The sequence below is a fragment of the Protopterus annectens genome, chromosome 1.part0 (genome assembly GCF_019279795.1).
Source record: "Protopterus annectens isolate FY-2018-M chromosome 1.part0, PAN1.0, whole genome shotgun sequence".
NCBI classification, from domain to species: Eukaryota; Metazoa; Chordata; order Ceratodontiformes; family Protopteridae; genus Protopterus; species Protopterus annectens.
Genome location: NC_056725.1, coordinates 914109951 through 914254129, shown reverse-complemented (window position 1 = coordinate 914254129; position 144179 = coordinate 914109951).

The following is a 144179-nucleotide window of genomic DNA, read 5'->3' as shown; positions in this document are numbered from 1 at the left end:
ATAAAGTCTGAAATTCAAATGTTTTTCATTATTTACTGTTATTTAATGACATCAGTCCTCAATGATTTGCCAGAAAATCACAAATTTTATAAGGATCTGACCAAAAATATGAGGCAAAAATCTGGACAGTTGAGAAGTATGCTGACACTTTGAGTAGGAAACCCTAAAGGCCATAGAAGAATGAGGAATGTATGTACATCTGGATAAAAATGCCAGCGCTATACCAGAATGCATTCAGCTGTACCCCTGGTGCGCGCATGTTGGCACTTGTTTTATCACTATCAAGAAACATCATGCCATAAAACATGAAGTCTATGACAAACAAGTGTATGCAGTTTTCGTTGTCAGAGGTTTATTACACTGAGTCAAGCATTTCACATGTTTTGGGTAGCAGATGGCAGCTATAGCAATGTGTAGTAACAGTTTAGGGTTATACTCCTTCTGAAATGGCATTTCTGTATGACCTCACTATCTTGTGGGCCAGCCAACAAGAAATGTTTGTCTGTTCCATATGGCTCCCTGAGAAAACCTTGTCTCCTTTGTGATTGACAGTCAAAACTGTGATCACAAAGAATTAAAGTCACATAAATGTGAATACCACTTAAAATTTAAAATCAACAGAAAAAATGTTTTACAGAAAGACAAGTTTCCTATACCTTCTGATGTGGGGGTGCTCCACCTCTCACATCCTACTACTATCATATATCTACTCTACTGGTGCACCATAGTGGGGAAAGGGAAATTCTTAGGAAAGCGCAAGCTTGATCTTTAGTGGAAACAGCTGTCAGGCACACACTAATGATCACTGATATGAAAGATGATCATTAATGTACTGAAGGACAAGCTACAATATATACAAATATCCATAGCTCAGATATGTGTCCTGATCCAATGTTCCCCTCTAGGAGTGTATATATTTAACTTATGTGCAGTGGTGTAGAGATCACAAATGCAAAACTATTTGTTGTGTAAAAGCCAAATCCGTGATCCACATTACTGCTTTATAAGTACAGACATGCTCTGTACAATAGCCCAGACATGTAAACTGTGAAATACTACACATGATGCAACTACACCTATGTCTGATGTCACTGCACATTTGAGGTAAGGACAATAACCTGACAGTAACAATCCTATCCAATGAATGTGACAGTCAGGCAAGTGTGCATTACAGCACTCAATCATTGTACAGTTGTCATGCACTTGTCATATGGATTGAGCAACTATCCTTGGTGCCACAAGACGCTGCATATGGTGTTCCTCAAATGGTGTACCCAGTAGGGGGCCACTTACTGTTTTTTTTCTGGACTATCCAGAAATCAGATTGATTAGTAGTCTGGAAAACACTGTCCATATTATGATATTGGCAGATTTACTATGCTTTTCTGTACTAAAAATAAAAGTATCACAAACAAGGAAAAGAGAATGTTCCTGTTCCCCCAAGCATGACTATGACATCCTAAAATGGGCGGAAAGTAGGCAGGGAGAGTGGAGGTGATTGGCGGGGGTTTGGTGATGTGTGAGGGGTGTGGCTTTGGTCTGGTTTTGGCCACAAAAAAAAGAGGGAGGAACCCTTAGCACCCAGTGACATAGGGCAACGCTCTGTGTGTTTGATGGCTATTTTAAGTACTCTTCATAGTGTATATACTGGCATGAAAGCCATGGCTCAGCACCTTGCAAAATGTCACAGTACAGATGAAATTCACAAGACACTAACATATTTTCTGAGCACAGCAGGACTTGTAGTAGCATCGGATAGTGTCCACTGCTAACATTATAGAGTACATCAAAACAAGGCATGATTGTTCATTGACTATTATTATGATAAGTGCGGAAGATATTAGCAATAATTACAGACATATATTAGGGCGGGCTGCATATGATCCATTGTCTTTAGATTGTCACCTATGTCCTACATTTAGCAGACCACTTACTATTACATGCTGATTAACTAACAAATAGCAGGCTGTCTCTTTCTCTACAAAGGTAGTGTACACTTTTTAGTGATACTGAAGCCATAACAGAGTAGAACCTGAGATGTCATGCTCCGAATGATTCACATTGCTTGCTCACTCTGTATTGCATATGATAATATTTCCCTAATATATCTGTGCTGCAGATCCAACTGCAGTTGTGTGAGGTTAGCATATTTGTGAACTGGCATAACACAAAAATCATACATGTATGCCATCTGAAAACACCCTACATGTGTGTATGGATGCACAGAAGCTGACAGGGAACACTGGTCTTCAAAGAATGAGAGGATGTGTATAAAGACATGACTATAAGTTGTACTCCTATGAGTGTTGCACAGACCATAGATATTAAAAGGTGGAGCATTCTTGCAGACATGGAACTGCCCAATCATCTAGCCTATTTCACAGAGACTGCAGAAAAAGTATATGCAAGATTGGTGGACCTCTGATAGCATGGATATAATGGATCTCTTTTCCTAAGACCTGTAGCTATGATGATCACATATGTGATTGCTGGAATATGGACATCACAGTTTTCTGGATATGTAGTCATGATCTGTCATACTGGTATGTGCCTTCTCACAATACACATTATAAACATATATATTACAATGCCAAAAATGCCTAATTCTACAGTCTTGTATGACGGACAGCTGTAAGCTTAAGGTTCTCAGATAGTATAGCTGTATGAGATGAAGTGTTGAACTTCTGCATTGTGTGTCTTCAGGTGTACACAGATGTTGCATTACAAAACACAACATTATAATGCTCTTAGTCTCTATAATATCAAAATTGTGCATGGCACATTCTGCCACACACAAAAAATGTATACAGGCTATTATGCCATTCATTGACAATCCAGTACAGATTTTATACACCAGCAGACCCCACAGTGAGCTGTTCTGTCCAAACACATGGTTGTGCTTCTGGGTCTTTTGTTCTACTGTTATTGTGTGGACAGTCATTCTTAGTAAACATTTTCCATCTGAATGAACCCCCAGGTGGTGACATGTTCACAAGTGTGGTATGCAGCTTCAATTATGATAAGTATATGTACATAGTACCATGGCAACTCTGATGTCTTATTTTATCATGGAAAAGTAGAAATGTAGTCTTATAAGCAAAGATAACCATAAAAAACACAAAGAGGCCAAGTACCCAAAATGACAAAGAAACCAATGCATCACACAAAGGTACCAAGTAGAGGTAGTCAAACCTAAAGCACGAAACACAATCTGAAGTGGAAGCACCAGCAGTTTATTTAGTACATAAACGCAAATATTCACAAGGCGTTTTCGTCCACAAGACTTCTTAAGACGCACAATAAGTTTTAACTAAAACTAAGCAAAAGCAGAAAAAAAGATGCCTTTAGTTTGACAGGTGATTAATATTAATATTTAGTCTTGTGGACTAAAGCGCCTTGTGAATATTTGTGTTTATGTACTAAATAAACTACTAGTGCTTCCACTTCGGATTGTGTTTCATGCTTTGGGTTTGACTACCTCTACTTGGTACCTTTGTGTGCTGCATTGGTTTCTTATAAGCAAAGAAGTATTCCTGCATCCTTGTGATCATTTCTAGTCTCTTCCTTGCTAACAGCAGCCATACATGCATTCAACTTATGGAAGTGTAATGCACTGCTCGAATGGAAGCAGCAGAGACTATTCAAGCTTTTGACATGTTCATACTTTTATTTGATTTATTTATTTATTTATTTATTTAGTTTACATTTGTTTACTGGGAAAGTCCGACTGGACACAGGGTCTTTTTTCAGTGGAGGCCTGAGAAGAAAAGCTCCATTTTTACTTAATAAATTAAAAACAATACATAATACAAATAATACAAAAGACTACAAAAGAGAGAAAAGAAAATAATACAGTACATAAAGAAATAATAGTAGTTTGCATAAAAAAGCAATGTGATTTTTTTTAAGTACAGATTCTGGAATACCAATGTGGTTATAGTAATTCAATAAGATTTAGATCGGTGATGTAAACAAACCAGTTGGTGACAGAGAAAATATGCCAATCCTAGCACTTAAGACTGATTAATCTACTGGAATATAATACAGAAGGAAGTTCCAGCTTCAGAGGCATAGTGAAGACATTCATACAGAGTTACTAGTTTAGGGGGCAGGGGAATTGGGCTGTCCTGTAGGGTTGCAGGAAACAGAGCCAGGAGTCTGAAAGATCTATTTTTAGGAGCTTTTTCAATTGTAGTATGGAGCAGTTGGAAGTAAGAGAGGTTGTAAGTTTATGTATATATACTTCTGAGAGCTGTGATGCATATACAGTAGTGGTTCAGGTTTCACAAAGTCAATCTGCATGTTTGGACATTTTGCGCAAATTATATGATATCTGCGCTTGTGGTGGAACATTAAAACACATGGCAACATATTCATGTATAATATAATTTTTATGCTGTTGCATTTGTATAGCATATTTGCACAGCATTGCATGCAAATAATAAGACTGCTACATGCATGCTGTCCAGACAAATGCACAGCTATATTCTTGTAGTTGTCATCATCATGGTTGCATATACTCTGCTAATATATGTTTTAATGGTTACATCTCGTTATTGTTATAAAAGCCAAAGAGTAGACATCAGTATGTGTCCTTGTGATTTAACTATGTGATGTCACATCTGCGTTTATAGATGTTCTTGGACTCATCAGTTATTATTGAGGCCTGACTTGCATGCTGTAACCTGTGTTAATACTTGCATGTGTGTGAAGACTGAATAGTGCATGTCTGGCAAGATCTCAGACTCTAACACTGATATCACTTGTAGATGTACTTCACCAGTTGGTGCTTGACCAGTACCAACATACAGAATGCAGCTTTTTATGCAATGATCAACATACTTGATGAAATCTGCAATTCATGCCGGTGAAAAGAATATATTTTGCTAGCTCATACCTTAAACATGTTTGTACACATTTTGTAGAAATTCGTATTGCACCATGGAATAGTTACATGCTAATATTAGTAATATATGCCCATAATCTATGCCTCTTTCATTTATTTCTCCCCTCCCAAATGCTCACAAATACACACACACACACACACACACACACACACACACACACACACACACACACACACACACACACACACACACACACACACACACACACACGCACACACACACACACCGATGTTGTGCAAAATGGATGTAGTTCCAGTTGGCAGATTCTGATTAGTTGGAAGTTCAATACCGGAATTTGGAAATTAATGCCAATATTATATTTGCATCCAAGGCTGAAGAGCTTCAGTACTCTGTTTGTGGTATTTAGGTGTTTTTTTTGACTGCAGCTATCCACTTGCTAAATTTTTTCTTGCTAGTCAATTCAGAACAGAATATAGAAGACCTTTTCTCAACTTGAGGAGGGCTTACAAGATCATGGAGCTGCATAGGATGCCAGAAAATGTAGGCGTGTTTGTCTTTTTGCTGTTTCAGACTACAACATTATGCACTGTAAACTAAACTAAAGAGTAATCAGACAGCATCTGTTCTATTCTACTGATGATCAGCAGGCAGTGGGGCACAAAAGTAATTTAATTTTAAGACTGTATACATAAATGTCCAGTTCGATTCTCAGCTAGAGCGTCTTCTGCGTGGAAACATGTGTGAATGGGCGCACCTTCGTTGAAGGTTGTGCATCAGGGCTGGTAACTCGGCACGTAAAAATCAACTACCAATCATTAGCAGATCGGAGTTCCGCTGTGGTGACCCCTAACCGGGAAAAGCCGAAAGACACAGCACAACATACATAAATGAGTACAAATAAAGTAGTCTTCTCTGTTACAGTATGCAAAACATTTTGACACCTTGAATCTGCTGGGTTATATCAACTGATTTCCTTTTATGGCAGGCATAGGGTAAATACAAAAAGTAGAAACAATGATTGGACAGATAGAGAATTTAGTTTTCTTTCATGTAATTATTTTTGGAAACTTTTTTAATTAGTGATACATTCGTACTAAATGAAAACAATGTATCAGAGAAAATAACCAAGGTCATTATATTGAGTGAATACTATCAAATATTCCCAGCAAAAGTATTAGAATACTAGCCATTATTTGCACTAAAGTGAAAATAAATGAATTTGCTAATATCAGTGATTATATATTGCATGTAACAACCCATTTTGCCAAATAAACATAATCTTGTAATAGAAAGACATCAGATTAAAAACTTTAGACTCAATTTACAATCCTCATTATCTATTCTTTAACTGTACCTTACAATAGAGACACACCAAGAATGTTGATAGTACTGACCATTGGGGCAAGCTGCAGGTAACCAAACTCTGTTTCAGACATCATTCTGCCAACTTCATTGACAATATCTATCTTTAAGGCAGTGCACTTTATACATGCAAGTGTTATTATGGCTCTTAGTTAAACTCTTCAAAATACCATTGTATGTTACTAAAAGCCTAAAATAGGCAAATATAGTCAAGTCAAGGGCAAACTTCTCAACCTAGAGAAAGAAATCTTCACAAAGTCTACGAAAATGGGATGAGGCCCAAAATAGGTAAAGAATTGAAATATTTATCTTAAAAATGTAGAAAATTGCTAGAGTAACAGGATTAGTGTTAGCTTGCATTTTCTGAAGCATATGATGTCTAAAACTCAAATGAATATCGTTTAGTGACTTCGGTCCATCAATGATTTGCCAGAAAACATCAAATTTTATTAGGAACAGACCAAAACCATGAGACAAAAATCTGGACAGTTGAGAGGCATGAGAAAGATCTAGGCCAGTAATATGGACTGGTTGCCCTGGAGCTCAACTACATTTGTTGTACAAGATTTTGTGTGTGTGAACTGACTGACATCTAGTTAAGTCAGCAAACTCATGCCTATCAAAAAGTCATATTTGATATGTTGCATATGCTGGCCCCAGACCTTGAGGTTCATGGACTCGTATCAAAATATGGAAGGTAAACTATTAGAGACACAAACAGTGGAGAACTACAGCTAGCTATAACAAATATTGACATTAACAAAAATTAAAACATAATTATTCAGCATGTGCAAGCTCTCATTTACTTTCACACCCCTGCAAAACTAAGTGCATGAACTCCAAGGTTAGAATATGTCAAGGGTGAGACATTTCTTATACCAGGTTCAGCAGTTAATGTTTAAGAAAAACAACTCATGACTGTATCAGTGATTAGTGTTGTACTGTCTTAGTGCCATTGGTGAAACTGCATACATGAGCAAATGTGGTTTACCATGTGTGTGCTAGTTGGTTGATGTATGTGAGCAAAGCCGCAGGGTAGCAGGCACACAATCTGTGGGGCCTGCCGGTATTTTCAGGGATGGTTCAGCTTTACTTTTCACTTGTATTTATTAGTTATATTCCTGTTAGATTGAGGCTCTTATACACACTTTTAAACTGTTAATCATTTGTCATAGTATATTGTGACATGTAACTTTACTTTGCATCTGCGTCACTGTACATAAAAGTGCATGCTGCACTGCTCTGTAACTGGTCTCTGACTGCAGATAAACATTTTCTCTGGAGAGTTGTTATGGAGTCTGCAGTTAAGGCAACACTGATTGGTATATCCTGTGGATACATATTTCAGTTTTTCATGCACTGTTTTGATTCAGATGTCTGGTCATAGTATTCAACCTATAGACATGAAAATGCATGTGTGACGCATGTTAGTGCCATGATAGATATTGGTCATAAGAGGTGAAATTACCTTTAAGTGTTATTGGGAGGTAAGTGGGTCAAACACAGCTATTTATTGTTGTTACTCTGTGCTACTTTTTAAGTATACTCAATGCTAGAAATCACAGTAGCCTGCAAGTCCTAGCTGATTGGTATACATTGCAGATGATACATGGTCACCTGTGGCTCAGTGTGGACAATTCTCACTGGTGTGAATCTTAATGTCTATGTTATATCCTAAAATGGGCATGTGTGACAATCTCATTGTCCTTTATTGGCTGGCATTTGTCATGTCTACAAACTATACCAAAGCATAGAACAAGCATGCTGCAGTTTCTGCTACTGTAGATAAAATGCTGAGTCATTGCAGGAACTTAGTCTATTCTTCTGTGCGTGTGTATATATATATATATATATATATATATATATATATATATATATATATATTGTCTGTAAAACTAATGACAGCATTCTTTAGAGGTACTTTGTTGTACCTGGCTGTACTACATTTACTGGACTGAAAGTTGCAGCACTGCTACTGTTTACATGGCTAATGCAGCTCTTTATATTTTGGTGCTCTGTGGATATAACTATGTATTATTCTATATGTTGCTTCACTTTGCCTTCTGTGGGCAGAATCTAAAATATATAGCCTCTCCATGTCCAACAGTATCAGTGAAGGCTACAAAATACAATATAGCTTACTTAGGCACATTTCAAAAATGCATAATGAAAACCATAGTCTGAAGAATTACTGAATCAAAATTAATGATTTTTAGATACTTTTTATAAAAATTAATATAATTCACATTTTATGATTGAAGCGACTGTTATAAAACTGCAGTTTCTGAAACTGTTGTTACATTTTTTCTTAAATTTTTATTTCTAATTCATTTTGTATAATTGCATAAACTGAAGTCCTGTTATAAAAGAATCACAGGAACTCCATTCATCTGCTTTTCTGTTAATTGTCTTCATTATGTATACATTTAACCATATGTACTTTTAATCTCCAAAACCACAATGGTCTAAACATGTATTCTTAAACTAGACAGTCAGGCCTAGACATGGGGTATTGTAGTGCACACATGTATAGTACAGCAAACCATGGTGACTGGAACATGAATCGAAGACTTTCTGATGTATAAAAAATTAGATAAAGGCATGAAGCATGGAGTTTTTTTTAAATGTTACTGCTTACAGGTCATGCTACCTCATTTCTCATCTTTTAGCAAAATAGGTCTATATTTATATGCACTCCTGCATACAGTCGCAAGTAGCATGTTGCTCAAAAGAGTATTGTTTTGGCAACTGTAAAGTCACCTTGACATGTCATGGGTGACAGTTACTGGCATGCATGAGACTGCTGCAGCACACAGAATAAAACTATGCCAGAATGAAAAGTGATGGATAGGATGTTACTGACTGAAAGATAATGGATTTACTATGTACATTTGCATGATACTCATACATGTCAGGTCTTTGGAAGTAAATTTCAGAGTGTCACTGATCCCTCTTCCTCATATGGAAAGAACAAATGCACCTTTAGCAGTATGATAGAATCAAATCCTGGGAAAAGTAAGAATTGCAGGTCACTTTATACACAGACCAGGCAGCAACGCAACAAATGCAGATCACATGGACTATACAGCAAGGTGTGTATCCTTTGCCTGGGCATTAGGCCACATGAATAAAGAATTATGATGGATGTAGTAGACTCTCCATATCCTATTCAGGGTTATCTGGTCATAAGTGCATTACTGCTCCGGAGAACAGAAGCTGTTGCCCGTGTACTACATCATGCACAGGTCTCTTAAACTAGGTATAAATGACATGTAGGTAGACATAGCTGCTGACCAGACAGCATCATACACAAAGTCATTGATGTCCAGTCCAATGGCATCCACTAAAAAATACAGCTGCATAGAAGCACATGGGGAATGCAGGTGATGTTTACCTAACTGTGCTACATATGCTGACGTATTGACTGAATACATGTTTACAGACTTTTGTAAACATTTTATCAGATTATACAGAGATTCATGAAGATTATGACTTTCAGACCTGTTGACTTAAATTTCTTATGCACTATTGGGATAAGTTAAGCATCTGGTGTACCAACCCACATCTACAAAACTGTGTGCTAATAATTTACAATTCAGATTGTGAAACAAGATACATATCAAGATCTTGGGGTTATAATGCAAGATACACAGTGCACAATACCACTATTGGTGATCCCAAGTGTATTATCGCAGGTGACTGGTATTACTTGTTTTCTTGATCCATATGCCACACTAGTGAGACGTATTATGACAAGAGTGTAATAGGGCAATCTTATGATAAGAGTGTAGCAGTTGTGTGGCTTCTATCAGTCTGCACCAGATTAATGTGTTTGTTATCATGTTCCTTTTCAGGCTTATCTGTACAGCTATGTATCTAAACATATGCAATGCCATTACTGTAGTATGCAGACATAGCCCCTCTAACTGAACTCATGTGTAGCGATCACACTGCATGTAATTAGAAGAGTGCATGCAATTTAATGGGAGTAATTGTCACGCTGAGCACAGTGAGGTCAGTGGCAGTACCAGACCATTCCTATTCAGTTACTTTTCCTAAAAACATCAGTTTATCTAACATATTTTTATTTTTACATATTGTGCAATCCCCATGCATGGTACACTTGCTATTTTGGCACTGTTTTATAATTATGTATTTATATAATGCTAATAAACTAGCCTCTTGTTAGACAATTAGTGCTTCCATTTAACTTTCAATAATTTACCATTGTTAAATATGTAAATGTATATATTACAAATGGCTATTCTTTCTCTTCTTCATCTCCAGATTTATTTAACATTGTACTTCAAACAAAAAACTCAGACACACACATTAGCTATTTATAATATAATATCAGATCAGGAATTAACTAGTGACTATATTAATTACTATATTATAAAGCTTAACAACTGGACTAGTGACTTCACATCTTGTATTACACTCTTCTTTCTTTAAATAAATCAATGTTTTAGATGCTTTGTTCTATGCAAATACTCTCTTCAAGTTAAATTTATGTTACAGAATCCCACACAGCACATTTTTTTTAAACCAGGAAGGTCAGTTTTAGATTTCTAATAGTTCTCACTTCCATATTTTAATCTCTTTAATCATCTTTTCTACACTATTACCATGGTTTGTCTTTGGTTTTCCAGCTGAACAAGAACATATCTGTTCTGAGGGCAATTCTCTTCTAAGTATAAGACTTAGCATATTGTTCAATTCATTTTGTAATGAAGCACCTCTGTATATTCTCAAAAGTTGTGCTCCTTAGAATCTCTTTCTGTACCATCACATATCCATCATGTATAGAAATTTCCATGCAAAAATTGTAAACTTTCTCAATATAGTTGCTTATCTAGGGGTAGCACATAATTTCTATCATTGGTCATCTCTAATATCTCTTTTTGATCATTCACACTGTGATGCCCGTGCCCTGGCCCAGCAATCAAGGAGCCTCAGTCTTCACCACTAACCCCAGAGAGGGGCATCTCATATGAGAGGAAAGGATAACAAATACACACAGTAAAGTGCAATTTCCCTTAAGAGCACACAGAGATCACAGTCAGTCCAGGGCTGGTCGCTCCCTTGCTCTCCAGGTGACCAATAAGACTCCCCACTGGCACAGCTATAGGGTCCAGATTTCAGCCTAGCTGGGCAAGCTAAAATCTCCAGCACTCTCTCTGTCCAACTACTGCTTCGTGTCCCTGTCCAAGTAGCTGACACACACACGCTTTGAGATAAGAGTTTATACAACCACACAGACACTTCTGGGGAAGGCTGGCACAGGTTCTCCAGTTGTGCCCCTTTTACCCAGACTATATGGTAGTACCCTGCCACCACCCAGCTAATAATTATCAGCTACTCAAAAGCCCTTAAAAGGGTGTCCAATAATTACTGTGCAATATTATCATCCAATTGGTAGTATGACTAAACAGTCTCAAGGCTTATTAGAGTGACCTGGTACAGGATCCTTATATACATGCAATATACTCTTAGAGCTTAACTTATCTCTACAAAAAACAGCCACAGTTAAAAGGTTTTAAAATATTTAATAATAAATAATTAAAACCACAAGACAGTACTTTCTACTACAGTCAGTACTAGTCAAGAGAGTTCAGAGATCACACAGAAATACTTAAAATAAATCAGTAGTACAGTTCTGACATCACAGAAAAACACTTAGTCTAAACTTTCTAAATTTTAGCTATGTCTAGGAGAAAACACAGTTTTAAGATAACTTACATAAGACAACAGGCAGAGTGCTGATGAGTTGGATATCAAGACAAAAATGCTTAATAATCTCTGGTTCTCACTGTTTAAATTGAAACTGCAGTTCTGCTAAAACATTATATCATCTTTTTACACTTCCTGGAGTTCCCTGGCTGACAGAAACTGCATTTACATTCTTTTACACTTAGATCAAGACATTCCACATGTAAATTCTGGCCATTAGCTTTAGCCTTAAAACAAGAGGCAGGAAGCCTTCATCTAGCCGGACTGGAGCTGACTTGTAAAACATCAAAGGCACTGATGAAATAATTTTAATTTCAAAGGACCAACAAGAAATGCTTGACTTAGCTTTATTTACAGCAGATGGCAATATTGTCATATTGTTTTAAGTTCAACATTCATATTTACAAATTATAGAATTATATGCACAATTCTATCTGGCTAGGCTGGCAGCCTTCACCCTTCTCTACCAGTCTTAACACCCCCCCCCCAGGAGAAATCAAGCTAGTTTTTCAAGTGACCCTTGAGAAACGCCGCTTAAGAGGGTTAGGTCTATTTGAGTATACCTACCCCAGTCCCTGTCTTGAGAGCCCATATGCATTGACATTGCTACTCTCACTGCAGTGCTGCACTGACATATCATATGCTTGCAACACCATGCTACATCTTAGCAACTTGGCATTTTGCTGACTGGCTCTTTAATCATGTTAAAGGGTTGTGATCTGTGATAACAGTGAATTTCTTTCCATACAAATAAGGCTGAAGTTTCTGCAATGGCCACACTATGGCTAGACATTCCTTTTCTACAGCTGCATAGCATTCCTCCCTGGGTTGGAGCCTATGACTGAGATAAACCACTGGGTGCTCTTCCTCCTCTGATGAAATCTGGCTAAGTACAGCCCCCACCCCATGGTTCGAAGCATCCACCAGCACAGCAAATTATTTGCTGTAATCTGGACTGGCTAACATGGGGTACTCCCCAAGCTTCTTTAAGCTTCTGGAATGCCTGATCACAAGATGGGGTCCACACTATCTTACCTGGCCTGTTCTTCCTTGTCAGGTCTCTGAGGGGAGCAGCTATGATACTATAACTGGGGACAAACTTTCTGTAGTACCCTGTTGTCCCTAAAAATGCCCTCATTTGCTTTTTAGTAAGAGGTGCAGACCATGCCTGAATGGTTTTCACTTTGGCAGGTTCTGGCCTTATCTTCCCACTCCCCACTCTATGTCCTAGGTAGAAGACCTCTGCCATATCCACCTGACATTTAATCTGCTTAATGGTCAGCCCTGCTCTCTGAAGTCTGCCCAGCACTTCCCTGACATGCTGAAGGTGCACTGGCCAGGAATGGCTGTAGATGGCAATATCATCTAGGTAAGCAAGGGAAAACCCTCCTGCTTCTGCTAGAATACGATCTACCTGCCTCTGGAAAATTGCTGGGGCATTCTTCATCCTAAAGGGCATTTTTGTGAACTCATACAAGCCAAAAGGAGTCACAAAGACTGACTTCTCTCTAGCACTGGGAGTCAGGGGCACCTGCCAGTAACCTTTGGTAAGATCAATGGTTGTAAGATACGTAGCCCCTCTCAGCTGCTCTATGGCCGCATCTGTCCTAGGCATAGGGTAAGCATCCAACTCTGTGTGACTATTTAATTTCCTGTAGTCCACACAGAACCTGGTGCTGCCATCCTTCTTTGACACCAGCACCACTGGGGAGGCCCAGGGACTGTTGGACTCTTGAATCACCCCAAGTTCCAACATCTCCTGTACCTCCTCCCTCAGAGTCTGCCTAATAGGCCTTTGGGGTCCTGTATCCACCTAGTGCTGCACCAGGTAAGTGCACCCTGGTTTCCCAGTGACCATGTCCCCAAATTCCTGCAACACTGCTCAGATTTCTAAAACCTGGTTAGGAGATAGCTGCTGGGACATTGTTACTCCTTCCACTGAGGTGTCTGCCCAAGCTTAACTGAGGAGATCAGTCCCCAGATCTCCCTCAGACTCCTCCTGCAATCCACTGCAAATGCTTAGCACAAGGGCCTCCCTATCATGGTAAGGTTTCATCATGTTAACATAGTACAATTTGTGTCCCTGCCATCTGCCTAGCAGTTCCACCATATAGTTAACATCACTTACCTTTCTTACTACCTTGTAGGGACCCTCCTAAGCTGCATGCAGCTTGTTGTGTCTGACAGGAATGAGAACCATTACCTGATGCCCGACAGCATACTCTCCATCTTGAGCATTCCTGTCATACCACACCTTTTTCTGTTGTTGGGCTTCTGCCAGGTTCTCCTGGGCCAAGCCCATGGGTTCCCTGAGCCTTGTCCTGAGGTATGCCACAACAGACTCCTTGTGAGACTCACACTCACCTTCACACTCATCTCGAATTAAATCTAGAGGTTTCCTCACCCTATGCCCATACAGCAACTCAAAGGGTGAAAAACCTGTGGATTCCTGGGGAACCTCTCTGTAAGCAAACAACAGATGGGGCAAATATTTGTCCCATTCCCCTCTTAAATTGATCTGCAAATGCCCGTAGCATGAACTTGATTGTAGAGTTTAACCTCTCAACAAGACCATTAGTCTGGTGATGGTACGGGGTGGTCTTCATGTGCTTCACCCCACAGGACTTCCACAGACAAGCCAGCAGGTCGGCCATGAAATTGGCACCTCTGTCAGACAGTATTTCTTTTGGGAAACCTACCCTGCTGAAAATCTCTAACAAAGCATTTTCCACCTTCTCTGCCTCAATGGAGGACAAAGCCACTGCCTCAGGGTATCGTGTAGCATGATCCACTACCACTAGAATATACTTTTTCCCTGTGGAACTTGGGGTACTCAGAGAACCCACAATATCCATAGTTACCAACTGAAATGGCTCCTCAATCACAGGCAAAGGCATCAAAGGAGCTCTCACCTTGTCTCCTGCCTTGATTACCTTTTGGCACTGCTTACAGGTCCTGCAGTACCCTGTTACATCTCTGGAAATTCCAGGCCAATAGAAGTTTAGCATAATATGCCTCTTTGTACATTTTATGCCCATATGACCTGTAAATGGAATATTATGGGCTATGACTAGAAGTGCCAGACAGTAGGCTCTAGGCACTACCAACTACTGTACTCTCTCACTTTCTAGCCCTCCCTCAGGGATCCACTCTCTGTATAGTAACCATTTGTCCCAGTATACAGATTCCCCCTTCCCTTAGGAATCAGGTGCCTCCCTAGCTACCTGCCTCAGGCCTTGCAATGTAGGATCTGAGAGATGAGCCTGTCTCAACTTTCACCTTGTACCCCTTCCCAGCTCCCCTTCCACAGGAAGTCTGGCATCCTCTGACAGTGGTGCCTCACTGTCAGCCTGGGTACTACTACTCACCTCTACCTTTGCAGTCAGTCTGACTAAGGGAACATCAGTACTCACAAGCAGCTGTGGCTCACATTCAGTTTCACTGCTACAGAGTAGATCCCTCCCTGAAGTGACCACCTCACCAGTCCTGGCTGCAAGTAAGCAGTCTGTCTGGGTTTCCACCCGGCTACCAGACCCACATGCTTGTCTCCTAGCCTGACCACATGTAACTGTATAAGCACATGGTACTGCCTCATCCAAATCCTTCCCTCTCAGGACATTTGCAGGATGGTAATTTAGTACCCCTGTTGTCTCAAGACAACCTACTATTGGCATTTTTTCTTTCCCACTTACTGGCTCCCTCACCTGTGGTTCCCCACCTTGCCTCCATGGACACCTGTATGCCACATGGCCCCACTGGTTGCATTCAAAACATTTAACCCTAGCTCCTGGACATCTACCTGGACTAGTGGCTTCCCCTGCTACTGGCAGATTCTGTTGGTGCAGTCTGTACTGCCCACCATGGTTTCCTTTAGACCCATGAGCAGTACTGGGGGTCCCCTTCCTGTGCAGGGCTCCTCTGCTTGCCAGGTATAAGTCTCCCTTCTTCCCCAACTCATCTGAAGTAGCACAATGTCTATCAGCTAACCAGATCCTCATGTCCTCAGGCAAAGTGCTAAGGGCTTGTTCCCTTACCAAAGGTCTGCCAGCCATTCAAAAGTGGTGACCTGACATCCACTCGCCCACCTATGGAAATAAGTGCTCAGTTCAGCAACATATTCACACACACTTTCATCTGCCTTGCGTCTATGCTCATGAAACATTTTCCTATATGTTTCAGGTGTTAGCTTAAACAGTTCTAAAAGACATTTCTTAACAGCAGTATAATCAAAACATGCAACGTCTGACATTTTAAATAAAACTGCTACAGCTTTACCATGGAGTAAGGGGGTCAGGAACCGTACCCAGAGCCCTTGGTCAACTTCATACTGTTTACATACCCTCTCAAACATATGAATGAAACTATCAATATTATCCCCCCTCTTTAAACTGTGGAAGAAATTTACTGACCTTTGGTGCTTCTGGGGTCCATTTACTCCCTTCCCCATTAGCTCCATGACTCTGGCAAAGAGTCAGCATCTCCTTCTCATGCTACTTCTGCTTTTCTTGTTCCTCAGCTTACAGACGTAACAGTTTCCTCATCCTCCTCGGCCTGTAGACACCTCAGTCTCTCAGCTGCTTCTAATTCCACATGCCTGGCCTCCAGCTCAAGTCTCTTTAGCTCCAGTTGGATTTTTAAGTCCACTACACATAGTTTGAGTTGTCCATTCTCCGAGGGAATTATATCTCCACTGCCAGTCTTATTGTCCTCCTGGTTGCTGTTTTCTGATGCAGCTGCAACCAAGGCTGCAATCAGGTCTGCCTTAGTCAGGTTTCCATGCACCAGTCCCCTAGCCTGGAACATCTCTGCCAGCTGGTTCCTTGTCAGCTTTCCATCCTCCTTTCCTGACATACAACCTGCTCACCCTGACTAACTAAGCTAACAAAAGAAATAAAACAATTGTGATCTGAACTCTGAATATTCACTGCACAGCTGTTTTAGAGTACAAAACACCTTCAAAGCTCACTGTACACAAGCTACAGGATTCACTCTATCCACACCACTACAAGCCAATTAGTATTTGCCAACTAATTAATATGAGATGTGGATATCCCACTGCTGCCAAACAATTAATATGTGATGATATCCCAACCACTGCCACCAATTAATATGTGATGCCCGTGCCCTGGTCCAGCAATCAAGGAGCCTCAATCCTCACCACTAGCAACACAGAGGGCATCTCATATGAGAGGAAAGAATAACAAATACATACAGTAAATTGCAATTTCCCTTAAGAGCACACAGAGATCACAGTCAGTCCTGGGCTGGTCGCTCCCTTGCTCTCCAGGTCCCCAATAAGACTACCCACTAGCAAGGGCTATAAGGTCCAGATCTCAGCCTAGCTGGGCAAGCTAAAATCTCCAGCACTCTCTCTGCCCAACCAGTGCTTCATGTCCCTGCCCAAGTAGCTGACATGCACACACTGTGAGCTAAGAGTTTATACATAGGTTCATAGGTTCATAGGTTCATACTAGGCTATCTGCCCGAGGGCATTTATAAGCCTAGCCCATAGTTTTGTGGCTTACGCCACCCCTTTTGTATGGGGAACTATACCCATTATTTTGCTGTGCCTCTGTCTAGCAGTGACACTGAGGTAATCTCTGGAGTATATCTGCGATCTCCCATCCATTGGTCAAGATTTCTCTTGAACAAGGCCAGCGAGGTGCTCTGCCTCACATATACCGGGATTTTGTTCCACAGCATAGGGAGTCTTTGGGTGATGAATCTATCCCTCCAGCACGTCCTATTAATAGCCATGTCGAGGTTTAAGTCTCCCACCCTTGTGGCTCTGATGGATCTAGATTTTTTGAGGTGAAGCATATTCATCAAATCTGGGTTAGACATGGCCTTGTATGTCAGGCAAAGGTCACCTCTGAGCAAGCTGCGACTGAATAGAGCTGGAGTTCTTTCAGTCGGGCAGCATAGGACAGATTTTTGAGACCCTTTATCCTTTTGGTGAGGAACTTTTGTGGCCTCTCCAGCTGCTGCAAGTGTCGGGTCAGATACATTCCGAATGGGGCATTGTACTCAATCATTGGTCTGATGAGTGATGAGTATAAGGAGACTATGACCTCCCTTGATCTAGATGTGAATCCCTTCATGATTAGGTGGGCAATGTAGAAGGTCTTCCTAACTACTTTAGCTACATGGGTGTTGAATGACAGGCTACTGTCAACCTGTGTCCCCAGGTCCCTGATAACTTCTTCTGAGCTCAGAGGATTACCACCTATATGGTAGCTAGGGGTAACCTTGTTTTTCCCGAAGGGTATGACTATGCATTTTTTGGCATTTAACTTTAGGCCATGGCTCTGGCACCAGTCATCCGTTTCTGTGAGACCCTTCTGAAGGATATCTGTGTCAGATAGAAAATGCACAGACACTTCTGGGGAAGGCTGGCACAGGCTCTCCAGCTGTGCCCCTTTTACCCAGACTATACGGTAGTAATTACTGCCACCACCCAGCTAATAATATCAGCTACCCAAAGGGCCTTAAAAGGGTGTCCAATTATTACTGTGCAATATTATTATCCAATTGGTAGATGTGACTAAACATTCTCAAGGCTTATTAGAGTGACCTGGTACAGGATCCTTGTATACAGGCAATGTACTCTTAGAGCTTAACTTATCTCTACAAAAAACAGCCACAGTTAAAAGGTTTTAAAATATTTAATAATAAATAATTAAAACCACAAGACAATACTTTCTGCTACACATTTAGTGCTAGTCAAGAGAGATCAGAGATCACAGAAAAATACTTAAAATAAATCAGTAGTACATTTCTGACATCACAGAAAAACACTTAGTCTAAACTTTCTAAACTCTAGCTACTTCTAGGAGAAAACACAGTTCTAAGATAACTTACATAAGACAACAGGCAGAGTGCTGATGAGCTGGATATCAAGACAAAAATGCTTAATAATCTCTTACTTTTTAAATTGAAACTGCAGTTCTGATAAACATTGCATCATCTTTTTACACTTCCTGGAGTTTACAGGCTGACAGAAACTGCAGTTACATTCTTTTACACTTAGAGCAATAAAGGACATTCCACATGTAAATTCTGGTCATTAACTTTATCCTTAAAACAATAGGCAGGAAGCCTTCATCTAGCCAGACTGGAGCTGACTTGTAAAGCATCAGAGACAGTGATGAAATAATTTTAATTTCAAAGGACCAACAAGAAATGCTTGACTTAGCTTTCTTTGCAGCATATGGCAATGTTGCCACATTGTTTTAAGTTCAACATTCACATTTACAAATGATAAAATTATATGCACAATTCTATCTGGCTAGGCTTGCAGCCTTCACCCATCTCTACCAGTCATCACACACTCCATACAGTTTTTTAAGTTTATACTATATTGCCTTCTCAAATGTAATATTGCCTTATATAGTCTACTCTCTTTAAAAGTCTCCTATTCCTATTCCAGCCACTGTTATAAAATCTACTAGTTGTGGTTTTGCAAATTTACTATCCAGCTCTGTATTTCTTCCTTCAACTTTAACATTAGACCTGTATATGGAAGTTTTTCTACGTTCAATAACACAAGGGTTTGTATAGTTTTATTCCATTTTATCTTGTCTCTTTTTAGTATTGCTCCTAAAATCTTATTTCTTTGTTTTTTCTAAATTCTCATTGCATTTTCTTCTATGTCTTCCACCTTATTATATGTAGCATATCTTATTCATGCTATTCTATTTTTCAGAGTTAGAACTTCATTTAAAATGAAGACATACTTAAAAGTTTTAATTATATAAAGCTATACACAATTCACTTTAAATGTCTTTCTTAAATCTGCCTTAATGCTCATTTGCTATCCTGTGGTTACCTTATCAGGCAGATGCTTCCTTATGGGTATATATTTTGACTGACAAATCAGATCTACCTGGCTGGTATTCACAAACCACCCTGTTCTTTTGTCAGTATTAGTTTTTCCCATTGCACTCTCCCACTTTTGTTATCTCAAAAACTCCTTAATTTCCTTTTTCATATCCTACCATTTCTTTTCACCTATTTGATACATACAAGGCTAACCTACATAAATAATAAGTGGGAAGAACATCTTAATCATGTAACTTATTGGCAATGTCCATAAATAATAATTCCCATAGTCTTATCTTACTCACAGTCTTTGGAGAAAATTATTCCCATATTTCTTCAACTGCTAGCTCAGTATCCCATTTCAACCAAATTACCAGATATTTCATCTTGTTATGACAACCAGGAAAAGAGGATGTCTGTACCAAGACATGTTGGAGCATAATTCATTACTATTGCCTTTGTTTTCACTTAATTTACTTTATATCCTGCTATACTAGTAAAATGTTTCAGTTTATTAAATGTCATGTTTTATTATCTTCTGCATTGGTAACATGAGGAATTTTGTTGTCTGTAAAAAAATTATTTCCTCAGTAGTGTTTCTCTATTTATATCCAACTATATTTGATCTTCTCATGTCTCTGGCTAATTGTTTTATATGCAAAGCAAGTAGTAATGGTAAAAGTGGACACCTGTGCCTAGTTTGTCTCATCTAAATACTTTAGACAGCTTAACACAACACTTTATCCTAGTCTGAGCTCCTCTGTTGATATTATCTATTGATGTTGTCCTTGTTTGTGGAAATCCAAATGCCTCAAAAGATCTTTTCATTAATTCCCAAATTACTTTTATCAAATGATTTTTTTCTGGTGTCCACAGCTATTAATATTAATGTATTATTATTGTTCAATGCATCCTTTGGAATCATAAGAGATCTGTTAATGTTATAAAATGTTTGCCTACCTTCTATAAACTAACAATGACCCAGACTTTTGCCAATCAGTTTTAGCAAAATGATCATAAACACTTTGTAGCCATGATTCAAAAATGAAATGGGTCTGTATGACCCTGAATCAAGAGGATCTTTTCCCTCCTTTGGTTGTTGTTGTTGTGTCTTTTGGCTTTTCCCGGTTAGGGGTCACCACAGCGGAACTCCGGTCCGCTAATGATTGGCAGTAGATTTTTATGTGTCGAGTTGACAGCCCTGACGCACAACCTTCAACAAAGGTACGCCCATTCAAGCATGTCTCCACACAGAAGACGCTTTAGCTGAGAATTGAACAGGACAACGTCTTAATGTGAGGCGACAATGCTACCGCAGCACCACCACCGCAGTAATATCTTTTCCCTCCTTTGGTATAACTGTTAATGATGCTGCTTTTCAAGACAAGGGCACATCCCCACCCAGAAAAGTATTATTACAAATTATTAGCCAGGTGTTTATTATTGCCTGTTCCTTCCTTTTCTGCATTTTTTAATTCTACCTCTTCAATTATTTCCCTGTACTCTGTTAACTGAGGAGGATGTAACTTGTCTCAAATATAATGCCATTCATATGTGTGACTCTCAACCTCTGCATCCTATCCATATCGCATACTGCAATGGTTTACCATTGCATTCATAATTTCCCTGGGTCTGATTCTACTCTACCATTCTCATAATTTCTGATTTTAGTTATCACCCTTTCAACATTTAGTTGCCACAAGCATTGAGTCAATAATTTGATTGTTCTAGGGTATTGTCAAAATAGTTTACTTACACTCATTGCTTTATCTTTATTTATCCTTTGTTAATCATGTTAGTCCTACTATAACAGTGGCCTCTTTTCAGCAGAGACCTAAAGTGGTATTTATAACATTTGTGGCAATTTGTCAGGACATCGGGAACTTCCCCTACTCTTGGTAGTCAGGGAAGGATTTGTGTGTTACATATCCTGACTTCCTGTTTCCTGTCTAGGTGCAGAGGCAACCAGGAGGAACAGGAAGAAAATGTGGCTGATTCAGCTTTGGCTGAAAATGAAGTAACGGTTGAAAATGTAGTTGAAATGATAGAATCGCTACCAGAAGTTTTTTTTTCTGATGCTGTGGGTACAGAAAAACAGTGATATTGGAAGAAAAGGAGATTGTAGCAATAACAGAGATGGATTTAGAGGAAAACTTTCAGAGGATATTGTTTGAAGGAGAGACAGTTACTTCTGAGAATTGTATAATTATAACCCTAAAATCAAGAGGGTTGCAGGATGATTACTTTGAAGAAATGGTAAACCAAAATGAGCCAGAAAGTGGAGCAGCAATTTCATGGAATGACATCATGGAGAAAATAGAAGAAGAAAAAGGAGAAGAAGAGACTATGGCAGAAAAAGTTCAAGAGACAAAAATTTATGCACAAGCTGTGGGAGAAGGAGCAAAGAAGAAAAAATAAATAAAAGAAACAAAAAAGAAGTATACAGTGCATGCGGGATGTAAAATATAAGAAAGTTTGGACAGGTATAAGGTTTGGGACTCTGTCATAGCACCTCTGGGTCTCAAAGTAAAAGAGGTAAGAGCATTCATTTAATTAATAAAGAGACTTTTTGTGACTTGATATTTGAGACTGGGCAGGCCAGGGAATATTTTTTGGGTGCATATGAACAAAAGAAAAATATTTATCCATGGTCAGAATATGTCCAAGCTTTTTACAAACAAAAAAAAAATAATGATCCAGTTTAGAACTAAAGTTGAAGCAGAAGAACTGAAAGAACATTTGTTAACTATATGTAAAGAAGTAATGGACACTACAAAAATATATGATAAAAGAGGACAGTGGACTGGGGGATGGGAATTTAGAGTAATACTGAAAACATAAAATAATAATGTTATGCATGTACCTAGTATTATTGATGTTCATGGTAATAGGGGTTTTGTGAAATACAGGGGTCAACCAAAAACTAGTTATTTTTGTGGACAAAATGATCATTTAATCAACAAATGTGATAAAAAAATATGTTATTTATGTGGTAAAACTAGGCATAATGCAAAGAAATGTGATTTAAAGTGCAAAAAATGTGGCAATACTGGTCATTCATAGCTAGAATATGAAATTAACGTGCAGGAAAATGAAAATGAAGCTATGCAGGATAAAGAGACAGTAGAATGTGTTATACAAGAAAATGTACAAAAAGATGTAACTGATAAAGAGGTTATACATGAAGTTAAAGAAAGTAACAAGGAAAAAGAAACAGAAAAGACAAGGGAGGAAGAAGCTGATTGGTGCACAGTATGAAGTAAAAATAATTTGATATAAAAAGAGTTAAAGAAAGGAAACGTAAATTCAAAAACATAATCCTTAGATAAAATAAGAAAGGAAAGAGACAAACATTCCATTATACTAACTGTGCTTAAAGCTGAAAATATTAGCTTTAAATGTAAACAGTATGAAAAAATCTTAAAAGGAGAATATGTATATTAGAATTGTGTGCTACTGTCGATGTACAAGTTATTGTTTTAGAATATATCAGATTATTAACAGAGAAAGAAAGAACACAAACTGAAAAACTTTGGAATGGTATGGTAGTTTGCAACGTGGGGAAAGAAACATGCTCAGGCATATGTATTTTATGTCAAGAAAGCATTAAAATATTTGATGTAACCATAGTGGAACCAGGATGAACTATGGCAATAGACATGAGATGGAAAAATATGTGTATAGAATTATAGCTTTATATGCATATGTAACAAAAAAATAGAGAGAAATGATGCTTAAAATATTCTTGAATATGTTTGTTTAAATATGTACATTATAGTGGTGGGTGATTTTAATTATAATTTAAGGAAAATAAGAGCAATTGTGATGTTGAAATGGCTAAAGAAATTATGAGAAGTGGAACATTAAGTGTATGGGAGAATAACCACTGGACCTATAAAAGGAATGAAATTAGGACAGAAATGGATTATTTTTTAATATCTGATCATTTAAAAGTTATAAAAGAAGGAATTAAGTATACTGGATTTTCAGATCATGTGGCAATTTGGGTTAAAGTACAGGAAAATGAAAAATGTATAAGAATAGGAAAAGGAATAAAGAGAATTAATGACAATTAATTAGATTTAGAAGAGAAAAAAGAACTTGTGGAATTATGGAAAAATCATACAACTATGAGGGAGTCTTATGAGAAATGGACAGTTTGATGGCTTAATTTTAAAGAAAAATATAAAAAAATAGTTTTAGAATGTATAAGGAAGAAAAGACGAAAATAAAAAGGGAGATATAAGATATTAAGTCAAGAAACATTTAAAGACTTATTAGAGAAGAAAATTTCATTTTAAGAAAAAGATAGAGAAATATATAAAAAGAATCAAATTAAAATTAACGTGTTATATAAGCAAAAATATTGTTTACAAGGAAAAAAAGAAGAGGTAGCACCATATCTGAGTAAAATAATAAAAGAAGGAAAATAAGAAAATTAAAAAATAATGAAGGTAAGCAAATAAGACAGCAAGAAGGAATATATAAAATAATTAAAAAATATGTATTGGAATTATTTGTTAAGAGAGAAGAAAACACAGAAAAAAATTATAAAGGTGAAAATTTAAACAAGGAAGATAATGAGTATTTAGAACAAAAATAACCATGAAAGAACTAAAGGAAATTCTAAAAGATATTAACATGAATTCTGCAATAGGATTGGGTGGAATTGAATATGGTATGTATAGAGAAATGAAAGAGTGGAAAACATTTTTTTTATAGAAGTTATGAATGAATGTTAAGAAAGTGGAATTAAAGAGAAGATACATGTACAGTTGTTATAAAATTTATATTTAAAAAGGAAATAAAGAAGAGATAAAAATTTGAGACCTATAATATTTAATAAAAAAGATTATAATTTTTATGAGAATAATAACAAAAAGGTTACAGAAAAATTGGGTAGAATATATGACCAAAATGTATTTGGAAGAAAAGGAAGTCAAGAGTTATTATGGATAACAAGAGAAATAATTGATGATATCATAAATAAAAATGTAGAAGTGAAGGTTATGATAGGGGATATAAGTAAAACGTATGCTAATGTTTGTTTGTTGTTTGTCTTTTCGGCTTTTCCCAGTTAGGGGTCGCCACAGCGGAACTCCGGTCTGCTAATGATTGGCAGTCGATTTTTATGGTGCCGAGTTGCCAGCCCGACGTCCAACCTTCAGCGAAGGCATGCCCATTCAAGCATGTCTTTCAGAGGCCACTCGACCACAGGGAGGACATGCAGACTCCACACAGAAGGCACTCCAGCCAAGAATCGAACAGGAGAACCTCTTGCTGTGAGGCAACAATGCTACTGCTGTACAACCACGTAAAACTTATGCTAATATTCAATAAAAATCATTATGGGGAATTTTGCAGGCATGTAATGTAAGCAAAAATATTACAAGTAATCAAATCTGTTTATGAAAGGAACTATGTGAAACTAAATGTAAATGGCTGGATTGGGGAAGAAATAAAAATAGCATGTGGAATCAAGCAGGGCTGCCCAATTAGTACTGTGATTTTCTCATTAGTTATGAATGTAATAGTGAAGGAAATTAATAACATGTCATGTAGTGGTGGATACAAAATGATGAAGGAAGTACAATTGCCAATAATGTATAATTATGTGGGTAATATTGTATTAATTGTTAAAAATAAACTATGGTTGGAAAAAGTAAATGAAAAATTAATATATAATTATATATATAATATAGATATATTAGGAACAACATTTGGAAGGAACAACTACAGACAACCACAGTGGGATAATGTACTCAAAGAAGTAAAGGATATGACTAATTTTTGGAAATCAAATAGATTAATGATGATTCTATTCTCTTTTGTATGGGTCTTTAGACTGAAGCCAGTCAAAAGAGGGATTCTGTATATGAAAGAAGAGTTTGGGTTCAATAAGCCCAATAGTACATGCAGCATCTTTAATTTTATATAAGGTATTAAAACGAATTATGAATGAAAATAAAAACTTGATAGAAATGATACTATATTATAAATACAAAGAATTGTGGGAAGGAATGAACATTAAAAAATGAAGTAAAGGCATTGTGAATGAAGAAATGAAAGAGTACCAAAACAAAATTTTGTTATGGAAACTAAAAAAGAATATATGTGAGAAAAATAGAAAGGAATGTTACTTAAGTATCATGAAAGCATTTTATTGTATTGATCCATGGAAATATTTAGACATAGATAAGAAAAAAGCCATAATGATGAGATATTATAACTATAAAAAGATTAAAGAGTGTAATGATTTTTTATGGAGATTGTCTATTAGAAAATTGCCAGTTAAGGCAAATATGCCATGCAAAAACGCAAGATAGAATATGTAATAAATGTGGAGAGTTTGAGACTACTGAACATGTGTTTTTGAAATGTAAAAGAGTTAATAATTTGTGGAAAGAAATATGTAAAAATAATAGGATGAAAAGTTTGTTAAAATTTGAACAAATAAATAAGGATATAACAGAATTTGGTTATTATGGTGCACATAAACAGGAAGAAGTGAAGAAAATGGACAGAGTAATATTTTATGCTTCATGGACTATATGGAATGAGAGACTAAATGAAATTAAATGCAATGGAAAATGGACTTTGACAGAGATTTTGGAAAAAATAATGTTTTGGTTGTGGATAAAAGAGTGGAGGGAATGCTTAAATTGAAGTCTATAATGTATGGAGATTTGTAAATAAATGTAAATAAAGTAAATATGTAAATAATATGTAATGTACATATCAATAAAAAAGCTATTCTTTTTGCATGGGAACTCGTTTTGTTGTGGCACTTCCTGTCTTTCAGTCCAGGTGCATACATGGCTTGGAGAAGCAGAAAGTTGGTTTGACTGAACATGGAAGTTGGAGAGGGAACTGGAAATGGATTTTGTGTTTCAGGTGCTGTTAGTCAGACAGCAGATGTGTCAAATGTATTGGAGAAGTAATCAGAGGCTACGCTGATGTTGAGAGGAGAGTATGGTGTGTTGAGAGACAGTGGAAAAGGCAGGCACAGCCTTTTGAAATGCAGATGAAGGTGTTAGAATCAGCAAATATGGATTTGGAAGATTTGTACCAATGTAATTTGTTTGCACCGGAAGTTGCTACATAAGATTGTGTTGTTACAACCATCCAGTCATGAAGGTTATGGGATGACATACTGTTGAACATGGTGGAGGAAAGTGAGCCAGACAACAATAAAGATGTCTCGTGGGGAAAAATGATGGATAGAATACAGAAGGAAGATGTACAGCATAATAAAGTTATGCAAGTTGAAAAAAAAATCATATGCAGAAATGCTTAAAGAAGGGATGCACAGTAAGAGAGAAGGAAAAGGAGCAAGTTTAAAGGAGAAATTCTTTAAAGTTCATATTGAAATGAAGGAAGATGCAGAAATGGACTGATATAAAGTATGGGGAAAAGTAATTAAGATGCCTGGGATTAAATCTAATGGGGTAAGAACATTTATTCATATTAATAGAGAAACTTTTTGTGACATTATTTTGAGACTGGGTAGGTAATGGAGAAATTTATAGAGGAATATGAAAAAAAGAAAAACTGTTCATCATGAAACTTATACATACTCAAGCCCTCTTTCAGGGAAACTATGAAATAATCAATATTAAATTTAGGACTAAAGTTGAAAAAGAGACTTTAAAAAAGGAATTTATTAAATGTATGCAATGATGTATTGAATTTATCAAAAGTATATGATATAGGGGATCATGGACTGGGGAGTGGGATTGCAGTATGATAATGAAACTTGAAAATGAAAATATTGTGCATATTCCAAGTATTATTAATGTTGAAGGAGATGTAGGCATGGCTAGATATTGGGAACAGCCAAAATGGGTTTTTGTATGTGGAAAAATGATCATTTAATCAATAACTGTGAGAAAAGAAGATGTTTTGTATGTAGCATTGGACATGATGCAAGGAATTGTCAGCCAAAATGTTATAAATGTAAGAAAGTGGGACACTTGGGGGGAATGTGAAGAAAGAAGAAATTAGGTAGATTTAGACATAATAGAGGGTGTAGTAGGATATGGTAAAAATGATAGATTCATAGAAAAGGAGTTAGAAGAAAGTAGAAATGCAAAAAATATAGTAGTGTCAAGGATAGAGAATTAAGAATACAAAAAGACAGAGTAAAAGAAAATTTAAATATAGAAAGTTTTGAAAAACAAGAGTCAGGGTTAAGCGATAGTGATTATGTTAAATGGAATATAGTTAAACAAAAAGAAATCCGATTGCCGAAAGGGTAAGGGAAAGAAAAAAGAAGAATATTGATACTTTCAAAAAAGAAAAAAAGAAAGGGGAAGGGTGATTACATATTACTTAAGGTAAAGGTATGTGTAAAGTCCTATCATTAAATGGCAATAGTTTTAAGAAGCTGGAGAGGAGAATAGGGATTTGGGAATGGTGTAACAAGTTAGAGAGTGATGTTATATGAGAAGACATTAGATTTTTATCAAAATTAGAAAGATATCAAATCAAATTTGAAATTTTGGAAAGAAAACCTGCATAGGAATACTCATATTTCATAAAGGCACAATTGAAGTGTTAGATATTTCATTTGTTACAACAGGTAGAATTACTGTTATTGACATAAGATGAATGGAGCATATTATTTGAATTATTGCAATATATGTATATGTAATAAAAAAAGAGTGGGAAGAGATATTTAAAAAAAGAATTCAATATGTAACAGTTTGTATGGAGATAATTGTATCAGGGGATTTTAATTGTAATTTAACACAGCAAAACAAGAAGGCATATAATTTTAAAATAATAAAGAACATTATAAAACATGGACAGTTAACATTTTGGAATGTAGAAACTTGGACTTTTAGAAGAGGAGAAAAAAGAAGAAAAATACTTTTTTAGTGTCATGAAGTTTAGTAATATTTGAACAAGGAGTATTATTGACAGGTTTTTTCAGATCATTGGGCAATCTGGATTATGGTAAAAGGAAATGTGGCTTATATAAAAATGAAGTGAAATGGGACATTAAAGGGGAAAAGGATTTTATAAAATTATGGCAAGGTGCCTGGAGAGGAGTTGCGGTATTGTATGAGGAAGTCAGGAGTGTCAGAGAAGTATGTAAGAGTGGTACAGGATATGTACAAGGGTAGTGTGACAGCGGTGAGGTCTGTGGTGGGAGTGACGGATGTGTTTAAGGTGGAGGTGGGCTTACATCAAGGATCAGCTCTGAGCCCTTTCTTATTTGCAATGATGATGGACAGGTTGACAGACGAGATCAGACAGGAGTCCCTGTGGACTATGATGTTTGCAGATGACATTGTGATCTGTAGTGAGAGTAGGGAACAGGTGGAGGAGACCCTGGAGAGGTGGAGATATGCTCTAGAGAAAAGAGGAATGAAGGTCAGCAGGACTAAGACAGAATATATGTGTGTGAATGAGAGGGAGGATAGAGGAATGGTGAGGATGCAAGGAGTAGAGATGGCGAAGGTGGATGTGTTTAAATACTTGGGGTCAATAGTTCAGAGTAACGGTGAGTGTGGAAGAGAGGTGAAGAAGAGAGTACAGGCAGGATGGAGTGGGTAGAGAAGAGTGTTAGGAGTGATTTGTGACAGACGAGTACCTGTAAGAGTGAAAGGGAAGGTCTGCAAGAGGTAGTGAGACCAGCTATGTTATATGGGTTGGAGACAGTGTCGTTAACAAAAAGGCAGGAGTTTGAGCTGGATGTAGCAGAGTTAAAGATATTAAGGTTTGTACTGGGTGTGACGAGGGTGGACAGGATTAGGAATAAGTATATTACAGGGTCATCCCAGGTTGGAAGGTTTGGAGACAAAGCCAGAGAAGCAAGATTACATTGGTTTGGACATGTGCTGAGGAGGGATGTTGAGTATATTGGGAAAAAGATGCTAAGGATGAAGCTACCAGGTAACAGGAAAAGAGGAAGGCCTAAGATAAGGTTTATGGATATGGTGAGAGAGGACATGCAGGTGGTCGGTGTGACAGAGCAAGATGCAGAGGACAGGAAGAAATGGAAACAGGTGATCCGCTGTGGCGACCCCTAACGGTAACAGCCAAAAGAAAATGATATCATGTAGAAATGAAAAAAATATATAAAGATTCATTGGAACGGTGGTTAAATTTCAAGCTGAAATATAAAAGGTGTTATGGGAGAAAGAGAATATGCTTATGAAGAAAATAAAGTATAAATATTTCAGTAATGATATAATCGCTTGGCTAGAGAAGAATAATGATCATTTCTTTATTAAGGAATAGAAATTATATGAGTTGAATAAAAAAATAGAAAATTGTTGAAATGAAAATATTTTTAAAGGAAAAAAAAGAAGAATTTACACCATATTTCAGTAAAATAATTAAAGAAGATGATAGTATAATGAGACAAATGTAAGATTCATCAGTTAAAATGTATACTACACAGAAGGAGATTATGAATATTGTAAAAGAACATATTAGGACACTATTTAAAGACCAGAAAACAAAGATATGGAAGGAATGGAAGGTATGTACATTTTCAGACAAGGAAAACAAGATTTAGAGCAAAAATTTAAAATAGAAGAACTAGAACAGGTGTTAAAATTAATGAATTTAGATTCAGCTGCAAGACTGGATGGAACTGAATATAAGATATAAAAAAATTGTCTGCAGAGAACAAAATAGTTTATAAAGGTAGCAAATGAATGATTGAATAAGGATTTTATGTATAAATGGCTATGTAAATGTGTTATTGGGTTTTGTATGGAGAGAAGGCAGAAATATAAAATTGGAGACCAGTTGTGCAAAAATAACACAGATTATATGATTTTTTTGAAATATTACAAAAAAGGATAAAAGAAAAAGAAGGTATTGTTGTAAATTAACATGTGTTTGGTATAAAAGGTAAAAGGGTTCAAGATTTATTATTAATAATTTGGGAATTAGTAGATGATATAGTAGTTAGAAATGCTCAGATAAAAATAATGGTAGGAGATTTAAGTAAAACTTTTGATTCAAGTCATCATTCAGTATTACAGGATATATTTGATACAAGTTTAAATTATTAAAATGTGCATTTTTCAGCATATAAGTACAATATAGTGACAATTATGATAAATGGATGGTTGCACAAAGATATACAGGACAATGTTGTCTATTGAGTGGTATATTATTTTTGTTGATAATGAATGTATATCTATGTATATGAATGCAGAGATGGATGTTGTGAGTTATACAGCTAAGGAAGGGATAAAAATTCCTATTTTGTTAAATTATGCAGATGATATTAATATTGCACAAAAATGTAGTGAGTAAGAATGTAGTGATAAAACAAATGCAAGAGGTTATTCAGATAATAGGTTTTGTGTTAAAGACAAAAATCAAGGTTTAGGTTTTGAGGGGAAGATTGGTGGAATTAAATTTAATATGGCAGAATTTAAGATTCTTGGAATACATTTTGGAAAACAAGAAATTATAGAAACTAAACAGAAAGATAAAATAGAAGAAATGAAACGTGTGTATTTTGGAAGTCTTTTAGGCTTTCATTTTATAAAAAAAGCTTACTTTATTAATTCTGTCTTGTTACTAGAATTACTTATTTAGCAGGTGTTTTCAGTGTTCCTTTGAAGTTAGAAAAAGAGTTATATAATACAATATTCTCCCTTTTGGGAGGATTGAGATTAACCCCAGTTAAGATAGGTGTCTTACATGTGAAAAAGATAAAGGAGGTGTGAGGTTAAATAACCCTATAGTGTATACGGTTTCTTTGAACTTATGTTGAATAATGAAATGTTTAAGAGACGATAAGGTGTCTTTATTAACAAAAATGTTAAGCTTGAAATATAAAATGGAATGGTTATTATTGTTCAGTTAAAAAAAAAAGAAGGAGTTGTAATAAGGAAATGGAAAATTATCAAGATAAGGTTATCTTGTGAAAAATTAATTTGAAAAAATTGAAAATGAAAGAAAAGAATGGTATAATAAAATTATGGAAAAATATTATAGGATATACCCATGTAATGATTTAAATATAGAAAATAGAATGCTATAATTGCAAGAAGGGCAAGGTGTAAGGGTCTTACTGAGTGTCAAGATTTTTTATGGAAGTTGATTATACAAAAAGTACCAGTATAGATGAACAATCCTTATAAAAGCTGAAAAGACAGAATTTGTTTGCATTGTGGTGATCTTGAAACTAGTGAACATGTGTTTTTAGAATATAAAAGAGTCAAAATGTTATGGAAAAAGATTCTAGGTATGAAGTATGTGGAAGGGTTTAAAATGTGAGTACTTTTAAATATGGATTTGATTGAGTTTGCTTTTTAAAGAAATAAAAATAAAAAGAGGTTGAGGAAACTGATAATAAAATTTTATATATTATGGTTAAGTTGGAATCAGAGAGTAAAATAAATCATGTTTGATGAAAATGGGATTGGGCAATGATATTAAAAAAGATAAGGTTTTGCTTGTGGAAGATAAAGTGGGGTCAAAACTGTAATATTTTTTGTATGTATAAGATGAAGGAACTAGAGAAGAAAGATGTGAATAATGTTTCAGAAATATCACATATAATGTAAATAATAGAAATATGTAAATATAATGTAAATAAGTTGGAGTATAAATTATTATGATTGTTGTAAATAAGAATGTTTTTAATAAAGGATGCCTACTCTTTTCAATAGGTGGTATGGGATCTTTAATCCACTTGCGCTACGACCAAGTCAAGCAGATGGAACCTCTGTTTAATGTCTCATCAGAAGGACAACACACATAGGCTTGCAGCACCACTTTATGCTGCACTAAAGTGTCAGTAAACAATCTACACTGTCTGGTAATAGTACCCATATCCTTTTGCAACAAAGGTGAGAGTACTACTGTCACACCACAGACACTGCTTCTTTCATGTTTTCTGAATACTCTAGCATGGACATTCTAGCTTAGTTTAGTTGCTCATTATGCTGTTATATTCTACTTAATTATTTTGCTTTTGTAGAGTCATTATTTTTAAGCCCTCTAGATACCTTTTGTGACTGTTATTCAATATCCTGTTTGCATTTATTGTGACATTTCTAATCCTGAATTGACAATTACCCCATTCCTCTGCAAGCGCATTACAACTTAGATTCAAAGGCAGACAGAAGGAGTACTTCCAGCATCTTTTGAATGAAGAAAATCCCACAGAAGCTGTACAGTATGAGACAGCCTATGAAGAAAGAAGAACAGCCTACCCTAGAAAAAGCAAGAACAGCAATAAGGAAAATAAAGTCCCAGAAACAATGAAATTATAATAGATACCATCAAGATGTTAGGAGAGATAGGGGAGAAATGGTTCCTGATGGTAGTCATAAAAGTATGAAGAGAAAGGTGTATCCCAGATGACTGGAGAATAAGCATACTAGTGCCATGTACAAAATCAAAGAGGACATCTGCAACTGTGTTCAATACAAAGGTATCAGACTCCTATCTCACTGCAAGAAAGTTAGAGTGTGACTGATAAAGAAATATTCAGAGTAATAGAAAGTAAGATGGGGATTAGCAGCTTAGATTCAGATCAGGATGCAGCATAACTGATCTGATGTTTGTAATGAGACAGATGATAAGAAGCTAGAGATGAAGAAAGAATCCAAATGGGCATTCTTATACTTGGAGAAAGCATATGGCTAGGTCCCAAGAAAGCTGAATTGGGCAGTCCTATGGTGCTTTCAAGTTCGAGAACATTGATAGAATTAGTGCAGGCTATGTAGCAGGACTGAATGACACAAGTATGTACAGTGTTCAGCCTCACACAAAGGTTACCAGTGGCAATGGGTGTGCCTCAGGGTTTAGCTCTGTGCCCACTGCTACTCATAGTGATGATGGACTACATTTGGAAGTAGGTCAGAGGGGACAGATAAACAAAGTTCCTCATGCAGATGATATGGCATTACAGGCAGACTTTCAGCAAGAACTTCAGCATAGGATAGGGGAATGGAATACAAAACTGAAGGCACATGGGGCATAACTGAGTACAGATAAGACAATTGTAATGGCAGAAAATGTAGGCAGTCATAAGAAGCTGAGAACTGAAATAGAAATGAAAACAGTGGAATGAGTTAACAGAGTCAAGTGACTGTAAGGATGATGGATGAGAAGAGAAGTCTGAATGAGGGTGTGAAAGCTAGAATCAAAGGGATTGCAGCAAAATGGCACAGACTGTCAGGGGTAGTGTATGACAGAAGAATGGCAAAGAAGCTGAAAATGAAGGGGTATGAAACAGTGGTGCTACCAGTACTTCTGTATGGTACAGAAACCTGGTCAGTAAAGACACAGCAGATGAGAATGCTAGAGGTGATGGAGATGAAGTGCCTGAGATGGGTGGAAGGATGCACATTGTGGACAGATGAAGAAAGTAGGATATAGCAGAAGACAAAGTAGCTCCAATTGCAGAGAATGTTAAAGAGAACAGATAACAGTGGTTAGGGCACATGTACAGAAAAGAAGACAATCTGGTGAAGAAGATTTGGGACAGACAGGAAGAAGGCAAGAGAAAATGAAGGCATCCAGCAAAAAGGTGGAAGGATTCTGTGAGAGATGATCTGAGTTGGTCAGAATGTAGGACAGTGGCATTGAAGTATGAGAAATGGTGAGATTTGATACAACAAACACCCCGACCTAATGTAGAAAATTGGAAAAGGGGGTTGATGATGATGATTCAGATCTAATAATATTTCAGTAAAGGTTTAGTCCACCTAGTCACTAAACAACTTCATTTTCAGAAGAAATACTCAGGATGCCAATATTTGTTACACAGTCTTTTATTTTACTTACAAAACTTAATTGATGCAGGTGCATGGTCTGACAATATCACCAGATACATTTTCTTGTCTCACACCATGTTATAGTATTCTTTTCTATACATGACATCTGTCTCATTGCTCAAGTCCAATATTTCCCTGAAAAAAATGTATATATTCTAGGTTATTTCATTTTATTTTCACTATTTCATTGAGTCCAAATACATGCATATATTTTTTCTAAGTATCTGCCCTCATCCAGTATTCTTTGATATCATGGCAAAGCCTTATATAAGAAGGAAATATATTCCTCTTAGTTTGTCTCTTTAGTTGACAGTCTTAATCCACATAGACTCTCATGTTTTCAACTTTTAAGATTGTTCCATTCCTCAAAAAAAATCAAAAGAATTCCCTCATTTAACTGGTACATCAACAACTTAATCAACATAGATCTTGGCTGCTTTCTCAGAATCAAATTAAACATAGTAGCTCTATGTAGTCTTTCTATCATAATTTCAGCAATAAAAAGTCCGGTCCATGTACTAAAGCATTTTTCTCTTAAAGTTTTTTTTTTTCAGCTGGCCCCTCAATTTGTTATTGTACTGCTATAAACCTCAAGTTGTCTTTGCATGATCTGTCCTCAAATTCAGTTATTTTCTGTGCCAATTATTCATATCTTAATTTCTATTCTATCATTTTTTTATCTCCTTTTCAATGGTTTGTATATTAGTTATTTTCTTAGAATGGCTGTTTAAATCATCTATTTCATGCAACCTTTTGTTATTTGTTTCAATGCATTCCAGAAGAGACCCACTTATTTTAAACATCACAAACTATATTTGGTTAATCTTTCTCTTTAGGAACACTGAGGAATTTTCTCCTTCAACTGCTATTACCATCTGCTTTCCCAGCTCTGCTCCATACTACTTTCTCTCCTCTTCCCAGTTGTCACAGTTGCTTTTTCTTTTACTCAACTTTGCTGAACTTCTGAATTTCATATACTTTTTAGCCATCAATTTCTGATAGAAGTTTATAGCATTTTCTAGGCTTTTGATGTTTTAAGGTTTTTCACCCCAGAGCTCTGTTTTAGCTGCTTATACTACTAGCAACATTTTTGAAAAAAATCTATTCACTTGCATCCTTGATAATGTATGGCAGCTGGCACAAAAGGATAAGGTTGTGAGCTGTAGTTGTTGTGGTGCAGGGTTTGATTCCCTCAGTTCTCATTTTTCTATTACATGACCTTAAGCAAGTCACTTAACCATATGTTGTTCCTGGATCACCCATAAAAAGATACTCACCCAGATTTAATGGAGTGAATGGTGTTCGCATCCGCATCCCCTTCTCAGCAGCGTGCCTTTCATATTAATGAAGACATGCTACTGAGACAGATCTGCAGACATGAGAGAGAAAAAGTGATAACCATGTGAGATCAACAATGAACAAATGTGGTAGTTGTAAATGGTGTAGATTTATAGCAGTTGGTTCCAACCTTATGGTGGCGCATTATGGTTCCATTAGAAGAAAGGATGACCACAATGCCCTTTATTTACATAGTAGGACTTTTTATTCTTTGTAGTGGACAAAATTAAATCTGATGGAAATGGAATGGCAGATCAGGCTAAATGCTACTAAACATCCAGGGATCAACGAAAGTATTTCTTTAAAACCTTTGTTAAAATTTAGATCTAATTTTATTTAGATTAGAATTAACTTTTTGGATGACTGTCTAACATTATGTTTCATATACATTTTTCCTGGTGGTTGCAGTAACAAGAAGTCAATGTTGCATTGTTACAATTACAATTACACTGATTAGTCTTATGTAAGGAAACACCAAGCATCTGAATTTGATACATTATTGTTTACATTTTGAATAATACTTTTGTGTTTATTATTATTTTTAAAATTTATTCTGTAAACATATTTTATTACATTTCATATACTGTGATTTATATTTCTAGTTAGGTTAGGTTTGTTATTAAGATATGAAATACATTTATATATATATATATATATATATATATATTTTTTACATCATTACATTTTTGTGTATATATTTATTATTTTTTACTTGTTTACATCAATGAAGGGATTTATACATATGCCTTTTTAGAAATGTATTTGATTCCTGCTCAGTTCACCTTTAAGGATGTTACATCAATTAAGGAATGATAATTGATTAATTGCCTTTTTTATTGTATATAAGAACATGCTGGGTGTGTATGAATTGTTTTTGACTCTGATGATACCAGGTTTCTGGTGAAAGATTAAACTGCTTCCTACATTTCCAGTGGTCTTAGCCTTATTGTGACTCTATTCCTGTGGTGGACCTGTTTGCCTTTTTTACTTGTTGTGGATTCCTTTTTTGGGGTCCTTGTACTTTCCTTTTATTTTCAGAAGAAATACTCAGGATGCCAATATTTGTTACACAGTCTTTTATGAAGACATGAACATTGAATGAGTGCAGGGGGCATGTTGTAGTAGTGCTTGCAGATCCAACACATTCCCTGCACTGTCAAAGTGCTGTACGGCACTTTTTAACTGCTTTCAGTGTACATGGACACTGAAAGAACTGATAACAGTAAAACAGTGTCACACACCCCCTGTATTGTGAAAGTGCTGTATGGCACTTTGCAAGTGAAAACAGTGTTCACAGACACTGAATTAGGTAATAGGAGTAGAAATAAATGCAGGGGGTGTGTGACAGGTACTGTCACACACACCCTGCATTGTGAAAGTGCCATATGGCACTTTACAAATGAAGACTGTGTCGGCGGACTCTGAATTATGTAATAGGAGTAGAATTAAATGCAGGGGGTGTGTGACAGGTACTTTCACACACCCCCTGCATTGTGAAAGTGCCGTACAGCACTTTACAAATGAAAACAGTGTCCGTGGACACCATACATCTCAACTGTAACAGATTTTCGCAGAATGTCCAGATTTTTGCCTCATATTTTGGGTCTGTTTCTCATAAAATTGTGGTTTTTCTGGCAAATCAGTGGCAAATTATTGAGGGTTGAAGTAAAAAAATAATGACAGACATTTGAGTTTCAGAACTGATACCCTTCAAGAAATTTATGCTAAAGCAAAACGTGTTATTCTGTCAGTTTTCTAAGTTTGTAAGAGCAATATTTAAAAAGTGTCCACATTTTTGGACCTCTGTCCCACCATTATTGACAGCTTTTTCCAAATTTCTTGCGCTGAGAGGTTGAGAGGTATGGCAGACACTGAAATCAATGGATTACAATAAAAGCAATGCAAGGGGTGTGTGACAGGTACCGTGACACACCCCCTGGATTGTAAAAGGGAAATACGGCACTTTACAATGCTTTTAGTATCCACGGACACTGAAAGCAGGATTGTGAATGGGAAGCAGTGCAGGATGTATGTGACAGGAACGGTAGCACACCCCCCTGCATTGTCAAAGTACCGTATGGCACTTTACAGTACAATTGTATCCTCGGACACACTCCCATACCTGTCAACCTCTTAGTGCCAAAAATCTGGACAAAGGCCAACAAAATGGAGGGACAAAGGTCCAAAAATAGGGACATATTTTAAGTACTGCTCATATAAACTTAGAAAGTTGATAGAGTAACATGGTTTGTTTGAACATACATTTTCTGAAGGATGAGAAGTCTGAAACTCAAATGTATGCCATTATTTAGTGGCTTCAGTCCTGAGATCATCCCATTGATTTGCAGAAAACCACGAATTTGACTGAGGAACGAAACAAAAATATGAACCAAACATCTGGGCAGTCTGTGAAAATCTGGACATTTGAGAGGTATGCACACACCTCAACCTCTTCCACCAAGAAATCTGGATAAAGCCATGAAATAAACGTGGGACAAAGGTCCCAAAGTAGTGCAAATGTAAAAAGTATTGCCCATACAGACTTAGAACATTGATAGAATGACAGGTGGTGCATTTCCAAATATGAATCAGCATTAGTACTAATATATGTAATTAAATTGGTTGTATTATTTTTTTTTCCATTATAAGTGAAGTTTAGGCATAGCTGAGCAGGTTTGCACATTAAGGCACTTTGCTCAGCATTGCTTAAACATCTTATAGGAGTTAAATACAAATGTATAGCTAAAGTCCTCCATGGTGCAATAGCATAGTGGTTAGAGGGCTGGCTTTGCATGCAGCAGTTCATGGTTCAAATACTAAGACAGGCCCTTCATTTTTACATGGGAAAGCATTGTTAAAATGATTTTTTTAATGATTTAGTAATTGATATTTGTTTGATCTAGCTGGTTTAAAATTGAAGTGTCTGTAGATATAAAGTGAAATCACCCATGTAAACACAAGTGTCACATACAGTATAGTCACACCCTAAGGTAATGTAATAAAAGCACATAGGGGTATATCTTGTAAAGTAAATTATATACACTTAATCATATGTCAGTAATGATTAATTAATTTGCAATTCTGAAATATTTTTAAAATGAAAACTGAGCAATGCTTAGCAGTGCTTATCTGTGCTTATCCGGTATGAGCATTACTTAGAAGTCTCATTCTAAGCAGTGTTCAGCTCAGCTGAGCGGATTTGCACACCAAGTGCTGCTCAGCATTTGCCCCTTTAAGCACAGCTCAACTCAGCTTAGTGGGTTTGCACACTGCTGTGCTGTGTTCAGCAATTTCAAAAATGGTCCAATGATGTCAAAGGGCTGGAATATGGCTATATTTAAACTGCACAGCTGGGAATACAGCGAGAAGCTGTTGTAGTTTGATCACTGCAGGAGCTATGTATAGAGATGGAGAGGGAGCGCGCTTTTGAGTGCACCGCTGGGGCATCTTGGAGTCCAGGGTCATGGCTGGGCTCCTTGTTAAAGACCATGACCACAGACTGCTGCAGGGCTAGTAACCAGGGCTCACAGTACAAAACAGAGGCCTGGGACTATCTGGCACATGATCTCACTGGTGCTACTGGAATCCCCTGAACTGGTGAGCAGGTATGGCATCATTATACCGACCTAAAGTGTAGGAAGGGGGTGCTCTTGGCCCAAAGGATCCAAGAAGCTTGAGATGGGGATGCCCCAGTAGTGAGTAAGTATCTCACCCATATCAGTACCAAATTCTAGCCTATGTCATAGACATGGATTCTTAAAGTTTTTTCCCCTATAGCTGCAGAGGAAAGAGCTAGCAACCTAGAGGCACATGCTGACAGATTGGCGAGGTTGTAATGAGAGTCTGATGAGTACAGTTTTATCTTACAGTATATAGTGTAAATGATAAGGAGTACATTGTTTACTGCCCGTAGGTAGAGTGTGCTCTGTGTGTACTGAATAAGTAAAAAGTTTGCCAGATCAATATTGATCTACAGGATATGTAGTAGTACTAAATGTAGAATATCAACTGTAAGAAAGCACTGTGTCATGCTACTCAAATAAAGATTTGTACCACAAATTATTGTGTTTAATCTGGTTTGTTGCTGAAGAAATAGAATGTGTAAAACAAGATATAAATGAAATATGAAATATGTCCTGCACTAACATCTGAACCTTGATTAGTAATGTGTAATGGATTACAGTGTGTCCCCTCCAGCATTGCCTTGTGTTAACCTTTGCATCTGAGATCAATGTAGTCCTGAATGTGGCTATGCTGTTGCAAGCAACTATGAGAGTGTAATAGGTAGAGACTGCAAATATATGATGTCCAAATGTATACTGGTTGTATATGAAACCCAGCACCCTGCTATACTCTGTACAGATCACACATATTCACATCTATTAAGGGTTAAATGTGTGCACCTGCTTTCAAAGGATTAATACACAGTGCAATAACTATCTGTCAGGCATGTATGTTCAGCTGTCACTACATTCTTTGGTGATACTCCACGTAGATTACAAAGTCAGACTGTCTAACTGAGTATTAGGCAGAAATCAGTCAAGCAAAAGATGGCGGTTCCCCAGTAGCTGAGTGTGTTGAGAAATAGATATGTTGTTCATTTTTTGCACACACACACACACACACACACACACACACACACACACACACACACACACACACACACACACACACCATTGTTTGAATCCAGGAAGTGGTACTAAGATGTGTGAATATTTACAGACAAGTAATCCTGAATATGTATATAAATAGTCAGGTAGCATTAACAGATATTTTCTCCACAGATTTTACAGGTAAATAAATGATTGTAGTAGCTGTATGATGGGTATACTAATAAGCTTTGTGTCCAAATTTTCCAGTGTCCAACCACATGCCTGCAAAAGACAGCAGGATAGGTGCATACACCATGCACTCTTCCCGATACATGTCTCTCAAGTGTCACACTGTCATGGCTAGTGATCACTGTTGCCAATAACCTTGGACACAGATATGAATCTAGTTGAAGAATGCCAGTAGCACCCTCACACAACATCAGTGCAGGCTACACATTGTTAGTCATATATGTAACTCTGACATGTACGAGTCCCCTCCAGTCATGTTCCCAGAATACTCACACATGCCCCACACCATTCCAGCTTGACAGTTTAACAGTTATGTATGTGCTACAGAAGCTATGGGCCACAGGTAGATGTAAAATGAGGGCAGACCTGTAGAGTATTGAACAGTACCGTTGTGAAAAATAGAAGCCTATACAGTTGTTAATGGACTTTTTTTCTACCCCCACTGCTTATCTACATCAATAATTATTATCCATATACTACGGGTATGTTTTCAAAATCTAATGTTGGGACTTGGGTTCTATTATTGTTCATATGTTTAATTGTTTACATATTAACATACCTTGTTCATATACCATTGTTGGTGGCCTGTTGCCACACATTTGACTGACATGCTGTTAAAATTCTGACTGTTATTTCATATATGCATGTGTTCTGTTTGCTATGCAATTGTGTGCATTCCACTGTTCTGGGTTAATTGGAACACCCATTTATGCTATTATAACTAATTTTGAAATTATTTTCTAAATGACTAACCAATGCATTTTGTAAAACCTCAACACCAGGCCAATCCCAGTGGATCGATCCATCCCGCCTCATCTGACCATGACACTAGGCCCCAGCATGTCTGGGACCCAACCCGGAACTGCCCCCTCCGCTGGTTCTGCACCACCCTTGGGTGGAGCTACCTCAAGGGATGGTGCCTTTCCCTGCCAGACACAGGCACAGAGAGGAAATGGTCAACCACAAGGGGTTCCAGGGTATGTTGTGCAGTGCCATTCACTCAGAGTTGAATGGATGGCTGAGCCAGCTTGATGGCAGACTGATGCATCTCAAGGTACAGCATGCTCCTGTTGTTCAGCTCCCAGTATAGCCATCTTTGGGGCCGAGAAGGTCCCACTGTATCCATTTGGGGGATCATGGGCCTCTGATTCCCAACCACCCTCCCTTCAAAGGTGTTTACCCCCCCATGTGTCATATACCACCCCTGTCTGCTGTCTTGTGTGTCTAGTCTGTCTGTGAATGCAAGCTATCCTACCCTACCTACCTCCCAAAACATACCTACAGCCCTTCCCAAGCATCCCACTCTCACCTTAAAAAAAGGCATTTGTCCCGCAAAAAAATCATTGCTCCATACATAGCTCTACATTTCTCCCCCATGTACAGTGACATAAATCAATCTACCCTCAAATTACTCTACAAATGTATGTTGCCAACACCCACTCCCTGTGGGGTGTGAGGCTGTAAATTCCAAATTTTCAACATCATTCACAGCTGCTGCTGCAGAAGAAATGTAGAGCTATGGTCCTTTCCTACATCCATCCTGCACATCCCTAACTGCTTTTAATAATGTTTTATCCCCTGTTTGCCCCCATTTCACCACTTTCCTATCACCATTTTTTCTTTTCTTTTTTTGTAATTAGTTCAGGTTTAATCGAGAAAAAGCAGCACTAAGTGAAGCCAGGCAGGACTAAGTGGCTTTTGGCATCGCTTAGCATTGCGCAAAACCATGCAAACCTGCTTACAACTGCTTTAATCATGCTGTCTCAATCAGCATCTGTTCTGCCCAGCAACAGATAATCAGCTCTGACAGGTCCCAAATCCAGGAACCTATGCACTAAAGTCAGAGCAATGCACCACTACATCATATGAGCTGTGGGAATTTGTAATGGTTTTGCAAACATATCATGCATTGCAGTCATTTAACATAAGGGAAAAATACACATCCCTGACAAGTCTTAAACCCAGGACCCTGTGCACTCCCATCACAGCAGCTACCACTACTCCACATGAGCTGTGAGAATGAGCAATGCTTTAATAAATATATCATGCAGGATGGTCATCCAACATTAGGGAAAAAACTGTGGAATTAGTAATGGTATATATATATATATATATATATATATATATATATATATATATATATATATATATACTCAACCTTTTAGTGCAAGAGATCTGGACAAAGCCTGACAAAATAGGGGACAAATACCCAGACATAGGGACATATTTTAATTATTGACTTTATAAGCTTGTAAAGTTGCTACAGTAACATGGTTTGTTTTAACATATTTTTTCTGAAATATTCCAAGTCTGAAATGCAAATGTTTTTCATTATTTAGTGACATCAATTCTCACATCATCCCAGTGATTTGTCAGAAATCCACAACAGTTATTGGGAACAGACCAAAGAGATGAGCCAAACATCTGGACATTCTATGAAAATCTGGATAGTTGAGAGGTATGAGTGCAGTCATGTAACATTAGGGAATAAACACTGAGCTTCCAAGCATTTCACCCAGCACTTTCTGAACTGCAGTCAGAGGTACACAACACTACACCAAATCAGCTCTGGGGAAGTGATGATGCATTTGCAAATATATCATGCACTACAGGGTTGTAACTGTAGGGATAAACATAAATAGGTGAGAAATTGGCTACCCAGAACAATTCACACTACAGTCAAAGTAACATACCAGTAAGTCAACTGACCTCTACAAAATAACAACTCTTTTAACAAACATATCCTGACTGCCAGTCACACAATACTCCTATATATACTGCCCCAAATCAGTGTACTTGGAATGCTGAGGTTTTAAGGGACATGTCTCAGTCACATACACACACACACACACACAAACACACACACAACACACACACACACACACACACACACACACACACACACACACACACACACACACACACACACTACAAACATATAAAGTTGATAGACCACCAGCAACTGTAACAGCATGCACAGTCAGATAAAAAAGGATCTATGACACTCACATCTACCCCTCTCCCTAGTCTGCCCAGCAAACATGTACACACTACACTGCTACACAATCTTGAAAGTCTGTTAACAATGGCCAGACATACATAATGCTCAACTGTACAGATTTCTACAGAATTTCCAGATTCTTGCCTCATATTTTTGGTCCATTTTCTCATAAACCTGTGTTTTTCTGGCAAATCACTGCCAAATCATTGTGGGTTGATGTCAAAAAATAATGACAGACATTATGAGTTGCAGACATCATACCTTTCAGACTATCCATGCTAATGCAGAACCTGTTATTCTATCACCTTTATAAGTAGGAGCAATATTTGAAAAGTGTCCCGATTATGTGGCCTTTGTCATCCCATTATTTATGACTTTGTAAACATTTCTTGCTCTAAGAGCTTGGGAGGCATGGGTACAGATGGTGGCCATACCTCTGACCTCTGCATATGTCTACAGAATGTCCTGATGTCTGACACATAATTTCTATCCATCTGTCACAAACGTTTGGTTTTCTGATCAAAGTTTTGGAAAACACGACGGACTGACTGACATTGCAGATTAATGTTGGATATTGTCATGTAACAGCACATACCCTTTGGAAGGTGCATTCAAATGCATGACCTATTCTGCTATCTATTTCCCATGCCTGTCATAGCAATATGTGAAAGATATGCTCAGTGTTTGCTGTTTGCCCCAGCTTCCCATATGGTTTTAACCAGATGTCTTTATATGAGTGGTTGAGAGGTATGCTGGTACATACATACATGTATACATACATACATACATGCAGACATACATGCATACGCACACACACACACACACACACACACACACACACACACACACACACACACACACACACACACACACACACACACACACACACACACACACACACACACACACACACACACACACACACTGATACACACACGCATGCACACACACACACACACACACACACACACACACACACACACACACACACACACACACACACACACACACACACACACACACACACTGATATTCATGTCCTACCCCTGCTGATAGCTGAACCTCTACCTGCCCAGTTTTACAAACTATTTTGCTAGATACCTAACAGAAACACCACAGAGGTACTGTAGTGTTGCAGTGTCTGCCATTACTATTCAAGTGGCAGACAATCGCAGGGTCTGTTAGAATTGCCAATGGGTTCAGAGGCCCTTAACATGGTAGACCCACCTGAAGCATGCACACACACACTGCTGCATGGGGTCATGCATTGAAACACACATGCACACAGAGTTAACACTTCTCACATTAGATGACTCACCTATTGATTTATGTACAATACACAGTGATATGACTTTTGCAGGCACCACAGTGCCTTTTTGTTAGAAACTGTGTAACTGTGCTTGTAAGGTGGATGACATCTGTAGGGGCTGCAACTAGGTTGGCAATGGGATAGTTAACAGGGTGGAAGAGGCACACAAAATGGTATAGCCATCGAATACACACAGTAAAGACAGCAACAGGGGATATGCATACAGAAACACATACGCAGTTGCCAATTGATTAGTAACCCTACGTATCCGCTTGTATGTATTATAGTACTACATACACATTACATGCACCACAGAGATTGTATGCTGGGGACATAACTTACTACCTCTTACAAGTAATCTTGGTAATGCCTTCATGGATGGTGGGATAAAACACCCAAAATAGCAACTGGTCTCATATATTGCTCTTACATACCTGGACAAGTGATAAGAGTAACAGACTTTGTATCAGCATGGTGTTTCAGACAGGTACGGAGTCTAATGCTGACATGTCTGTCACTACAGTAACTGTGATATATATGGCAAGGATTACTCATAAATGCCCATTGTTAGGGGACACAAACCATATATAGGTTGCAAACATCTGGATATTCCATATACATCTGTACAGATGACTGGTATGGCCTGTATAGTTTAACATGGTGCATGTACGGCAGATGCCATTAACTGCCTCTTTAAGGTAATGCCATGGGGAGGGAGTCAACTGGCCTTACAATTGTATAACCAACACACACAACAGCCAAAGGGGATATGCTTCACACACAAACACACACAATACTATAGTTGCCAGTATTGAGATTAGAATCCCTACCTATCTAATTATTTGTGCTATAGTATTACACAGTCATTGCATGCATCACAGAGCTTATATAACTGAAGAGTGTATACAGGTACTTCTAAGGTGAATGACATCAGCAGGCTTTGTAAAAGTATGGCAATGGTAATTGTATTGGGTGAAACACACCTCCAAATGGTATAACCCACACCTCCAGGGGTATGGTTCACACACACACACACACACACACACACACACACACACACACACACACACACACACACACACACACACACACACTTACATTTGGCAGGACTGAGATTAGAACTCCTACCTACCTAGTTATTTGCATTCCAGTGTTATGCAGGGATTGCACGTGCCACAGAGCTTATAGGGCTAAGTGCTGTCCAAAGGTACTTCTAAGGTGAACAACATCAGCAGCCCTTGTAAAGTATGGCAATGGGAAGTGTACTGGGTGGCAAAGGCCTCAAAATAATTTGACCTGCAAATGTACACACTTACAAACACTTATACACACACATTTGCCAGAACTGAGATTAGAACCCCTGCCTATCCAGTTATTTATACTATACCATTATGTAGTTATCACATGTGCCACAAAACCTATAGGGCTGATGGCTGTCCAAAGGTACTTCTAAGGTAAATGACATCAGTGGGCCTTGTAAAGTAGGGCAATGGAAGTGTACTGGATGGAACACACCACAAAATGGTATAACCCACACCCCCAGAGGATATGGTTCTCACCAAAACATGCACACAGAGGATATGGTTCTCACCAAAACACACACAGTATCACAGTTGCCAGCATTGAGATTAGAACCCCTACCTATCTAGTTATTTGTACTACAGTGTTATCCAGTTATCACACATGCCACAGAGCTTACAGGGTTGAAAAGTGTTTCAAGGTACTTCTAAGGTGAATAACATCAGCGGTTCTTGTAAAGTATGGCACTGGGAAGTGTACTGGGTGGCCAAGGCCTCAAAATACTTTAACCTACAAACATACACACTTACCAACACTAATACACACATTTACCAGACCTGAGATTAGAACCACTGCCTATCTAGTTATTTGTTTTATACTATTATGTAGTTCTTGCACGCACCACAGAGCTTATAAGGCTGAAGGCTGTCCAAAGGTACTTCTAGGGTGAATAACATCAGCAAGCCTGCTAAAGTTGAGCAATGGGAAGTGTACTGAGTGGAAATAGCCTAAAAATGTTTAACCTACAAATACACACACACACATGCTTATCAGGGCTGAGATTAGTACCCCTACCTAGCTAGCTATTTGTATTACAGAGCTATGCAGTTATCACATGTGCCACAGTGCTTACAGGGCTAACAAGTGTCTAAAGGTACTTCTAAGGTGAATGACATCAGCAGATCTTGTAAAGTAGGGCAGTGGGAAGTGTATTGCATGGGAAATGTCTCAAAATACTTTAACCTACAAACATACACACACACACAAAGGCAGGTGATGTGATATAACAACTCCTACCGCAGTATTATTACACAATAGAGCTCACCTTCATGCTGGCACATGTGACTGGTTACAACTGGTATGCAACTGTCCACCACAGGACATCACTCTATGCCTTTCACGGTATGCCTGTCTATGACTCACTCTCCATTTGTGTCTCCTTGTGTGTCTCTCTCTCTCTATTGCTGTCTGTCTCTCTCTTCCACATGTCTATGTGTGTGTATGCTTGAAATATTGCTATATGTTGCCCATATATATGTCTGTGTATCACATGCAACAGATGCAGATATATCACATATGGGCCACCTACAGCTAGCTGAGGGTAATCCTGTCTGATGTGTGTGGGTAAAATCAGTTAAGGTGTACATGGCTGTCTGTATACAAAGACATCTATGCACAATACTGTTATATAGTCCGATGTGGGTTTAGACATGGGATGTAATTCTCTAAGTGTAGGAGCATGCCCAATATAACCTTCTATAGTAAGAGTGGGACTCCATTCTATAGATAGTTGTACTCCGGTCTTGGGTTTTGTGTGCTATAGCCATACCTGTCAACCTGTTAGTGCAAGGAATCTGGAGATACCCTTCCAAAATAGGGGGACAATGTCTCAAACATTGGGAGACGCTGTAAAGATTGCTCTTATTAATGTGGAAAGTTGCTAGTGAAGCATGGTTTGTTTTAACAGACATTTTCCTGACATACATGATGTCTGACACTCAAATGTATTGTGCCATTACTTATTGACAGAAATCCACAGATCATGACAGTGATTTACGTGAGAAATACAAGATGTATGATCAGGACTGTGTTTTCTGTTTCCCATGCACTTATACAGGCAGCGGTTCACAAGGGGTATTGAGGCACTTGGCTTGATGTAGACAGGGAGTGTATTCTACAGATGTGGGTGTCTGTGTGACATGTATCTGTCACACCAACAAGCCCTATTGATATTACAGACCAGGTTCATGCTGCGCCTACAGAGCCTTGACTTCCAGATGTGCAACAGTCTCATCAATGCAGGATCTGGATTGCTTTGTATGTCAGACAGAGGTCACCTCTATGGAGTCTTTATGGAACTGAGTAGAGGATAAGTGCTGTTAGCCTATCTGTGAAGTGTAGGTGTTTGGGGTACTGGATTCTCCCAGTGAAGAACCTCTGTGGTCTCTCCAGCTGCTGCATGTGCTGTGTGAGGTACATGCCGAAGGGGACGTTGTATAAAATAATTGGCCTTATAAGGTTAGAATACATGGATCTTATGACTTCTTTGTCCCTAGATGAGATAACCTTTATTTTGTGTTGGCCCATCTATGAAGCTTTCTGTACAATGGGAGCAACATGGTGCTCAGACTTCAGGTTGCTATCAACCTGGGTGGTCAAATGCCTCACTACTGATTGTGTATGTAGGACATTGTTGTTAATGTGATAATATGTGGGGACATCAGTCTCCTCAAAGGGGATGATGATGCATATGCAGGCATTCAGCTTGAGGCCATGTTTCTGGTAGCAGTCATTTGTTTTGGCGAGATCCTGTTGTAGGATGTCCACATCACTTTGGGTATTGATGACTGTTCCAAGCTTGCAGTCATCTGCCAGCTTGATCAGCCATAGGCCAGTGTTTTTGGCCTGCACCTCAGGGAAATATATCCTGTATACCAGAGGCCCCCAGACCAATCCCTGGGGTATGCTATTCATTACGGGTGTACTGCTTGACTTGGCTACCGCTATTATAATTATGTGGGTTCTATCAATGAACCAGTTTGATAGCCACCTGGTAACATATGGACTGCTGCCTAGTTGACAGAGTTCATGTACTATGGCCAAGTGGGGAATAGTGAGTAAGGCTTTGGCTGAGTAAAGGTGACTAGAGTACACCATTCTTCCATCACCCATGCCTTTGTTAGCTGTCTCAGGGAAGTCATCCAGAGTTCAATGACATACCTCCCCTTGAGAAAGGTAAACTGTGTGGGGTCAAGTATTTGGAGTTTGCCAATGTCCCTGTTAATGAGGTCTATGATAATCCATAATGATCCATAATGATAATACCTCAGATGGTTTGTGTTGCTATGTTATTATGAGGCTGCATGTTGGTCCTAGATGTCAACCTGTCACAGACTGACATCTGGACAGGCCTGTATATGACAGTCAGACACAGGCCCATGCATGGGGACAGAGTGTTAATAATGCCCTGCCAAAAATAGACAGCTGAGAGACCGGTTTGTTAGAAGCTTGCTTTTTCGTATGGGTATGACGTCTGCTTCTCCACTGTCTGCCATTGATGTTTTCACAGGAACCTTTCTTGTCTGGCGCATAGTTTGGCAGACAAATGCAATGTTAGGACAAGCAGAAGAGACATACGAGGCATAGTTGTGGTCCTTCTGTGACAGCCTGTCTTTCCAGGGATATGGATGGTGGCCAGTGACTTATTGCTAGTGCTGACACAGTAAGGTGGCAGCCATTTAACACCTGGCTGTACACTGACTTTTAGGTACCTGCTGTCCTTCTAGGCACTGTGTAAGTTACTCCAAGCTGTGTACTGTCCATATGTGTGCCCCCCTGTCTCTGACTTGTCCAGCTTTCCTGCAGTGACAGACATTGACTTTTGGACAGTGTGTACAACTCCTACCATAAGTGTAGCTGCACAGAAAATAGTTGGCACAGAAGGTCTTGGAACGTGGACCCTGCCAACTACAATACTGTGCCTAGGCCACTAAGCCACAACAGCCAAGAGTAAGTGCTGCCCACCACCTGACAGTATTAACCACGCATATACATAGCTCATTGACCCCTGCATATTGTGGACATGCGACACATTATCAAGTTGATTGGGGCAGCCCTGGGAATGTGTGCTCTGCTGCTATTATCCTACAAACATACGTGTAACTGCATTTCTATGGGGACATGGGTGTGTTGGGGGGCATACCTGTCAGCTGTACATATTTGCACAGACTTTGCAGTTGTTGGTTTACTTTTTGGTTCCATTTAACATAGTGTTGTGCCTGTCTTGGAGAATACTGGCATATCACTAAAGACCAAATGTTAGAATGTAATGGCAGACATTTGAGTTTCAGACTTCATGCAACTGCAAGACCTGCTGTGATATCATTGTGTAAGTCTGTAAGAGGAATATTTCATCATTGCCCTTGTTTGTGGGCCTTTGACAGACATTTCGTTATAGTTTTCTATGGCTGACTTGCTGAGAGAGGCTGAGGGGTGAGTATTGGTCCGCAACATTGACATCCATGCATGTGACCTATGATCCTCCAGTTTATTAGTCCCACACATACACAGCAGTGAGTTTTGTCACCTATGGGACTACTGCATACTCTTGGGAAAACCAGTATTGGGCGGACATTTCCTGTTGTCCTACATAGCTGTCAGTTGTCTGCTGCTATCCCGGTAGGCCACCCCATTCCCTTGCATACATGCAGCGATACCTTAGATATGATACCAAAATGTACTACTCCATTCATCTGTTGTTAAGAAGAGTGACTTACCTTGTGCCTGAGGCAGTTGTGAGGACATTGCTTGAGGCGGTGACTCTGTCGGATGCATGCAGTACACAGCCTATACATGGTAAGGTACAGGTAGTGTGATGTGTGTGGCATCCATTTTACTGTATGTGCAAGTCAGAGAGAGAGAGATGTCAGTCTCTGGGTCCCTAGGGTGTCAATGTATGTGCTATGTGTTGCCTATTTTCCAATGCCAGGGCATACTGGCCACGCCTACATCTGCCAACAGGAGCATGCTCAGAGGGTTCCTCCTCTGAGTCCCCCTGTGCCTGTGGAGACCTTGGCAATGTTGAGGAGCTGTGTTCCCCTTCCCTGTGATGTTTCTGCCACAGCTGTTTCCACAGGATCATATTGTGGAGCATGGCACATACTATGAACATGTGTACACATGTGGCTGGAGAGTACTGCAAGACTCCACCAGATATGTCAAAGCAGTGGAACTGTGACTTGAGCATCGCAAACACATGGTCTATAATGTTCCTAGTTTGTGCCTGTGCCTCATTATAGCATTCTTCAGTGTGTGTGTGTGTGTGTGTGTGTGTGTGTGTGTGTGTGTGTGTGTGTGTGTGTGTGTGTGCATTTCTGATGGATGTCATCACCCACAGTTCCAGTGCATAGCCAGCATCCCCAATGAAATGGCCATATGGGATGTCCCCCCACGCAAATGCCTGATACAGCTGTGAGGCATTCCAGAAGTGTGAGTTGTGATAGCTGCCAGGGCTGCCAGCACACACATTCATGATAATGCCCTGGGCATTGCACATGACCTGGCAGTTGATGGAGTGATAGCCCTTGTGGTTGACAAACACTCTACCATCTTCACTGCATGGTGCTTTGATGTGGATATGAGTGCAGTCTATGGCACCTAGTACCTCTAGGTAGTCTGCTACACAGTGGAAGAAATGCATATTGCTGGTCCTTTCCTCAGGGATTCTGGGGAAATAAATGTGCTCATCGGCATGTGGTAGCATGGCATCCAGGAACTGGTGGAGTACCCTGGATGCAGATGCCTGTGACACCCCCATGATGTCCCCAGTAGGTTTTTGGAAAGTACCTGTAGTTAGCATTCTTAAGGATACACATACCTTTGTTTCAACTGTGATGGGCTTCCTCTGTTGGCTCTGGGTCTGAAGTGAGGCCAGCAAAGCTTGTTGAGTTGCTGAAGTATGTCCCTATCTACCCTGTAGCACTCTAGTATCTTCAGCTCATATACCCCCTGGAAGGTTACCCTGGGTCTGAACACTCTTCTCCTCCTTGGTCTGGGCAGGTTGTCAGCATTATCCTCATTACCACCCTCAGTCTGTAGCACATATAGATGTAGCAAAGCAGCAGCAGCCCCTATCATTTTGTTAGTTAAAATTCCCAAGTGTGTACACCAATGGTGCAAAGTTTGTGGGAAAAACAGATTGAAAGGTGTTTGCATAGTTTATACTGGTGTGCTGCAAATGCTGCCTTTGTAATTGGCTGACTATGATACATTCCACCTGTCAGCTATATTACTGAGGGGTTTGAATGAGTCCATATTAGTGATTTGTAGTTCATTTCCTTTATTCTGCTATTTCCTTTTTTTTCTATTTCCACTGTGTTTAAGCCCCATGATGTGCTGCACAAACTGTTTCAGCAAGTGTAAACATTGGTGAGCAGAAAGGGCACTCCCTGGACATGAGCACGCTCATCATTTCTTGAACCAGCTAAGCACAGCTAAGCAGCCTCAGACACACCCTCTTGCTTAGCTGTGTTTAGCTAAGTGCAAATAGAAGCCGTGAAGCTCCAATGTGCTTACATCAAGCATGACACACACTCTTTTCATGTCAGCTGCTTCACCTGCTTACACCACCACATTATAACTCCTTCACAGTTAGGCACCCACGAACATGGTCTCTCATTTTGCTATTCAATAGATTTAGCTAATTTACATACCCCTACTGGCTTATACCCTAGTTACACTACTACACCGGAGCCCATGTCCTTAGCAACCACTGTTACCTGTCATTGTTATGAGTCTACTTGCTGCCCGTTATAATGGCAAAATTATTGTTTCACATTTAATTGCTCTGCTTAAACAGCCAAAATCTGCCAAAAAAAACAAACTTTTGATTCATTCAATTTTGCAACACTTTGGCATGCCAGTGGCCATAGTTTTGGCCATTGGCATGCCTAATGAACATAATACATGCTTTACTTTAAGCTGTCATGCCCCTGTTTTTATTTTTGCAGAAATGTACACGGTTACCAACTGCATACAATTTTTCTGTGGACATGACAACAACACGGATGCCTGTCTGCTTCCTGGATCACAAATTCACCTCATTTGCATGGTTTTCACCAGCAAATGAGGTGATTTGCATTATTCCGTCACGTCCATGCCGGAAAAGTGCTGGGAGGCTTGTGTACACCCCCTGCCTTGTTTACTGGATCACACACACTCTGAACTCTGTGTTCGAGCTGTGGCACTATGCTTACATGGAAATTAGCTCCGTGTAAGCTTTCCTGAGTTACCCCCACTGTGTTTCTACTGGGCCTACCTGGTAAATACATGGGGATTACTATTGTTATTTGTAATATTAGGCATCTGAGGGGAAGCCATGTGTAATAGGCTAAAAAATGAATGAAAATAGTAAAATGTAATGCATTCTTTTATTACTTTTCTCTCTCTTGTTCTTTTGCAATCAGAGTGTTGTTCTGATTGCAAGAGGAATGCTTGTGTTTTGCCTTTCTCAATGTCAGGGAACAAGGAAAGTCCTTGAAGTGTGTTTGATCCCCAGACTTCCTTTTTCTTATTATTAATGTAACAAATAAAAATGAAAGATGAGGAACTGCTTTTCTTTAGAAATGCAATTGCTGGTGTAACTAATGACATACATATCACAGGCATGAATTTGTATTTGCAAGCCTTACAGTTGCTATGATGAATTTAGCAATTTCTTCTCTAGTTACTGGATGATGATGTCATGGACACTGGATGCTGAGAAAAAATGTGTACTTGACTAAAGATGGTAGATGTTGATGCTGCCTTATTTGTGTGAAAGTATCTGTGGATACTAGTTATTAATTTGCCTTGTGTCAGTATTTCAGTAGTCAATTCTAACCAGTGAACTTATCTACTTATAACTTATTTTTTCTGTATGCAGCCTGCTTATTTTTACCGCATTCTATTTCTCTCAGTTTAGCAGTCTATGTATACTTTAATCTGTATTTGCAATGTTTTTCTTACTAATTAAGTAAAGTTCATTTTGTAACTTTTAAGCTATTGTGCTTGTCATTTACTTATTATAAGTACAGTTATGCACTGCTCTTTATCTGAGAAGAGGATAATTATATTCTCTCACTTGGTTATCAGGCTGCATGGCACACATCTCCCATTAGGCTGCTTAAGGCCTACTACCAGTGAATGAAATATTAAATTATATATTTCTTATATGGCTTGATTTAAGAGCAGCAGGTAGCTGAATGTCTCTGAGTTTTCCATGGTGGTGGGAGTACTGCTGTACCAGGAGGAAGGCTTTGGGTACCTGAATTATTCTGCCAGCCTTTTATGTGAATTGTGTGTGTGTGTGTGTGTGTGTGTGTGTGTGTGTGTGTGTGTGTGTGTGTGTGTGTGTGTGTGTGTGTGTGCATTTGAAAATAATACTCTGTGTGAAAGGCAGATTTTATGGATAAATGGACACTGGAAGAAATCAGCTCACAAAAAGAGCAGCGAGGCACATACCTGTGGGAGTGATTGGCCAAAGACTCAGTCCCGTATGCGGCCTCTGTGCAATCCACCCTGGGTGTGGTGATTTGAAGCCCATTCCAAGGGACAACAATGCATTTTCATTTCATGTTCAGGTGCCAGGTTATACTTTGTATACTAGATATTGAAATAGACTTGTGTTCACTTTCTTTTTATTACTTCACCCTTATTTGGCAGTGGTAACACTGAAATCCCATCGGTGCCACCCATCGTAACATCAGTAAGTGGCAGTCTGCCATCTGTGTGTAACACTAATAACAGTGGCATATGCATACCACCACATTTAGAAGCAGAGGTGTCAGTCCTCATCACATTTGGTGGCATTAGTGCATCACAGCATGATAATGCATATGACTTCCATCTCTTCAGAAAACATTACCGTACTATATGTATGTGATCATTTGGATACTGTCACCATTCTAACTATCTTATCCTGCTGTGCCACTACAGATTTGAGAAAACTGCACTGCCAGGTCCTGATTTCTGTAGTACTGCCTGTCCCATATATCATTTATTTAAAGGATGCAAGGCTGAGGTCAATCAATATGATCATCTTTCAATGGATGTAATATGCTCTATCAACTCTGATTTGTTTGCAAATTATTTGCTAAAGCATGAGATGTTTAGCATGCAGAATGGTCATCTGTATTATGGAGATTGTTGATATTTGTAATTTGTATATTTGATATAAAATGCTGGTATAATGCCTGGGACAAGAGACAACACATGTTACAATAGAATGCATGGGCCTTGGCTGATATGAACAGCTATACAAACACAAAGGTCTAAACAGCAGCAACAATACCACTGCTGGTCCACAGACGTTAACAGTGATTATCCCCTGGTGCTTTCTGTCTTATCTCTTAAAGGAAATAGCACCTTGTAATATGTCAAAGACACTCTATTTATCAAAATGTAGATTTGAATATTCAGTGAATTTCCTTAAAATGTGCATGCTTTATATATGCATTTAAGTCTTTGTGCCTTTAGTTGCTAGTTAATTTTTTAATTGCACCTGAAGTTCAGTACAATTGAACTACTAGAAGGTTTTATTCCCAGAGAAGGCAAAATTTGCAGCGCCAGGGTACAAATGGCTTTTATATTTGCATTCTAGCAGTGATATTTTGTGTGTGCGTGTGTGTGTGTGTGTGTGTGTGTGTGTGTGTGTGTGTGTGTGTGTGTGTGTGTGTGTGTGTGTGGGTGTGTGTGTGTGTGTGTGTGTGTGTGTGTGTGTGTGTGTGTGTGTGTGTGTGTGTGTGTGTGTGTGTGGTTTGGGGAGCTAGACCACAGATTCTGGTCAGTGAGATATTTATTATGATGACTATTATTGGGTGTGGGTGTGTTGGCCCATATCCAGGGCAGCAGTGAATACTTTCTGCATGCTCTAGAGGCCAAGAAGTATTTATCGAGTTGTTTATTGAGAGATACATATTTCTGCATTTTGTTTATACTTTAATCTATTTAGTACCAGTGGTGTGACTTGTGAGACCATAAACCTGGTGGCCAACAGATTTTAGCTAATGATTTATTAATGGGCAGTGGAAGGAATCCAAAGATCATAGCTGCTGCCCACAATTTGCCAGTGATGATTAGCAGTAGTTGGAATCAAACCCCTCATCTGTCTCTGTTTGTCACTGAAAAGACATCAGTGTGATGGTAGTGGTGTTGCATTCTACTTGAAGCTTTTAATTGATCAGAAAAACAGAATACAAAAGACTAGAAATGCTTCTTAGGATCCACTAGTAAAAAGTATATAGATGGTAAAGATTATATATAAATGGAAGCAGTGACTGGGGAATTACTGGTTTCAGTAAAACATTGCCACAGGGCAATATGATAGGCCTGGATGCCTGTTTGTCAATGGAGGGTTTTTTTGAAAGAAGTTGGAAAGAGAAATATAAGTAGGGATAGAAATAACAGTAAAAGAAGACAAATTTATGTAAACTGGCTTTGAGAAATGGTGCAAAGTGGATGAGCTGTGTAAGAAATATATTGGAATCTAAAGGTATTAAGAGTGGAGTTGCTGAAAAATCTTGGTGAAATGATGCACCTAGCTTTCACCCTGAATGATGAAAGACTGGATGAAAGAATTTGGAAATTATGTGTGAGTGATAAATGGTATAACTGCAATGGTTTAAGAATTACACTCTAAAAAAAGGTCAGTAATATGATACTGTAGTGAGAGTAATAACATTATTGGGACAAGAATAATGCTGTCATAATCAATATTATAGATATAAGTGTAATGTGAAATGAAATATAAATAATGTAAATATGTTGACTTTAATGTTAGCAATAAAGCTGTTGTTTTAAGAACTGAATAACTGTAGTAAGAAATATTAAAGGTCTCCATCTAAACATGTCAATGAGTGCAAAGTATGAAATTTGACTAAAGATTAAGACACATTCTGTACGGACAATTGTCTGTCAGTGCAATAGTACAATAGTAAGGGACACAGGTTGAGGAAAAAAAAGATGAGTTGAGCAAACAGAACAGAATGGGAAGTAGTACCAGGAGAAGAGAAGAGAATAAATGAGCAAGATTTACAATAGAGGTGATTGTAGGAAGTAATTGGGCCACCATGGAATAAGTATTCAGGCAGATGAAGAGGTTAGAAAAGCAAATTGAGAAGTTAAATCACCAATATAATTACATGGAGGATGAAGACAGCAAAAGGAAAAGCAGTAAAAAAAGGTTATGAGAAGGCAAGGGCTTAGGGCCACATGCAAAGGCAAGAATAGGATACACAGTTAAATGTTTGAATGTGAAAGAGGAGGGATAATGTGTTCCAATGTGACTCTTTACAATATCAGAAGTTTCAAAACAAAATCTGCTGAACTTAGTACACTAATAGAGAAGATTCATGGTAACCTGGATGCAATAATGTGGGCTGATGACAAGAGGATATGGGACATAATTTATTCCAGATATGTTCAAGAAGGTCATGAACATCAGGGTACACAAGAACAGGGATAGGATAGGTGTATACCGGAGATAAGTAGTAGAATGGGAAGTAAAAGAAAATGAAAAGGTAGTAATACAAATAAGCCAAGGAAATACAAATTATTGCATAGATTGAAAGGGAAAACTGATAGACATTGCCTTTGGGCTGAATAATGCAGATATAATAATGAGCTAAGAAAGGTCACCTTCTATGACCCAAGAAACCCATAATTCATATATGGACTTACTGGAAGCCCTCACCATTCAACCCAGCGCCACATTCATGGGTGAATTCAACTACCCCACTATAAACTATGATACTTACAAGATCCCAGATGTACAGGCCTAGAGATTCCTGGACTTTGTAAGCACACGTGCCTTGGAACAGAGAGTCCATACACCAACTACAGTTGCAAGCATTGTACCCCCTTCCCCAAGTGTAGTGTGCTCTCTGGTAAGGACTGACCACAAAGTTGTCTCCTTCATAATAAAAACTAGTTCTGTAACCCTGGCTAACCCCATAACATATAGAAACTCTTCTAAAGCAAACTTCCTACTACAAAGCAATAACGTGTCAAAATTTCAAGCCACACCCCCCAAAAAAAAAAAAAAAACACTAAGAAGCTTAATATAACTGTCAACCTCTCGGCTCAAGAAATCTGGACAAAGACAAAAAATGGGGAACAAAGGTCAAGAATCAGGGAGAGATTTTAATTATTGCTTTTACTAACTGAGCATCTTGTTAGAATAAGACCTTGTGCAGTAGCATGCATTTTCTGAAAGATACAAAATCTGAAATGCAAATGTATATCATTATTTAGTGACTTCAGTCATCAGTGATTTGCAAAACAAACATAAATTTTATTAGGAACAGACTACAAATCTGTGGCAAAAATCTGTACATTCTGCAAAAATCTGGAAATGTTGCCTATGTGGAAATGTTCAAAACAAGCCACAACAAAAACCTTCCCAAAATGAAGGTGCAGTAGTAAAAAAAATAAGCAAACTTCAACAAAATGACTGGCACCAATGTTGAGCAGCAAAGTATTTAATAAGAACAGTAAATAAAGTAGCAAAGCTTTCAGGTCCTGAAAGCTTTGCTACTTTATTTACTGTTCTTATTAAATACTTTGCTGCTCTACGTTGGTGCCAGTCATTTTGTTGAAGTATGTGGAAATATTCACAGAACCCTGCACAATCATTTCAATGAATGTATAGAGACAGCAGGGATAGGCTATGAATCCAAGAAAATGAAAATAAATAAAGCCCAAAACATTTTTAATAATACTATAAAACTTTTGTTAATAGAGTTATGTGCTTTCGTCCTCAATATAGGACTTCATCAGAGCACCATCAACACATAAACCGCCTCTTAAATAGTTTAATGAATATCACATGCCTTATGCATTCCCATCCATCCCACTAATAACGTAATTAATAACTAATAAAATAGACATACATCTTCTTGCAGTCAATGTATTTTTAAATATTCTGTACTACAACAGGATGAAAGTAAAGCTCATGGGGGACCCTGGGAGATGCTCATTGAATATTGTGAGCTATACTGGCAAGTTAAATTGAATGCCAGGGCATCACCAGGGCTTAATGAGCATATTTCTATTGTAAGTGTTATAGAGTTATGAGCAGCTAAATTATAAGTATAAATATTTCTTGTTGTAGCCATTTGTATTAAATACTGTATTTATCTATTTTTGTGATTATTAGTTCCAGGATTCATAGCCAGTCACAGGTTCAGTTTTGGTTCTTGGTAATTTTTCTGTGACTTATTCAGTTTTTCATTATAGACATAGCTGTACCTATTAGAAATAAGACCAGACCTAACTCAAAAAACAAACAACTCTGGTGGAATTCAAGCATAAACAGGTTGTACAACAACAAAAAAGTCATACTAGGATTAGGAACTGCTACAGTCAGCTTGATAAGAATTCTCTCAGCAATATGAACAAACAACTAAAATGAAAAATTAAGTCTATTAAAACCAAATCTGAGGTAAAGATATCCCAGGGAAAGGATATCCACAAGGCTTTCTTTAGCCATGTACAAAACCATAAAGGCAGCACACACTGATTGCAAATGGAACCACCTACATGGAGCCGGAAGAGATAGCAAATCGGTAGTGACACACACATAAACACATATAGGCACAAAGTCAATGCACACATTTGCACATGTACACATGCTGGTATGTGTATATGTGTGTGTGTGTGTGTGTGTGTGTGTGTGTGTGTGTGTGTGTGTGTGTGTGTGTGTGTGTGTGTGTGTTTATAGCCTTAATCTTCTTCTTTTGGCTTTTTCCCAGTTAGGGGTCACCACAGCGGATCAGCTGTCCATTCATGATTGGCAGTGGAGTTTTTATGGTATCAGTTTGCCAGCCCAGCACCCAACCTTCCACAGAAGGCACACGTATGCACACATGGCTAGGGCCAATTTATAGTGTCCAATCCACCTACAGCATGTCTTTGGGATGTGGCAGGAAACCAGAGAACCCAGAGGAAACCCACACAACCACAGAGAGGACATGCAGACACTGCACAGAAGGTACCCCAGCCGAGGATCGAACAGAAAAACCTCTTGTTGTAAGGCAGCAATGCTAACTGCTGCACCACCATGGCTGCCCATGTTTATAGGCTTAATAGTGGTTGCTATTTAAGTAATAACCCACACCTGGGTATGGGTAATACTGAATTTACCCACGGTTGGTGTGGTTTGGTCACTTGGGCGAAGACTGAGTGGCCAAACAGTGACAACTGTGGGTAAATCCAGCATTACCCACACCCAGAAGTGGGTTATTGCTATTATACAATGACATTATTTAAGAAAAAATACTTACTTTTCTTAAATAATGGCATTGTATAATACCTCCGTGTTGCCCTTCTGCAGCTGTCCAGTATTCTGCGGCAGTTCTGATGTACTGCACATGTGTATGCTTACATAGTACATCAGAGCTGTGTGTGGAAGCAACAGAGAAAAGAAGATCTCCGTTGCTTTTTAAAAGGTGTCTCGCTATGTTAAAAGAGTTTAACATAGTGAGATAGCTTTAAAAAAAGCAACGGAGATCTTCCTTTCTCCGTTGCTTTTTTTAAAGCTGTCTCGCTATGTTAAACTGTTTAACATAGCGAGATTACAGCAACTGAGCTCTTCTGTTCTCCATTGCTGTCTAACAAAAAAAAAAGACATGCTAATGGAAAAAGTCCGGGCGACCGGACCTTTTTCCATTAGTATAAGTCTGATTTACAATGGGCACGCTGACCAATCAGTGTGCACGTTTTGGAATATTAATGGGGGGGGTCATTGTATAATTATATTTACCTATTCATATAGTGTCAATGTGTATAGTAATGTTAGTGTGAACATTTTTTCTGCATTATCTTCCTTCTTACATCTATCATGTCTGCTTTGTGTGATTGCAAATTAGGTTTAATCAATTTTGTATGAGTTTGTATTGAGGAATAAAAAATGAGTGTACCACTACAAAACAGATAGCATAAACAGAATATTATGTGACTAAGCTGTTGGATGGTTGATGACTATTGCCAGGATTCCTTCATTGCATGAGCATTTATGTTAGAATGATTAATTTTATGTATTGAGACTAGTTATGGCAGCTGGCTTTCTTATCTCAACAGGCAGATCATTCCACATCATCATGTCGCAGGAGAAAGCTTTATTTTTTTTTTTAGTTTTATTTTTTTTAAAAGTACTTATGAGTCTTACATGGAGACATGAATGTCAATGTTTGTATCATGCCTTAGGTCTGTACTCTGCTCCATTAGCAGTAGCCTATGTTGGGGGTATGGAGCAGCATTTATTAACTATGAACTATTAACTATGTTGACTCTTATCCTTGCCAGAAAAGGTAGTGAACCTCAGTGGGCTGCAGTGCAGGCAAGTACACCTTGAGGCAAGTGACACAGATTTGCTTTTTGATTCAGAAGAGATATATCATCTAACCATACCAGACATTAAGGATAGCCCAGAGTCCAGCCCTCTCTGTATTATTTTTCTTGCTACATGATATAAAAATCTTAGAATCTTTCCTGTTTAGAAAATTAAAAACTTTCTTTCAAAGCATATTAACTTAGAATATGATTCAACTTTCCAAAAAGGGTATTAATTTTATTTCATTAGAAAAACTGGCAAGACTGCAAAACTGCTCCTGAAGCCTCACATAAGGCAAACAAAAGGGTAAAATATCTCATGGAAAGTTGTATATATGCAATGATTAATACAGGCTCCACTGTCAATACTGAAGTCTTGAAAAATAACATAAATGTCTTTGCGCTTTTACCCACAGAAATCAGACTTGCATTAGTATTTGAAAGATAAAACAACAATGGAAATCCTGTGCAGAATGGAAAAGGTCGACTGCAGAAAATTACTTTTGAAGCGAACTTGAAGGTGTGTAGTCAGCTATTTCATTCTAGAGAGTGGATCGATCACTTTTATGAAAGTGGCAGCATTTTATTTGCCTGTAGTGAAGCGGTATCATTATTGTCACAATGAGTTTAAAATGCTAGCCAAAAACTACCAGTTAATGTTCTGTAAGATAATATACCCCTCTGTAGTAGAAAGATGAACAGATCCTCTTCTTTGGGGACTGAAAAAAGAAACACATTTTCCATAATTTTTTTTTCATAAATTCTAAAAATCCTTCAAGCTGAGAAAATTGTCACAATTTTATGAATCTTATGTTGTGAAGAATGAGAGGAAAGTAAAAAGACAGAATCTTAAAATGAGCAGTTGACAAGCTCATGTCTGCTACATTTTAGTCAATGACAATTTGCAGCTTGCAATATCTGGCATACATGGAAAGACAATGGGGAAGCAATCACATAGTAAGCCTTGTAGAAATAAATGTCAAAATGATCCAGTCTGAATCAAAGTACAGGTAAAATAAGTTGAGCACTGCGATTAGCATAACATTTCATTCCATACTCCCTCTCACTCTCATTCGCGCTCGCTTACGCACTCTCTCACTTGCTATCTCTCACTTGGTGTCTCTCCATTTCTTTACTGCCCCTTCCTAAGCTATTTGTTAGAAAATTAAATAGGTGCATTCATAGTCCTATGCTGCACAAGTATGTAAGACAAATGTGTGAATAGTGGCGCTTGGTCAATGAGCTAATGCGGTAAGCATTTGCTGGAGGTGCTGGCATTCGAATCTGTACAGCTAGCAAAGTCTACAGAGATGTAAATCACCATGAGTAGTTTTAAAAAGGAGGACAGTGTAGATAAGAAAAGCACACTAGGATAACAAAAGAGGGTTTTGCTGGAGGAGGTAGGAGACAAATGTAATTTTTTTTTTTTTGTGGGGGGTGCAGACCCTATTCTTCTGAAAAATATATAAGGAATGAGGGGGGAAGGATAAAGTAAAGCATGGGAATGTATGACAGGTAGGGAAGACGTAAGGGTCTTGACAATAAACAGAAATAGATAAGACAAACAGAGGTGGGTGATCACTCAAATGGATGAGTTCACAAAGGCAAGAAAAGAAATGCAAACACAGGATGGGCAAATGGTGATGGGAGGAAATATGGAGATGCACTGTAGGTGGTTATTACACTAAAAGAGGGGTGCAGAGATTATAAGGGACAATAGAGGTAAATGGCTGCCTCAACTGTCATTACTGCTCAGAGATCCTCTTTCAGACTCCTGCCCAGGGGGTGCTGGACTAGACAGACCCTGATATTAAGGGGGTGTCCTCCAGATGCTTGATGGTAAGATCCTGCCAGTCCAGCAAGAGTGCACAAAATGTACTTTATCCACAGAGTATAGGCTACTCTACTGATGGAGTGCTGTATATGTGGACAATGTAGGAGTGCATAAAGCACACAATAACTCTTCATAACACATAGGCAACTGCTGTTGCAGACATGATGTTACCTGCCTGTACTTCATGAGACTGTATAAAGTACACTTTTTCTTGCTTGAAAGCATCCGTTGTAGTCTGGAAATTATGTAGGCTATCTTGGGGAGAGTTAGGGTTTGCAGATTATCCTGTATCTTGCTTAGGCAAATTGCCTGCTGTAAGGGGGGGGGGTTATTTGTCAGCAATGGATGAGCATGAATAAAATGCACTGTATCTAGATGTTGTACTTAATCTGCTCAGTCAGGTGGGATATTACTTACTTGGGCAATGTAGGAGTATATAAAGTGCACCATATTTTACTGAGATACATCATTTGTTGTATCAAGCACATATATTTACCAGCCTTCACAATGGCACGGTAAACCTTCTGCAGTAACTGTCATACTTTAAGCAGCATAAACACATGCAAATATTATAGATCACAGATTATATTTATGGTGTTGCATACATTTTATCTTTTCTATAGTTCAGTGAGTTGAGTTCTGTATGTGGTGGATGTGTATGTCAGCCATGCTCTGTTTGTAAATATGCACTTGTGTTTTGATGTTATTTGTCCAATGCTCTGCTTGCCTGTGTAAAAACACAGTCATGGTTTCTACAGTTATTTTTTTTTTCTTTTGTCAGCTTTTTCCCTCTGTGCCTTCCAACCATCAAGCCTTCTTACTTAGGTCTCAAGCCATTTGTTCTTGATGTAGTGGCTCTACCTTTGCCAAGAAAGAGTGGACTAGTGAGCACCATCATCTATGGCTCACACAGGAGATTATTCCCCTGTTTATATGCAATTAGCCACATTTGCTGCTGAGGGAAAGCATCTTCATCCCAGTGACTAGACTATCTGGCTTTACCTCATAAACTGGGTTTGTCTACATTCCAGGAACCTTAATAGTCTCTAGCTGAGGGAGCCACATAGCACCTCTCTCTAATAAGAAGTCCATATTATTCAAAATGAAATCTCTAGAGTCTTTTCTATTTGAATGCTCTGCCACATCCCCTTGTGGCTGACAAGAGTGCTCACATCAGAAAAAGGGTAGATGATATGACAGCTCATGTCACCAAAAGGGTATCATATGCTCATTCCATCATGCGTACTTCTATAGACACAAACACACACACACACACACACACACACACACACACACACACACACACACACACACACACACACACACACACAGAACTGGTATCACAAACTTGGCTATGCCTGTACCCTCATTGCTGCTCATGCTTCTACTTGCTGTAGGCTGGTGGCCTAGACCACCATTCCCTGGCCCAACATGGGCAAGCCAGCATCAGCCATTCATTCCAACCCTCACTGCCTGGCTCATCTGGGTCCTTATCCACTATTTAAACTTGGATTATTTGGGCCACAGTCAGGGCATCCCTATATGCCACACAGCTAGGCAGTGTACCCCTATTTGTGGCCTTTGTATTCGGGTGTGTATTGTGGCACACTATATCACTGCACTACACTTATCACCAGCAATACTCATTCCTACCATCATGTACTTACTATATGAGATGTGATCTGCATAAGTATGTGCCATCACTATGTATATCCTGATATCACAGTGAAAACAAAAGATGCATGTTCCTTTTCATGGTTCAATGTCATGTGCTATTTTCCATGTAGTGATTCCATGTGTCACCTCTATGGGTCAGCCTACACTGGCTACATGGCAGCTGTATGGATTGTGTTAAAATGTTTGCATAAGTGGTATAACTGATTATCAAAATGTTATTGCTGCCATTTTTCATGGTGATATTATTCAACAATTTTCCTGACACTCAACTTATATGTGGATTGTTATTACATTTCATTGTGTTTGCTTCACAGTATTGTATGATGGTTAACAGTGGCTATCTGTGACTGTTTGCCTGTTTTACTGAATGTTATGCTATGTGACATGTATGCAGTATGTAGATGCCATATCAATGTTCATTGGGACTTGGTATGAAAGCCCTTTCTGGTGTTTAGTATTTCACATCACCAGGAGTGATGGTGAGCAGCAGTGTGAGGAGGTGCAGCAGGAGGTGATGGATGAGGCCAGTGGATAGTGATGTATCTGTGGTTTGATGTGACACTGGTGGGGAACAGCTGCAATAGATGCAGAGCACTGAGGACCAGACCAGGCAGGCCACATGCTAGACAAATGATGTAATGGCCTCCTGCCACACGGCAAGTGAGGTGGACCATCTGCCAACCACTCTAAAGAAGTTGTAGTAGGTGTAAAATATGCATTTTACTCATCATATGATAGCCATGAGTGTTCTGGACCTCCTCTGACAGAATAGTCTCTTTCTGATGTGAGATATGTGCTACTGTGAAGGACTGCACAATACTTTGCCTCTTGTCCTTAATCCCCTGAAAGCCTGTGTTGGAGAACACTTCACCTGATGGCAATGTTGGTTCTTTACACAGCCACTTAGCCCAGCTAGGTCCACATTGTCCACTGCAGCTGCTACCTTTACCTACTCTTGAAGATTCGGGTCCCCATGTCATACGAAGGTTCTGCTTTCAGCTGCCATGTGTCATCCAGTGTCTCCATCTATAGGAGTGTAGGATGAGGTGTGTTCCACCAAGATTTTTCACCAAGACTTTTCAAATGGATGGGGTTAATTCAGGCAGATTAGGGTTGTAGGACAACTGTTTGGAGGAACAGTAGGGGGATGTCACCTGTCAGCTTAGCCCTATGCATAAAGAACATAAGGAGTTCATTGCAGCCATTGCAAATGTAAGCAATGTTGTTGTATGCAGTTATATTCATTTTAAATGTTATAAAGTTTACTTGTTAGACCATGCACTGGTGTTTGGTATGCTACTTGCACCTGATTTAAATCTTTTGTATGCACATGGAGCCAGCCTTCTGGCATACATGCATGGTGTCCATTTGTGCTGTTGGTGAACCAACTTCAGGAATGGACTATGATGGCTGGCAGGGCTAGAATGAAGTGACTGATGTCCAACTCTCATATCCTGAGATGAGAGTTTAGGACACATCTTTGTTTATGCCACCTCTGATGACCAATAAACATGCCTGTCACCTATTTAAGGGAACAGTGGCAACATTCAACACATAAGTGGGTGCATGCATGCACTGAGCATGCTATGATCATTATATACGCTGCTCCCATAGTTAGGAATCCTAAGAGGCAACTGCACTAATGATGGCTTCAGGTTCTTTGTCCATATTTCCCATCAGACATCTTGCTCCCTGGACTCTAAGTATTAATTGCTGGAATGCAAACTTACCATACATCAAGGGGCTCAGCACAGAGTCATATCTGGGACTGTCTATAAAGGTGCAGCTGGGAGATTCATAGCTTTCTGGACAATGAAACCAGGAATCAGCTAAAGGCTAAGCAGGGTGGGTGAGGAGTGGAGAAGAAGGAAAAAAATCTTTGGTATGCATGTCTGTGTTACTTTGTGGGCTGTATGAGAGTTTCATACGTTGGCTATTATGTCATTTACAATGTGCGTGTACATGTCTGTGCTGACCACAGGTAGCATCTGATGTTCTGTTTTTTAACTTAACAGCATATGCATTAGTTCACTCTGTCCCTGCGCTTGGTAACTAAGCTGCATATCAATTTATGTGCATGTATCCTCTCCTGCTTTACATTCAAACATCCAGATGGCATGTTATTTACTGCAGCCACTCCCTACACATTGCATTCCATCATGTGCTTTTTTTTTTGGCGCATTTTGATGGCATGTATGTCATGATACTGGATAATGTCATTACATATTTGTGTTTGCACCTGGTGCATTAACAATGCTCTTTTCAGGTTGTCTCTTGTATTAATGGCTCTGTGGCTATAACTATGCCTGGTTATTTCCTTTTACAATACTGGGTGGACACCCTTATGACTTTTTATACTCCATGGTATCTGAACTGTGGATCTAGCTTGTACTGTGTTCTTTCTGTCTCTACCTCTCTCTCACTCTTAGTCACTGATATGCATTTTGCATGCACTATATAGAAATCTGTGCAATGAGCATAGCTCATCACAGTCTTTGTGTCTGGACCTTATGTTTTTTGTGATTGGTACATTTGTATTCTGTGTTGTGTATGTGTCATGGTTGTCAGCATGAGCACATTACTCTGTGCATCGCTATATTTACATAATGCATTTTATTCTTTTGCAGTTTGTAGTCATCCTTCTTTGTCATGGTACACAGCACACACTACTATCTACAACTCTAACTAGTCCTGCAGTTCAGCACAGTGGGTTTAATGATTTGAGCTTCTAACTAGATTCATGCTATAGTCCTGTGTCTGATTGCTTTAGTCTTCATCTGTTTAGGTACTGACTCTTGGTCTGAAACTAAGTTAATAAAACATGTAAATAACAATATTGTTTTTCTGTAAACATAACTTAGTTGTTATAAAATTTATTGTCTAGTTTTTTTTTCCTTAGCACGGCATTTTGAAATGGATTTGGAAAGGTTTCTGTAACATTCATTTAACCACTTCATATATCTTTAACAGCAGTGCTTTTTTGTAGCTATTAGTTGTAACATAGCATGTAATTGAACAGAAGGAGTTGGATTTAACTACAGTTCACATAATATGCCAGGGTATGTCGGCAAGCCTCAGGCATGTATTCTTTACTACTATAGAAAACATGTTTATCATGGCATTAATGGTCTTTGCTTATATATTAACGTATATTTTAAAGTAACTTCCTCTAGTGTTCTTTTCTGCCTCATAGTTGTCCCGTGTTGTTTTATTGGAGTTTTTCTTGCATCATTTTTCTTTCACAAGCATGTACAGTACAGATGAAAACGTGTGATAAATAAGTGATTAAGTAAATAAAATCTAATCAAACATTTTCTCAAGTCACAATATCAAAGGCTTTCTTAACATCAAAGAAAGTTAATATTTGTTGACTGGTGGTTGGTGAACAACTAGTGAAATAAATTAAAAAACATAATTAGATGATGATAATTCATTTTCTGACAATTCACCACTAACAACATCAGCTAGAAGAGAATGAATTATATTTAGGATAGGCACATAAAGCAGAGCATTGATTATATAATTTTCTCACCAGATGGTGTCATTAATAGTATTCCATATTTAGTCCAGTATCTAGGGGATTTACATTGCTTGGACATAATTACTTAACTGTCTAATTTAAATGAGCATTATCTATTTTCATTAGTTTCACTAAATACTTAAGATAGCTGCAAAGATTCTTCTGAGGCATTTTTCTTATATCCACCCTTTTGGATACTGAATAGTCAGGTGATTTCTTAGGTACAGATTTCAGTCTCCATTTTCACAAAAATATTCAGTTAGAGAAAGGATATGTCTTCATAAAACTGCTTTTGTAATCACAGCTGTGATACATCTTGGATTACTGCAAATGCAGAGCACCATACAGATTGCTGTTGAAAGCTCTTATTTGCCTTATTCATTTCAAAGCCCTGATAAAGTAACTAGTTCTCAAAGAACACATTTCATATCTCACTGTATAATGTTCTTCTCTTGACCATTTAAGACAATAAATAAGCGTGAATGATGCAGTGTGATATCCATCTCGCTAAGGTAACTTTCGTAATAGGCTTTCCCAAAGATGGTTTAGCGAAAGACACAAAGAGTTGATCTGATTTCTGAGTAGCCTCTGTCCTGTGTAAGTAAAAACACAATTGTCTGTGCACATCCAATAAGTGCAACCTGTATTCCCCTTTGTTCTGAAAGTTGGGGAAGAAAACAGGCAAGTTAATGGTTTGGTTGATATTGGATTTGGAGGCCACCTTAGGCAAGAATGAAGGGTTAGTCCTGAGAGACACTCTGTCCTTATAGAAGACCAGATACGGGGGGTTTCATACAAAGGGCATGAAGTTCAGATACCCTTCTGGCTGAAGTAATTGCAATCAGGAAGGCCATTTTCCAAGATAGAAATGTTAACTCTACCGAAGCTGCAGGTTCAAAGGGTGGGCCCGTCAGTGCCTGAAGAACTAAGGTTAAGTCCCACGGGGGAACCACATTCTTGATCAGAGGTCTCAACAGAAAGGTGCCTTTCAAAAAAGTTTTGCATATCTTAGTGGATGCTAAGGGACCAAGGTTATCCCCTATGTGGAAATGGGAAATGGCTGCCATTTGGACTTTGACTGTAGAAGCACTGGCTCCTTGGTAGAAAATATGGGACAGGAATTCAAGAACCGTTGGAGTGGGAGCAGTAAAGGGGTCTAAATCCCTATGTTTGGCCCAGATGGAAAAACACTTCCATTTACTTCTGTAGATCTTCCTGGTAGAAGGTTTATGTGCCGCCACCAGAATAGATTTTATGGGAGACGAGATACCGGGAGTCCTAGCTATCAGTGGAACTGGATCAACCAAGCCATGAGCTTGAGGTTGTCCAGGTTCGGAGGTTGTAATCCTGCAGGATGAGAGATCAGATCTGGAATGGGATCTAAGAGCCAAGGAGGAGCTATGCTGTGAGACTGCAGGTAAGGGAACCAGATCTGGCGAGGCCAGAATGGGGCTATGAGGATTATTTTACACCCCAACCGATGAGCTTTCTGCATAAATTTTTAGCGGAAGAGGAGGATATGCATAAAGAAGACTGGGGCCCAAGCATGAACCAGAGTGTCTCTGGGGCTCTCCTCTGTTGGGGGAATCAGAGCGAAAAACTCGCTGTATTTTGCGTTTGAAGGAGAAGCGAAAAGATCGCAGCAAGGTTGACCCCAACTGAGGAAGATCTGATTCGCTACTGATGGGTTTAGAGACCACTCATAACGTGTGAAGATTGAGTGACTCAGCTTGTCCGCTAGAATGTTGGACCGACCCAGAATGTGCGTTGCTGTCAGAAAGCGGTTGGTGGAAATCGCCCATTCCCAAACTCTCATAGCCTCTTGACAAAGAGGGTAAGATCTGGTTCCTCCCTGTTTGTTGATGTACCAGACTACTGCCATGTTGCTAGAAGCACCACCCTCATCTCCAGGACATTGATATGCAGAATGGTCCCTAACGGGGTCCACGTGCCTTGGACGGTTCTGCCCATGGAATGCCACCCCCCACCCAAGGCGAGAAGCGTCTGTGGTCACCGTGGCTTGGGGTTGAGGCATCACAAATGGTCTCCCTTCCTGCAGCTCTCGGGAATGGAGCCACCAAAGAAGGGAGTTCCTGCAAACCCTGCTTAGGGGAATCTGAGAATCCAATGGGTGAAGGAGGAGAGACCATTGAACCTGAAGAGTCCATTGAAGGACTCTCATGTGTAATTGTGCTGCTGCCATGGAAGCTAGGGCTCTCAGGACAAATTCTGCAGGTGGGAATGGGGACTGTAGGAGCATTATTACATTGAGTGACAAGTTGTGCAACCTGTCCGCTGTCAGAAAGGCTTTGGACTGGAGCGTATTTATCCTGGCCCCTATGAAATCTAGAATTTGCACAGGATGAAGAGATGACTTCTGAAAATTTATGGTAATGCCTAGATGCTGGGCCAAGGATAAGGAATAATCCCTGGTGGAGCAGAGCAGATGCCTGGTGGGGGCGGTGAGGAGCCAGTCGTCTGGGTACGGAAAGACTTGAATTCCCTGAAGTCTCAGGTGGGTTGCTACAACTGCCATGACCTTGATGAACACACGGGGGGCTGTGGTGAGGCCGAATGGGAGAACCCTGAACTGAAAATGACTGTCTCCTAGCCGAAAGCAGAGAAACCTTCTGGAGCGTCTGTCCATGAGAATGTGGTAGTACGCATTCTTGAGGTCTATGGTCCTGTAGAAGAGGGAGAATAGATTGCAGAGTGACCATCCAGAATTTCTCTTTGGCAATGAACAGGTTTAGAGTTGACAGGTCGAGAATTGGCCTTAAGTCCCCTGTCTTTTTTGGCACCGAAAAGAACCTGGAGTAATTGCCTAACCCAGATTGCTCTGGGAGGGCATGCTGGATGGCCCTTTTTTCCAGCAACTTCTTTATTTCTGAAGCCACAGCCTCCCTCTGATTAAGTGGGACATTGGGAAGGCGCTTTGTTCGTGGGGGAAGATTCAGAAAGGGGATAGTGTAACCTCTGGATATTATTCGGAGCACCCAACGATCTGTCGTAATGGACTCCCATCTTCATAGGTGCTCCAAAAACTACCCCCCGACTGCCTCCAGAGAGGGACAGCCGGACAAGCCCTTAGGGCTGCTGCATGGGTCGGTCTGAGAAGGGTTCTCTGGACCTGAAATTCTTCGTCCCCCCTTGGCCTCTGGGCCGGTGTCCACCTTGTCCTCCTCTGCCTCTGAAGGATGAAGGGTCCAGAGCGGGATGCGACTGCTGGGACTTCTGGAACCACATCTTCTTTTGCCCTCTCTGGTTCCTTGAGAAGGACCTTTGAGGATTTGAGAAGCGGATCCCGACAGCAGACAGCGTCTTCCCATCTTTCTCACTCCGGAGCAGCGTGTCACGGACGGTTTTGCCAAATAGTGTAGAACCATCAAAGGGAGCATTCATGAAGGACACCTTGAAGGGTTCCGCAAAGTCGCAAAGGCAAAGCCAGGCATGGTGTCACAATGTGACCCCTGCCACGCTGGCTCTAGCCGCTCCCTCCATGGCATGGGAAAGAAGCCGCATGGAAGTGTTAGAAATTGACTTTAGAGTGGCCATGCGAGCCGAGAAATTCCGTTTATCCTCGACCGCATGGACTCTCGGGAAGCTCCAGCATATTCTTTTATCAGATCCCACTGGAGTCTAATGACGTGTGCCAGATAATTCAGTGCCCTTATAGAAAAGGTGGCTAAAGCAAACATACGCTTTCCAATACAGTCCATTGTCCGAGACTCCTTATCAGGAGGATGGACCGAGGAACTTTCTTGCGCTAGTTCCTTCTTAGTGGCAGCTGCCACCACCTTGGCATCTACTGGGGACCCTTTATTCCCTGTTTGTCAGGGGGAGGACTAAGAATCTTGTCCAGTCTTCTAGGAATTGGCTCCACGGTGTCCGTCTCCTTCCAAGCACTGGTAGTAATCAAGTCTGCCAGGGGATCAGCCAGGGGGGACACCCAAGAGGTAGACGGGCCTGCGTAGAACACCTCTATAAACACAGACTCATATGAGGAAGGTTTTTAGGCTGACCACCCCCCTCTAATATGCAGCATTTTCATAATGTCCCCAAAGGAGATGTCTTCCGGCGGTGACCTTGGGGAACCTTCCCCTTCCTCTATGTCTGTGTCCTCCGTGAGGGAGTCCAAGTGCCTCCTCTTGCACTTTCGTTTGTGAGGGACCTCCTCGGCAGGACTGTCTGAGGAGGCCTCACCAATGGAGTCCTGTTCCCCTATGGGAAACAACTGGAACGTCGATGCAGGCTGTCCCTGGGGCCAGACGATGGGCGACAGGCCCAAATGCGAAGGAGTGAGGGGTGGATCCACAGCCTGGACCAGGGACCTGGGACTCCTCGACAGCACCCTCTCCACCATGTCAAAAGCCGAGGGCAAGCCACTTTCCCCTGGCTCTGACAGTAGCCCCCTTGGCTCCGGCGTGTGGACAGGAGTCGGAGCTGACGCGATCGGATCTGAAAGGGCAGTGTACTCCAACTGAAATGGAGCCAAAGACACACTGACCCTTCAGATCTGAAGCTCGGCTCTCGGCCCCGAGAGTTCGGATCTGACACACTCGAGGGTATGGTTGGCGTCGAAGTAGCCACCACTGTTGGCGCCGACTCCCCGGATCAAAGATGGCTCGGATCCAAAGACTCCGAAACCCGATAGTGAATCGGAGAAGGAGCAATTTGGGCAAAGAAAGGGGCCGAGCTCCTCCCCAGAGGGGGGGGCATGAGCACCCCCATCTGCATTTGGGCCTACAGGAATCGACGTATCATCCGGTCCATATAAGCGTCAGACATACTTCGAGTAGACTTTGAAGAGGTCGTCGAGGTGGGCCAGGAAGGCCGCCTAAACGACCTCTAGGGAGACCAGAACTCCTCCTCCAGCTCCAGAGAAAAGTGGGGAGAATGGAGCAAAGAGGGGGAAGAACCGGAGACCCTCCTGGGAGAACTAACTAATTTAGCAGGCAGAGCAGAGGGGTGAGACTTTGCCTGCTGCTTGTGGCTCTTATGCCGATCCTTCTCCCTATGCCTTTTCTCTTTGCTAGAAGAGTCCCCCTCTCCCTGGGACACAGAGGGAGGTTGAGTCCCTGTCATGGGAGGGGGAACTGAAGGCTGGACAGCCGCAGCCGCGGCTGGTGCCACTGAGGGAGAGGAGGAAGAAGAATCCACGGGCAAGAGTCCCACCAGGATTAACTTATTCCTCCAATCTCTCACAGCCCGGGGGTTAAAGGCTGTGCACACTTGGCAGCCCAAAGACAAGTGGGCCACCCCCAGGCAGAGAATGCAATGAGTGTGGCCATCCGCTGGGGACAGCTTATGTCCATACTCAGTGCATTTAGAAAAAATGGCCTTAGGCCCCTCAGCCATCGCACGTTGAAACGCGCCAACACACACAAGAAAGGGGAGGGAAAATCCTAAAACTTTACACAGTTTAGCACAAAAATTATCCGAAAATTACAGATATAGAAAACTAAGGGCCTACTAGACTCACACACACTAAAAAACTTTAAGAAAAGAGTTTTAAAATAGTTTTAGATACTCTCACCAACGCCAAGAGCTCATCATTTAAGCTGTCAGAAGCCGCGGCAAATGAGATCTAAGGACTGGAGGGAGGTATCAGGGTATTATGGGTAAAGGGGAGGAGCTGAGAGCTCGGATCTTTTAGCTTGGAAAGCTGCCAGCCCGGATCCGAGGTCGGATCTGATACCCACAGGTTGCTGATCAAATGAAGTTAACTACTTCCGATCCCTCATTCTAATACTGGAGTTCATCAACCGAAAAGCACAATTACTCCCCTTTAGGAAGGCCTTTCTTGGATGCTAGATGAATTGCCATTCCTTCCATTAATAGTAGGTTTGGAAGAGTGAAAAATGTTTGTCTGGGATGGAAGACAAAATAGTCACCCAAGAAATGTCAATCAAAAATCCTGAACATGAGCTTCAGTTTTTCAAAGAAAAAATTCAAGATTTAGAGTTGTACAGTTGGCAAGTTATTTATTCCTTTTTGGCATTCCCACAGTTATTCGTTCAAAACTGCTTCTCTGTCACCTGCAGTACTTCTTTTCTTCTATTTTAAAATGGGATAATACTGTGGAATATAAGTCAATTAAAATGGTGCATAGGGATGCAGGCTTTGCACTTGCATTTGCTGAAAGTTAACCAATATAAGTAAAATGCTTGGACATTTACAAGGGCAGACCATGTGAATTCTACACAGAGTAACCAGAGGTTAGAATGACACTCTGGACCTTAGAACTGTGAGGCAATACTCTATATGGCATGCAATGAAAATATCGATCAGACATCGGTGACACCACTAACATGAACTCCAAACAGTGGCAGTTGAAAATGTCAATCTCTGGTATTCTGAAATGCAAATCCTTACCCCCCTTTTGACCCATATTAGCACTTGTTTGTAGGTGTGGAGCAGTTGAAAATGTCAAATTTCGGTGTTTTTGCAACATTATGAGGAATCGGCATTATGGATTTCGTGTAAAGGAGTAAATGAAATGCACATTCACTGATAGGCAATCAACATTTTGATAGTAAACCTTCTATACAGAGTGAAAAATAAAACAAAAATAGCACAATGCCTTTTAAGAAGAGGGTGTACTACTGCTGAAAATAAACTTCTTAGCTGGATCTCAAAATGGTGCTTATATTTACTTACTTTTGCTTGCTGTCAGTGTTTTAATATGTCAGACTCTGCTTCAGTGCAGGTGCTGTAACATGCTGTATGGTCTATGAACAAAAGGGAAGAGTCAAAAAGTGAATTTCTTCATTTGTAGCACCTTTTCCACTTCACAGAGTTTGGGCTGCCTCAGAGATTCATATATATATATATATATATATATATATATATATATATATATATATATATATATATATATATATATTAATATATGGAGACCCAGGATATGGGGCACTGGCTATACATTAGATGGTTGAAAGAAATGATTCCCTTTATTTGTTGTAACATTTTATGCAGTGATGTTTTACATTTATGATTTTGTTAAGTCTACAGAAGGCAATCTTGCATATTAAATCCTTAAAAAAGACTGCTTTAAATCCAAAGATGTGGTATAAGAATTTTATTCTTGCTCCTTACTTTAACACACTCTAATTCATAATTGTTTAACTAAAGTTGTAGTATTCCACATGTAATTTGCACTTTAGATATGCTAAAACTGCCATTATTATTTTTCCTTATGAGTCAGCTGTCTACACCTCAGCATGGGGTTATACTTCACCTCCCATACCATTGCTAACTAACGTAATCAGCATTTGATGTTGTCACATTTCAAAGAACAGAAAGTATTCCAGGTTATCAAAAACTCAGCCTTGATAGTAGTCTATGATTTCAGCCAACAGGCCAGTTTCACTGATTCATTTAAATAAGGTAAGTAAAAATATTCAATAAGCTGTGCTACTCCTGAAGATAGTTTCCTGATATTTGCACCATGAATCATTACTTAATCAGTAGTACTGCAAACATAGAATCACAAAATAAACAGTCATTAATTCAAATCAGTAGCATAGATAGATAGGTATATTTTTCCCAAAGGTTCCTCATTGTTGCCATGATTACATAATGACATCCCTCTTTAGTCTCTGGTACTGTTAAATGAAATCTTTAAGAAAACTATGGTCATGATAGTAAATATGTAAGATGTTCTGAAAAAGCTTTTCATGCAAGTTGCATCTCTTCTCCACTGTATATTTTTATATGTGTTTGTTTTCAGCTGTTAGGGGTACTAGACTACAGGGGAATTATTCATCCTTGACCTTGATACTAAGGTAAAATGGATGCACAATAATGTAAAAAAGTTGCTGCCGAACAAAGCATACTTACCATTTAATAACCATGTAAAAGTTTAAAAGTAAATGAACAATGAATGCTTACTTCAATATAAAATTAAATGCTTAGGCTGTATCTCTGTCTCTCTTTGTTTATGTCAAAGAAATTACGTGTGTGTGTGTGTGTGTGTGTGTGTGTGTGTGTGTGTGTGTGTGTGTGTGTGTGTGTGTACACAAGCGTGTAGCTGTGTATGTCTGTATATGCTTGTGTGTGTATGTGTATGTGTGTTATTTAAAGATACGTACAGTGTTTTAACAAAAGTAGCTTTCTGAAAATAAGACTGAAAAATAAATACTATGATGTGATTTTTACATGTTTTCATTTTTTTTACTTTTAGTATATTTTATTAAGAAGCAAACAAGCAAGACATTGATTCTGTGACAGTGGACAATTTTCTCCCTTCCTTTCTCTTGCAATATTCTTATAAATATAGATGGTGTGAAACAGAATATCACAAGATGGTGAAGTGAGAATCTACTGCTTACTCACACACACATACACACACACACACACACACACACACACACACACACACACACACACACACACGCACACACACACACACACACGCACACACACACAAATACACACACACATACACACGCACACACAAGCACACCTGTGCAAATACACACATGCATGCACACACGTATACACATACACCATGTACACACACACACACACACACACACACACACACACACACACACACACACACACACACACACACACATGCATACATGCACACTTGCACACTTTTTTATCTTTGGTGAATCAGAAATGTCATAATAACCTTTTAAAATGAATAGAATTGTTAAATAATAGCTTTCTTGTAAAACAATACAAAGGCATGTAAAGCTTTCTTTCTTCCTTCTAAAGTGGAGTGTCTGCTGATTTTTGTTCCCAGAGAATCTTCTGAAGTGCACAGAATTTCACATCTTTTTTTAAAAGACCCATTTGACTGACATCTAGCTGCTTGCAGAAATACTTTAAAGCTTGACTTCAAAGTCACTCAAGTATTTCCATTGCAGGAAGGTTTTCTTTCTTTAGTAAGGTTTTCTCATTTGAATTCCTTTTTCACTTTAAACTTAAACATTTCAATATGCTTATTTTTTATGTAAGAAAATAAATCTGTTAACAAACTTTGGGATAAGAAGTAAGAGACAGTTGTGTCTGAATTCTGACACATACTTGTTAATTTTTTCATAAAGGTGGATTATATGGTACTAGTTGTCATGGTTATTAAAGCATGTTAAAATACAAGACTGTATCCCATCACATTATTATTTTTTTTATTTTAGGTAATCAGGGTCTCTACATTGTAAAGACTCCTCTAATATCTGTGCTAGTTTACTGTTTCTGCAGCATGTTTCTCCATAAGTGTATGTAAATCAGACAAGGAATGCAAGATGCTGTTGTGTCTTTAGGCTGTTCCCAGGTTAGGGGTTGCCACAGCGGAACTCTGGTCCGCTAATGACTGGTAGTAGATTTTTACATGCCGAGTTGCCAGGGCTGACGCACAACCTTCAGAGAAGGTATGCCCATTCACGCATGTCTCCACACAGAAGACGCTCTAGCTGAGAATCGAACAGGACAACGTCTTACTGGGAGGCGACAACACTACCGCAGCACCACCACTGCAGCTCCTACAATAATACAGCAGAAATGAAGAAGTACAAATAAAGACAATGGAAGAGAAGCAGCTCTGCACTGTCCTTTTCAGCAGGAAAAAAAGATGGAACATACGACTGTAGAGTATGGGAGCCATCGTTATGTTATAAAAAAAACTCTTCTTATCCCTGCCACAAGTGGAATAAATTACAGGTCTTCATGTTATGATACTGCACAAGCAGGAGATTTCCTCCCTCAAATGCAGTATGCATTATCCATATAATTAGGGTCCCAGTTTTACCTCCATAATGTCCAATCCCCACGATCTACCCTCCCATCTTCCACATATAAAAATGATTGCTTGATGTCCAAGGAACTTTCCTTTACTCCCACCACCCACAGCATTGTAAGCATGCCAAACTACTGTAGTATGCCATGCCTAAATGATGTTCTCTGCTATGAATATGCTCTGTATACTGGGATTACAATGATACCAAGCACTTGTGACAAACTGTGGTGCATAGTTGTAGGATATGATGTGAAGTGCTAAGCAAGCAGTTTGTGGCATGGCTGTTTCTTTCCCTGCATTACAATACACCAAAAGAAAATTATAAAAGGAGCATGTAAGGAGACAGAGGCCACTGTCTTGCCGAGATACCTAGACTCTTCATCTGCAGTAAATAAATGGTGCAGTGCTAACACTGCAATCTTCACCAATTATTTTCTTGTCAAAAATAGCATAAGTAGAATATGCATTCCGCTAGGTTGTTCTGTTATTATATAGTACAAGAAAATGCAAGTAATTTATACTTCATTTTACAATAAAACTGTACTGGCTGTGGAGCATTCAGGAATCACTGTACCCTTAAACCTCACAGAGGTGTCCTAAGGCAGGGTACCTTCCTTGGAAGATGTATTATTTCCCTGTAATGACCACCCAGAAGGACATTATTGCACTCAGGAGATGTCCTCTCTGGAAGTCTTTATTGTAGTTTTTATTTAAAAGATATTTTACTTTCTTTCTTGGTGCCTTCTTTTTTTGTAAAAAAACAAGTCTATTTTCTTGTTTTGTTATAATGAAGTACTTTAGTTAATGTAGTGTTTAAAAATGACTACATAATTGTGAGAATATATAAATGTGTAAATGATGGCAGGTCTGCACAAGTGAGTGTATGTTATGGCATGTGCTCACATCAAAACATTTGTTAGCACAGGCACACAAGCATGTGTGTGTGTGTGTGTGTGTGTGTGTGTGTGTGTGTGTGTGTGTGTGTGTGTGTGTGTGTGTGTGTGTGCACATGTGTGTCTGCATGCCCATGCAGGTTTGTGTACATGTGAGTTTAAACTAATTTTAGAACACAGCATTTGATACTTTAATACTTTCCAGACTGTATCTTTCCCATCTTCTTTTTATTTTATCAGTCAAAGAAGCAACACAGCACTCACAAGTGACATGGGGGTGTTAAAGTAGATCTGTGAGATTTTGTAATGCACTTCATAGTGAGGGAAAAATAAAATGCACATGCACACATGTGGACACAGACACACACACACACACACACACACACACACACACACACACACACACACACACACACACACACACACTCACACACACACACCCTAAGGTTATTTACATCTTGTTTTGCCACTTAATCTGTAACATCTTGCTTTCTATTTATCAGAGAAGACACTGAGGACAGAGTACTTTTCTGTGGCACTAACCAAGCTTAGATTCCTTGACTTGAGCTATGTCATGGATAGGGGTCATAGGACAGTTTTTCTGTTGTACTTTATAGGAAGAGAGAAGACATCAATAATAAAAAAAAAGGTTTTATTTAAGTATCATTTGGCCGCACTGACTGCTAACAGATTTGTTATTTCACAGCTCTTTTGACAGCATTTGACAAGTTTTTGGATCGCTGTCAAAAGAACTTTTAACAAATATTTTGACAGCTATATCTAATCAAGAGTTTCACTTCTGTTACATGTATACCTTTAATTTCCTCTTGCCAGCCCTATGGATGCCCTCAGTTATTTCATCAACATACTTCTCTGTGTGCGATATAACTTTTACCTGATACAGAAATAAATATCCATGGAAACATTTGTCCAAAGCAAAGAAAATCCAGAGTATGTAAATCATCTTAGAAACAAGTACTGCCACTTGTGCATATAGCAACAATTACTGCAAGCAATTTCAATAGACTGCGGTGGTGGTGCTGCGGTAGCGTTGTCGCCTCATAGCAAGATGTTGTCCCGTTCGATTCTCAGCTAGAGCGCCTTCTGTGTGGAGGCATACTTGAATGGGGCATGCCTTCATTGAAGGTTGTGCGTCAGGGCTGGTAACCCGGTACGTAAAAATCCACTACCAATCATTAGTGGACCGGAGTTCTGCTGTGGCAACCCCTAACCGGGAAAGCCGAAAGACACAAACAAAAGTGTAATGTTATAATAGATGTTCAGACTACCAAAAGAATATATTACAAACATTGCACAACACATTTTGCTGTGCATTAGCTTTTAACAAACAATAAATCAATCTGCTATATTTATTTGTTTATTTAACATTTGTTAACTGGGAAATTCTGACTCGGAATGAAGCCAGTTTTCAGCAGAGGCCCAGAGAGAAACATTCTAGATATATGTCTTTGAATGTGGGAGGAAACTGGAGGACACCTACACAAATGCAAGGAGGACATGCAGACCATGCACAGAAGGCACTCCAGCCGAGAATCGATCCCGAGAACCTCTTGCTGTGAGGAAACAAAGCCACTGTTGCACCACTGCGCCGTATATGGATATGTATATGATCCACTTTATTTTCTCTTTCACTGATGTACAGATTAGAATGGAAAATTCTTTTGCTTGATTTCATATGAAAGACAGACCATCTGAACTTATCAGTTTCTCATGCAACTTCCTGGCTGTTGGACCACTTAACTTTGTTTTCTAATAGAAAAAAAAATGTTTGCCTTTGGTCTTCTTTTTGTGCTGTTCACTTGCCTGTTGTCTACCAAATATTAGTTCTCCTTACCTCAGCAGCCACCATACAAACAGTCACCAGTGGTTTTATGGTTAAGTCCCTGAACCTGCATTACCATTCTATGCCCCCTCTCAGTCTCAGGCAGCTACTAAGCTTGCGGTCTAAGACATATCTCAACCTGTAGACATTGAAAATAGGAACAAAGAACCTTGAAAAACAGGAACACTGGACATCCAGTATGTTGTGATTTGAGCAAGCAGCCTTCTTCTCCAGCTCTGAGCTTGTATGAGTATTTATTTTTTTGAGTATGACAGGCATCCACACTTAAAGTCTACTTGGTGACAATACTCCTAATAAGGATTTTATATAAAGACAAATCTTCTTAGAACTCAAAAAAATAAACTATGGGTAAGAGGAATACATTAATGAGTATAATAAAAATGTGCAAGAAATCATGAAAGTGAATAAGGAATACTGTAACTTACTTCAGTCTGAGGTAAGGATGGACTTGATAATTGCCATGTGAATAGATGCTGAACATTGAGCCAGGTGGAACAACATAAGAATTAATGGTATTCTTGAAAGAAAGGAGGCTAGAAGTTGAAAGAATTTTGATAAAAAAACAGCTTGTGTTAACTACAACATTACGACTGGAGAACATGCATATTGAACAGGCACACCGAATGGGCTGCACCCCCAAAAAAGAGATGGAAAGCAGAATCCCAGAACTATCTTGGTCAGATATGACACATTTTACAGTTTATTTATTTTACATTTTGTTTATCAGGATAGTCTATTGGGCCAAGAAGAGCCTGTTTTCAATGGAGCCCCGGGGAGAAAAGCTCCATGAGCAACAATATAATATGAAAACACTGCATTTACATTTATGTAATACTATTGAAGAATGATGGTATTACACAACATGACAAAAAATCCATGATTGCTGTGAAAATACAGTCTAAAAAGCAAAAGGTAAACACACGCATCTTACTTATAATCTGTAGATCTGGACTTAGTATAAAATGTGGGGATCAGCTGGTTTACTTTGACCTGGACTTTTCAAGGGAAACAAGAAAGTGTCATGCTCAATTCACCCCTGTGCAGAGAATATGTAAATTCAAAGGGCCAAAATTTAAAATTCTATATCCTGCCTCACTCAAGATTTTGTTTCTGAATGGGACAAAAACCTTTTCTTCTGGGGACAAAACACCATCAGATATCAATGGGGTGCCAGCATCAAATACACAAGAGAAAACACCTCAACCAGTTGCCGATGGTACTTTTTTTCTGATGAATAAACGGTTTCAAGATGTGGAAATTAAAAGTCCAGAGAAGTTTCTCCCTCTTCCCTAGACACAAGATCCTGAAGTTAAAGGTTAATATCATTCAATCTAGTTAATAAGCTTTAACAACTAGTAAGTCATATCGCAAGGACTCAGGGACACAGTAATGGAACTAATGTTGTTCTAAACCATTTTCAAAAGTGTGGGGAGCTTTTGCAACTAGGGGGAGGTTACCTTTTTCTTGACTTGCTGGTATGTTAATTAGAAGATTTGCAAATGGAAATGAAAATCCAGCCTGGAATTGTAGTGATGTGAAGTATAACATGAACATAACTGGTGTGTAGATCCAGATAGTGTATGGCTTCTTAATATGGTTCTGCTGCAGGGCTTTCCTCTAACAAATGCCATTTAACAGGGGGGGGCTCTGGGGCTGCTCCAGACTCTTATGCCATTAACGGTGCTCAGCAATGAAGTGGAGGAGCTGTTTATCCAAACAGAGTAGGACTTTGTACAAGGGTTTAGAAATATATATATTTTTTTCTGTTTAGTTTTGGATCATAAGAATCTAGTATTGTATAGTTTGCAGATGGATTGTTTGGCTCCTTGTGTGGACATAAGAGCCAGTCCTGTGATAGGGGCTTAGAGATGTAAACCTCGGAGACCATGTGCTTTATGGGTGATACTATGCAAACTGGAATTAGAGAGGAATACGAAAAAATGCCTACTTATCAGGGGGCTGGAACAGTGTAAATGGTGACTAGAGAGGCATCAAACTAAAAACTAAAATATATCTATGTTATGACAGGACACAGTGGAAGGCGATGGGAAATTATGAGAGTACCTTTTAGATACTCACATCAGCTGAATAGGGCGAGTGACTGTTGTACCTCCATGTTCAGTGAAAAACAAAAGTCAGCAGTTAACTTGAGTTGCCTTTCACTTTAGTTATGGAGCTACTCTTCTCTATGACAATTCCTATAAATATTTGAAGAATACTCTAGATCTAGCATTGCATCTATTGGGGTAAAATAAAGTGATTAGATTACCTTTTGCTGGCAGACTTCCTGGTGTATTACCCCTTATTTATTTATTCTTTTCTTTTGATAGGTATGGGAATAAAATTGCCTTTGGCATTTTGATAAACCAGTCCGGCTTAACTGGCAGTGATTGAGCTGCCGAGTTTTTATGCAAAATATGATCAGTCTTGGAGGAGTGTAGTTTCAGGGACAATTAAGGTAGCTTATTATTCCCCTACACTATCTAAATGATCTATGTGAGAAGTATGAAGTGTCTTTTATTAGACAGTTTTTAAAGTTTGCTGGAGGAGACCAGTACCTTGATTAACTGACATTGATTCTCCAGTACTCCCTAACAGAGACGGGGAGGGATAGAGGTATGCAAATTACACTAATAATGATGCAATGCACTCTCCTCGAAAGCAATCTGTTTTTGTGTATATTGTTTAATATAGCTTTAAGGGTTTTACAGAGCATTTAATACATCAGTGGGAGACAAGTTGTTTTAACATGGATACTTCTATGAAGAAAATGAGAACAATTAACCAAAAGCATATTGTACCACCAAACACATCAGTAGTACAATATGCTGATGATGTCACCCTAATGTTTAGCCCCTACACTAAAAGACTGCCACACCATAACCTAAAACTGCTTTCTATCTGTACATGGCTCACTAACTCCCAACTCATTCTTAATCCCAACAAAGAAAATTCCTTCTCTTCAGCCCAACAAGAGTCCCCTCGCCATACCTCACTTTTAATATCTTGCTAAAAACAAAATGTTGATCACTCCAACAACCAACACTAAACTACCTGGAGTCAAAATTGACAATAACCTGAAATTTGATATTCACATAGCCCAAACCATCAAGAAGGTTCACAAGAAACTAGGGATCCCATATTGGAACAAGCAATTTCTTACAAAACCCACAAAAGCCACTATAGCACACCTCTTATCTACCCTCCTCTATGCCTCCCCAAATTCTACCTAATCTCTGCAAGACTGACTTAAACAAATTGGAATCTTGTTACAATAAAATTACCAGGTTTGCAACTGAGGCCCCATAAAGGACTCCTGAATGTACATCTCTAAAACAGCTGAACTGGCTCTAACTTCCTCAATATTACAATGTTATAATTTAATCCACTAACCTTTCCACGCAAAATATTCCATCACCCAGAGAAAATCCCTGCTCTACAAAATTTAGTACAACCATATGCCACTACTAGAACTCTATGCTCCAGGAATCAAAACCTTCTAAATTCACCAAAGCTTATAATGATGCTGGGAAGTCTCTCTTCTCTAATACTATTTCTAAAATATGGAATAAGCTATCAACCCCATTGACCTCCAACTGCTGTACTACACAATTTAAAAAGCTCCTTAAGTCACACTTTGTGAACATCTGGTTATGTTCTTGCAGCTCTCCTGGCTAAGCACTTCCCTAAAATCGCTACAAATCATTGTATAAGAATTAGCAATTTCACAGCAACAGCTATCATCAACTGTATAAACTTAGCTTTTTAGCATCTTAGAGAGTATATTTGCTCATTGATTTTCTCCTTTGAAACAATTTGACTGTCCACTATTACTTAACTGTTATTCTCAAGCAATCATGCTTGTTACTAATTGTCTATTTGCTATTCCTGTAATCATTGTTACTTTGTTTCTATGTAATCATTGTACCTTTATCTTTACATACTCACTTGAATGCTTGTAGATACTGAAATGTCTATAAACACTGATATGTCTGTAATTGGAGCTTTTCTTCCCAGGCCTCTGCTGAAAATGGACCTGTGTCCAGTCGGACTTTCCCGGTAAACAAATGTAAAATAAATAAATAAAAAGGGTAGATGCAGGTTTAAAACCCAGGAAGCACATTAGGGCTAGTTCAGTCTTGCACAATCATCTAGCTAAAGGAAATGATGGCACAGTGAGAGTTTGTATCTTTAAATGCAAATAACATTTTTGTCCTGGAAGATAAAAAGGTTAATTAAACCAATAAAGAAAGACAGAATACTGACAGAGGTTAAAAGAACACAATTTGAGCTAGTGGTTTTGCAGGAAAGGCATTTAGGTCCCAAGAAGCATTGGAAGTTGGTGCAGGAAGGCTTGAAGTTTCTTGTGTTATCCTGTTATCTGGTGCTTGGAGAAGAGGAGTTGTGATTTTCCTAGGGAAAAGGCTTGCAATTCAAGGTTAATTTTTCTAGTGCTCCATGAGATTGTTATGTAATGGTAGTAAAGGGCATCACGACATCTTTGAGAGGGGAGAAAGGAATAATAACATCAAAATATGTGTACCACCAGGGGCTAAGATGACCTCGGTAAGACAAATAATTTTAGAAATTATTAGGTATCATGAGGAAATTTTGATGGTAATGGGAGACTGAAACCTTATCTTTTTTTCACAAGACAATAAGCTCAGAGTCAAAAGGCATGGGCTGAAGCATATTGAGAAGGAGGTTGATAAGCTCCTTAAAAGTCTGGACTTGGACGACATTTGGCTAGCAAGAAGTGAAGGCTCCCACGAAGGTTTTACCTTTCACAGTGCTAACCACAATTCATGGTCATGACTTGACAAGGTTTTCTTAAGTGAAGAATCTCATCAGGTGATGCTTCAAATAGTGGTTAGTGCCATAAAGATTTCAGATCACACACACACACACACACACACACACACACACACACACACACACACACACACACACACACACACTTTGATATGAGCCTAGGTATGCCACACACGGTATTAAGACACTAGCATTTATCACTGTATAGTCCAAATAATATTAACTACAAAAACTGGTTAATACAAAACTTGGGTACTGGGCTAGAGAATTTGGGAGAGGATTTGATTGAAGCATGAGATCAATTAAAAATAAACCTAAGGAAGAAGATTCAAGAAAAAAGTAAGGGCTGAGATTAGACAAGCTACACAGATCAGCTACAAAAACACTCACTAAATGAAGTGGAAAGGAAGAATTTGCAGGATCTACTCTGGATGCTCCAAAAAGAAGAAAATGAAAAAACTTCTTTTTCATCAATCGGCATTAAGGGATATGTTTGACTCAGATAACCCCTGGACACTGAGGTACTTGGAGGTAGGTTAAGACAACAGAAAGTAGGAAGAATCATCACCCAGCCCATGTATACCCAGGAGATATCCTGACAGCACATCAGACTGTGGAGGAATTCAGGAAATTTTATAAGAAATTATATATGAGTGAATACATACATCAGGAACATGAGAATGAGGGACAAGTTTTTTACAGACTCTGGAACTACTCCAACAAAGGTATACCCAGGTCCAGAAGTAAATTTCCATGATTTCTGCCAACGAGATCAAGAAACATAACTAAACAGGCAAGGAGTAAATTCCCAGAGCAATATGGCTTGTAAACACCAGTGTAAAAAATAGGGGTAGATAAGTTAATTTCAGTTTAGACAATCTTAATGAATGAGATTCTGAGGACAAAAATGATTTCTCAATCCTGGAAAGCAGGGTTAGTTGTGAACATGCCTAAAGAAGCCAGGAATCCACAATACCCAGATTCCTACGGGTTCACCATTATGATTATAAGGTGTTTGCTGTGTGAAGGGGTAAATCAAGCCTGAAAATAGAGACATACCACCAAAAATAGGGACCTTCTAAATGAGGCCTGAAAATAGGAACATTCCTCCAAAATAAGGACTGTTGACTGGTTTGATCCAGGAGGAAAAGGTGTAGCCTAGCCCAGATTATCAGTTACTCTCAATAACTGTCTGACTAAGGGACTTGATCAAAATCACACAGTAGGCAAATGTGGTCAGAGGGAATCAAACCCTGTATCACAGGAGCTACAGTTCACAGCCTTAACCCACTGTGCCTACTGTGCTTTGCACCAAAAAAACACACCTATGAGGGTTGATATTACCAGTTGAGAACACTAACACATGCCCTCGGTCCTGTTTTCATTATTGTTGTGCAAGCCTCAGCTTGCACAGCAACAATTTATCCGACTGAGACCATCATTTCCTACCATCCAGAATGGGTGAGTCAGCATGGCTTCCTCAGTCCCATAATCCCCTGCTCAACTCTTCCAGTACTCAGGCTGCTAGTTTATGATCAGTGCTCTAACCCAGTTAACAAATTCAAGCAAAGAAGCAAGTAAATAAATGAATAATTCCCTCTTCTATCATACATCCATGTACTTTCAGCCTTCTTCTGTTCTTCTTTTGATGGTTGAAGCAGTGATCTTCATTTTCCTTATAACTGCCTTAATCTGACATTAGATTGAGTTTGCAGAACATCTAAAGGGATGGCGGGATCAGACAGAAAATAAAAGCGTGTGATGTGAAAATGAAAATAAATAAGTACAATAGGAAAACATATCTAGAGATGTTTATATAACGTGAAATTAGTATTATTGATAAGTCATCCTCACCCAGAGAATCCAGGGCCTCAAACATCTACCCTACACAAATAGGCTAAAAGCCCTGTCCCTCTACTCAGTCTCCTAAAGACTCCTCAGAGGTGACCTCTGTCTGGCATGCAAAGCAATCTCAGACCCTGCCCTGATGGGACTGCTGCATATCCACAAGTCAAGCCCCACTCAAGTAACCTGCACACGAGACCTCAATCCGGTCTGTGACATCAATAGGACTTGTTGGTGGGACAGATTTGTGTCCCAGAGACTCCCCTTTTTGTGGAATAGACTTCCTCTCACGTAAAGCAGAGTACCTCATTAAACCTTTTTAAGTGCAACCTGGATAACTGGATGGGGAAGAGAAAATACACCCCTGGGATCCGACGTGTCCCTGCTTGACAGTGGCATAGGGTGCTGACTTGTTGTAACATGGGCTAAATTCTTGGCTAGGCTTGTAAGGGCATCAGGGCCAATAGCCTAGTAACTTCCTATGATCCTATGATTGTCTCTCTTGGACACACAGGAGCACTATGATAATTTGTTAGCAGACTACAGATTCCATCATTGCTATTAATGATAAAATTACAGTTCATTTGGTGTGCATAACAAGGAGATAAGCCATGCTTCCTGTTTTCCTGAATTCTTCTTCCACAAGTGAAATGGGCTATCACCTTTCCTTGAGTCAGATGTACAAGTAATTGCCATAATATTACACCATATCAAATTATATTGCTCCTGCTATTTAACTTGCAGCAGTTTGCTCTGCCACTTCAACAGATGCATGCCATTATTGTGATCCTTAAAAAGTCCATTGGAGGTAAGATTTACTTTGTCTTTTTTGTGGCCTTGACTTCTTATTTAATGATAGTAGCACAAACTGCACATTCCAATAGGAATCTGATTGTGTAAATCTAGCAGCTATTTAAAGGCGTAAACATATTCACCACACAGTCCTGATTTGCAAGTGAAATATCTGAATGAGCTTTCAGTGGTACAAGTCACAACTTGACATCTGTCAAAGATGCATAGGACACTTCATAGCACAATGGTTGCTCCTTTCTAATAAGTGTCTTAGGTGCCATTAGTTACTTATTCACATCAAAATTATATGAATGTAGGCAAGATATCTCAAACTCTGATGTTTAGTAGGAAGAATAAAAAAAAACTTAAGATCAGTTTTGACCAAAAAAATAATGTTTATTAGATGCTGACTCAAATAAAACAACGTTTAGCTGCTGTTAATTGCCATTACTGCCTTTATCTCTGTCTCTCCCATTTTAAAATCTGTTCAGAAGAAAGCAACCCATGATTTTGTCAACTTTGGACATACACACGCGCGCACGCACGCACACACACACACACACACACACACACACACACACACACACACACACACACACACACACACACACACTACAGTTCCTCCATACTTCCAACCTGTCATTGTAGAAATTTAGCCTTCCCTGAAATAGCAGACATATTTTCAGTCACCAACAACTCTCTTCTAGTTAGAACCAAGACTACATTAGTATGGCTGCCACGGTTTACATTTTTAATTTGCTTTTTTTATCAAGTGATTTAAGTATATCATTTCTTTAAACATTAAGCAGAATCAAAGTTCATTATTTCCCTGTAGTGGCAATTGTTCATGAACTGCACTGCAGCTATTTTATAATTCTTTTCATGGTAATTTCTCATATGCTCTGAATAATCACATCTGTCATAACATCCTTCAGATTTTTATCACTGCGGTTAATAAAGTGCACTCAAAAAGCAATCTTAGTAATCCAATGGAACAGAAATATTAAAAGTTATAAAGTAATTAACTCCTATTTCCTTTTGTGATCACAAACACATTCAATAATTTGACACAATATATGCAAGACACAAAACATGCAAGACAGCAATTTCTTTTGATTACATAAAGAGCATAATAGTAGTAAATGCTGGGGAACTAAAACAAATTTATATTTTTAGTTCATTCATTCATGATACCTGACGCATGTCTTGTGTATTCAAATGAGACACTGAGACTGGGTATGTGTTCATGTCATTTATTGTACATAAACACATCAGGAGCTGTAACTAGAATATCTACTATGAACTTCATATGCTTACTGACTGACTCATTACTTATAACACACTCACATGTGCATCTCCATTCAAGCTTGCACGCACCCTATATGACTATACAAAATGGCAGTGATCTTGCACATGCTCAGTAACTTATATGCATGTGCTCTCTGACTACAGTGGCTGACTGGGTTTAATATACACACTGATCTACATCCTCCTTCTTTAATTTTATTTAACATTACAAATAGGAGAATAAAGACATTTTAAGGCTAGACATTATATTAACATTTCAACAAACAAAACTGAGTCCAAGTACAAGTCTCTGTGTATTTTGGATTTGATCTGGAAATTCTACCCGATCTAGTAACATAGAAATTCTGACTGGGTTTAGAAACAGGGATAGTCTCTGGGGATTCTTTCAAAACTGGTACATCAGGGATTACATCAAAATTGTTTGAAGGAAGCACACTGTCCTTTTGGAGTTGAACAGATGTAGAGTCACTCTGGGAATGAGAGCTGTCAGCACAGGCAATCTGCTTCACAGACAGGTAAGACATGTCTTTGATTCCATCTGAAATCCATTCCTTCCAAATGTTTAATGTAAGAGCTTGGTTCTTCACAAATGTTCCTCACAATTCCCACTCGTTCGTATTCTTTAGATGTTTGCATTCTTACTTCTCCTTGTAGTAATGGTCTAAGGGATTTGCTGGTCTTATCGTATCACAACTTTTGTAACTGACGTTTTCTTGAAAGTTGAGCCTTGACCACTCTGTTGTTCTTTAAATTTGGTACTAACAATTGTTTAGAGTGGTAGAGTTGTTCTAGTCTGTCTGAACAATAATCTCTGAGCAGGTGAACCAAGCGAGTTGTCTCATGAAATGTTTTTGAGATTGAGTAAGCTAAGGAAAACATTGGTACCATCTCTCTTGGATTTTTTCCAACAAACGTTTTGCACTTTGAATTGCGTGTTCAACTAACCCATTGGCTTGTGGATACTCAGGACTACTGGTAATATGAACAAAGTCCCAAGACTCAGCAAATTTCTTGAACTGCTGACTTGTAGACTGTGCACCATTGTTAGACATGACTTTGTGCGGACTATCAAGGACTTTAATTTTGTAATGACTGTGCTGGACATCAAGTTAGGAAGCAGGTCAGTTTCAAACCAGTTAGAGTAACAGTCTAACTCATGTTGACCATTGTATCTGTGACAAATGCTGACCATGCTATTTCAGGAATTTGGTGCAGCTGAAGTGGCTCATTTTGTTGATGTGGTTTGGTGCTGTTGCAAAATAAACATGTTAGAGTTTCTTTCACTATATCTTTGACCATAGAAGGCCAAAATACAATGCCTCTCTGAGTGACCACAATGCAAGATTTTGATATATTCCTGTTGTAAGGCTTTAGGAATTACCACTTTTGGACCTTTTATGATGATTCCATCTTCCATCATGATGAGCTTGTCTGTGTAAGGAGAATACTGCTGAATGTCAAGTGGTTAACTGGTTTGTCATGTTGGCCACCCTTGACTGGTAACGTTTTTCAGCTTCTGAAGAACTGGGTATGAAGCTATGTGATTTCTTAGTTTATCAAGCCTTGTTGATGAAAAGTTTCTGCCTTCCATTACTTCAAAGTCTGCTGTTTCATTTTCATGTTGCTCTGCCATTTGTCTGGGTGCACGTAACAAAGCATCAGCAAGGTACAAGTGTTTGCCCTTTTTATAAACAATATTGAAATTGTACTTTTGCAATTTTAACACCATGCATTGCAATCATGCTGGGCAGTATGCATTGGCTTTTCAAAACTGTCACTAGTGGTTGGTGATCAGTCTTTATTTGGATAGGTCTGCCATAAATATAATCAATGAACTTCAAACATGCAAATACTACTGCCAAAACTTCTTTCTCTATTTATGTATAATGCATTTCTGTTTGGGTTAAAGTTCTTTACACATAAGCAACTGGTATGCCTTCTTGAAGACATGCTGTACCAAGGCCATACTTTAAAGCATCACAAGAAAGAGTTACAGGTTTGTGAAAATCATAACATTTCAGTGTGAGTGGACTGCCAATTTTCTTCTTCAGAATATAAAATACTCTATGGTATTGTTCCAGCCAGGACTAGTTTACATTTTTTTGTGTCAACTCATGTAGTAGTACAGAAAGCTCACTCAGGTTTGAAATGAACTTTCTTAATTAGTTGACCATACCTAGACAATATTGTAAAGATGTGACATTCTCGTAACTGGCATCTCAAGAATTGCTGCTTGCTTAGACAGATCTGGTTGTAAGCCAGAAATGGTAAACAAACGTCCCACATAAATAAATTCTTTCAGTTTGAATTTACATTTCTGAGGATTCAGTTTAAGACTTACTTCATGTGCACAGTGTAGAACTTTCCTGAGATTTCTGTCATGTTCATCTTCACCACTGCCTCCAACAATAATGTCATCTACTATAATAGTACAGGGATAACCAGAAAATATTTGTTCCATGGTACGTTGAAAGACTTCAATGGCAGAATCGATTCCAAATGGTGTTCTCAAAAATCTGTATCTACCAAATGGTGTGCTGAATGTAGTTAACAATAAAGATTTGCGATCCAGTGAAATTTGCCAAAAAGAGCTTTTTTTGCAACTAAGACTGAAAAAAACAGTGGAATTTGGCATGACAGCAGCCAGCTACCTCTTCAACTTTATGTATCAGATGATGAGGATGAAAGCAGCTATATCTTCTACTGTACAGAGTGGATGATGAGGATGCTTAAGTGCTTTGTTTGAATCTCTTAGATACATATTCAAATATCATTTGAGCTTTTCTTATGAGCTACAACCATGGAGAATATCCACTCAGTTGATTCTTCTACTGGAGTAAGGACACCTGAATTCACCATTTTGTCTAGTTCTGCTTTTACTTTACTCTGTATCATTACTGGAATCTTCCATGCTGCTCTGACAACTGGACTTACTTCATGGTTTAACTTCATGGAATATGTGAGTGGAAGTTTACCAAGCTCATCTTTGAAAATATCAGCATATTCATTAAAAATACTCTGTGTAAAACTATTGTTGTTATTCATACTTATACGGTGAACCTCTTTATTAAATGAAATCAGTCCCATTCTCAGATTGTCTTTGAGACCTAACAGCAACTGCACATATCTTTTGACTATGTAAAACTGCAAGTCATAGCTGTTTTCAGCAAAACGGCATAAAAGAACTAATGCACCATCAGTTTGAATCTCTTCACCACCATAAGCAACTAGTTTTGCACATTTTGCTGAATCGAGTTTTTCACCAGCTTTTACTTTAGCAAACATTTGTGCTGATATAACATTGCACTTAGATCCAGTGTCTGCCTTAAGCTGTACAGGTTTCCCATTAATTTGACAGTACAGAATATTGAAACAAAAGCAGTTCACAAACTCCACTGGCACCAAGCTAGGTTAAGGAACAAATGCAGAAGGTTGAATTGTCACATAAAATCCTTTATTTGCTGAAAATAAAAAATCAGGTTAGCACTTTCATTTAAATCACATATTAAACTTCATCAGACTGCTTTTGTTTCAGTTCTGAGTTTACATTATGTTTTTTACAGTACAGAATATTTCATGCTTTGCTCACAACTGATAGTCTACCGTATTACCTATTTCATCGATCACAGAGACACATCAACATAGAAAGTTTGCTCACAGCTCTCAGAGTTTGCTACAATCTGTATCTGATCTAGTTGCTTCTTCGGATATTCTTTTTTATCATAAATCTGTGACACTTTAGACTTGCAAAGCCTTTTGAAATGATTCCACTTTTTACGTTTGTGACATGGTTGACCAAAAGCGAAACACTTTTCCCATTTAGGTTCATGACTACCTCCACAATTGTGACAGTTAACAATGAGGTTGGGATCCACTCCCTTCGATTTATATTTCTTTTTCAGCTTAACTTTCTGCTGCTGTACACTATCAACATTCGCACTAGCAGACACTGCAAACATGCTTTTTTCATTTGTAAGCATATTTGTATACTTTTCTGCAATCTCATGTATTTGACAAATCTCAGTGGCTTTGATTAATGTTACTTCATTACCTTGAGGCAAAATCTTTGTCACTGTATCACTATTAGCACCACATAGAGGATGGTCTTTTATCAAATCATCTCATAGATTATCAAATCTGCATATTTTTACTTTATTTCTTAAGCCAGTAATATATGCTGAAATAGTTTCACCAGGTTTTTGATTTATTGTGTAAAATTTGTGTCCTTCCATTGTAATAGTCATTTGAGGTTTACACATTTCTCTAAATTTACATTTTAAGTGCTCAGGGTTTTCAGCCTGTATCACAATATGGTGGTTGTCCCCCTCCCCTGCATACACAGCAGGTGCATACACAAGTGAACATTCTCACTCAATAGCCTCTGAGCCAGGTAAATTGAGAAGTATAAATGCTTTGGTACATGTGTCTTTATCAGAGAATGCAGCCTGTATGAAAATAATCATATCTTACCTCAAACACTCGCCAGTTGTTTGCAATATTATTATCAAACACCAATGGTTTAAGTCTGCAAAATCCTTTTGCTATAACAACAAATTTCTTTTCAACATAAGTATAGAACTGGTACTTGTAATTTTGTTCAAATGAAGACTAATCTCTCTGAAAATGCTTTGCTTTAACACTGCAAATACCTCGAACACTCCAGACACTTTGCACACATGAAAAAGTCCTAAGGGGGGATTCAATAAAGCCTAAACAGATTAATTTTCTATGTAGGCATAGTGGCATGGAGCTTACATGGAAGTAAGCAGCCTTGCAATCCAGTAAACAGAGCTGAGGGGTGTGCACGAGTGTTTGAACATGGAAGTGTCTGTGGCATGTAAATTACCTCATAAGCAGGTGAATTGCATGCAAATTAGGGTGCTGGAGTGATTCAGCAAGCAGACCCCGTGTTGGTGTCTGAAGTGTACAAGGAAAATTTCCATGTACATGAAATGAAAAAGTGAACAAGGGCTGTAAAAGGCAAGTTAGAATGTCAGAAATTGCATAGCAGACACAGATATGTGCAAAACTATACCCTGTGTGTCCGAAAAGTAATGGAAAATAATATAAAATAATTTTTTTAATACCCATATTATGTTTGCGTGGCATTCAACAGTGAGCAAACATACTGTTATGCAAAATAAAATATTTAAAAGTTTAAAAATGAAAAAAAATAAAATACGTGACAAAAATGCATTATGGGGCCTTGCATGGAGAATGTACAAAGATAGATGTCTGTGGTTGCTAAGAAGACAGGTCCTGGAGTAGTGTGGTTTCCTGTTGTGTGCATGGATCTGTATGCAAATGAATTGCAAAAATGGGTATCCATGCTGGCAGATCACATCCATGTAGCCCCAGAACCATGTTGTTGTCCACAGAAGAGGTAGCTGACATCAAAAGGGGTGTGTCTCTATTTTCTAAGCACATTGGAGTACAGCAGCACCTGTCTGCATGCCATGCAGCAGAGCTGAACAGGGGGGGGTGTCCAGTGCTGCTAAGCTTTGTTTAGCTTTGGGACACATGTTTAAGCTGGTTTGAGTGTGTTTGCATGGCATGCCACTATGCTGAGCATGTCCATTCATGGGGTGTGTCTACTGGCTACTGAGCATTGATTATACCTGTGGCATAGGTTGGCACACCACGCCACAGTGCTTAGCAAGGAAGGCTGTCAAAAAAAGAAAAAAAAATAAAGAAATTGGCTGAGAAAACCAATCATATATAAATTACGGATGATGCCTGTTCCACCTAAATTAGGCCATTCCAACACCTCAGTGATATACTTGGCAGGTGGAATGCATCATAGTTAGCCAATCACACAGGCTGCAGAGCACTATAAAGTATGCATACACCCTACAATCTGATTTTCCCCCATACTCTGCACCACTGGAGTACAGACTTGGGAATTTTAACTGAGAGAATGCTAGGGGCTGCTGCAGCCCTGCTACATCTGTATGTGCTAGATTATGAGGTCACTGCTGATGCTGTTGCTGCTGACAATAGGCCTAGACTGAGAAGGAGAAGAATGTTCAGGCCCAGGTTAACCTTCCAGGAACTACATGAACTGGAGATTGTAGAGCAATACAGGGTGGACAGGGACATACTACAAGAACTCACCAAGCTCTGCCGCCCTGAACTCAGACCCAGAGCCAATAAAGGGGAACTCATTCCAGTGGAAACAAAGATATATGTAGCCCTTAGGATACTAGCTACAGCTACTTTTCAAAGACCAATTGGAGACATGATGGGGGTCTCAGAGGCATCAGCATCCAGGGTATTCCACCAGTTTCTGGATGCCATGCAAACACATGCCAGTGAGCACATTTATTTATCCTGCACCCCCGAGGAGAGGGCCAGCAGTATGCATCTCTTCTACTGTGTAGCATACTAACCTGAGGTACTGGGTGCCATAAACTGCACTCATGTCCACATCAAACCACCATCCTATGAGGAGGGTAGAGTCTATGTCAACCACAAGGGGTATCACTCCATCAACTGCCAGGTCATGTGCAATGTCCAGGGCATTATCATGAATGTGTGTGCTGGCAGCCCTGGCAGTTATCATAACTCCCATATCTGGCATGCATCACAGCTATGCCAGATGTTTGCCTTGGGGGATATCCCATATGGCCATCTACTGGGGGATACTGGCTATGCACTGGAACCATGGATGATGACACTCATCAGAAATGCACACACACCTACCATAGAATGCCATATTGAGGCACACGCACAAACTAGGAACATCATAGAACATGTGTTTGGGCTGCTCAAATCATGGTTCCGGTGCCTCGATAAATCTGGTGGAACCCTTCAGTACTGTCCAGTCACATGTGCACAGTATGTGCCATGCTACACAATATGATCCTGTGGAAACAGCTGCTGCAGGATCATCACAGGGAAGGGACACACAACCCCCCCTCACCAGGGCCTAGGTCCCCACAGCCACACTCACAGGGGGACTCAGAGGAGGAACCCCCTGAGACTGTCCCAGTAGGCAGATGTAGGCATACCCAGTATACCCTGGCCTTGGCCAAGAGGTAACGCATAGCACATACACTCCAACTTGTATACATAGTAAAAAGGATGCCAGCCAGACCACACGACATATACCTAACCATGTATTGACTGTGTACTGTGTGCATCAGGCAGAGTCGGCCCTGAAACACAGGTCTTTCAACCGCTGCATTCACAGGTAAGTCATTCTCCTAGACAACAAATGTACAGGGTAGTAGACTATGGTCACATATGTATGGACATGTTGCATGTATTCAAGGTAAGAGAGTGGGCTACTGGGCTACTTGCAGAGAACCAACAGCTACTTGGGACAATAGGTACCCTGTCCAATACTGTATGCCCCATAATATGCATTAAGCTACATGGCTGGAAACCCCACTGCATTATGCAAGGGACATGCCAAACAGTGGAGCCATAGGAAAAATGCACGACTGTCAATGCCAGAGTCCCCTACCACCAAAACAACAGTGTTCCCATGCAACTGCAGTAACAGTATGTTTGCAAGGATACAGCAGCAGACCACACAATTGCAGGGCTCTCCCAAAGAACATGGCAACATGTTGTATTTTCCACAAAATACAGGGATCACAGGGTATGTCTGCATGCTGTTGATAGTCTGAGGAATTAAACCTCACTTTCTGGCAAATGGTGTGGTTCACTGGGCTAAGGACATTAGCATAGTTAATGGTGATGATGGGTCGAAACTGGTCACACATACAACTTTTGCATGTGAGTTACTCATATGGTAGGAGTCCCACAGACTGTCATAACAACATAATCTGTTACTGCAAGGAAGCTGGACAAAGCCAGAGACAATGGAGGAACAGAGGGCCAAATCTATAGACATTATACATGCTTTAAGTAACCTAGAAGGTGGCTAGTATAACAGCAGGTTGCAACAGGTCAGATTAGCATCAGGATGTAAAGGCCATCACTTAAATGTGTCAGTACTTACAACAATTCAGTGAACTGCATTTAGTAGTATATTGCTGGATAAACACAACTGTATGAGGAACAGAGCAGACATATGAGGCAGAATGCTGGACATTCTGCAAAAACATGTACAGTTAGAGGTGTGAAGACTGTCACCCTGTGTGTGGTGTTACATCATGTACCCCAGTCACATCGTAGCTTTCAACCGCTTTGAGTAGGAAATTTGGGCAAAGCCATGAACAATAGTGGAACAAAAGTCCAAATATAAGGAGAAGGATTAACTATTGGCCAGACAGATGTGGAAAGTTCAGAGAATAACAGATTGTGCATTAGCATAAATTTCCTGATATGTATGGAGTTAGTAACTCAAATGTCTGACATAATTTCCTAATGCTCAGTCTATAATGATTTGCCACTAATGTACCAGAAAATCACAATGCTATGTGAAACATGCAAAAAATATGATGCAAAACTCTGTACATTCTATTCCAATCTGTACAGTTGATAGGTATGTGTCATATATTTTGTACAGAAAACAGCTAGGGAATGCCTTGGACAAAATATCAGGGAGGTGGTGCACTGCTGAATCAGGTGCAGCAACCAACTGGCTGCAGCACACAAAATCCCGGACTGGAGTACAGGTAGGTATGGCTTGGAGTCACCTTGTAAGTACTGAGAGTCATACTGGAAATGCTCCTACACTTAGCTAACTTGAGCCCGTGTCTGATGCCTCATCTGCCTAAAGAACTGCTATGTGGAAATATGTCTGTGCATATAGGCAGCTATGTATAAATATCTGTCTCTCCCTATCTCCCTCACACATGATTACCCTATCTATCAGTATGTGACACACACACACACACACACACACACATATGTGTATATATATATATATATATATATATATATATATATATATATATATATATATATATATATATATATCTATATCTATATATATATATATATATATATATATATATATATATATATATATATATATATAAATAAACACATTATAATCTCGAAATACTGAAATGTGAATTTCAGTATCTCGAGATTATAAAGTCGAAGTCTGAAAATAGCGATAGTGCATAATCGCGAATACCAATATCTCGAATTTGCGGTTATGGCTTTATGCTACGTAATGTATGGGATTGTATGTGGATGGTTTGCGGTGCCATGTGTGGATTTAGGTGTTATGTCAGGTAAGTGAGTGTTTTGTAAAGGTTTTGGGTGGGAGTTTGAGTGTATGTGAGTGTGCTGAAATGTGTGATGTGTGTGTAAGGGACTGTAGAATGTGTGTCTGTGCATGTGTGTGTGTGTGTGTGTGTGTGTGTGTGTGTGTGTGTGTGTGTGTGTGTGTGTGTGTGTGTGTGTGTGTGTGTGTGTGTGTGTGTGTGTGTTTGCTTTTGTTTACTGTTTGTGTGATCTTGGAGTTAGTATATATATATATATATATATATATATATATATATATATATATATATATATATATATATATATATATATATATATATATATATATATATATATATATATATATATATATATATATATATATATATATATATATATATGGTGGGGCCCAGCCCCCCACAATCCCCCATAAAATCATCCAAGGGTAGCTTTGAAAGAAAAATTGCCAAGGACTTCAAAGATAACCACAAAGCGTTCTTTAGCTATGTCAAGTACCTAAGTGGAAACTCTCAGATCTGCTCTGAGTTAGTACAGAATGGAACAAAATATACTGAACCGACTGATATTGCCAACATTCTGGCAGACAGGTTTAGTGCAAACTTCATCCCCTCTCACCTCCTAAAGGGCCCATAACCATACCAGAAAATGTAGAGTCCCGGCAATCACTGACACACAGGTTAAAACAGCCCTATCCAAAGCCAAAAACACAGCTTCAATGGGATCGGACAGTGTCCCAGGCTGTGTCTTGCACAGGCTCCAAAATGAACTAACCCCTCACCTAAACACACTATTCAAAATCAGCCTCTCTACAGGCTACATACCCATAGAGTGGCACTCAGCAACAGTTATCCCACTCCACAAAGTTGGAGCCACAACGGACCCCGGGAACTATCGCCCTATAAGCCTGACTAGTCTGGTCTACAAGGCTATGGAGCGCATCATCATGGAACTCATTAACAGAGACATTGGCAACCTCCAAACATTGAACCCTACACAGTTTGGCTTTGTTAAGGGCAGATCATGCCTCCTAAACCTGGTGGACTTCTCTGAGACAGTTACCAAGGCGTTAGACGAGGGAAAGGAGGTCCACACAGCCTACCTAGACTTCACAAAGGCTTTCAACACCATTCCCCATTCTGGTATTATTGACAAGCTCACCAGCCTGAACATAACTCCCTACATCATGAGATAGGTTGCCAATTGGCTGACGGATAGAACCCACATGTTGAGAATTGCAGGCTCTAGGCCCGACTCTAAACCGGTTACAAATGGCATCACCCAGGGCTCAGTCCTGGGACCCCTCCTGTTTGGTATATACTTCTCAGAGGTACAGGCAAGCACAGGACTATGGCTGACCAAGCTCGCAGACGACTTCAAACTGGGAGCCGTAATTGACTCTCCAGCTGATACAGACATCCTCCAGAATGGTCTCACTGAGACAGATACCTGGTGTCAAAATCATGGCCTCAAGCTAAATGCCAAAAAGTGCATAGTCATCCCCTTTGGAAAAACAAAGTACCCATGAACTACCATATACGTGGTAGTCCCTTAAATACAGAAAATGTAATAAGGGGTCTGGGGACCCAAGTAGATAGTAATCTTGCCATTGATAATCATATTGACAAGGTGGCTAGAAAATCCTTCTATGTAGCCCACCTAATCACAAAAGGCTTTGCATCTAGAACAAAAGAGGTTATTGTGCCCCTCTGCTCATCACTCATCAGACTCACCATAGAGTACAATGCCCCATTTGGGATGTACCTTACAAGACACCTGCAACAGCTGGAAAGACCACAGAAGTACCTCACCAAGAGGATTACTGGCCTCAAACAGATACCCTATGCAGTGGGCCTGAAGAAACTCCAGCTGTAGTCAGTTGCATACCGCTTACTCAGAGGTGATCTCTGCCTGACATATAAGGCCATGTCCAACCCAGAATTGATGGACATTCTCCACCTAAAAAAAAAAAACAAATCCCAGAGAGCCACATGATCTATGGATCTAAACCTCACCACAACGATAAATAGGACATGCTGGAGGGATAAATTCCTGTCCCAGAGAATCCCCATGCTTTGGAAAAGGATTCCAATCTACATTAGGCAGAGCCCCTCACTAACACTCTTCAAGAGAAACCTTGATGAGTGGATGGGAAATAAAACTTTACCCCCGGGGACCACTGCAATGGCTCTGCTGGACAGAGGCACAGGGAACTAATCTAAGGGGGCAGTGAAAGCCAACACACTCTGGCTAGGCTTATAGATGGCCTCAGGCAGATAGCCTAGTACTTGCCTATGAACCTATGAACCTATGGTGGGTGCAGGGGGGCTTGCCCCCCTTCTTATTTGTGTTGTAGCTTTGTGGATGTGTGTTGTTTTGTTTGTTTATGTTGTGATGTAGGTGTTGTGGTATATGTGAGGTCTGGTGTGTGCTGTGTTTTAGGTGTTTTGAATTTCGTGGTTTTGGGTTTCGGTGTTGTGTGGATTCGATTTCATGGTCTCAAAAAACTGAAATTCGAGATTTCACTATTTCGAGATTATGGAGTGAATCTATATATATATATATATATATATATATATATATATATATATATATATTTATATGTGTGTATATATATATATATATATATATATATATATATATATATATGTATACATATATATATATATATATATATATGTGTGTGTGTATAGCTAAATACATGTGTAGACTGATTTAGACTCTCCACATATATCTACCTAACACAGTTACATAACACACACACTCAGCTACAATTAGGTTGGCATCCCTGTTTATATATATATATATATATATATATATATATATATATATATATATAGGTCTAGGATTATTCACTGAAAGTTCAATTCACTGAAAACACAATTCACTGAAGCACATTTCACTGAAAGTTATATATGGCCTTTTCCCCACTGTAGTGTGATCCTGGAGATAGTATATATAGTAAGGGTGTGTGGGGGGCACTGCCCCCACATTGGGGGGATGTGGGGGTCATAGCACCCACATAGTTTGGATTATATATTATGTTAAGAAAACAGTAATTTATTGGAATTGCAAGTATCCATGTATATAGTTCAAAATATTTAAAATAGGTGGGGGCCTACATGTGTATATGTGTTTGGGGATGTACGAATGTCCCCACTTTCACGCAGAATGCTGGGGTTATCTGCACCTACACACACCAATTGTCTGATGGTAAAAGACCAAGGCCGCATAACGACAGAATACACTCACCCACAGAACCTTGTGCCTGTGGAATGTCTCCCTGTAGACAGACAATGGTGAGCAGGTGGTGTAATTTGCAATGTTTGCAATGCAGGACTTGGACAGGCCATATTGTCACTGGCAATTGTCCACCTACCAAACTGCAACCGGTCAGACATGTTGATACTTGTGGCTGTACACACATAGCAGCAGTATAAGCAGGTATTCCACTGTCAAGACACTAGATACAATAACATCATCAAGCAGGGCCAATCAGCAGGCCACACATGCTGAGTAATACAAGGCCACTTTGCGTAGTCCACAAGTCCTATGGCTACAGTTACATGCACAGCAGATATAATCTATGGCGTGTCCAATAAGTACTGTGTAATAGTAAGTAGGGGTTCTAATCTCACATAAGCCACCTTATATTATGTGTGTAAGTGTGTGTGTGTGTGTGTGTGTGTGTGTGTGTGTGTGTGTGTGTGTGTGTGTGTGTGTGTGTGTGTGTGTGTAGATATATCCCCTACAGCAGTACAGACATACCCATCTGCCCTATGTCTGTGCAATGATTATTCATTTTGTGGCATTGTGACTACTTTCCAGCCTCTCCATTGTCCTTCTGTACAAGGCCTACTGATGTCAACCACCTTAACTGCACTGGCTGATAATCTCATAACAGATAAGCTCTGTGGTGCATGCAATAAATACTTTGTGCTGTAGTATATATTACTAGACAGATAGAGGTTCTCGTCACACAACAGGCAACTCTCTCTGTTTGTTTGTGTGTGTCAGTATATCCCCTTTCAGCAGTGAGGACATGTCTGTATGGCCTATATCTGTGCAATGGTTATTCATTTTATGGCCCTGTGACTACTTGCCAGCCTCTCCATTGTCCTCATGTACAAGGCCTGCTGATGTCATCCACCTTAGTAGCACTGGTGAACAATCTCATAATTGATAAGCTCAGTGGCACATGCAATAAGTACTTTGTGCTACAGTATATACTACTAGATAGGTCAGGGTTCTAATCTCACATAAGTCAAGTGTGTGTGTGTGTGCATAAATATATTCTCTTGCAGCAGGACACATATGGGCTATTTATGTGCAATGGTCATGCATTTTACTGCCCTCTAACTAGTTGTTGGCCCTAAATAGCCCACATCTTCCTAGTCATAACTGATATCCACCACCACCTACATTTGGATGTATGGAACACCCAGGTGACACATATCAATGGTAGCAGACCTTGTCACAGGGTATGCATGCATGATTACACTGACTTCCTCCATTGTCACTGACACACTGTTTGACATATATGCACCTAGGTAACCATGCATGTTTACAGCTGTACCTTTCCGATGTCATATTTCTGCTGTTCTGCCATGCCATCTTGTGCCGCTTTATTGCCACCAAGTCTTCATAGTTTAGCCACTCAGACCCCTGGAACAGAAACATACACAGGTCTGTGAGACACCTGTCATTCTTTAATGCTACTGCCAGTCTAACATCATGCAACAAACATGCACAAAATTTGATGTGTAGTAATGACAAATGCCAGCAAGCAGCATCTGTCATGGCCCACAACACCTGCCATGGCATGACAGTAGCACACTACACAACTACATGTAAAGTAATATAGTCACCCTGTGCATCAGACACCTATTTGCATGTCTCTGCATCAGTGGCATGGATGGCAGTGATGTGGCACAGGTATCATCACATGCACAGGGTGTGGTGTGGGGTACCAGAGACCTAGGCTGTGCCAAACAGTTGACAGCATGTGTGTGTGAGTCAGGAAAGGGTGCTGGTTAGAGGGGGCATAAAGAGGTGCCTTGTGTGTCTGTTGGTGACCTGCATGTGACAGTGATGTTTGAGGGTGCATGTGTTCACAGTCAAGCCCAGTGCTAACCCTACATATGTGTATGTTGGACAGCTGTACATGGCAGAATGGACAGTTCACCATCTCTGGCCAAGAACATAGGAACTGGGTCTGCCAGGAGTGGCACTGGCACCACCATGCCCAGGGTCATATGCGGTGCTAGTAGCTGATGGAGACTGCTGTCTGCTGGGCCTGTGTCCCTCATGGGACTGCCCAGGACCACGTGCCCATGGCCTGCCACATCATGGTATGGACCCTACACTTCCTTCTGTAGTGCTGGAGGTACTGCCACTATGGGAGTGTCAGTGTGCATGGCCACGTGGAGTCCAAGCAGATGGTGTTGCTGACCTACATCCACATTTCCAATGCCCTACTCCAACTAGATGTTCCAGCACAGACAATGTCCGGTAAAATACTGACACTGTCTCTACCCACTGTCTGTCCACTACATCAGTGAAATGATCCATGGCATCACAAAAGCAGTGGAGGCAGTCATGGATGTCAGACTGTGCTGTATCCATAATCCTGAGCATCCATGTTGTGTTGCATTTAGAATGGGCCTGTGCCTTCATAACGGACCGAAACATGCGGTGAGTGACCCGTGATGTGACACCTTCGAGCACCCCTGTCAATCTGTCTTTTTGGGACCTTGCCAGGTCTCTGGCTATGACCAGTGTCTACACTCACTGATGCCATAGTTGCCACAATGTCCTGGTCAATGTCGTCACCCTCTGACTGTCTGATATCTGTGGCCTCAGGGGACTGGGTATGTGTGGGCATACTGACTGTGTGCGGGGACAATGGAGGAGGAAGTGAGATGTCAAGCCCTGGGACAATTCAGCCCCCAACAATACCACATGTGCCTCACTATGTCCACCATCATCATCAGAGTCCGATGAGACACTGACATCTGGTTGTGAGGGGGACAGACGCCAACCCCAATATTCTCCTTTGAGGAGCAGGATAAAATCAGTGCATTACTACCTGCACTATTATGTATGGCAACTCACACAGACACATACAGATGAAGAGCCACAACTGCATTACACATCCCACATCTTATTTCTGATCCCTTGCACAACACACAAACACACAACATACACAGACAAGACAGGCCCTTCATAACATGCACTTCAGCTACATCTGATTAACATTGCCAGTACAATACACTTGTGAGATAAGCAATATGACAGTGTATCTGCTAGACCTACACCTAAAACTCAGTGCACTTTTCTTGAGCTTAATATGCCAGTTGTAGTATCAGTGCCTCAGGTATGTACCATCTCCCTGTTGTGTGTGAACAGGCATCTTGGAGTGATTTCCTTCTGTATAACAGGTTGCATCGTTCTTCTTAACAATAAGTGCAAATGTGTTAATGTTCCTGCAAATACACAGCTGTGATTACCCATTCAATGCACTTCAGTTAACTGCTCCAAAATGGAACATGCAACTATTCTACTCTGGCTAAGCATAGCAGTTGCACCTGGGGCAACATGGCAGTCCTTAACATTCTTAGGGTATATAATATCTTCAGCCAACAGTATCACCCTTACCAGGTAGAGGACCTTGGACTCTGGCCACACCTGACGTACCTATGAAAATGTGAGGGAGAGGTATTGTCAGCAATACCACATGTTGGATTGTTGCAAGGTAATATGTGCATATATCCACATGTACAGTAGCTAATGTGTTACTGCCGCCATTGCTGACATTCTGAGTATGTGTACACAACTGTGCATTACAACCAACCTCTCTCCCCCAAAGTAGTACATGGGTGTCATAATGACTGATAAAATATCACACTGATGAACACAGTAAGCTTATGTGGACGCTCCTCTGATGTGGATGCTGTAGCACCCATCTCCATGATGTATGGGGTGATGGATGGCTGGAAGCTGGTGTCTGATTCCAGGTTCACCAGGAATTCCTCTGTAACTAACAGTGGTTGCACTGTTGCTGGCCCTTCACCGGTAGCAGCACAGCCCATGGCCACAGCAGCTGCCCTTTGCATTGCAGCATTGACCATATCTGTGGCCCAGTGTCAGACCTGCTTGTAGGTCCTGTCCTGTTGGCCAATTTGGTTCACTGCCATGACAAGGTCAGCCCACAGTGCTGCATGTTGGTCACAATTTTGGTGACTCCTGGACAGCAGAATATGGTAATGTAGTCTGAGACCATCCAGGATGACATTATTTTCTGTGGCTGTAAATGCTGGGTACCTCCTGTGAGAAATCGTTCCTGAAAGACAACAAGAGGGGAACACATCACAGGACCAGATACATGGACATCCACTATGTACAGACCCTGCACAACCAAAATGGGCTGCACTATCCACTGCTCCCTCACACATCATACCCCGAATTTTATTAACACAATACATGTGTAGCTATCACCAAGATAGTAACAATAATGGTTATGTCGTTGTGTGCCAAGACAGAGTCTGCTGTATGTCTCTGCACCCATCACTGCAGTCTACTGTGGTGTGTCACCTATGGACAACGTCCCACTACTATGCCATACAGCCACTGCCAGACAAACAGCTGCATGCTATTACAATATCTATATGGGGACAGTCCAGCAATACCAGTGTGCTACAATGACAGACAGCAATGCAAACATGTTGTAGTATATTTTCCCTGTACGCATCATATCTCTCCACTACACAGATGTTTGCAGAATGTGAACATGTACCTCATAGATGTGGTCCTTTTGGCACAAACATGTGGATGTCTGATAAACAGTTGGTCAGTCATTGATAGCTGTAGTCAGAATATAGAGAATATGGTTGTCACACACCAGACCCCTCAGAAAACACTTATACTACAGTAATCTCCGTTAGTCTATTCATACTCTTACTTTATAAGAGCAATATTTAAAGATTGTCCCTATTTTTGGGCCTTTGTCCCACTACTAATAATGGCTATGACCTGAATTTCTGATGTAAGGGGTTGACAAGTATGTTAGCCATAGCTCTCAAGCAACAAGGTATGAATGCCAACAAAACAGTAACCTAGCCAGCGTACATCAGGGACAGTCAAGGACACCTTTACAATGTCTGAACTATTTCTGTGTGACATTGACAGACTGAGAGTAGGTGAATTACAGTACATCTTGTGATATTACAGCTGTGTACACCCATACTTACTGTCAATATGGCTAACTCATAATCCCTAGCTTTCCTACAGGAGCCAACCATTGTAAGAGGGAGTAACAAGGGCAAAGCTGTGATTTGATTCAAAGCAGGGACAGTTGAGAGACATGCCTGCAGCTGTTGGACAGCAGAGTATCACCAACATGGCCATGCCATAGATGTGCTGCTGGCCTACTGTTGTAATCCCTTTTCCCCATACCTCCAACCTCCCATCTGCATTCGATTATATGGGCACATGTATTACATACCTGGTAGAGTGAAATAATCATTTTTTGACCAGATTCTCTGCAAATGCTTTGCTAAACCATAGTACGTCTGAGTAAAGCAACATACAAACTTGCTCTCCATGGCAGTTGATTGCATTCTGTAGGGAATGCTCATTAACAGGTAATTGCCTGTGCACCAATCTGTGGCTCAGACTTGCTAACTGCATCAGAAACAGCTGGGTTGCACTTTCATTAGCCAATGACATGGCACCACAGTGCAATAGTTAAGGCCTTCATGTAGGCCTTGGCCTCCTTCTTAGTCTTTAAGATGGACATTAGTGAGGTATGGAGACTGCAGCATCACAAGGGGAAGGTACAAATACTGTCCACTTTTGAGATTCATGAGGTATGTCTACAGTTTTGCATGATATGTTTGGCCATTGTCCCATGACATTGTGATTTTCTGGCAGTTCAGTGGTATACATTTTGGGTTGCGGTCAGTAAGGAGAGAGAGACATGTGAATGTCAGACATCATACCCTTCAGAATAATGCAGGCTGATGCAGTAGCTGCTATTCTATCAGCTCACTATCTTTGTAGAGGCAGCAGTGTCAGCTGTGTTGTCACAGCAGAGCCAGGGTAATAGTAGCCTTTACAGTCCAATCAAGGCATGTGCATAAGGTACATCTGTTATGTAACAGTGCCAGTCACAGAATGGTAGGTGGCATATAGTTTGGCTATACAAATATGTGCAGTGTGTCCCTACACAGAGACCTTTGACATGCAAACATGGGTAGCAGTTAATACAGTATCTGCAATCTGTGTAGTTAAAACTGCATGACTCAGTCATTACTTTCTGTGTTCACAAGAATGTAATTGATATACAACACACTGGATTCGAACTCAGAACTGTGGGTGGCAAAGCAAGGCATTTAACAGACTGAGCTACTGAGCTACTGAGTCAGTGCTGCAACCGGTGTATTTGCAAGATATATGGGCATACATACAGTCTGTGACACACATTGTCTGTATCCATCATTATGTGCATGACTTTCAAAGGCAGTTGTTGTGCAGCAGGGTCCCATTTATACACATGTACTTTGCCATTGCTGCCTTAGCAGCTGTGTTTAAAGATGATAAAAGGGAACAATTACTTGCTATAATACCTACCAATCTCTTAAAGCAAGAAATCTGGACAAAGACATAAATAAAAGTGGGACAAAGGCCCAAAAATAGGGACAATCTTTAAATATTGCTCTTACAAAGTTAGAATGTTGATAGAGTAACAGGGTTTGCATTAGCATGTGTTTTCTGATGGGTATGAGATGTAAAACTCAAATGTCTGTTGTGATTTTCTAACCTCAATCTTTAATGACTTGCCACTAGTTTGCCAGAAAAACATGATTTTATGAAAACCAGGCCTATTCTGCAACAATCTGTACAGCTGACAAGTATGCCTGCTATCCCAAGCCTCACATACATCCATTATTATTTATTTGGCTGTGTACTGGTGTAGTGTTTGCATCACAGTCCCAGGTACACTCCCATTTTTTCCATTATATCTACTTGCAGTCTGTCAGTGGCAATCAGTATATTTTGCTGGAAACAGTTGCCTTAAATCTGAGCTCAGTGGCCTAGAGGGCTAATGCACTATGCTATAGTTGGCAGGGGCCTTCAAAACATGGCAGGGGTGATTGTTTTGCAGATGTGCCCAATATTGTGAGAAGCACGTAAGATCATTAAGGAACTTTTAAGTGGGTTTGCACAGCGTGCTACTTAGCTCTGCACAAACCCACATTAAAACTTAAAAAAGAAAATAAAAAGGGGGTGATAGGACAATGGTGAAATGGGGGCAAGCAGGGTGAAAGCATACTGAAAGGTAGGGTTGTGCAGGAAGAGTGTAGGAAAGGACCATAGCTTTCCATTTCTGGTACAGCAACATCTGTGCATTTTTTTACAGACTTTGTACATGAATTTGGACCCTCAAACCTCAGAGAGAGGGGTGAGGACAATATAAATGTATTGGCTAGGCTTATATAGGCGCCAGGGTCAATAGCCTAGTACCTACCTATGAACCTAAGAACCTGTAATTAATTAATTTAATAACTAGTTGTGTCCAGTGGTCATGTGTGAAATGGAAAGCTATGTATGGGGTAATATTTTTTGGTGGGATAGGGGCTCATTTTTTTTTTTATAAGGAGAGAGTAGAATGTTGGGGGAGGGATGTAGGTACATGTGGGGAGGTAAGTTGGGTAGGAGAGGTTGCATTTGCAGACAGACAAGGCAGACAAGGGCAGTGTGTGACACATGTAAACACCTTGCATAGGGAGGGTGTTGTGGAATCTGAGGTGCATGTGAAAATGTATTTTCTTCCTTTGTACTTTATTGTACTCTGTGAATGATGTATATACTGTGCTTGATATTCATGCTTATAATTGTCTATGAACTTTATCTGCTTGTCTTGTATTGTCTATGGAGCATTTCTCCCTGGGGCTCCACTGAAAACAGGCTCCTCTTGGCGCAGTGGACTTTCCCAGTCATCAAACTGAAAATAAATAATAAATAAATAAATGTGCCTCAAGATAGCAGCAGCATGACTGAGATCCCCACCCATGGGCAGTCTGCACTGCTCCTTCACTGCCCCAAAGGTGGCTGAGCTGGAGGCTGGGTGCTGGGGGCCATCAGGCCCCACCTGGGTGTCAAGTCTGCCCCCAGTCTGGTGCAGGCTGCATTCATAACTCCTATGAACAATCCTGCACACTATGGCCAGTAGTTGATCCTGGGTGACAATCCCCCCTTTGCCCCTGCTCCTGGCGAGGGATGGGCCCCGTTCCCTGAGGCAGTTCCATCCAAAGGTGGTGCAGGGTCAGCAGAGGTAGCATCACTGGCTTGGATCCCAGATGAGCTGGTACCCAGAGACATGGCCAACTGAGGAAGGGTAGGAAGATCAGCAGGAACCGGCCTACCCAGAAGTGCTGTGGGTATGGAGGTAAAACAATACATATAGGTGAGTTATGAACAAAACCATTGTAAGTAATTCATAGGTTCATAGGTTGGTACTAGGCTATCAGCCCTAGGGCCTATACAAGCCTAACCATAACAATTCCATGGCTATTTCTTCCCACACTATTTACTTCCCTGGACCCCTGTCTAGCAGGGCAACTGACATGATCCCTGGGGTGAATTTCCTTTCTCCCATCCAATCATCAAGGTTCCTTTTGAAGAGGGCCAGAGAGGCACTCTGCTTGACATGTATGAGCAATCTATTCCAGAGGCTTGGGAGTCTCTGGGTCAGGAACCTATCCCTCCAGCATGTTTTGTTTATTGTGATGACAAAGTTTAGATCCCTGGAGCATGTGGCTCTGAGTGATTGGGATTTCTTTAAGTGTAGCATGTCCAACAGCTATGGGTTTGACATGGCCTTGTTTGTTAAGCAGAGATCGCCTCTGAGTAGACGATATGCGACACAGTATAGCTGGAGTTTTTTAAGGCGGTCAGCATAGGGCATCTGCTTTAGGCCTGTGATTCTTTTAGTGAGGTATTTCTGCAGCCTTTCCAGTTGTTGCAGATGTCTTGAGAGGTACATACCAAACGGGACATTGTATTCCATAATGGGTCTAATGAGGGATGAGTACAGTGGGACAATGACCTTCTTTTTTCTGGATGAAAAGCCCTTAGTGATGAGGTGTACCACATAGAAGGATTTCCTGACTGTTGTGGTGATGTGGTTATTGAAGGTGAGACCACTGTCCACCTGTGTCCCTAAGTCTCTTATCACACTTTCGGTGTTTAGTGTACTGCCACCTATATGGTAATTCATGGATACATGTTTTTTCCCAAAGGGGATAACTATACATTTCTTGGCATTGAGCTTGAGCCCATGGCTCTGGCACCAAGCATCTGTTTCTGTAAGGCCCTTTTGTAGAGTATCCACATCATTTGGGGATTCAATAATGGCTCCCAGTTTGCAGTCATCTGTGAACTTTGTTTGCCAGAGTCCCTTAGTGTTGGCCTGTACTTCAGAGAAGTAGATGCCAAACAAGAGCGGTCCCAGGACTGAACCCTAAGGTACTCCACTTGTCACTTGTCTGGAGCTAGATTTGGAGTCGGCTACTTTTACAGTGTGGACTCTTTCAGTAAGCCAGTAAGCAACCCATTGGGTGACGTAGGGATTAATGCCCGGTTTGGTAAGTTTATCTATGATTCCAGAGTCAGGGATGGTGTCAAAGGCCTTGGCAAGGTCTAGATAGGCTGTGTGGACCACCTTACCCTTGTCCATGGCTCTGGAGACTGATTCGAAGAAGTCAATCAGGTTCAGGAGACAAGCTCGGCCCTTCACAAACCCAAACTGGGTGGGGTTCAGTGTTTGAAGGTTGCCAATGTCTTTGTTTATAAGTTCCATGATAATACGCTCCATGGCCTTGCAGATAAGGCTTGTCAGACTGATGGGATGGTAGTTTCCGGGATCCAAAGTGGATCCCCCCTTGTGGAGTGGGATAACTGTAGCTGTGCACCACTCAGTGGGCATGAATCCTGAGGTGAGGCTATGATTAAACATGACACTTAGGTGAGGTGCCAGTTCATTTTGTAGTTCATGTAGTACACAGCCCAGGATGTCATCTGGTCCCATGGATGCTGTATTCTTAGCTTTGGAGAGTGCGTTTTTTACCTGTGTGGACATTATTACCAGAATTTGGCAAACTTCCGGTATTGAGATGGGCCATTTAGAGGGTGAGAGGTTGGTGAAGTTGGCACTGAATCGATCTGCCAGGCTATTGGCAATATCCTTGGGATCAGTATATTTAATGCCATTCTGTTTTAGTTCAGAACAGATCTCAGCATTGCCATTTAGATTCTTGACATAGTTATAGAATGCCTTGTGGTTGTCTTTGGAATCTTTGGCAATTTTATTTTCGTAACTAGCTTTGGAGGATTTTATGAGGGATCTCAGTTTCTTACTGAGGCTTGTAAGGGAATTTTTTGTATCCTGGGATTTTCCTCTTTTCTTCAACAGTTTCTTCCTTTTGTTGTAAAGTTTGTTTATGGCAGGGAACCACCAGATTTGCTTCCTTTTTTTGGATGAGAGCACCTTGGTTCTATTTGGGATGGCACGATTCATGCATGAGTGGATGTGCTCATACAGTGCCTTAGTGTAGGATTCAGCAGTTGAACTTTCAGTTCCCGTCTGCATGGGTGTCATGAAGTATGTCACTTCTGACTTGAGTAGTATGAAGTTAGCTTTGGAGAAGTTTTATATGGAGGTTTCCTTACTGGGGAGTGGGGGGTGGGATCTGGATGTTAAGGGTGATTAGCTTATGGTCAGACCTGACTAACGAGGGGGTGACCATAGGTGCGGAGCATCGATTTCCCATGTTGGTAATGACCAGGTCTAGAATATTGGTCCCCCTGGTGAGGCTATGGATTAGTTGATCCAGGGCATTGGAATTTATGAATTCCAAGAACCGTTGGGCAAAGGTGTTGGTACAGGAGTAGTTTTCCCAGTTAATGGCAGGGTAGTTAAAATCACCCAGTATTAGGGTGTTTGGTTATATCTTAATATTTTCCAGTATGTTTAGAAAGGTGTAGTGAGAATCTTGGGGTATGGTGGGGGATCTGTAGCAAGCTACAATTTGGATTGCAGTCTTACCTAGTGTTAGTTGCACCTGGAGAATTTCAGACGCATTGTGTTGGGCAACTAGCCTGGTGGTGTGAATATCCTTGGTGAATATTGACACTCCTCCACCTTTAGTGTTTCAGTCCTGGTTTGGTGGCCGAAAAGTGTGGTAAGAGTTGTAGCCTGGTATTGCAGGGGTGCTCTCTGGAGCCTTGAACCAGGTCTCAGTTACTGCACAGATATCGATGTTCTCCATTTTTAGGAGTGCCTCGAGAGAGTGCATTTTGAGGTTTAGACTTCTAGCATTGAGTAGCATTACTTTCAGATTTTGCATGCTTGTACCTGTTACGGTGGTGGTTTTGTCCTTTGAACTTTGCCTAAAAAAGGCACTATAGGAGTTGCAAGAGCCTTAGCCAGTAACCTGAATCCCAGGGGCGACAAGTGCAGACCATCTCTGGCAAAGCATCGTGGTCTGTCAATCATGTCGTCCCAGGCAGACAGATACTGGTTCCCCTTTGAATGACACCAGAAGCTTAGCCAATTGTTGAAGTCAATCATTTTGTCCTTATATTGTGGTATCATTCTGGGCGAAGGCAGAATGCTACTCAGGGCTAGGGTCATACCTGCCTGGGCCACATGATCCGAGAGCTCTTCCATGTCTCTTTTCATGTAGTCCAGGGAGATAACAGCATGCCAGAACATTGGAAATAACCTCATTACATTTCAATGCATATTATGTGAAACACAACAATAAATAACAGAATAGTCAGTATATTAACAGCATGCCAGTAACAGTTACATTACAAGGCCAACAGAATGGGTAATTCAACAAGATGTGTTAATATGCAACATTAGTAATACATAACATTAATAAAACACATATCCCAAAAGCAAGTTTATGGAGCAACATATGTTAATAGTAAACCATAACCAATATATAACAATAATAAATATATGAAGATAAGGGGTGGGGAGAGAATGAAATACAGTCCATTAATACCATCATGGGGTATATATTTGACAACAGTAATGTTATCTACTGTACAGGTCTGTCCTTTCTTTATGTGTAAATGTGCCCTATAGCTGCTGTAGGTCATACATACCTCTCAAGCTAGCCACATGGGACACTATGGGCCAAGCAGTAATACCTGCAGGTGCACAACTACAAAGAACACTTGCACATCAGCTGGACCATTATAACTACCATGGTGTACTGTGGGCCGATGCACTGTTACTTTGCTATTGACATATAATAATGTAGATGGTAAATCTGTGACAGAGGGATTATGCAACAGTAATTACATTCCATGACAGCGTGACACTTGAGAAACATGCATATGTACAGTACAGAGAGTACACAACTATCATGAAAAGAAATCACTAGAATATAAAATCCAAATAACACAAACCACTGCTACAAACCACAGTATGGATTTATTACACTCTTTAGCACCTTGGCAAATTGCCTTCACTGGACTACAAAAATCCCTATCAAAGGACCCACAGCATAAATAATCAGCACAATAAAACAATTAACAATTAAATGGGATTAACTAATTAGTTAATAACATGCTTCCAGTTGCAATCTTTGTTTAACCCTTTAGGGCTCAAAGTGTCATACTTTAAAAAATAAACAGTTTCCTTATATAATAATTTCTCCTTAAAAAGTTCTGCCTTCTCTCATATACAAATTAATCTGTTCTAAAATACAGCCTTTTAACAAAGAAGCATCACTATTATGAAAATCTTTAAAATGAAGTGCTAGAGGGCTTTCCAAGCAAGCATTTTTTATATTTCTAACATGCTCTTGAAATCTCACTTTAAAAGCCCTCTGGCTTTCACCAATATAAAACAAATTACAAGGGCATTGTAAAACATACATTATCCCTTGAGTATTACAAGTAAATCTTTGTATAGGTTTAAATTTTATATTATTAATCTTAAGGAAACAGTTTACAATCAATGAACATATAGAACATTTGCCACATTTATGTGTGCCACTTCTATTCCCTATATATGGACTAGATAAAACAAAATTATTATGTACTACAAAGCTGGCTATATTTCTATCCTTTTTATAAGAAATATCGGGAAATTTATTAATTAAACTGCATAATTGTTTATCACTTAATAGCATTGGCCAATAATATTTTACCAACTATACTATCTGCTCACTCAGCACATTATATGTGGTTACAAAATAAAAATCCTTTCTTGACCTATCATTTGACCTTACATCTTTTTAATTATTTTGACTATGTAATCTAGCAGTACTTATATTTGCAACCCTGCTGTTAGCTTCACATAGGTCCTGTATCTGTTTTCTTACAAACACTACCCATTGTAGGGCCTTTTTGATAATATCAGTATTATAACTTGTACTTCTGAACATAGAAAAAGTTTGGTAAGCCTCGTCCAAAAAATCTTCATCTAAAGTGCATCCTCTGTGTAACCGAAGAAATTTACTATAGGGAAGTGCTGTAATTAAATGGTCTGGATGACAACTAGAACTATGCAAATAAATATTACTACCTTCAAATTTCCTATAGACTGAAGTTATAATTATTTTAACTTTAATGGACCCAAATAACATTACATCCAAAAAGTTAACTCTAACCGCCATTTGTAGTCCATCAAATTTAAACTCAAATCTGTTAACTTGTAAAATCATTAATAAACTGTTGCACTAAATTCTTACCACCTTTACATAAAAAAAAAATCATCAATAAAACAAAAATATTTTACAACATATCTATCAAAAACATATGTCTAACTGTTATTAAAAGTGTTTTTATTTAGTCCTGCTGGTTTGCACGAGTTTGCTTCATTGTTTTCAGTTTCTCAAGCTACAAAGTGTGGTGTCAGCGTTCGCCTTTTTGCTTGTTTTATGGTTCTCTACTTCAAACTTAGCAATTACAATATTGGCGTACATGGGGGCAAAAGGTACCCCCATTGCTGTGCCATGTTTTTGATGAAAAATGTCTTTGTTAAAACTAAAAAAAATATTCTTCAAACACAATGAAATCAATTCTATAATAGAAACAGACTAAGGGGTGTCTCCTAGAAAATGATACAAGGCTTCTATACCATGTTTAAGTTGAATGTTCATATACAAACTAACAACATCAAGGGTAATCCAATACATGTCCTTTTCCCAAAGAGCATCAATAACCTTTTGTAAAAAATCATGCGTAACCTTAATATAGGAAGGGATGCTTTGGACCACAAAAAAAAAGATAGCTGTACAAAAAGATACCTAAATTGTGCAAAAATATTACATGCTGATACAATCGGCCGACCTTTCAATTTATCTAGATCCTTGTGTATTTTAGGGAGGCAATAAAATATAGCTAAATTACAATTTTTAGGACTAAATTTACCTTCAACATCATTTTAACAAAATAAAGTCTCCATCCCTTATCTAATAACCTTTGGCATTCTAAAATAGCTTTATTATAACTATTCATACCAGTTCTAACATAAATATTTTCATCATTTAAATGACCATAGCACATCCTAGCATACTGTTTACAATTCATTATCACTATTCTACTGCCTTTATTTACCAGAGTTTTAGCCTTACTTAAATATAGCAAGGTTTGTCATACCACCTTAGTCATGTTATACATAATTTCATTTTTATTAAATTTCACAAACAGTTGTTCCATAGCAAAATTAAAAGCAGCAGAAAAATTCTGAATTGTGTCATTACTAAAAGGTGGAATAAAAGCACTTTTAACTACCACACTCTCAGTATTTAGAGTGGAATATGCATTTGCCTCATAATCATCAAATTTGTCATTTGAGGTACAAGGAAAAAAAGTTATCTTCAAATTCATTACTGCTTCCATTATCTTGACAATTAGCAACATTAGAGTTAAAAAACACATTAAATGTAGCTTCCATACTAAATGGAAATCTTCACAATTTACTACATAAGATCTTGGTAAAACGGTAGGCGCATATCTTAGTCCAAAATTCAATATTGACAAAGCTGTGTCACTTAACACAGTACCAGATATATTAACAATGAATTCCTTATCAGCATAAACATAATTAATGCCATCTACCTTTCTTAATATGTTGTTTATCATGTCCATACACTCTTTCAGAATATTGTCCCTGGTCGTTTCTGCCTGTCTTGCAATTATAGGTATTACTCAACTGCTGTTCTTGTCCAGAGCCTCTCTATAATCTATATTCATGATTATCTGGGTCCTGCTCCCTCGGCAAAGGAGGATATTCATCCTTGCCACCTTCCCAGTCAGTAGTAAGATCAGTAACATAAGAGGAAGCAAAAGTCACAAAAGTCTGCTTTTTATGACTTCCCTTCTAGCGGAACACAGTCTGTTTATCCCAGGATTTAAATTTCCAAAGGAAAGCACCTTCATTCTTATAGTCTTTCAAATCCCTCTGGACTATAATTGGATGCATGTTATAAACTAATTAGTTAATTGCATTTAATTAATTGTTTTATTGTGCTGATTATTTTTGCTGTGGAGCCTTTGAGAGGGATTTTTGTACTCCAGTGAAGGCATTTTGCCAAGGTGCTTGACAGTATACAGCTATCATGCCTTGCTTGGCAGGCATAGGGATAGAACCCAATAGCAGTGACTGCATGGGGCATGTGTGTTACATATATTAATTGACTGCAGCAACCTTTACAAGACATTCCAGGCATGCAGCCATACCAAGATTACACATTTTTTTTATTTTATTTTATTATTATTGCAGCTATTTCCTTTATTTTATGCATTAATAGCACATTCATAATAATGATTTTAACAGTCTGTGACATCTGAACAAACAATTATTTACACATGATATGGGCTACCTCATCCATTTACCAGTAGTTCCTGTGGAGAGAATATCTGTCATAACATGTCTGATTCAGTAATATTTTTAGTACATAGCATTGGATTCAAACATTAGTCTGTGTTGCAAAATGTACTTCATACACAACATTTAACAAACTGAGCTACTGAGTCACTGCTGACATCTGACTGACTGATATTTACCTAGAGCTCACCTGGAAACAAAATATGGCCTGGTGATAGTACTACAGTGTTATAGTACACTGCAGTGACAGCTGAATGCACATGCATGAAATGCAATCATGACAGAGATACTAGGTAACCTATACACTACTAAATAAAATGCAGGTGTACACAATACATTGTTACTGGATTGAAATATCAGCTCTAATTCCACAAGTATTGCACAACAGTTTATTACAGATACCTTCATGCAGTTACTGAAAAAGTTTTGAGGTTTTCTTGCATAACAGTTTGCATTATGCAGCTGTAATTCCACAGTTATTGTACTATAAATGTTTTGCAGTTAAATGGTTAATGCTCTACTCTTTCTGTCTTATTTGACTATAGATAGCATAATACAGCTGTACTCACCACACTCACAGCGCAACCTGGCCAGGTGCCCTGCATGCGCCTCGATGTTGTGAGCTGTCATCTATGCAGCTGTTGGGAGAGAAGCACACTATCATGCATTCCAGTTAAGCATACATTTGAGATTAAATATTGGTGAAACACAGGTAAATATACTTACAACACACATGCAGAATATTGCCTGCCTGGAATTCTTGGACCTAGGCATCCAATAGTGCCCCCTTCCATCTTTTCAGGTCATCATGGTGGTGACAACACTACCCATCTGTGCGGGGAATACCAGTTGCACTGGTGAGGTCCCTTGCCAGCAGGTCCCAGGCCTCTGCTTTGCACTTCGAGCCCTGGTAACCTCCCTGCATCAGCCGGTCTTCATGGATTTTGACAAGGAGTCTGACCATAGCCCTGGACTCCTCAGTGCCACACCTCTGTGCCCAAAAGCACAAACCCTCTCCAGCATCTGCCATTGTATCCTTCAGAGACAGAACTTCAATGGATTATGGTGTATTCCCACCTACTATGTTTAATATAGCCCATTTTCCCACCCTTATTTGCCACTGAGCAATTTTTAAAAATGTGGTGCATTGCTTGGCACTGTGCAAACCAGGACAACTGAGTTGAGCAGTGCGTAAACTGGCAATGTTTAGCAGTGCTTAGCAGTGCGCAAACCAGCTACGCACAGCCAAATGGTGCCAAGCACCGCCAAGCAGTGCCTAAACAGAAGTTGTTTAAGCAGTGCTTATCATGGCTTAGCAAGGCTTAGCAGAGCTTAGCTGAGTGCAGCAGATCATGATTTAAAAATAACTGGCATAATTTATATTTTGAAAATAATTCCTCGAGTTCCCTTCCATGTATTCAAACCCCACACCTACTGTGCATAAGGCTGTAACTCTATTCACTTGGCTACATGGATGTGTGGAATGCTGCTTTACTTTTACATATAGATCTGAGCCACATTTTAGCACTTCTAAGTACTACAGCATGCCACGTAAACCCGCCAAGCAATGCTTAAACTTGACCTTTGATGCAAAAATTAAATGCATACAGTTTATATTTTTAGATGTCTGGAACATGTCAATTGCTATGCACTGCACTGCTCCCTGCAAACTTTAAAAAAAATAAATAAATACATTGAAATCATCCACTTGGATAGTGCAGGGGGTATGTTACTCATCTGAGGACACAGTTAATGACACACCCCTAGACTGATTCGATAACAATGTTCCACAGCTCTCCCTCAGCAATGAGCTTTCATCAATATGCATGGTGCTCTACTGAGGGGAAACCGCTTACACGGACATGGCAACTTTCGTGTAGACTCTCCCCTATGCCTAGACAGAATTTATTAAATCTGGGGGACATTTACTGTGAAAAAGTCATACACTGCAAAAAAAATTCGGACATGTTAGTCTTCTCATACATTTTAAATACTTTCGAGATTATTTCAAACACTTTAATCATTATGTCACTACCTTGGACATTTCAAATAACTCAGTAATTATTCTGAACACTTTGAATGCTATGCCACATTTGGCAACTGAAAAAATTTAAAACGGATTTAAGTTCCTTTGAATAACCGCTGACCTGTTTGTGAATTCACTCCTGAATATTACCCCACTTCTGACTGCATACCTCATGGTTTGCGAGCTGCTTCAACTTTGGATCCCATTCTGACACCATGTCACATGTCTCATGCATTCAAATGAAACACTGAGCCTGGGTATGTGTTCAAGTTGTTTATTATACATAAACACATCAGGAGCTGTATCTGGAACTTATACTTTGAACTTCATATACGTACTGGAGAATCGGATCTTATACTAATATTCATGTGGCATAAGGGAGGCAAACTAGTGCTGCAGAGCACAGAAAACAGACACACACCACACATACACATACATCTGTCGTGTGTGTGTGTGTGTGTGTGTGTGTGTGTGTGTGTGTGTGTGTGTGTGTGTGTGTGTGTATGTATATATACATACATACACGTACACACACACACACACACACACACATATATATATATATATATATATAAAACATTTTATTTATATATATATATATATATATATATATATATATATATATATATATATAAAATCTTAGAGCACCTTATAAATATTTCTATGTGATTGCTTTTATATAATAATATGATTACTTGGTTAAACTGTATAGTAAGCCACAGTGGTGCAGTGGTTAGCGTTGTCGCCTCACAGCAAGAGGTTCTCCCATTCAATTCTCGGCTGGAGCGCCTTCTGTGTGGAGTCTGCATGTCCTCCCCATGGTCAAGTGCCATTAAAGACATGCAGGTAGGTGATTGCATGAATGGGAGTGCCTTCTTTGAAGGTTGAGCATCAGGCTGGCAACTTAGCACTGTAAAAATCCACTGCCAATCATGAGTGGACCGGAGTTCCGCTGTGGCGAACCCTAACCGGGAAAAGCCAAAAGACTTGGTTAAACTGTATTAATCTTGCAAATCACATGTTTACATGCTTTTTATTCTGTTCTTGTATAATACTGTCTGTTTTTGTTAATAATGGTTGTATCTATAAACTGTTTTGAGTTTTATGTACTATTATACTAACTTTGTGGCCCTTTTCTCCCTGTGCATCCCCTGAAAATGAGTTATTTTGGCCCAGTGGACTTTCCCAGTAAACAAATGCCAATAAATAAATGAATATAGATAGATATATACATATATAAATACTCACATTATTCACATGATATTGGAGAAGTAGGCATGCAGAAACATACATGTATCTTTAACATTCAGATGTGTCAGCCACTTCCTATTCAGAAAGTCCTCAAGCTACAATGCTCTTGGTTGCAACATCACCAGCCTTGTTTTCTTTGTTTTTTTTTTCTTTGCCATATCACTCCAATTTGCACAAACCTGCCAGCTGTGGTCCATTAAGCCATGGCAGTGGTTAGTGCTAAGAATTTAATAGCACTACAGCTTCCTATAATATGTATTGTAGAGCATGCATGACTTATACCAGAAGGCTAGTAGGACAGCAGGCATGCTATACTACAGGTTATTACTATACTTCACACATCTTTTGGTGCAGTGGGAAGGCATTACTGCAGGCCTTGCAGCTGAACACAGCATGCAATTACCTTCTACTGGTAGCTTCCTAAATATACAGTCATGGCTGTGACAAAAGGGAATGAATGCTGCCAACACAGCCATCTGGAATGTTGTAAATAATTATGTGTCATTTGTGAATATCAATGTGATTAATATAAGATGCCTGTGTTACAAATGTAGCAGAACTGTATGTCATGTGTATATCAAACTGCTGGTACAGAAATGTGTGTTGAAAAGGTTTTTGCAAAATGCTGTTTGAAATTTAACCACAGTGTGCCTTATTGGAGTAGAACAGAAATGTACATGCACTATTGTAACTGTTTAAATGTATATATTTTAACAGTGGAAACTGGAATATAGGAGGTTAACTTCAGAAAAATAGCTGAAATTAAATAACTTTATTGCTACACAATAATAGATAATGGGGGAGGATTTAATAAAATGTACACAGACTTATTTGCCACGTAGGCATAGTGGTGCAATGCTTACAAAGATGTAAGCAGGTGTGCGATACAGTAAAGGAGGCTGAGGGGCATGCACAATTGTGTGTGAACACAGAAGTGTCCATGGCATGCAAATCACCCCACAAGCAGGTGAAATGCATGCAAATGAGGTAGGTAGAGTGATCCAGCAAGAAGATGGGCAGTCATACAGACCCCGTGTTGATTTCCATAATATACACATAAAAATCCCATGTACAGGAAGTAAATATGAGACTAGGGGCTGTAAAAGTGTAATTACAGTGGCAGAAATAGTATAGAGGACACAGACATTACAGGACCCTGTGTGGAGAATGTACAATGTAGGACTGCTGTAGTTGCCAATGAGGCAGGGCCTGAATCCATGTAGTTTCCAGGTCCTGTGCACGGATCTGTATGCAAATGACCTGGGGTTACTGAATAGCACAAATGGGTATCTGTGTCCGTAAATCTGATCCCTGTAGGCAGAGAACTGTGTTGGTGTCCACAGAAGAGGTAGCTGACATCAAAAGGAGGTGTGTCCACAAACTTTTAAGCTGATTGGAGCTCAGTGGGACCTGTTTGCGTGGCATGCCACTCCACTAAGTGGGGGGAGGGTTCTGGTAACTGAAAAGCTTTGTTTACCTTAGGGATACATGTTTCAGAGGGTTTGAGCATGTTTGCATGGCAAACAGCCATGCTGAGCATGAGCTGCCATGGGGGCGTGTCTGTTCACTGCTAAGCTTTGTTTATCTTTGCGGTGCAGGTTTGCGTGGCACACCCCAGTGCTCAACAAGGAAGGCTGTCAAAAGAAATTGGCTGAGAAAGCCAATGATATATTAAGTACTGATAAGCCCTGTTTCACTTAAAATAGGGCCATTAAACCCCTTAATGATATACTTGACAGGGGGAATGCATCATAGCTAACCAATCACACAAAGTACACCTACATGCATAAACCCTACAATCTGACTTTTCCCCACATTCTGCAACATTGGAGTATAGACTTGGAAATTTCAACCTACAGAATGCTAGGAGCTGCTGTAGGTCTGCTACGTATGTATGTGGTAGATGCTGAGGTCAATGCAGCTGCTGCTGATGCTGAAGGAAAGGGGTGCTCAGGCTCAGGGTAACTTACCAGGAGCTACATGAGCTGGAAAATGTAGAGCGCTACAGGGTGGACAGGGACATACTATAACAACTCAGGGAGCTCTTCCACCATAAACTCAGAACCAGAACCAACAGAGGGGAACCCATCTCAGTGGAAACAAAGGTATGAGTAGCCCTTAGGATACTCGCTACAGGTACTTTCCAAAGACCAATTTAGGATATGATGGGGGTCTCACAGGCATCTGCTCCCAGAGTACTCCACCAGTTCCTGGATGCCATGCTGACACATGCCAGTGAGCACATTTATCTTCTCCATACCCCTGAGGAGAGGGCCAGCAGTATGCAACTCTTCTACTATGTAGCACACTACCCTGAGGTACTGGGTGCCATAGATTGCACTCATGTACACATCAAGACACTACCCAGTGAAGAGGGTAGAAGCAAGTCAACCACAAGTTCCACTCCATCAACTGCCAGGTCATGTGCAATGTCCAGGGCATTATCATGAATGTGTGTGCTGGCAGCCCTGGCAGTTATCATAAATCCCATATCTGGCATGCATCACCACTGTACCAGATGTTTGCTAGGGGGGACATCCCAGCTGTACCAGATGTTTGCTAGGGGCGACATCCCACATGGCCATTTACTTGGGGATGATGGCTATGCATCGGAACCGTGGATGATGACACCCATCAGAAATGTACACAAACCCACCCAAGAATGCCATAATGAGGCACACACACAAACCAGGAACATCACAGAGCATGTGTTTTCCTACTGAAGTCATGGTTCCAGTGCCTCAATATATCTTGTGGAGACTTGCAGTACTCTCTTGCCACATCTGCACAGATGTTCACAGTATGTGCCATGCTACACAATATGATCCTGTGGAAACAGCTGCAGCAGGATCAGCAAAGGGAAGGGATGCACAGCCCCCCCAACAGTGCTTGGGTTACCAGAGCTGCACCCACAGGGGGACTCAGAGGAGTAACTCCCTGAGGCTGTCCCTGTAGGCAGATATATGCAGGCTTAATATGCCCTGGCCTTGGCCAAGTGACAGCATATAGCACATGCACTGACAACCTAGGGCTCTAGGGACTGACACCATACTCCAACTTGCATACATATCAGTAAATATGATGCCAGCCAGGCCACACAACCAGTACCTCACCATGTATTGGCTGTGGACTGCCTGCATCAGACACAGTCAGCCTCAAGCTATAGGTCTGTCAACTGCTGCATTTGCAAGGTAAGTCACTCTCCTGTACACCACTTGTAAAGGGTACTACACTATGGTAGCATATGTATGGACCTGCCACATGTATGCAAGGGAATATAGTGGGATATATATAGTGTGCTACTGGGCTACTTGCGGAGATCTGTAGTGGGATACTGAGCTACTTGTACAGATCTAATAGCCACTTGGGACAACAGGTACTCTGTTCACTAGTATGTGCCCTATAATAGCCACTAGGCCACATGGCTGGAAACTCCACAACAGTAGTCCAGGGAGATTCCAAACAGTGGGGTCACAGGACTGTCTAGCTTAGGCTGGTTGTCCCCCACCACAAACACACCAGTGCTGCCATACAACTACTGTAACAGTATGTCTGCAATGAAATACCAGCAGACCAGAAAATTCCCCTATCTTATTGATAGTGTAAGGGAGGAAACATCTCTGTCTGGTGCTGGTGTGGCTCAGTGGACCAGGGACAATAGCATGTGTGATGGTGCTGATGGTTCAAATCTGGCATCATCCAACATATTTTGCATGTGAGGTACTCATATGGAGGTAGTCCCACAGACTGTCATAACCCCTTGATCTGCTAATGTAAAAAAAGCTGGACAAAGTCAGAGTAAATGGGAGAACAAAGGGCCATACCTACAGACAGACAGTATGCATTCTCTGAATAACCTAGCAGGTGGCTTATTTAACAGCAGGCTGCAATAGGTCAGATTATCTGCAGGATGTAAAGGCCATTAGTTTAATATGTCAGTAGGTACAACAAGTCAGCAACCAATGTACAGTATAGCACTGGAAAACTACAAATATATAAGGAACACAGCAGAGATATGGGACGAAATGCTGGACATTCTGCAAAAACATGCACAAGGAGAGGTATGCAGACTATCACCCTGTGTGTGGTGTTTCACCATGTATCCCAGTCACACCATACGCCTCAACCTCTTACAGCAGGAAATCTGGCCAAATAAATTGAATAAAAGTGGGAACAAAGCCCACAACTTGGGACAAGTTTAAAATGATTGCTCTCACAAATGTAGAATGTGGATAGACTAACAGGTCCTGCATTTGCATGACCCTCTAGCTGTGCATGGTGTCTGAAACTCAAATATCTATTAGCATTAATTTATTTCAGTCTTGACTGATTTGCCACTAATTTGCCAGAAAACAACAATGGTTATGTGAAATGAACCAAAAATATGTGGCAAGAGTCTGGACAGTCTGTGAAGCTTTCTGCAGTTTTGAAGTTTGAGTCACATATTAAGGTCAGCAAACAGCCGGGTAATGCCTTGGACAATATTAGGCAACTACAGTACTGTGGTAACAGGTGCAGCAGCCAATGGCCTGCAGCACACAATAGTCCAGGACTGGAGTACAGGTACCACTGTCCTGGAGTCACCTTGTAAGTACTGACACTCACACTGGGCATGCTTCTCCACTTAGCTAACTTGAGCCCAAGCCTGTTGCCTCTACCGCCCAAAGACCTGCTATGTGGAAATATGTCTGTACAGACATACAGCTACGTATACATATCTGTCTCTCCCTATACCCCTCATGCTTGATTAGTGTCTCTATCAGTTTATGGCACATATATACTATATATATATATATATATATATATATATATATATATATATATATATAATAACAAGATGCATATATAGGTATATAAAGTACAGTGATACTTAGACTCCCCACATACTTCTACAGAATACATTTACATTACTGACACACACAACTACATTTAAGGAGACAACCCTGTTATACACATTGATATAGCTATGGGTGGGGATCTACGAATGTTTCCACATACCCCTGAATGCTGGGGTTATCTGCCCATACACATCACAACAGCTGTCCGATGGCACCAGACCAAGACTGCAACAGTACATAATCCACTCACCCTCAGACCCCTGTGCCTACAGGCTGTCACCCTGCAGACAGACATAGGTATGCAGGTGGGTGTAATGTACAATGGGTGCAATGCATGCCTTGGACAGGCCATATTGTCCCTGGCCATATGTCTGCCTATCAAACTTCAAACAGCCAAGCAGCCAGACAGATATGGTCAAACTGGTAAGTTTATACACATAGCAGAGATATTACCAGGTATCCCACCCCTAGGGCACTAGATACAATAACAGTACCAAGCAATATCATTCTGCAGGCTACACATGCTGTCTAACACTTTCCGTACACCACAAGTACTGTGCCTGCATCAACATATGCAAGACACATAACCTGTGGGGTGTGTGATAGGTACTGTGAGTTGTAGTGCATAATACTAGTTAAGTAGGAGTTCTAATCTCATATCATCCAAGTGCGTGTGTGTGTGCGTGTGTGTGTGTGTGTGTGTGTGTGTGTGTGTGTGTGTGTGTGTGTGTGTGTGTGTGTGTGTGTGCGTGTGTGTGAATATATCCCCATGCAGCACTTCAAACAAGCCTCTAGGGGCTATCTCTGTGCAACAGTTGTGTATTTCATACCCACTGACTAGCTGCTGGCCTCAACATTGGCGTCCTTTACAAGCCCAGCTGATGTCATCCATCTTAACAGCACTGACTGAGAATGCATTACCAGATAAACATGGTGCATGGGATAAGTACTGCAAGCTATAGTGTATATACTAATTGCATAACAGGCAAGTGTGTGTGTGTGTGTGTGTGTGTGTGTGTGTGTGTGTGTGTGTGTGTGTGTGTGTGTGTGTGTGTGTGTGTGTGTGTGTGTGTGTGTGTAAATATGTCTCCTTGCAGCAGTACAAACATGCCTATGGTTACACATTTTAAGGCCCTGTGACTACCTGATGGCTTCTACACTGGCCTCCTTTACAAAGCCTGTTGATGTCATTCACCTTAACAGTACTGGCTGACAATGTGTTATCAGATAAACAGCATGATGCATGCAATAACTACTGTGAGCTGTAGTGTGTAATACCTAGATAGGTCAGGGTTCTAATGCTCATGACAGGCAACTTTGTGTATGTGTAAATATCTCCCCTTGCAGCAGTACAGACATGCCTGTCTCTATGCAATGGTTATGGATTTTAAGGCCCTGTGATTACCTAATGGCCTCTTCATTGGCTTCCTTTACAAACCTTGCTGATGTCATCCTCCTTAACAGCACTGGCTGACAGTGAAATATCCAGTAATCATTAACAGCAAAGGCTGACAGTACAATATCTAGTAATTGCCATGGTGCATGTATTAAGTACTGCAAGCTGTAATGTCTAGTATCTAGATAGGTAGGGGTTCTAATCTCACATCAGCCAACTCTCTGTGTGTCTGTGTTTATATATATACATTTGCAACACTACATACATGCCTATATGGGTTATCTCCGTGCCATGATTATGCATTTTATGGGCCTAGGACTAGCTGCTGGCCTCTAAATGCCCTACTCTACAAGGCCTACTAATGTCATCCACCTTAAGAGTACTAGCTGACAGTTTAATATCAAATAAACTCTGTGGTACATGCAATAAGTACTATGTGCTCTAGTGTGTAATAGTAGATAGGTAGCACTACTAGTTTTACACCAGCCAACTCTGTGTGGGTACAGATATATCCCCTTGTATCACTAATGATATGCTCATAAGGGCTATTTCTGTGTAATGGTTGTACATTTTATAGCCCTGTGAAAGCTCCTGGTCCTATATTGCCCACATCTACATAGGCATGACTGCTGTCTGCTGCCATCTAGATTTATATGTTCAGAAAACCCATGTGACATGTTTTAAAGGTAGCAGACCTTGTCATAAAGTACGAATGCATAATTACGCTGGCTACTTCCAGTGTCCCAAACATGCCCATCTACACATATGCACCTAAGGAACCATGCACAAATACTGCCATACCTTGCTGACATAATATTTCTGCTGTGCTGCCATGCCATCCTGGGATATTGTACTGCTGCCATGTGTCCATAGAATAATCACTCAATCCCCAGGAACAGGAACATACAGAGGTCCATGATACACCTGTCATTCTGTCGCATTACCACCAGTGTAACATCATGCAACTAAGATGCGCAAAAAGGTTGCTGTGTAGTCATGACACATGCCAGTACACAGTACCTGTCATGGCCCACAACACCTGCCATGATATAACAATACTGCACTACACAAGTACACTGAAAGTAATGTAGCCACCCTGTGCATCAGATGCATATTTGTATGTCTCTGCATCGATGACACGGATGGCAAGTATGTGGCACAGGTATCATCACATGCACAGGATGTGGCGTGAGCGTGTCAGAGGCCTAGGCTGTACCATACAGTTGACAGCATGTGTGTGAGTCAGGAAGGGGTGCTGGTTAGATGGGCCATGGAGAGGTGCCTTGTGTGTCTGTTGGTGTCTTGCATGTAACAGTGATGTTTGAGGGTGTGCAGGTACACAATCAAGCCCAGTGCTACCCCTACACATGTGTATGTTTGACAGCTGTGGATCATACATGGCAGAGTGGACAGTTCACCATCTCCTGCCATGAACACAGGAGTTTGCTCTGTCAGGAGTGGCACTGGCACCACCATGCCCAAGATCAGATGTGGTGCTAGTAGTTGATGATGACTGCTGCCTGCTGGGCCTGTGTCCCCCATGGGACTGCCCAGGACCGTGTGCCCATGGCCTGCCACGTCATGGTGTGGACAGCACACTTCCCTCTATAGGGCTGGAGGTACTGCCACTATGGAAGCGTGACTGTGTGAGGCCATGTGGGCTCTCAGCAGATGGTGTTGCTGACCTACGTCCATGTGCCCAATGCCCTACTCCAACCAGATGTTCCAGCACAGACAATGTGCAGGCAAAGACAGACGCTGTCTTAGCCCACTAAATCAGTAAAACAATCCATGGCATCATCAATGCAGTGGAGGCAGTCAAAGATGTCAGACTGTGCTATCCATAATCTTGAGCATCCATCTGGTGTTGCATTCGGTATATTCCTGTGCCTCCACGATAACCCAAAACATGTGGAAACTGATGCGTGATGTGACACTTGTGAAAGGAGGTGGATGGACAGCAGTCCCCCTTTGATCACCCCTGTCAATCTGCCTGTGTGAGACCTCAACAGCTGTCTGGTTTTGGCCAGTGTAATGCCATAGTTGTCACACTGTCCTGTTCAATGTCACCACTATCTTACTGTCAAATATATGTAGCCTCTGGGGACTGGGTATGTGTGGGCATACTGACTGTGCGTGGGGACAATGGGGGTGAAACCCACCTAACACTGACTGTACACACTTCTTAATTGTGTTCATACTCATTCACTACCTGTTTACTACCTACTACATTTACTATGTTTTTGCCAAATATCTCAGTGAATCCATTAACTATTACAAACCTATCCCAATTGTTAATACTATTGTGTATAATATATATATATATATATATATATATATATATATATATATATATATATATATTGTATTTTAACATTTTAGGCAATGTGACTTATACCATGACCTGACCAAATTATTATGTACATGTCTTAACTGAATTGTGTTATCTGAAAATGACCTATCCAAAATGTACTGCATACATTGTATAACTCTCTCTCTCTATATATATATATATATACACATATATATATATATATATATATATATATATATATATATATATATATATATATATATGTGTGTGTGTGTGTGTGTGTGTGTGTGTTTGTGCGCGCGTGTGTGTGTGTGTGTGTGTGTGTGTGTGTGTGCATGTACACAACTATGTATAACTGTCTTATCTGAAATTTATTTCATGTATTTGGTTTCCTTTCATTGTATTTGTATTTTTACTTCCTCTCATTATCTATTTGTATTTTTCTTTCTGGAGCTTTTTTCTCCAGGACTCCATTGAAAATGGGCCCCAGTGGCCCAATGGACTATCCTGGCAAACAAACTACAAATAAATAAATAAAATAAATAAATAAATGTCAACCTCTGGAACAGATTCAGCCTCCGACAACCACACGTGTGCCTTACTATGGTCGCCAACATCATCAGAGTCCGATGGGACATTGACATTAGGATGTGAGGAGGACAACAAAATCAGTACATTACCTGCACAATTATGTATGGTAATCCACACAGACACATACAGATGAGGAGCCACAACTGCATTACCAATCTCACATCTTCTCATTACTGATCTCATGCACAACACACATACACACAAACACACACACACACACACACACACACACACACACACACACACACACACACACACACACACAAGACAGGCCCTTTATAACATGCACTTTAGCTACATACGGTGAATGCTGCCTGTACAATGCACCTGTGAGGTATGCAATATGACAGTGTATATGACAGAAGTACACGTAATACTCAGTACACTTATCCTAAGAATGATATGCCTGCTGCAGTATCACTGTTGCAGGTATGCACCATCTCCTATAGTGTGTGAACAGGCATTTTGGAGTAATTGCCTCCTATATAGCAGGCTGCATACTTGTTCATGACTATAAGCGCAAATGTGTTAATGTTTGTACAAATACACAGCTGTGATTACCCATTGTATGCACTGTAGTTAACTGCTCCAAAATGCAACATACAACTATTCTACTCTGGCTAAGCATAACAGCTGTGCCTTCGGCAAAATGACAGTCCTTAACATTCTTAGGGTATACAGTATATAATCTGTAAAACAACAGCATCATACTTATCAGGTAGAGGACCACAGACTGTGGTCACACCTGATGGACCTATGAAATGGTTAGGGAGAGGGATTGTCAACAATACCAAATGTTTCAGTGTTAGAAGGTAATATGTGCGTATATCCACATGTACAGTAGCTAATGTGATACTGCCTACATTCCTGATATTCTGAGTATGTGTGCACAACTGTGCATTAAAACAACCCCCTCCAATGCTGATAAACCTGACACCCATGTACTGGTATGCAGAGACTGCCACAATGACTGATACAGTATTCTACTGGTGAACAAACTAAGCTTACCTGGATGCTCCTCTGATGTGGATGCTGTGGCACTTATGTCCAGGCTGTATAGGGTGATGGATGCCTGAGAGCTGGTGGTTGATTCTAGGTGTGTTAGGAATTCTTCTGTGGCTAAGAGTTGTTGCTCTGTTGCAGGCCCTCCACTGGTGACAGCACGATCCCTGGCCACAGCAGCTGCCCTGTGACATGCAGCATTGACCATATCTGTGGCCTAATGTCAGACCTGCTCATAGGTCTTGTCCTGTTGGATGATTTGGTTAACCACCCTGATAAGGTCACCCCACAATGCAGCACACTGGTCATGATTTTGGTGACCCCTAGATAGCAGAATGTGATGATGCAGTCTGAGGCCATCCAGTATAACAGCATTTTCTTGAGCTGTGAATGGTGCATGCCTCCTGTGATACGTTGCTCCTGAAAGATAACAAGAGTGGGACACATTACAGGACCAGATACGTGGACATCCACTATGTACAGACCCTGTACAACCAATATGACCTGCACTATCCACTGCTCCCTCACACGTCATACCCCTCAGTTTATCAACACACTACATGTGTGGCTATCACCAAGATAGTAGCAATACTGGGTATGTCCCTGTGTGCCATGACAGATTCTGCTGTATGTCTCTACATCCATCACTGCAGCCTTCTGTGGTGTGTCCCCTATGGGCAAGGTCCCACTAATATGTCATACAGCCACTATTGGATAAATAGATGTGTGATATTGTAACAATTATATGGGGACAGTTCAGCAACAGCAGTGTGCCACAACAACAGACAGCAATGCAAACCTGTTGTAGTATATATTCCCTGTAGGCATCATACCTCTCCACTACACAGATCTTTGTGGAATGTGAACATGTGTCTCACAGATGTAGTCCTTTTGGCACAAACATGTGGATATCTGACAATCGGTTGACCATTCATTGATGATTGTTGTCGGACAATAGAGAATCTGTCTGTCACATGCCAGACCTCTAGGGAAACACTTATGCTAGAGTAATAGCTGTTAGTCTATTCATAGTCTTACTTTGTATGGCAAATATGTATTCTCTGTCACTGAGTTTTGGCCTGTGCGCCCCCCCCATTAATTATGGCTATGACCTGAATCCCTGCTGTATGGGGTTGATAGGAATGCTAGCCATAGCTGTCAATCAATGAGGGACAACTGTCAACAAAACAGTGACCTAGACATAGTACATCAGGGACAGTCAGGGACATCTTTATAATGTCAGAACTATTTATGTGTGACATTGACAGACTGAGAGGAAGTGATCTACATTACATTGTTTATGTTACAAGTGTATACACCTCACTTAGTGTCACTATGTCTGACACAGATTCTACTAGCTTTCCTACAACAGCCAACCATTGTAGGAGGGTGTAACCGGGCAGAGCTGGGATTTGACTCAAACCAGGGACAGTTGAGAGGCATGCCTGTAGCTGTTGGACAGCAGAGTATCACCAACATGTCAATACCATAGATGTACGACAAGCCTATTGTTGTACTCCCTATTCCCAATACTCCATCCTCCCATCTGCAGCTCATTATATGGGGACATCTATTACATATCTGTGGCCTAATGTCAGACCTGCTCATAGGTCTTGTCCTGTTGGATGATTTGGTTAACCACCCTGATAAGGTCACCCCACAATGCAGCACACTGGTCATGATTTTGGTGACCCCTAGATAGCAGAATGTGATGATGCAGTCTGAGGCCATCCAGTATAACAGCATTTTCTTGAGCTGTGAATGGTGCATGCCTCCTGTGATACGTTGCTCCTGAAAGATAACAAGAGTGGGACACATTACAGGACCAGATACATGGACATCCACTATGTACAGACCCTGTACAACCAATATGACCTGCACTAGAGTGAGGTAATCCTTTTTGAAGTCTTCCTGTGCAAATAGCCTGCAAATCTGATGTATGTGTGAGCAAAACAACATATAGACATGTTCCCCATAGGCAGCTGCTTGCCTTTTGTAGGTAATGCTCACATCCAGGTAATCGCCTGTACACCAATTTGTGTCTTATAAATGCCAATTGCATCCAAAACAGCTGAGATGCACTTTCATTAGTCAATGACATGGAAACATATTGCAATATTTAAGGTCTTCATGTAGGTCTAAGCCCCTTTCTTAGTCTTTGAAATGGACATTAGTAATGTGTGAAGACTACAGCATCATAGAGTGTAGGTAGAAATACTGTCCACTTTTGTGATTTATGAGGTATGTCCTCAGTTATGCCTAATATGTTTGGCCAGTGTACCATGACATTGTAATCATCTGGCGGTGCATTGTTAGACATTGTGGGTTGAGGTCAGTAAGGAGAGAAAGACATGTGAGTGTCACATGTCATACCCATCAGAATATGCATGCTAATGCTGTAGCTGCTATTCTATCAGCTCACTATCTTTGTAGGGGCAAACTGTTAAATGTGTCCCTGTCACTGGAACTTTGCCCTCCCCTTATGTATGGTTTTGTCTGGATCCATAATTCTAGGGGGTTGGTCTGTAGCAGCTAGCCTAACATACAGCTGTGTATGCTGCAGCTGCAGCCTAGGACATATAAGGGGGAGTGTGAACACTTTGGAGGTCAGCAAGCTGTACATGTAACTTTGGTAGCAGTGGCAGCCTTGTCTTTACAGCAGAGCCAGGTTAGAGGTAATCTTTACAGTCCAACTGAGGCATGTGCTTATGGTATATCTATTATGCAACAGTGCCAATAACAGAGCAGTAGGTGACATATAGTTAGGCTATATGAATATGTGCATGGTGTCCCTACCTGCAGGCCTTTGACCTTTAAAACTGGGTAGCAGATAATTCAGTAGCAGTAACCTATGGGGATTAAAAGAGCAAGAATCAGTCATTATTTGCTGTCTTCAAAACAGGACTGTGTGTGGCAAAATGTTCTGTATGCAAGGCATTTAACATACTGAGCTACTGAGTCAGTGCTGGAGCAGGTATAGTTGCCAGATATATTTGCAGACATACAGGCTGTAACACACATTGTCTGCATCCATCAGTATGTACATGGCTGTCAAAGGCAGTTGTTCTGCAGCAGGGTCCCAGTTGAACATATGTACTGAGCCATGTATGCATTAGCAGGTGTGTTTAAAGGTGCTGCAGCTAAAAGGGAACACTTACCTGCTATCCCAGGCTTCATGTACTGCCATTATTAGTTATTTGGCAGTCTACTGGTGTATTTTTTGCATCAGAGTCCCAGGTACACTCCCATTTTTTCACCTTAAGTTGCTTTCAGTCTGGCAATCAGTATGTATTGCTGGAAACACCAGTTTTAATTGAGGTTTCTGTGATCTAGTAGTATAGTGTAGTAGGCTGAAGTTGACATGGGTCTGTGTTCGAGACTTGGCAGCAGAGATTATTTTGTACATGTGCCTAACACTGTAAGAAACACATAAGATCATTAAGGCACATTAAAGACCTTTTAAGCGGGTTTGCGAGAAGCAGCACTTTGCTTAGCTCCATGCAAACCCATGCTAAAAAATTAAAAAGAAAAGGAAAAGGAGGTGATAGGACAGTGGTCAAATGGGGCAACCAGGGGGAAAACCATTCTGAAAGGCAGGTAGGGATGTGCAGGAAGGGTGTAGGAAAGAACCATAGCTTTCCATTTCTTGTACAGAAACAGCTGTGCAGTTTCACAGATTTTGTGGATGGATTTGGACTCTCAAACCCCAGAGAAAGGGGTGAGTACAACATAAATGTGTTGTCAAGCCAATTGGATCAAATTAGTTGTGTCCAGTGGATACGTGTGCAAAATGGAGAGCTATGTATGGGGAGATTTTTTTTGTGGGACAGGTTCCCATTTTTTTTTTAATAAGGAGAGCGTGGAATGTTGGGAGGTAAGTTTAGTAGGAGAGGATGCAATTGCAGACAGACAAGACATACAAGACAGCAGATAGGGGCAATGTGTGACACATGAAGGGGTAAACACCTTGGATGGGGAAGGTGTTGTGGAATCTGAGAAGCATGTGCCTCCAGATGGCTGCAGTGTGACAGACATCCCCACCCATGGGCAGTCAACACTGCTTCTTCACTATCCCAAAGGTGGCTGTGCTGGAGGCTGGGTGCCAGAGCCAGCAGTCCCCACCAGGTTGTCGAGTCTGCCCTCAATCTGGCACAGGTGTTGTTCATATCTCCTATGAACTATCCTATGCACCTTGGCTAGTAGTTGATCTTGGGTGACTACTGCACCTCTGCCACCACTCCTGGGGGGAATGGCCCCATACCCCTGAGTCAGTTCCACCAAAAGGTGGTACAGGGCCAGAGGAGGGGGCATCATTGTCCTTGGTCCCAGACATGCTTGTACCTGGTGGCACAGCTGATTGAGGTAGTGTAGGCAGATCAGCAGGAACTGGCCTACCCTGCCATGCTATGTTGATAGAGGTATAGCAATGTGTATAGGTTAGTTATGAACAAAACAATTTGTTAGTAATAACAGCATCCCAGAACATTGGAAATAACCCAATCAGATTTCAATGCATATTATATGGAACATAACAATGAATAACATAATAGTCAGTATATTAACAGCATGCCAGTAACAGTTATGGCATAAGGCCAACAACATAGGTTATTCAACAAAATATGTTAATATGCAACCATTATAATACATAATAATAAAACACATGCCCCAAAATAAAGTTTAATTTAACAACAAATTTTAATAGTAAACCATAACAAATGGATAACAATAATACATAAATGAAGATGGGGATGGGGAGAAATAAACAGTTCATTAATACCATTATAGTCTATTTCATAGAGAACAGTACTGCTATCTACTCTACAGGTCTTTCCTTTCTTTATGTTTACAAGTGGACTATAGCTGCTGTAGCACATACATACCTCTCAAGCTATCCACATGGGGAAATATGGACAAGACGTAACAACTGTAGGTAGTAAACTACACAGAACACCTGCATATCAGGTGGACCCATACCTCTGAACAGTACAGATTTTCGCAGCCCAGATTTTTGTCTTATATTTTTGGCATATTCCTCATAAAAATTGTGTTTTTTTTTTGACAAATCATGCTGTTGATTTAAGGATTAAAGTCACTAAATAATGACATGTATTTGAGTTTCAGACTTCATATCCTTCAGAAGATGCATGTTAAATAAATCCTGTTATTCTAGCTACTTTCTAAGTTTAAAAGAGCAAAATTTAAAATGTGTCCCTATTTGTGGATCTTTGTCCCCCCATTTTGTCAGGCTTTGTCCAGATTGCTTATGCTAAGAGGTTGAGAGGTATGGGTGGAGCTATATAACTGCCAAGGCGTACTGTTGACTGATGTAGTGATACATTCCTGGTTAGATACTCATGCCGATGGTAAATGTGCGACAAAGGGATTACGCATTACTAATTACATTCCATGACAGCTATGTGTGCAGTGCAAAAACTATACTACTACCATGCCTTGCTAGACAGGCATGGGGATAGAACCTAATAACAGTGACTGCAGAGAACATCTGCATCAAATGTATTACTTGACTAAAGCAACCTTTAACAGACACTCAAGGCATACAGCCATACCAATGATTCACATTTTATTTGTTTTATTTTATTTTTTAGTAGTATTATATTTATTTCCTTTATTTTACGCTGTATATTTACATACCTGGTAATGATTTTAACAGTCTGTGACATCTAAGCATATTTGCATAGAGCTCACCTGGAACTAATATATGACCTGGTAATAGTAGTACAGTTTTATAGTTGGCTACAGGGAGAGTTGAACACACAGGCATGAAATTCAAGCATGACAGAGATATTAGGTAACCTATACATTACTACATAGAATGGAGGTGTACACAATATATTGTTAGTGGGTTGAAATATCTGTGAAGTCTACAAACCATATTACATTATTGGGTCAGCTACCTCACCCATATACAATTGCAGAAAGTATATTTGCAGTCTACAGCTATAACACTGTTATACTTGCCTGCAGCCCCATAACTCAGAGCCTGAATGCATATAGCTGAAATGTAATGGTTAAAACAAGACAATCCTAATATACACAATATACCTTGGATGGTATTGCTATTGCTTCTTGTGTTATTGCAGAACAGGTGTCACAATTAATTTCTTGAAAAACAGCTCTGAATCTACACTTATTGCATAAAAAAATGTATTAGATATATCTTGAGGCAGAAACTGGTATTGTTTTGTGCTTTTATTGCAGAACAGTTGCCATAATGCATTTCATTCAAAACAGCGTTAATTCCACACATATTGCACAACACAGCTTTATTAGAGGCACCTTCCTGCAGTTACTGATATAGTTTCACCTTATTGCACAGCAGTTGTTGTAATGCAGGCGTTGCACTACAGCTGTAATTCATCAGTTATTGCAGTAGAAACTTTATTTAATTTACTTTATCAAGGTTAATGCTTTACTCTTCCCTGCTTATTGCATTACAGTTGACAGTAGTCACTTTTTTGCATGACAGTTGGCAGTAGTCACTTATTGCAATAAAATCTTTATTGTAAATATCTTTATTGTATATACCTAATGGCAGTTAATGCTTTACTCTTTCCTGCTTATATGACTATAGATTGCAAAATACAGCTGTATTCACCACACTCATGGCACAACCTGGCCAAATGCCTGGCATGTGCCTCAACATTGCAAGCCCTCTCCTCTGCAGCTGTAGGAAGAGAAGCACACTATTATGCATACCTGTCAATCAGGCATTCAGATTAGGTATTGGTGAAACAATGGTAACAGTACTTACAAACTTGTGGGGCATTCCCTACCCAAGCATTTTGGACTCAGGTGGCCAAAAGATCCCCCTTCTGACACTTCAGGTCATCATAATGGTGATGAACCTGCTCAGCTGTGCAAGGGATACCTGTCTCACTCATGAGCTGACGTGCCAGCCAGTCCCAGGCCTCTGCCTTGCACTCTGAGCCCTGGAACTCACCATGCAGTAGCCGGTCATCATAGTTTTTTACCAGGAGTCCAGCCATGACCCTGGACTCCTGAATGCCCCTCTGCTGCATTCAGAAATGCACACCCTCTCCAACACCAGCTATAGTTACTGCACAGTTCAAACTCCAACAGAATATGCTGTATTCCCACCTAGTGAGCTTAATATAGCCTGTTTTCCCACCCTTTCATGCCATTGGGCAATATTTAAAAATGTGTTGTGTCACTTAACACCTTGCAAACCAGCGCAGCTCAACCGAGCAGTCCTTAAACTGGCTGTAAAGACTGGTAGAGATGGGAGGAGGCTGCTAGCCTAGTCAAATAGAATTTGGTACATAATTCTATCATTTGTAAATGCTGTGAAATGTTGAACTTAAAACAATGTGGTAACATTGCCATCTACTGTAAAGAAAGCTAAGTCAAGCATTTCTTGTTGGTCCTTTGAAATTAAAATTATTTCATCACTGCCTTTGATGTTTACAATTCGGCTCCAGTCCGGCCAGATGAAGGCTTCCTGTGTATTGTTTTAAGGCTAAAGTTAATGACCAGAATTTACATCTGGAATGTCCTTTATTGATCTAAGTGTAAAAGAATGTAAATGCAGTTTTTGTCAGCCTGGGAAAACCAGGAAAGTGTGAAATGATGCAATGTTTTATCAAAACTGCAGTTTCAATTTAAATAGTGAGAACCAGAGATTATTAAGCATTTTTGTCTTGGACATCCAACTCAGCACTGCTTTATAGTCTATGTAAGTAAGTTATTTTAGAAGTGTGTTTTCTTGTAGATAGCTAAAAGCTAGAAATATTAGACTTAGTGTTTTTCTGTGATGTCAGAACTGTACTACTGATTTATTTTAAGTATTTCTGTGTGATCTCTGAACTTTTGACTAGCACTGTACAGAAAAAAGTATTGTCTTGTGGTTTTAATTATTTATTATTAAATATTTTAAAACCTTTTAACTGTGTCTGGTTTGTGTAGAGATAACTTCAGCTCTAGAGTACATTGCATATTTATAGAGTTTACTGTCCAAGTCACTTCAAATAAGCTTTGACTGATTAGTCATACTAACAATTGGATATTGATATTGGACAGTAATAATTGGACACCCTTTTAAGGGCCTTTGAGTAGCTGATAATTATTAGCTGGGTGGTGGCAGGGTACTACCCTATAGTCTGGAAAAGGGGGCACAGCTGGAGAACCTGTGCCAGCCTTCCCCAGGAGTGTCTGTGTGGTTGTATAAACTTATCTCAAAGTGTGTGTGTCAGCTACTTGGTCAGGGACACAAAGCATTGGTTGGACAGAGAGGGTGCTGGAGATTTTAGCATGCCCAGCTAGGCTGAAATCTGGACCCTATAGCTGTGCCAGTGGGGAGTCTTATTGGGGATCTGGAGAGCAAGGGAGCGACCAGCCCTGGACTGACTGTGATCACTGTGTGCTCTTAAGGGAAATTGCACTTTACTGTGTGTATTTGCTATCCTTTCCTCCTATATGAGATGCCCTCTCTGGTGTTGGTGGTGAGGATTGAGGCTCCTTGATTGCTGGGCTAGGGCATGGGCGTCACATATTAATTGGTGGCCGTGGTTGGGATATCCCCTCACATATTAATTGGTGGCAGTGGCTGGGATATCCTCATACTAATTGTTTGGTAGTTGTGGGATATCCACATCACATATTAATTAATTGGCAAATACTAATTGGCTTGTAGTGGTGTGAGTAGAGTGAATCCTGTAGCTTGTGTGCAGTGAGCTTTGAAGGTGTTTTGTACTCTAAATCAGCCACTCAGTGAACATTCGGAGTTCAGATCACAATTGTTTTATTTCTTTTGTTAGCTTAGTTAGTCAGGGTGAGCAGGCATCATGTCAGCAGAGGAGTATGGAAAGCTGACAAGGAGCAAGCTGGCAGAGATGTGCCAGGCTAGGGGACTGGTACATGGAAACCTGACAAAGGCAGACTTGATTGCAGCCTTGGTTACAGTTGCATCAGGAAACAGCAACCAGGAGGACAATCAGACTGGCAGTGGAAATATAATTTCCTCGGAGAATGAGCAGCTCAACCTTTCTACAGTGGACTTAAAAATCCAGCTGGAGCTAAAGGGACTTGAGTTGGAGGTCAGGCATGCGGAATTAAAATCAAATGAGGGACTGCAACATTTGCAGGCTGAGGAGAATGAGAAACTGTTACGTCTGCAAGCTGAGGAACAAAAGAGGCAGAGGCAGCATGAGAAGGAGATGCTGACTCTTCGCCAGAGTCATGAAGGTAATGGGGAAGGGAGTAAATGGACCTCAGAAGCACAAAAGGTCAGTAAATTTATTCCGCAGTTTAAAGAGGGGGATAATTTTGATAGTTTCATTCATATGTTTGAGAGGGTGTGTAAACAGTATGAAGTTGACCAGGGGCTCTGGGTACAGTTCCTGACCCCATTACTCCATGGTAAAGCTGTAACTGTTGTATCAAAAATGCCTGACACTGACTATTTTGATTATACTGCTGTAAAAAAATGTCTTTTAGAATGTTTTAAGCTAACACCTGAAACATATAGGAAAAAGTTTCGTGACCATAGACCCAAGGCAGATGAAAGTGTGTGTGAATATGTTGCTGAACTGAGCACTTATTTACATAGGTGTGTGAGTGGATGTCAGGTCACCACTTTTGAAGGGCTGGCAGACCTTTTGCTGAGGGAACAAGCCCTTAGCACTTTGCCTGAGAAAATGAGGATCTGGTTAGCTGATAGACAATGTGCTACTTCAGATGAGTTGGGAAAGAAGGGAGACCTATACCTGACAAGCAGGGCAGCCCTGCACAGAAAGAGGACCCCCAGTACTGCTCATGGGTCTAAAGGAACCCATGGTGGGCAGCACAGACTGCCACAACAGGATCTTCCAGTAGCAGGGGAAGCCACGAGTCCAGTACACGTCCAGGAGCTAGGGTTAAATGTTTTGAATGCAACCAGTGGGGCCATGTGGCATACAGGTGTCCATGGAGGCAAGGTGGGGAACAAAAGGTGAGGAAGCCAGTAAGTGGGAAAGACAAAATGCCAATAGTAGGTTGTCTTGAGACAACAGGGGTACTAAACTGCCATCCTGCAGATGTCCTGGGAGGGAAGGATTTGGATGAGGCAATACCATGTACTTATGCAGTTGCACGCGGTCAGGCTAGCAGACAAGCATGTGAGTCTGGTAGCCTGGGGAGACCCAGACAGACTGCATACTTGCAGCCAGAACTGGTGAGGTGGTTACTTCAGGGTATGAGCTAAAGGTGAGCCACAGCAGCTTGTGGGTACTGATAGTCCCTTGGACAGAGTGACTGCAAAGGCAGAGGTGAGTAGTAGTACCAGGCTGACAGTGTGGCACCACTGTCAGAGGATGCAAGACTTCCTGTGGAAGGGAATATGGGAAGGGTTACAAGAAGAGAGTTGAAACAGGCTCAGCTCTCAGACTCTACATTGCATAGCCTGAGGCAGGTAGCAATGGAGGCACCTGATTCTCAAGGAAAGGGGGAATCTGCATACTTGGACAAAGGGTTACTATACAGAGAGTGGTCCCCTGAGGGAGGGCTAGAAGGTGAAAGAGTACAGCAGTTGGTAGTGCCTAGAGCCTGCTGTCTGGTGCTTCAAGCCACAGCCCATGATATTCCCTTTGCAGGACATATAGGCATAAAACATACAAAGAGGCATATTATACAGAACTTGTATTGGCCTGGAATTTCCAGAGATGTAACAGGGTACTGCAGGACCTGTGAGCAGTGCCAAAATGTAGGCAAGGCAGGAGAGAAGGTTAGAGCTCCTTTGATGCCTTTGCCAGTGGTTGAGGCGCCATTTCAGAGGGTAGCTATGGATATTGTGGGTCCTCTAAGTAATCTAAGTTCAACAGGGAAACAGTATACCCTAGTGGCCATGGATTATGCTGCACGATACCCTGAGGCAGTGGCTTTGTCCTCCATTGAGGCAGAGAAGGTGGCAAATGCTTTGTTAGAGATATTCACAGGGTAGGTTTCCCAAAAGAAATACTGACTGGCAGAGGTGCAAATTTCATGTCAGACCTGCTGGCTTGTCTGGGGAAGTTCTGTAGGGTGAAGCACATGAAGACCACTCCCTACCATCCCCAGACTATGGGTCTTGTTGAGAGGTTAAATTATACAGTCAAGTCCAAGCTACATGAATTTGCAGATCAGTTTAAGAGGGAGTGGGACAAATATTTGCCCCATCTGTTGTTTGCTTACAGAGAGGTTCCCCAGGAATCCACAGGTTTTTCACCCTTTGAGTTGCTGTATGGGAATAGGGTGAGGGGACCTCTAGATTTAATTTGGGATGAGTGGGAAGGTGAGTGTGAGTCCCACAAGGAGTCTGTTGTGGCATATGTCCTAAACCTCAGGACAAGGCTCAGGGAACTCATCGGCTTGGCGCAGGAGAACCTGGCAGAAGCCCAACAACAGAAAAAGGTGTGCTATGCAGGAAGGCTTGAACTAGAGAGTATGCTGTGGGGCAACAGGTAATGGTTCTCATTCCTGTCAGACATAACAATCTGCAAGAAGCTTGGAAGAGACACTACAAGGTGGTAAGAAAGGTAAGTGATGTTAACTACATGGTGGAACTGCTAGGCAGAAGGCAGGGGCACAAATTGTACCATGTTAATATGATGAAACCTTACCATGATAGAGAAGCCCTTGTGCTTAGCATTTGCAGTGGATTACAGGGGGAGTCTGAGGGAGATCTGGGGACTGATCTCTTCAGTGAGGCTCGGGCTGACACCTTAGTGGAAGGGGTATCAATGTCACAGCAGCTATCTCCTACCCAGGTTCGAGAAATCTGAGTAGTGTTGCAGGAATTTCAGGACATGCTCACTGGGAAACCAGGGTGCACCCACCTGGTGCAGCATCAGGTGGATACAGGACTCCAAGGCCTATTAGTCAGGCCCCTTATAGGGTACCTGAGAAAGTCAGACAGACCCTGAGGGAAGTGGTACAGGAGATGTTGGAACTAGGGGTTATTCAAGAGTCCAACAGTCCCTGGGCCTCCCCAGTGGTGCTGGTGCCAAAGAAGCATGGCAGCACCAGGTTCTGTGTGCACTACAAGAAATTAAATAGTCACACAGAGTTGGATGCTTACCCCATGCCTAGGACAGATGAGGCCCTAGAGCAGCTGGGTGGGGCTAAGTATCTTACAACCATTGATTTTACCAAGGGTTACTGCCAGATGCATTGACTCCCAGTGCTAGCGAGAAGTCAGCCTTTGTGACTCCTTTTGGCTTGTATGAGTTCACAAAGATGCCCTTTGGGATGAAGAATGCCCCAGCGACTTTCCAGAGGCTGGTAGATCATATCTTAGCAGGTGCAGGAGAGTTTGCCCTTGCTTACCTAGATGATATTGCCATCTACAGTCATTCCTGGCCAGAGCACCTTCAGCATGTCAGGGAGGTGCTGGGCAGACTACAGAAAGCAGGGCTGACCATTAAGCTGAGCAAATGTCAGGTGGGTATGGCGGAGGCCTCCTACCTAGGACATAGAGTGGGGAGTGGTAAGATAAGCTCAGAACCTGCCAAAGAGGAAGCCATTTAGGCATGGTCTGCACCTGTTACTAAAAAGCATGTGAGGGCATTTTTATGAACAGCAGGGTACTACAGAAAGTTCATCCCCAGTTATAGTACTATAGCTGCTCCCCTCACAAACCTGACAAGGAAGAACAGGACATGATGATGTCAGCCCTGAAAGCGCAAACATTGAAATAAATAGATGAATACATCGGAAATGAAGGGGTGCCACTCGGGAATCGTGGCACCCCATTACTGGGACCCCAAAACTCAGTAAAAACTGAGTTATTCAGGATGGTTGGGAGGTCTGGTCATACTACAAATTGGATATTAAAATTGCACAGTAATAATTGGACACCCTTTTAAGGGCCTTTGAGTAGCTGATTATTAGCTGGGGGTGTCAGGGTACTCCCATATAGTCTGGAAAAGGAGGCACAGCTGGAGAACCTGTGCCAGCCTTCCCCAGGAGTGTCTGTGTGGTTGTATACACTTATCTCAA